At 41.2% G+C, this 144,179-nt stretch overlaps 1 protein-coding gene across 2 annotated transcripts; it reads left to right on the forward strand.

The window, feature by feature from the left end:
• Window positions 1-3,721: 3,721 nt before the first annotated feature.
• Window positions 3,722-60,173, forward strand: LOC108932956 (TOX high mobility group box family member 3-like). Of its 2 annotated transcripts, none has more exons than XM_018749682.2 (7): window positions 3,722-3,964; window positions 38,942-39,007; window positions 46,544-46,798; window positions 55,360-55,620; window positions 56,478-56,705; window positions 57,149-57,229; window positions 59,429-60,173. In XM_018749682.2, exons 1-7 carry the CDS (start codon window positions 3,866-3,868, stop codon window positions 60,107-60,109), a joined length of 1,671 nt encoding a protein of 556 aa, XP_018605198.2. In that variant the 5' UTR covers window positions 3,722-3,865; the 3' UTR covers window positions 60,110-60,173. The 2 variants fall into 2 exon arrangements, with proteins under 2 accessions (XP_018605198.2, XP_029108097.1); XM_029252264.1 differs by having other exon boundaries at window positions 46,547-46,798.
• The last annotated feature ends 84,006 nt before the right edge of the window (window positions 60,174-144,179 follow it).

Consider the following 144,179-nt stretch of genomic DNA (forward strand, 5'->3'; position numbering starts at 1 on the left):
GCCTTGTTTTTCAAAGGATTATCAACATGTCTTTTGCACAGATTTAACATTGTAGTCTTACCTGGAATGTGATTTAAAATTCTTAACGGTTCTTTTGTTTTAAATAAGAAAATAAATAGGTCCCATCTGAAAACTCCGAACCAATTTTCTCAGATTTAAATAAAACCCTGTAAAACACCTATGTAACTATGAAGTCATGATATAAGCATTAAATAAAACATGATTATCAAACACTTAATAAGGTCTTTAAAGAGTATGCTTCTATACAGAATGATTCAGAAACGGGTTGTGTTTTTTTCTTTATATTCAGTAGACAAAGAGAAACACACACACACACACATCTTCAGAACCGCTTGTCCCATACGGGGTCACGGGGAACCGGAGCCTACCCGGCAACACAGGGCGTAAGGCCGGAGGGGGAGGGGACACACCCAGGACAGGACGCCAGTCTGTCGCAAGACACCCCAAGCGGGACTCGAACCCCAGACCCACCGAACAGCAGGACTGTGGTCCAACCCACTGCGCCACCGCACCCCTACCTGACAAAGAGAAACATTCAATGGCAAAATTTATATTAAAAAGTTGAGATAGTCTGAAATAAACAAGCAAGGCAATTTTCTTTAATGAACTGTTACTGTACTCACCAAGTGACGAGACAAACAGATTGTGAGTTGTGGTGGGTGGTAGAGGGAGGGGGCTTGGCAGTCGTTCTAGCACTGAAACTGCACAAAGGCCTGGAAGAAAGCAAACACGAGACAGGAAACCAACAGCAAAAAACCGATGGTGCGCTAGCTCCAACTACAGTACATCACTGCACTTGAACTTCACTCCCTCAACATGTGACTTTCCAATTTTTTGGGCAAATTGGATAAATTTTATTATACTGATTTTATGCTCCAGAAATCAAAAATTGGGTATCAAAAGCTAAGGGCTGCTATATCGAAATTTAACATAGTGTTCGCAAATAGATGGATGGTTTTACAAAGATGCATAGAGTTCTCCAGCAGCGGAAAATAACAGGGAATGCATGTCTGAATAGCAAAAACATAGCTAAACTTACCGGCCATATCATCATAAGCAGCCTAATAAAGAACTGAGCTTGTGCCTAAGAGGCTGAAAGTTTGGTGTCCGAGTATTTAACACTGTATTCACTGAGTAGACTAGTGAAATTGTATTGTTTCAGTTAACTGTTCAGCTATATAATGACCTTTATGAGTAAACTTACAGCTACAATAATAGCCTTTCAAAGAAGCAATGATGAGTCATCTGTTAAATTAGTCAGTATCTGTTATCTGCCCTGTTTGCCAGGAAGTTCAGTTTGAGGAAAATAATAATAAAAAAAAAAAATCTGTTTGCTTTTACTATGGAAATGACAGATTGCATGACGACCATCACATAAGATGTCTGACCAAGGTGTGCAGAGATATATAAATTGGTCTGTATCGGGGTGGGCTATTCAACTATTATGTACCAAAAGATAGTTTATGAATGCAGCTTGCCATCAGCAACCGACAGAATCCATAAATGCACTACATTACAGCGATAAATGCAACTATTAAAACAAATATGATGTGTTTAATGCAACTCAGCAGTGTAGATGATAATGTCTGTGCTCACTGGGATGCTGGAATAAGACTTACCGCATTTTAATGTAATAACATAATGTACCGTTTATGTCCGCACCATGCGCTGCATTCACTTCCGTACTTTACGGCAATGGTGTGGAAGCTTGATGCCTGCCAGTGTACAAATACAATATGTTTTGCCCAGAAAAAAAGGACTGAGTCCAACACTACCCTACTCAAAAAATTCTAATTTATGTAAAACAGCAATCTACATTCCTTAATTAATTCATAGTATTCTGAGTGATTTATCACTGATTGACTTTTGAATTTGGTGTATTGGTAATCAGATGAAAACCAAGACAGAAGCAGAACACTAAAGAAAAAAGATGGCACAAAGCACTGCAAGGCTGTGAGATGTTTTAAATTGACTGTGATGTGCATAACGGGCTTTGGATTTGCCTGGTGCAGACAGAGCCTCTCATCACTGCTTTTTCTCTAACATGACAGCATAATTTCATTTTCTTTTGTGCTTATAAATACAGCACCATAAAAATATACAATAGAACAAATGATAAAATATAACTCCACATGGCCCTACACCTGTTTCCATTACAGTGGTGTAAAATACAGACTGCATAGTGTAATAAAGAAAAGTCGGAGCATAATGTAAAACAGAGGGCAATATTTAGGCATCTACTTTACTCCCTTCTGTTGCTTTTTCCATTTAGCAATTCATCATTAAGGAAAATAAAAATAGAACTTTGGTGTCAAATTTCATGATTTATTCTAAAAAAGAATATGCCATTAAAATCATTATTTTAGCTGTATGTTTATCATCGTTGACATATAACCACTTACTTACCTGTAATACAGTACTTTATTTACCTTCACATCCAATTTGTGAAATACATACTTTTTATTTCTTTAGTAGTATTCTGAAGTATCACCTGGAAGAAGTTGCAATTTTCTAAGATTTGTTTTATCATTCAGGGGATTATGGGATTCATGGGATGGTAATTTGTATACTCCCTAAATGTGGATTCCAAAGAACAGTCCCTGAAATCATGTTCTCTTCAAAACACATTATTGCTTCTAAGGAAACAACAAATCTCACTTACTGCAATGTGATAAATATATACATCATTGTTTGTAATATAATTTTCTGTGCAAAAATGTGCACTTTTAATCACAGCCATTAATATGCCTAATTCTTGAACTTGAATCTAAAAATTTATTCCTTTGAAAGTATTTTCTGTATTAGGCCTACATATCAACCACATTTTGTGTGGCATTTACTTAACGTCTTTCTTACAGAAACTAGACATTTTTTATATTTTTAACTGAACAGTATGAAACAAGATCTGCTTTCTTTTTCACTGTTATACACACATTTCACATAGTTTTCCAGTTGAGGAGCATCTGGCTGAAGTGGGAGTGACGAGAGGCTATGGGGGCGTGGTCAGTGCCTCTACATCCTTTCTCTCAGTTGGTCATTTGTGGAACCAGCGGCTGAAGTGGGAGTGGCGTGTCGTGATGGGGGCGTGGTTACGGCCTTTGGCACTTTTCACTCGGTTTCAGTTGAGGAGCTTCTGCCTAAAGTGGGAGTGGCCAGTGTCAATTGGGGCGTGGCCACAGTTTCTCACACGTTTTACGCTCACTCAGTGTGTGGCGGAGCAGAGCCAGCGGCGGAACGGAGTGCTCCTGCGTTACAGCCAGTGCACGCTTGTTGGAAGAGTACTTCTGAGCTTTCAAAGACAGCAAAGAGTCCCTTCGAGCTTAAGTAAAACATAAGATAAGGATGTGATCGTTCAGTTCAGTTACACGCATGACAACAAACTTTACGGGAAGACGAAACCTCTCGGCTCTCCAGAAATGAACATTTCGGTGCCGCCAGAACATTAATTGTTTTAAATAACTACGTCTTTTTTTTTCGTCGTCCTGCTTTCTTTTGTCGCCGTCGCATCTCTGCACCTTCGGGGCCGTGGGAAGTGTCCCGTTCGCCGGCTCCTTCCCGCAGGGCAGCCGCTGTGCTGGTGGTGCTCCGCGCCTCGGGGCACACATCGGAGCGCACAGCGACCAGCTGTGTTTGGGGTCCGAACCCGCAGGCCAGCTACAGGATTACACCAGAACTGAACCCTTTTCCTCGTGTACCCCCCCCCCCCCCCCCCACACCCCTTCTCCTGTCCGCGCGCTGCGCTTGGATTCTAAACCAGAACAAGGAAGAAGGAGGAGGAACACGCGATCTGATCTGAAAAAAAAAAAAAATAAAAGAAAATAAAAAAAAAAAAAACAAGGACGCGATGGATGTAAGGTTTTACCCGTCTGCCGGGGGGACCCCACTCCCCGGGGACCCGTCGAACCTCAACTTCTCCCACTGCCTGGGTTACTACAACTACAAGGTGAAGTGCTGCTCGCGGCTCCCATTGTTCAGCGCGCGCTGCTACTCGCCCCAAGTTGCAGCGCGAGCGAAATATTGCGATCGAGCGCGATTTGGGACTGCTGATGGGGGGGAAACGGGCACGGCATGTCGCTCCGCTCGCGCATCGCCCTTACTTACGCCCATTATCGGGGCTGTGGCTCGCGATCCACTTTGCTACTTCTTGAGTTGCTACTTAGTAACGCAGGCGCTGACATCGTGTCTATGTCACTTTGTATGGGGCCATATGGACTCCGCGTTCTTTATGAAGTCCTTGTCTTCAGGACCTGGCTTGTTAACTTGTGTAGAGGAATGGTGGATGAGGGCTGCTTTGATTTTGAAGCGATCACCTGTCCTGTGATCAGATGTATTGATCCTTGCAGTCACTTTTCAGCTCTTGAGAACTCCAGCTGTTGGACTGTTGTTACTTAGTTGTCTTCACTTGGTGGGGGGAACCTGGGGCAAAGAAAGTGCCAGTTGCCCCACTTGGATACAAAGGCAGTGAGTGGTGTGTGTTTTTGCCCAGTGTTTTCATTTAAAAAAAAAAAAAAAAAACAAAAAATCATGAGAAGGAATAGAAATATAGCCTGGTTTTGAGGCAGCTGATTCTGTTTTGTTGTCTTTATTCCAAGTTGGTAAGCAAACCACTGCAGGTTTTTCTTTGAGAACTTCCCACTTGACACCTCATTTTTGCCCTTTCTCATTTGTACAGAGTGGCCACAAACAAAGTCCCTCTGTGTGAGTTTGTGTCCTTCTTTGCAATTCAGTACTTTTTATACTTCTGTTTCATTTGTTTCATGGAAGAGGATGTCCATAGGGGAAAAAAAAAAAAATAAAAATTATGCGGAGAATGGAGGAGACCACATGGACAGTTTCTAGTAACTTTAATGAGCATGTAGAGGGACTTTGTGGCCACTCTGTAGGACTCTTTCAGGAGTTGCTGTGACATCAGCTTGTTAGCAGGAATAATTCTTGTCTTTACTTTCTTTGGAAAACATACCATATTCATTTCTCTTCTTGTGAACAGGTTCTAGATGATTAATGCTCAGCAGGTAACACATTTCCAGTTTCTGGTTAAGTAGGCACAGGTGTATTCGGACCAGTCTGTGACATGAACTTGTATGTTGCTATGCATGCAGAACAAGCCTTCATATTTTAAGAGTGTAGGAAAAACACATTCTTTGGTCTAGGGTTTATATCTATAACTATCCCTAGCGGTAACCCTCAAGGAGAGATGTTAACTGTTGATGTTAACATGTTTCCTGCTGGGTCACTCAGCTAAGAGTTTGTAGACTGCAGCATTGGAACATCAGTTGCATCCAGGCCACATACATTTTTGCTTTTTTAGATCGATTCTTCAATGCAGTGCTTTTACCGGTCTTAATCTCACTCTTTCTGTGCATGAGCTGTGTTTTGCGAATTTGACGTGATGCACGTGCTTCTTGTGACTTTATCTTGATGGCCACTGTAGTCTTAGAAAAGAAAGGCTGCAGTAGGAATTGTTAGTTGGGTTTAGATGCCATGTTTTGTGAATGTCATCAAGAGCCTGTAGTAATATTTGGTGTCTTAAATAATAAGCCTTGAAGACAGTAGGGTTCTTGGTGGTCTGAGATTGCTTGTCTGGCTCAGAAGCTCCCACAAGCAGCCTTTTCTAAGCCCATCATCAGCGAACAGGCAGGTGTCTCCCAGTTACACAGCTAAGGTGTACATGTGGACAGCAGGTGGCGTAGCGGCTAGAGCAGCCTCCTCTTGACTTGGATTCCCACCTGCTGTTTTTTATACCCTCGCCCAAGGTACTTGTCTAAACTGGTCCAGTAAAAATTACCCAGCTGTCTAACGGGATGAATCATTGTAAATCACTTTGGAGAGAAGTGTCATGACATCTTCAAACCTGAACAGGTTCCTAGAGTTCTTTCACCCACCCCTTGCTTAGAGTCCAAAATGCCATATAGTAGGTCAGCAATGGAGATGTTGTGAACATGGGCAACCAGTGGTATAGCTGTTGTACTTCGTGGTACCCATCACCTCAAGGCAAACTGCCAGTCTCCTTCCTGACACGTACATAGTGAGAATTTATGAGGAAGATTTATGAAGTTAATGCTTATGCACTAGAGGTGTCAATCAAACTGGGCCTCGGTGGAAAACTGGTGGCACTGCTTGATATAAACCTTATTTTGATGGGACAAACATACACCTGTATCATTCCTACTGCTCGGTACCTGTCAGTATTTGCTGTATTACATGTTAATAATCGTGAAACTGAATTACTACCATGAGTATTATTTTCTAAAGGCAACACTTTAGTTTTGTATCTTTAAGGATAACACATTAAAATAGGGCAGATAAGATACCCTGAATGGAGTAATTCATCCCTATTAAGATACTGATACTCAGCTCAAAGTCTCTACGTATTCATTTGGCTAGAAATAATATCTTTTGTCATGTAGGTTCTGATGTGTACAGGCATGTAGTCATCATTAATTTCTCACTCCGTTGATGAGAAACTCCACATAAGTTTATGGAGGAAATTGATAGATATTTAATGAGGAAGGAGATACAAGAGTTCCTAAACACTTTTAAGCACTTTTCTGGGTTTTATACAACAGAACCAACTAGAAGGATGGCACAAATCTCATTTATTGCTGGGAAAATGAAGCTGTTCCTGTATATTGACTTTAATCGTTAGGATTTCGTCCAAGCGTCACATTTCCTGTCAGCAGGGTGTGATCTTAATAAGGGGATGCGACCACTGTGGTAACAAAGCAGTGATGTTCAGAGATTTTCCAGTATGTCCTAAGTAAGTGATGTATGTTACTAAGATGTGTGAGGTGATACACTGTATTTGTGATGAGTGAGCGATCGTCAACTTGTGCAGCCAGTTCTTTGCTGCGTCCACTTGCGTGAAAAATTTTGATCAGATAGCATTTTATATGTGTGCTTTGAAATGCGGATGTCAACTTTATTTCACCAGCTTCTTCATACCGTGGAAGATGGAAATACTTGATTCTGATTGGTTTGAGGGAGGGAGTTTATGATCTGGCTGAAGCACCACAGCATCCTGCATTGTTTTCCAGCAGCTGTGCAGCCCATCATGGTTCATTCCTTACACAAATTGCGCTGATTCATGTAAAACACTGCGATGCCACAGTCGGTTTTCTGTATTGTGCTATGGAAATGTTGTCTTTCCCCCCCCGTCCCCTTTCTCTATCAGACTCTGTCATGAAACCCGGATTGTGTTCTGGTGTTATGCTAGTCTGTATTTTAATGGTGCCTATCATATAACACAGCTTCATTAGCTGTTAACAGCAGACTGCATTTAATGCAGGGCTTTCACCTAGATCGGCATTTCAGCGAGACAGATGATTTAAGTGTCCAATTAGAGAGATGCCATATTTTATTGAAAAATTTTCAGGCTGCGGTATTTTACTCTTGCTCTTTCTCGCACTGTGGTGTTTGGAAAAAGAGAGAAAGGGCATATTTTTCTTCTATATTTGCATATTTTTTATTCATGATATAAATGTTGCCGCATTTGACGCAATCCCTGCTGCGACCGACGTGGGCCGTGTTGGACCGTTCTTGCGGAGCCCTGTCCGTCTCTATGTGACGGCTCGTGTGTGTGCTCTTCCGTGAAACACAGACAACCCAGACAGGTTTATCTCCTCTCTCTGTGCAAAAAAAAAAAAAAATGTGCCATTTGGTGTTCAAAAAAAAAAAAAAAAAAAACAACTGCAGTGTTTTCCATTATTTGTGCTGGAGTGCGGTACTCTGGAGGGACAGACAGTGTAACCTGCAGCTGAGTTATTCGTCTGGAAGGATGGTGCATTATATAGAAACACTAAGGAGCTCTTCCTGTTACAGCGGAATGTACAGATCATATTACAGAAATGGTCATAGCATTTAGCATAATTATACTATGTAATTTCAGAGAAATTAAAATTAAATGTCATTTCCAGCTATTGTGCTGCAACCCTCTTTGATCTTTCTGTCCAGGGACCTTAGAAAGGATGGACTGTCTTATGTGTCCTCACGTCACGTTTGATGCTTCTGTTATTCATCTGGCAAGATGCTGCAGCGTATTCAAACACTTACAACATCGTCCTTTTACAGTGGACAAAACTGAAAGTAATACAAAAAATAATTAGAGCACTTAACATAATTACGCAGCATAATTCTGGGGTAATTCAAATTACACGCACTTTCTGCCCAGGGACCCCAGAAAGCATGTCCACGTGTCCTCGTGCCACATCTGAAGCAAAGCCTGGTTTTCAGCTGCTCTTCGTGGTTTGAGGTTACAAAGAACATTCTGTCGCGCACGGAAAAAAAAAATTCAAGATGCGGTGTGAGACGAAGCCCCCATGAAGAGTGCGAGCCACAAGTCAGAAACAGAAGTTTATTATAGGGGCCTGGGATCCGTAGTGCCTCTCGGCTATTGTTCGGGACAAAGTGGGAGGGAGACAAAGAGTTCCCAGCGATGCTGAGTGACCCCCACCCTGGTGCGCAGCAGAGGGGAAGTGGTTAAAGCACTCTGCAAACAGTGTGTGGCCTCAAAGTGTGCGCAGCTGGTGACATTTAATGGCAAAGCGCCGCACACATTTTAAACACTCTCGACGTGACTCTAACTCGCTCACCCTGTCATTTCGGCGAAGAGATTTTACGTAACGTGATCCCACCTCGTTTATGTGTTATATACGGCGAAAGTGAGCGGGCTGTTGATTGAGGGGGAGTGCTTTTCACTTGTTCTGATGGTGTTTCACTCAGTTTTTACACCCATCATTACAGCAGGAACAGTGCAGTCAGTGCCGTTTTACTGTTTTTTTTTTTTTTTTTTAATGATTCTTGTTGTGTTCTGGTGAAATGTGACCCCCTGGTAACAGGGAATACCTGGTAGCATAGTGGTTAGTGATACTGCCTTTAGATTTAATGCTCACAGGTTTGATCTCTACCTCCTGCTATAGTACCCTTGAACAAAGTACTTACCCTGAAATTGCTCTAGTAAAATTACCCAGGTGTGCTTGTGCACTTGTAATAATTGTAACCTTCGCATTGTAAGTTGCTTTGGAGAAAAGCATCGGCTAAATATAATGTAGACTTATATCTGTAACAAATATGGTTTATTTCATCTGATCACCATAATTGTTCGTGAGAGCCTCCGCACCAAGCACCCGAACACAAAAAAATTAATAATCACCCATTTCACTGAATTCTGTGTGCTTTTTTCACATTCTGTACATCTGTGGTGTGTATGTCACATCTGGTCACCATAGGAAATGAATGGGTGAGACTATAATAAAGAGCAAAGAGGGTCAAAAGCCAGATTCTAGAGTTCACACACACACACACGGTATCGTTTCAGGTGAATGAGGTCTACAAACCACAAATTCCAAGGAGTTTAGAACTTATGATTATGCCTAGGACCGAAGTTAGTTAAAAGACGTAACGCAACATTAAGTCATCATCTACATTTTATAATTGCTTTATTAAAACTCGTATTGGGCCGCCCATTTTTGGAGAAGAACACAACCCTAGGATTAATGTGCTGAAATGCGTGCGTGTGATGTGCTCCTCTGCCTGCGTCTGATCTGCGGTCGGTGTTCGCGGGAGGGCCCTTCGCCACTCCGCTCCGCTTGCGCTAATAGCGGTTGCTATGGAAGCCGTGATGGAGCTCTTTGCGCCTCTGTAACGGAGCTGAGCAAACGGCGGGGGTGGGGGGAGGGGGTGCAGGGGACGTAACACACTGCAAACAGAGCCCTCTCCAATAGAGCACACTTAGTCTTCGCGAAATACCTTTTTACGTAAAATCAAAATTGATACGGCACTGTGCCTCAAACGCGGGCGTTGAAAGACGGGGTGGAGATTCATGGTGGCAGCTGGGGAGTTTGGCGCGGTGCACGTGCTGCCTGCTCCTGTCGGTGGTGTGTGTGGCGAGCTCACCTTGCGGCGTGTCGTTCTCGGGCACAGCGTCACCATCGTGGGTATGCGGTGCGGGGAAAGGAAGCGTGCGCTCTCAACGCGAGGCATGGGGCGGATGATGTTACGGGTCACCTTCCCGACGAGCTCGACTGTAGGATCGCCCTTCGGGTGTGACCCACGGTGTTTGTATGCGCGTGCAACATGTAAACGGTATAATGGCCCATTCACTATCCACAAGTTTAAGCCATTATATGCTCAGTGTTTAGACACTGGAATCTTTTTCTGACACTGTTAATCTTCTGTGTGTGTGTGTGTGTGTGTGTGTGTGTGTGTGTGAGAGAGCGAGAGAGAGAGAGAGAGAGAGAGAGAGAGAGAGAGAGAGAGAGAGAGAGAGAGAATTCAAGGGCCTTTTCTTTTTGTTGAGCCATACTGGAATGTGAGAACAGATGGACGGTTTCAAACAAACACTGGGAACATGTTGAACGTGCAAACCTTCCGCCGTCCCTCCACTTCTCGCCCCGATCGCGACGCAGAGTCAGCGCATGCGATTCCTTTAACGTGCAGTGAGTTTTTTTTCGGCTCCCGAATCCCTGAAAGAGAAAGCAGCCGGGTTTGAAGGGAGCCGAGCTTCTCAAAGAGGCCGCGCCGCAGAAGCTGTATCATGTTGGTGTTGGATTACGGCCTTTTATCACGGCAAAGAACACTCTTTCGCCGTGTTATTAACCATGATGCTAATCGCATCGCGTCTTCAAAAGAATAAAAGGAGTTCTTTTGCCGAGGAGCTATTGACCCGGTATGGTTGAGCCCATATTGTGTCACCCTGACAGACAGAGAACTCCTTCATGTTGGTGCTTTTCAGTCTCTCAGTGTTTTTTTTTTTTTTCTTCAATCTACCAGGATCACAGGAAATTGCTTTCATTTCGAGGGTAGTTGTTGGGTGTTAAAATCTCTTCATTTACAGATTGGTTGTAGTTTTTTTTTTTATTTTTAGTTATTCATCTCAACTTAAAACTGGGACCAGTTTACATCTGAAACAATAAACAAGCTGTTGAAAGTGAGGGATTTGTTAAATCGTCTTTTAATAAGCTGGTATAGCTGTTAGCGTAGTGGTTAGAGTCACTCTCTTTGAATCTGAGAGTCGCAGGTTTGATCCCCACCTCTAGTTGTAGTAGCCTTGAACAAGATACTTACCCTAAAATTGCTCCAGTAAAAATTACCCAGCTGTATAAATGGGTAAATAATTGTAACCTCAATGCTGTAAGTCTTTTTGAAGGAAAGTGTCAGCTACATGTAACCAATACTTGATTATGTACAGTTCACCCATACTGGTTAAGGAAAAGACAATAATAATTATTGAATTCTCCAAATCACATAATCAAGGAGGCCTTTGCTTATTTTTAGATGCTGTGAACTGAATCAATGGTGCGCATTATTAAACTGATAATCACAGGCCGTTTGGCAATTATGAAAAGTCTCCATTGCTGTAGCCAGTTGGAAATAGCTTCTTAATTACTAATTTCCTGTCTGCAAACCAGAATATGTGAAATTATAATTATTATACTGTAATTATTAGACCTCTTAAACATCATTAATTTTAATGACACTCTCAATTAAAGTGATTACCTATGATTATACAGCCTTTCCAATCTGCTGCAATCCATGCTGCTGCAGAGACAGAGCAACGATGTGTAAATACGAAAACAATCTTATCATCTTTAGTAGTCATGAAATGGCATGCATGTTCGTTTTTACATCGTATGTCCAGTCACAGATGGAAATATATTCATTTAAAAAAAAAAAATTAAAAATTTAAAAAAGTAATCTTTTCACTCACACACACAAACACACTCATGTACAGTATATAATGTGTGTATGTACTATATATATTTACTGTATATATATATATATATATATATATATATATATATATATTCTAAGTAATGGAAATATCCTTCCATTAACTGCTTGTCCTGCCTGAGGTTCTGTTCAAAATAGTTTAAAATAACTGTTTTATTCCTCAGAAAGGATGTTCCTTCACAACGATTTCCCAACAAAGTTCTGAAGTCTTGGAGATCATGAAGGTTTGGGTGTTGAATCAATGATTACTGCAAGATTGCTTTTTACCACGGCGAGCTGTTTTGGTTTGACTGTTTTCCTCTATCTCTGACAGCATGGGCCCTGCTGACACACTACCGAGAGAAATTCCCCTGCCCTAGAAACTGCCTCGGCTTTGAATCGAGTGGTTTTCAAAGGACAAGGCCATCATTTCTGAGGGGAGATTTAATGAGCGCTGTGTCCTACAAAACAGGCGGCCTTTTTGCAAGAACTCATTTTCAGATGTGGTTTCGCGATGTGGAAGGCGCTTGTGTGCGGATGGTGCGAAGCCACCCTTTTCCCCCATTGATAAAAAAAAAAGCTATTTCAGTGCTTTCCAAAGCTTATCTCTTGGGGCTTCCCTTTCTCTAAGTGGGGTACTGACCCACATTCGTATCAAAAGTCCATTTTTACCATGTTTGTTTTTAATTGTGAGAGTCTGAAAACTGTATTATAGCTCCTTTGTATTCCCAGCTGCACTTAGGCTTCTGTGTGTGTGTTTGGGAAGGGGCATTATGAATGCTGAATGGTGCTTGCCCCCCCACTCCTTAAGACACCCAACAAGTCCCTCCTTTGGCTAATATAATTTTCAGTATTTTTTCCCACTATCTGAGGTCTTCTGGGGAGTTTAATTTGAAGTGGGTACTTTCAAGTTATGATGCTCTGTTATGAAAAAATTCCGCTAGATTTTTGCCAAGAACATCAGTTAATAATTGTAATAAAATATTGATTCGGAAAAGAATTCATGTTACTTAATTCACGACGTGGAGGCCCGGGATGATTCGTAAGTCCCGTATATTAACATTTTTAACATTTGTATTATTAACTTTTCATTCATTCATTCATTCATTCATTCATTCATTCATTCAGTACATGATAGTGTTTCTGTTGCCTTGGAACAGCCCTCATCATATTTAATTTTTGTAAAGGCGTCAAGTGGGTGCATACATTTACTGAGGAGAATAAAATGGCAAACTGCCATATTCTAAATGTGCACAGAATATTGTTCTACACTGATTTTATATAACCCTGTGTGTGGGTATAAAAACCAGGCAATCAAGCGTGACCATGAAACACCTGCAGTCATTGTCATTTACCTGAGTGGTAATGCAGATACTTCAGTTTTGCATATAGTTTGTTTTAAATTATGCTCCATGTTTTGTGACCTTATGCACTATTATGCATATGTGAGCTTTTTCAAAGGAGTTGAATAACAAAGTAATTTTGAAAGTGGCAGACAGCAGGGAGTGGTACATTTTCTGTTTTAAAGCACAAAATCAGCTAGTCTAACTTTTTTTTTTTTTGTTTTTTTTTTTCAACAGTTGCGGGGTTGGTCAGTGCACTCGTCCCCATGTGTCTCACAGTGCAGTTCAGGAGATAGACAGCAGGTGTGTAAATATTTACAAAGCTCCTTTGGTGCCCGCAAGACTATAGGAGGAATCACATTGACATACCTAGCTGACACTTTTCTCCAAGGCAACGTACACTACTTACAGCAATTTACCCATTTATAGGGTTGGATATTTTTTACCGCACCGGTTCAGGATAAGTACCTTCCTCAAGGGTGCCACAGTGCGTGGTGGGATTGGAAGGTACTTTCTTCCATTACCCAGCTGTATAACTGGGTAAATAATTAAGTAAGTAGCTTAACACTGTAAGCTACTTTGAAGTTTCAGCCAAATGAAAAATTGTAAATCTAAGTGATTAGAAATAAATTACTTAATTCGCTTTGGTGGCACTGCAATATTTTTCAGTGACAGGTTGCTGCAGGTATAGAGGTAGATACGAATATGATCTAAGTAACATATGAAGTAAATGGACTAGCGTGGCCACTGCGATCTCTAGAAATGACAAACCCGTCATTCAGTATTTCAACACCTTGATCTGGGGTCAGGGGTCAGGGGTCGCACATCCGGCAAACTCCCTGTGACATAGCTTGTGAAGCTCTGTCCTCTGATCCTCCTCAGCAGTGGGTTTCTAGCTGGAGACACAGACACAGTACATCCAGCTGGGCTTCAGTGCAGCAATTATTCTAATGTTAAAGCATGTGATTCATGGAGAAGCTCAAGATAGATACTTCCATAGGAAATCCCTAGAAATCCTGCAATTATGTTTTTACATTTATATTTACATTTATTCATTTAGCAGACGCTTTTGTCCAAAGCGATGTACATCTCAGCAAAAGTACAGGTTTTTGAAATGTGATTTTTAAGTTTTATTGGCCTTAAATTTCCATTTTGCTATCTTTTTTCGTAATTTTTTTCCCCCAATTTTTTATGATGCCTTCTGCTTTTTGAATTTTTTCCTTTTTCATAGACCCAAAAAAATTTTGTAGGCCCCAGGCACTGTGCCTGCAGTGCCTAATGGGACATCCAGCACTGAGTCCATTGCGATTTGCAAAACCAGCTTTAAAGTAGCCTTAAGAGCTCAGAAAATGCGGCAGAAAGGAAAGCTTTGATGAATAGCTAAGGCAACATTTACTGCTTTTGGATATGAATCCCATATTTTTAGCCATTTCCATTTCCCATGTTGGAAATATTTATTTTTTTTCTGCTTACTAATTGAAAATGGCTGTCATTGTGAGTATATTTTTTCCCTCTCTTTTTGGCAAAGGGAAAGTCACAATTGTATGTCACTGCAGATCTAGGGAGAAATTGCTTTAGAACCAGACAACAGGTAGATGCTGTCTTTATTGGGCCTGACTGTGTATCCCGGGCTCATTAATCATTATTCCAGCCTGTGGGATAAGAAGCTCACTAGGTCTTAGTCTTGAGCGAAGTAAGGACTGTAGAATGGAACCCTTTTAAAGAAAGCATTCATTTTGTCAAGAGACAACATCTTCACAATTGTTGAGACAGTATCTGCATGTAGATTTTTCTGTACCATTCTTACACTGTTCCATCCCTGCCCAGCACAATTCCTTAACTGCCCTGTTTTAGACTGAACAAGGAAATATGCCATGTTTCTTGATATGATCTCTCTGTCTTTCTCTTTTGCTCCGTTCTCACTGCAGTACTTACGTAAACTGTCAGTGCGTTCACAAGAGCATGCTGTCTTTTTTCGGTGAGATGCATCAGAAAGTAGGGCTAAGGAATTTCAGTAGATTATAAAAAAAAAAAAAAAAAACGAAAAAATAAACGCCCACATGTGTTGCAGAGGATCTTCAGAAACCCTTGTGTTCTCAGATGAAACTGACGCATTTCGTAGCCGCAAGCTACATTCCCTCTCTCATTGTTGGCTCGTCTCTGCTAGTTATTTTATACACATATTAAAAGCTGGAATGCAGTTTCCTTGCAGATTAGCTCCCAGAACTGTATAGTGACTGCTTTACTGCTGATGTGACTTCTTCTGGCCTCAGCAGTGTCTTTAACCAAAACTAAGTAGATCTGCATACATGGCAGAATTTTGTTCATTTGAAAAGTTAGCTGAAGATCGCAGTTTTCAGTTTTTTTGCTGCTACTTCTTATGTGTGACTACTTAGATTTACAGCTGGAGGGGATTGCTTTATTCTTGTAATGTACAGTGATTTATCACAGCTAGAGGTGAAAGTGCATTGCATTTTCAATTGCACCCCAGAAAGAACCAAGCGATGACACCATTTTTTTTTTTTTTTTCTTTTTGGAGTTTACTAGAACTGTGAATTACAGAAAAGAAGTTGTCCTTTACACACCATCCTTAGTTTCACACCGGCCACCCTCTTGCTATATGGGGAATACTGTGAATGAAAATGGGGTTTCACATATTAAAAGAGAAATTCGAATAACACGTTAAAATTAATCATGAGTTAAAACAAGGAAAACAGTCACTTCTCTTCCACTGTAACATACAGTGATGGCACATGTGTTTATGTTATTGAAAATGTACATTTACTCATTTAGTTAATGCTTTTCTGTCTTAAGTGTTAACCTAAGTACAATTTTTTTATGCATTTATGCCACTGGGTGATTTTATGGTAAGTACTTTGATGAAGGGTATTACAGCAGAAGGTAAAATTCAAACCTGCAACCTGTACATTGAAAGGTAATAGGTCTAACCACTATGCAATAAGTTATCCCAACTGCAGTCTAAACTGATTTTCCCTCATTTCCCCATTCCTTGGTTTGCATACCTAAAACTTTGGCTTCTGGAAAGGTTTACTGAAATTGGAACTAACACACTCTATTGCACAAGCAGGAGTATAGCTATATTCCAGTTTTGCACTGCTCTTCAGGTTTGACCTCAACAATATATTGTGTAAATAAACCAGTGCCATGTAAATGTCTCCAGCTGGTGATTGACAGTTGTTGTTCTTGTGAAGTACCTTTGGGTCCATCCTGACTTTGGGTGATTGCATGTTTTGAGTTCCCCCCAAAATTCTCTCCTCCACTTGTGTCTTTAGTGTTGAAAGAGGGGGTGCCAATTGTTGCCATGGCTATGTCCCTGCACCTGGTTGCTCGATGTCCTCTTCTTTTTCTTTTAACTCAAAGCGTCACTGCCTTCTCCAGAGAATTCAGCTTTCTCATGATGTGCCAAAAGTAAGGCTCAGTCTCATTGCTTCTAGTGAGAGTTCCTGCCTCATTTGATCTTGTATCCATTTTTCGTTTTTCGAACTGTCCATGGTGTCCTTAAAAGTTTCCTCCAGCACCACGTTTTAACTGAGTCAACTGAAAGTATTTGGAGAGAAATATGATGAATAAGTAAAGTACATGAAGCAAATTGTAAATCTGGCTTTCAGTGCAGTAATGCCTTTGATGGCTGTGAGGAAATGTGTATGTGGAGAATTGAAGAAGGAGATTTTCTGGAAGATCAAAGGCCATTCCCCATTTTGGCATTTTTGTGGGCTGTCATTTCGACTCCTATTTGTCTGGCTTTAATCTTTAATGGTCAGCTTATTGACCACTGTTTATCCTTTGTATACAGTAAATGGGCAAATGCTATTCCTGGTTCATCTAAAGGGCAATGGGTCTTTTGGTTTTCATGATCCCTTAACACAGTCTTCATAGCCCTATAAAATGTTTGTCTGCCCAGAAGGCAGTGTTTGAGGTACTGGTATGGGATATCAAGATCCTGGGTAATGTATAGCCTCCATCACTTCAGCAGTACCGAAACATTCTACATGTTCTTTCTGGATTTTTGTAAAGAGCTGGTTCTAACCTTAAACAAACTTACATATAGGAATGGCTGTATTGGAACTCTAAGCTTTATACTTTTGAAGTACACAGGTGATCATAGTGTGTGTGACTTACGGCCACCTGGACTTAAGATGGCCATCTCATTTATTTTGTTATATTATTTTTAAGTCCTGATATTTGGTCTTTATATCTAATGATGCCTGCTCCATCTGTTAACATTGACTGGTTGTGCTGCTGCAAAGAACCCATGTTTGTTATTGTTTGGGTCTCAGTGTTTGTGTGTCTAGCAGCAGCTTTTGTTTGCTAAACTTTTTGTTTATGACTCCCTTCAAGTTAGTTTTTATTTACAATGGCTACCAAGTGAAAAATAATGTTCTGCTGGTGCTGCAAAGTAAAAGCAAAAGACAATAGATTTAGAAATGAAAGTGAAATTAATAGTGGCAGGGAAATATAATACTGCAGTGTATTTATATTGTCATCATCATTATTGTACTGTATATTAGTATTACTTTAGCCTTAATAATAAAGTGTGAAATTAGTGAAAAAAATAACAAAGCCCATTTATAGAACATCACATTCATGCATGTGAATTTTTTACATGACCATATGATTTTATGTGGTACAGTATAAACGAGTTGGCGACTTACGACAAAGTCGACTTATGATGAGGTCGTCAGAATATAACCCCGTTGTAAATCAAGTGCCACCTGTATTGTGTGCCTGATTTGGAGGCAGCTGGGACTACGAAATGGGAGTAATCCCCCATCGGGAGCCCTGCAGCTGCTCCTTCTTCTAGTCTTGGACTAAATCCATTGATTCCATTGCCCATCCTGCCACCTGCGGCACACTGAGAACAACCGTGTTTTAATGAGCTGAAGGGTGTTTCTCCACACACCAGTAAAGAGGTGGAGAAACTGTACGATTTCATTGTGTATGCCAGATTACAGGCAGCTGATTAAAACGTCCATTCTGAGATCTCTGAGGTTAACCTTCCATAATGAAATACTGAAAATAATGACTCGCTGTGTGACTTTGTGAGGGCCTGTGGCTGTCTAATGGGACCACGGTGACCTTCAGCGCTCGCAAAAGCTTATTGTGCTGAGCCTTTAGCACCCGCATGTTTTGAGGAAAGCTCCATTAGCTTTTAACCTTGTTGTGGAGACCTAATATTTTTGGGCTTGCCCTGCTTCCAGCCATATTAAGGGCTTTCACGCTTTTCAAAATAATCAAACCTTTCATGTTGTAATTGGCAGCCTTCGCAGTCTGAAGCGAGGGTCTTGAACTCGGCTCATGGATGACAATGTGTGTGTGGGCTTTGCTTGCAATTACTTGATATTTTAGCTGATAAAGTACATCTGATGATTGTAGCTTTTTGTTGCTCCCATTAATAAATCCTGTATTTTACTTTCCTGTAATTGTGGAGAGAAGAATAGATATGTCTCATACTATTATTAGCTAATAATTAGATTGATTAGGACAGGAGAATGGTTTGGACTGTGCTGAAAGCCTGTATACACATGGCCATGTGTAAAGAATGAAACCTAGAGGGGCTTTGAATCACAGAATTTAATGCCTTACTTCAATCCATAGCCTTACAAAGTTGAATAAACACCAGTTGCCTACTTTGCTTAGTGCCTATAGTTTATTGTAGAACGCCTTGGATCAATGTTCTAATCAACTTAAAATAAATTGATAAGTAATCAATTAAGAATTAGAATAAAGCTGTTAAAAGAGTGATTGAAGACACACACGTTTTCTGAACCGCTTGTCCCATATGGGGTCACGGGGAACCGGAGCCTAACCCGGCAACTCAGGGCGTAACGCCGGAAAGGGAGGGGACACACCCAGGACGGGACGCCAGTCCGTCGCAAGGCACCCCAAGCGAGACTTGAACCCTAGACCCCCTAGAGAGCAGGACCCAGTCCAACCCACTGCACCACCACACCCCATGCAATTGAAGACAGAAAGCAAGAAATAATTAATAGTAATACAACACACATCAATCACCAGTGCAACCTCCTATGTTTAAGCCATTATAAATTGAGTTTATAGAAAGTTCCTTCTACATCAAAACAAAATAAATGTGGAGTCAAAGCCAATACCATTGAATAAATACAGCTTCCTGTCTTCGAGGTGGCTGGTATTTATCGCATTGGTTTGCTACACTGAAGTGTGACTCACTGAGTCATTATTAAAGAGGACAAAGTGCATTTATTTTTATTGACTATTAATACAAAAACAAGAAAGGACTAAAAACTCAATCATAAAGTTAGAAGCTCAGAAGGAGAAACGCAGCCATAATCCTAAACTGAAGAACAAAGCACTTTGGGGCGATCAAAAAGTAGCCCTAATGTTGCAGTGAGAAACAAAGAAGCAGAAGAAACTTCCTACATGTTGATCACTTCAACTTTGCTCAAACAGGAGTCACAATGCTCCATCTTCTGTCCTACCTAGATCTCTTAAAGAGCCAATATTGGCCACACCTGAATTCCATTGACCACTGAGTACATCTCTTCTGGGAATAAATAAATGTAAACATAAGTCCTTTTCTTTTCTGTGTGTGTGAGGTTGGCATGGTGGCACAGTGAGCAGCACTGCTGTCTCACAGCACCTTGGTGGTGTGAGAGGACTTGGGTTCAACTCCTGCTCAGTCTGTGTGGAATTTGCATGTTCTCCCCATGTTGGCATGGGTTTCCTCTGTGTGCTCTGGTTTTTTCCCACAGTCCAAAGACATGCTGTTCAGGTTCACCCATTGTGTGTGTGAGTGATAGAGAGAGTGTGTTCCACTGATGTATGGATGAGTGACCCATTGTAAGTAGTGTATCCAGCAGTGTAAGTCACCACGGTGAATAAGGTGTGTGGGCTGATACCATTACATAGACTTAGAGTTCATTGGAAGTAACTTTGGAGGAAGGTGTCGGCTAAATAAATAAATGTTAATGTGTGCTCAGAAACGCACACATCGTCTGAAACCACTTGTCCCAAGTGGGGTTGTGGTGAGCTGGAACCTAACCCAGCAACACAGGGCATAAGGCTGAAGGGGGAGGGGACACACCCAGGATGGGATGCCAGTCTGTCACAAGGCACCCCAAGGGGGACTCGAACCCCAGACCCACCGGAGAGCAGGCCCTGGCTGAACCTGCCACGCCCCTGTGCCCAGAAACAATAAAAAGCCATTTTTATGCTTTCAATATTAAATCAAAAAATGAATGAAGACATCATAATTTGCATTTTGTTTTTCAGTTTAGAATGAAAAACAAATTAATGCAGCATACACAGACCCATTAAACACACCTTCAGTTGAACATGGTATGAATAATGACATTCAGAGTTGTACTGTGGTATGCTGGGATTTGTGGCCTTCCTTTTAAACAGGTCAGCCACCCCTGACCTACGACCATTAAATGACCAAATATGACAAACTGGCCAGCACTAGTGTATGGGCTCTACATCCAGTGACCATAACAGATCACCCATGGGGTTTACCTTAGAGCTCAATTAAAATCCAGAAGGAGCTCATTTTAGGCGCACGTGAGCAAGACCCGGATAACTGTGAACCCCAGAAAAATGTCTGTATGTTCAGAGATCTCTTTCTTTGGATTTTGTTTTGAATACGATGCCTCATTTTAACAGCATGTGTTCATAGCCATACAAAGTGTCTGTGTGTGTCTGTGAAAGAAAGAATTTGCTTCACTGAACGGCATAAGGTAAATGGTTCTCTGTAGTGGATTATTGCAATAATTTCCAGTGTTAAATATCATTCTGAGAGATATGATATTTTGAGTAATTTATAAGTAGTTGGCTCTATTTGTGTAGCCATAAGGCTTAATGGTAATTAATGTTTTAAAAATAGTTATTTATTATTGCTCCAGTTGTTTAAATGCTATTTCATTTCCTATCAAAGCTTGTGGGTAATCAAGGTTTATAGCAGGCAAATGATTTTCTCTTTAATTGCAAGTAGGTGGAAACTGAAAATAGCAGGACATCTTGTTTGGCCTGCTACTATGTTTTTTTAAATTCCCCCAATTTTCAGCTATACATATTTTAAAACGGGAATTAATTAACAAATGGTGTAATTGCACCATCTACACATTTTCTGGAAGTAAAAGGTGCCATCCAGCTGGCAGACATCAAGTAGGAATAACAAAGAATATATAAATCAAAGAGCTTCTCTGTACAGAAGCAGGACCCATGGGGTTTACCTTAGAGCTCAATTAAAATCCAGAAGGAGCTCATTTTAGGCACACGTGAGCGAGACCCGGATAACTGTGAACCCCAGAAAAATGTCTGTATGATTAGAAATGCAAGTTTTCTCGGGATTTTATTTCACAAATGTAAGCTACAAGACAAAATTTGAAAGTAATAGAAACTGACCATATGTCCAGCAGTACCTCTAACATGACTCTGTCTGCCAAGTTTCCTTCTAAATAAATATGTGAGTTTTCATTTGAAAAATGGAGAATTAGATTGAAGGGGATTGTCTCTGTTAACTGGCATGCGTAAGCAGATGTCAGAGAAACAGCAGCTGTGTGGACGATGGTGTGTTTGAGGGAACCTTTGAATCTGGTTCACTCTGATATGGATGAGCCATGGTCTTATAAACCTATTGTTTCTTTAGTGACTATAGTTATATGCTGATGTCCACCTGATCAGCTTTCTGAGGACTAGGTCATGACCTCTACATCGCCTTTGTGAACTGGTCTTCTTGGTTGCAGACATTCCCTTCCATACCACGATAACAAAGTGTAATGCCCAGAAGAGGTGGACAGCTGCTGGTACTTGGACCGCCAAACTTTTATTTTTCCTCCTCCTTGTTTATGGTTTTTTTTTTTTTTTTTTGTTTCTTTTTTTGTTTTACTTGCCTACAGTTCGTGAAACATTATCGTTGTATGTTGGGTTTTGGTCCTCACTCCCATGTCACAGGAGTTACACTGCCCCGCACTCTAAGCCACTGTTGAGAACTTTGTAAAACTGAAGGGAGTTGAGTGTAGGATGTTTCTTTCCATAACACTTATAAATTTAATTTGGTATTGCACTGCCATTTAGCCTACTTGAAATACTCAATCACCTGCACTTCATATTCAAGACTGAGTGGACCTACTGTGGTACCAAATGGTGTACTTGGGCTGCTTTTGTCAAACGTGTCTGGCAGGATGATTTGGATAAATATAACGGATATATTACTTAGTTGATGAGTTTATGACACTTACTACTTTGTAATTCCTACGGTACTTAAGCATATACTTAGCCACATATGTAAAGACATGGCATTATTATGGACTATTTGATTTCGGTAAATATAATATTAAGAATCACATGTCTGCAGCTATGTCTCTCTTTCTCCTAATATAATGCACAAATTGTATTTTCTTTGAGATGTACGTTGCTTTGGAGAAAAGCATCTGCTAAATGAATAAGTGTAAATGTAAATGCAATATAGTAATTTACTAATTTATGAATTAATGTTGCTTAAATTCCCAGCTATTGTAAATGTCCCTGTTGACATGTGTAAGGACAAGAGTTATAATAGGCAAGACAGGGTAAATAGTCATCAGTACAATTTTTTTGATTTTCTAATCAATATTGATTATATCACTCATTACATGTTGAACAACATACAAGTAATACACTTTCTGGCAATAGGTGTACGGGCACTTTGGGCAAGGGCAGCAGATGATGTAGTGTCTCGAGCTGATATTTTGAAGGATTTAGATTTTAACTCATGACTAATTTAACTTTAACTAATTTAGATTTTAATTCAGCTTATTCTGTGGTACCCCAAAGTATGAATGGCAAAAACACTAAAGTGTTTATCATACAAACCCCGCTTGATAAGTTGCTTTGAAGAAAAGCATCAGCTAAATTAATAATAAATGTAATAATTGCCACTGAAACGGATTCTGGGTGTTTTCAGCACATTTTCAGATTAACTGCATCTTATTCCCACTGAACTGAAGCTGTGATTTAAAGTTTAAATGGAGTGTTGTTTAAAATAAATACTTCATTTTTTTATTTATTACATAGGAAAGGAATATTGTAGACAATGCGGTCTGCTCTCGGACTTAGTTGAGTAAAGGTGTAAAATTGCCACACGCTGCTAATTGAGGAAAAGACATGTCGGTTATCTGAATCAGTGGCCTTAATTTAGTTTCAGTGCCTTGTTCTAAGCACAGTGTGAAACACCAGTTATTCTTCATGGCTGTGTGGGGTGAATACTAATAACTACGAGTTCCCTGCCAATAGCGTGAGCTAATTGGGTCGATATGTTCAGCGGGGATGAACGAGGGTTGAGGGCGAGGCTCCGTGTCCATCTGTGTTAGTTAGTCAATGACAGAGACTGGCTCCACCAGAGGCACTGGTGCTCGACCCTGGCACACAGCTGGGTTTACTGGTCACCCCTGTAAGGTGGGCTGAAGCTGCTCCCCATTACACTGGAAGAGGGGGTGTTATTAGGGTTTTGCTCCAGCTTAAATTTTAAATAGGCAGCAAAGGTAAATCAGAAGGAAAGATATTTATAACTCCTTCCCCTTATAACAGTCAATTTACATTTAATTATAAAGCTGAAAGTTTTCTCCAGAGTGGGGAGTGTGGTGGCGCAGTGGGTTTCACTGGCTTCTTCCCTCTGGTGGGTCTAGGGTTCAAATCCCGTTGGGACTGCCTCGTGACAGACTGGCGTCCTGTCCTGGGTGCATCCCCTCCCTCTCCAGCCTTGTGGCCTGTGCTGCTGGGTTAGGCTCTGGCTCCCCACAACCCTATGTGGGACAAGTGGTTTCAGATGATGTATGTGTTTTCTTCAGAGTGACTTATGGCTATTTACAGAAATTGGGTGTACAGCCAGGTAATTTTTACTGTGTCAGTTCAAAGTAAGTACCTTGATCAAGGGTATTACAGCAGAAGATGGCATTCAAACCTGGGTCCTCTGAGTATAAGATGGTAGCACTAACCACTACACCACTTGTGGCCTCCCACAGAGCTGCAGGCTACTTTGCTCTATACTGTCACGTGTATTAAAAAACTTTTCATAAAGGAGCAGAATCATTTGTTAACATCAAGTGGGTTTTCATGGGAAAAGTTCATCGTTGCATCTAAATCTGCATCTCGAAAAACATTGAATTGTTTGCTGAATTTAGTGTAGGGATAATTAATTGCTAGGTGCAGAAAAATTACACCTGTTATCAGTATAGTAGGATGAGCATGAACCTTGAGGCTCTTATTAACATATCTGTCTAAGCAAAGCCATGCAATTAAATAGATAGAATAACTGAATATAACTGAATAACAGGATACAAATAAATGTTTTTTGTAGCGCACAGTGGCATTGCCAGTTCAGGTAAAATAAAGCATCTATCACATGGCTGAAAGTTGGATTGTTGTACCTTATTTTACCTGACTGCTAGATCCATTGCTGACCGATGACGGTGCTTGACTCAGTGTTTTTTCCCCCATGGGACATCTGTACCTAAAGTAAAAGGATTCCACAGTAATGGTGCACTTTCCATTTGCCGCTCATGCACTCTATATAATGAAAGCGCTGCTATCCTTGGTAATCCTTTTCTCTAAAGATGCCTTAAAACACAGCTGGATCGAGTTGATAACTAAGACTGGTGTTTTGCAGGTGTCTTTGATCTCTTACAGCTTTTTTCCCTTTTCGAATTTGGGATGGAAGTACCTCTACCGTGAGGCACGGCAAATGAATCTGGGACGCATCTTAATTCTCTGAAGTCTCTCGCCACAGTGTTGTGTTTTAAAAGGAACGGCAGTCTGTGGTTGTGTGGAGTGCTGGATAACTCATTTGTCTTTTCACAAAATGTCCAAAAACCTTTGTCGGTAGACTATAAAAATGAAAATGCTGTAGGGTGCAAACACAGCAATTACTTAGCTGGCACTTCTCCCCCACCCCCCAGAAAAATAATTTAACCATTTATATACCAAGACGTTTCAGTTCAATAAATCAGAATACATAGTGTGTCCAAGAGCTCTACAGCATTAGAGGGAGGGTGACTTGAGCCAGCAACTTTCAGGTTATGCTTTCATTAATCCCTATACTTTACCTACTTTAAAAAATTAAATGCAGTTAATGTTTGGGTCGTCATTAGAAGTTTTACTTATTTGCTTTTTGTGGAGTGAAGCATAAAGGTTTTTTTTCAGTGTAAATAAGCAGAATTTTGCCCACAATTGTTACTATGTCTCTGTAAAGTGTTAAAGGATCCACACCCCACTATCTACATTTATCTGGTGCTTTTCTCCTAACTGAATTACTCTTAAGCTGCCTATACTTATTTACCCATTTATACAGCTGTGTGAGGTTTACTGGCACAGTTTTAAGGTAAGTACCTTGCTTAAGGATAGTACAACTGGACATGGGATTTGAAACTGTGTTTCCAAAGGCAGCAGCTCTAACTACTACACTACAAGATATTCCAACTTGAGATGATCACTCCATGTCCTCCAGAAAGATTGCTGTGCTTCTCTACCTCTGGCCCCTGAGTGGGTCCACTTACAGGGAATTCAGAATTTAATATCCGAAGGTTTTCTGTTTGGGTTTATACTTGGTGGAATGAACTCCCTCTGTCCCTCAGAGCTGCTGAATCCAACCCAGCATTCAAGATGCGGCGCCTCAATCTTTTTCAGATCCATTTCTGCCTGAGCTCCTGTGACCTTTAATTATTTGTCACCTGCGACTTTTTATCTACCTCCTTCCTTATTAACGTGTCTCTTCGGTAAGTTGCAAAACTGATGCTCCTCTACTTACAGTGGTTTGACTTACGTTTTTTCAAAGTTACGATGGTACGATAACAATACACATTCGGTAGAATTCAGACTTCGAATTTTGAATTTCGATCTGTTCCTGCGCTTGCGAAACGGGTTAGGGTACTCTCTCCCAATGCTGGGCAATGGCAACAAGCCGCAGCATTCACTCAACCACGTTCGCAGTCTCTGTAGCAATCACACAAATGAGTGTCAACAACCAATACTGTGTCGAAAGCGTTTTTTTTCTTTTGCGTTTCCGCATCCCATCATGTCTACTAAACGCCCATGTGTGTCTCCTGCTTAAATTTTCCTAGCTGTAGGCTATTGTAAGTGTTCTAAGCACGTTTACGGTAGGCTAGGCTATGATGTTCGGTAGGTATGCTGCTGTATTCTTTTTCCGCTTACGATTTTTACACTTACGATGAGTTTATCGGAACTGAACCTCATCGTTAGTCGAGGAGCATCCGTATATACAGCGAGCACGATCAGACAAACGAGCTGCGCTTCAATAATCGTATGCATGTATCTAATTGCGCTGCTTGTTGTGAAATGCACTTCTGTTTACTTTGAATTGTATGTTGCTTTGGAGAAAGGTTTCTGTCAAACGATGTAATCAAAGTAAATGTGGAAATAAGCTTTCTGTAAGCGCTCCTTCTGTTTTTGTTCGTCTTTGCGGACTTGTTGATTGGAGGATTGGACACATATGGAGAAAAGCCCGATTGCCTTCGAAGCGGAAGGCCCGTCGTGAGCAGCTGCCACCACGACCGCAAATTGAGTGTAGTACAGCTCTGGGCAGTGGGCCAAGATTTAAATTAGACAATAACCTCTGCTCTCTGATACTGGTTCCCTTTTGCAGCTGTACGCAGATCCGTCTGTTTAATGCAGTCTGCTCCGGAGTGTGTAATAGACTGGCGTGTGAGTCACTAGCCAGCAGTGCGTTTCTCACAGCTGGAGACACTGAATGTGTGTAAGAAGGGGAAAAAGTGGAAGGCAGCATGTATTTTAACTGAAGTCCAATGAAATTCTATTAGGTTATAAGTGCGTCTTGAAAGAGAGAAGTGTACCAACTGTTTAAACGCTTGTAAGTGGAAAATACACAAGATGAATAAGTAAAAGATAAAAGATACAACCACTTTTAGGTACATAGAAATAAAAGATATTATAATAACAGAGATAGATATAACCACTTTTTGTAATATTTAGCTGATACTTTTCTCCAAAGTGACTTACAATGTTAAGGTTATAATTATTTACCCATTTATACAGCTGGGGAGGTTTACTGGAGCAATTCAGGGTAAGTACCTTGCTCAAGGGTACTACAGCCAAATGTGAGACTTAAACCTGCAACCTTTGGGTCCAAAGGCAGTCACGCCAATCACTATGCTATCAGCTGTCCTCAAACTGATGTGCTTTTTGTATTTATACTACTATTTATACTCTCGTGTTGAAATAAATAACATATTTACCAGGGATACGTTCTGTAATTCTGCGTTAGCTGTTTGTCTGTTCGTTTGTCTGTAAATACTGTTGACATCTAGAACCACAGCAAATTCCTTGCGTGTGTCAGAAAACTGGCCAAGAAATCTGATTCTGATATTCATTTGAGAATAACAACTGCTATGCGTTGGATGGTAATAGTGTAACAAGCGGCTGTTTAGTGCATTATTTAAACTCACTTTAATAACTATAAGGTAATTGAAAAATTGTCTTGTCAAGTATGTTAGTATGAACATTGTAAAAAAAAAAAACACATATATACACACATATATAAATAGTATCACAGCTTAAATAGTTTTTTTTAAGAAAGTACAGTTTTAATCTTTTTAAGTTCCAGTTAAAGTTTTGTATGGTCTACCAACTGGAGGATTCAGTGGCAGCAGCCCAGCTGGAGTCAGTCACTGCGTACAAAGTTTTAGCTGTCAGTTGGGCAGCAAGTGGTGTAGTAGTCAGCCTTCTTCCTTTGGACTTGAAGACCCATGGTTCCAGCCCCACCTTCTACTTAATTCCCTTGATCAAACCACTCAACCTGAGTTGATACTGTGGAAAAAAAAATTGTATGTTTGTATTAATGGGTAAATCAGTATAAGTTACTTTGGAGAAAGTGTCAGCTAAATGAACAAATGTTGGTGTTTCAAGAATAAACACTTGCTAAAAATGTATTACTAACTGAGTATCATATGAACATGTATGCCCAGTATACACAAAACTATAGTGCTCCTTTAGTTTTTCCAGTGCTGTGAGTTCCTTTGCAAATTCCTGTAAATTACATGTTCTTATGGTACTTACAAGTAATGAATTTTTGAGTGTTCAATTCTTTTTGAATCACCCTATATCAACACTAAACACTTAATCACTGTTATATAATATAGGACTCCAAAAAGGAAAGCAAGTCTTTAAAGTTGCATGTTGACACATGCACAGACACACCTTGACTTTTGACTCCTTGGCCTTTTGCACCATGTTAAGGACAGTGATCAAAACAGTGCTGATTCAAGTCAGGATTCTCTAAGCTGTTACTTCTTATAGTAACACTGAACGCTTGCCCTGAATATACAGGTTTGTTTTAGGGACCTTGATTAATTGTGACAAATATCCAAGAAAATTATGCCCAGGAGGTATAGGCAGCCTCTGGCACTCAGACCCGCAGATGCTTGTTTTTCTTCTTTCAGTTTGGAGTTTTTTTGTTTTCATCTCCTCATCTGCCTGATGTCTTATCCCAATAGTGTTAAATGATCCAATATTAGAGTTATTACAGTTATAAGCAACTTTGTAGTAACTTTGTTCTGTGCTCTGTGCCACTCTGCTGAGAAGAGTGCCCTGTAAAAAATGAATTGTATATCTTTGGGGCATGAAGAACTAGAAGGGTTGAGCCCCACAGAGCTGTCACTCATGGAACCTGATGCTCTCTTGGTATGTGTCATGTACTGCCTGGAGCCCAGACACTCAATGGACTGCTGATGTCACAGCATCTTTTTAAGGCTGTGTGAATTGAAGATCCCTTCTCTTACTTTGAAAACGGTGCTGCAGCCCTGAAAAGTGTGACACGCTTGTTTCCCCTTTGAATCCATCCTTTTCTTCCAATCAAAGTGCTAATCAGAGGTTATGCTCTGGTTTATAACCCGGCGCTATTCATTTCCCTGTTCGCACCGTTTCAGGATATTCACTTCAATTGACAGCACAAAGCAATCAGGCCCAGTTATGTGGCATGGCGGACCTTGAATTTGCTTTAAAAGAATCATACGTGGCACTTTGTCATGGAATAGGGTTTTTACTCTTTTAACTGAAATGAAAAGCTATAGTAATGCAGTAATGGTATGGTACCAGCCTGGTTTGCAGCTTTTCCATGCCAATACAGGTTTAGAAAGAGCTGAGATGAATTTATAGTATTTTTTGGTAGAATAGTCTTCAGTGAAGTACAGTTGACCCTTGAACAACGCGAGGGTTAGGGGCGCCTAGCCCCCACGCAGTTTAAAATCTACGTAGAAGTTTTGACTCCCCAAAGACTGAACTACTAATAGCCTACTGTTGAATGGAAACCTTACTGATAACATAAACAGTCGATTAAGACACATTTTCTATGTTCATATGTATTATATACTGTATTCTTGCAATAAAGTAAGTTGGAGAAAAGAAAATGTTAAGAAAATCATAAGGAAGAGAAAATACATTTACAGTACTAGGTAAGTTTATGTCATCTGTTTACAAGATGAATTGTCTGTCTGTCTGTCTGTCAGTACCTACATCAATATTGTCTTATATGATACAAAACATTGTGGATATTATATGTATCATGTGTATATTTTATGGTAGTAAATAATAAAATAGACTAGTATCTAGATATATTTCATACATTCATGACAGACCCATGCTGACTAAAAATAATTAATTCTGAGAAGTATTTTGAATTAAAATGCCCATGGAAAATATTATACGTTTTGTTATCTGGTAAAATGTGATTTTGTCAAGGATCTGAATACTTTTACAAGCTACTGCATTAACATTTTATTCAGTAACCCCCCCCATTAAACCCTATGGGAGACACACTACAAACTACATTACCATTACATCACATAGAATTTCCTTATCAAACACTGTAATAAAAACTTGCAGATAATTATGAAATTACAGCTTATTAACTAAACTACCATAAATAATTGAAGTCCCACATGACTGAGTTCCACGGGGAGAAAAATATTCTGGAAAATAGAATGTGGTTTGAGACGAAATTAATAGCAGCACTGGAGCTCTGATGTAGGATTGTAAATGCAGACCTCCAGTCCTCATCCTGCATCCCACAACTTGAGTGAACCTTGATTTCTTCTGGTATCAAACAGAGCAGTGTGAGAACACAGCACTAAAATGTCAGGCTGTTTGCAAATTTATCTGTGATTAGGTCATATAAAAAAGGAGAATGAAGTCTAAACCAAGTTGCTCTAGAGCACTTTATCGGAGGTGAGAAAATTCAGATGAAATTGGCCTATCCTAAACTCATCTAAAAAGTTAGAAGACAATAAGAGGATGGTGTGAAAGTTTTCTTCTAAGGGCTTGAACACTAATAAGAACCGTAGAGTACTGTGTCTCAGCAACTGCAGTAAGGACAGCTCATGCGCTTCCCTTCAGGTCCTTTTTGGGATGCAAATTTAAGAGAAGACCTTGGATGCTCCAGCACTTCATCTTGTCTGTTGGGAAAACTGCCTGCTTTTGTACAAAAAAAGCATTTAAAGCATGATTTTTGCAAAGCATAACAAGTAGTCTTCTGGAAATTTACTCAAAGTTCAGTACATACTGTAGCTAGGGGCACTTTTATAGTCGATGTCATTATTTCCCCTACAACGGTGCCAGCATTCAGCAAACCTGCTAAGCAATAAGGATGTCTTGATAATTATGGTAGAGCGGTAGGCAGTCTGAACTCGGTGACATTAACGTTTTAGAATTTGCAGCTGCCGCTTCTGTGCTTACCGTCTTTAAGAGCTGATTTCAGCAACTCCATCTGAAGTCTCATCTTTCTTGTCATGACAGTTGCCTGGCAAGCATGGAAATGCTGCCATGTTCGAACAATGGCGCGGGCCAATGCTGAATGTGGTTTAATGTCCATCTAGGGGGATGGGGGATTTTCTGTAAGAAGCTACTATTTCAGTGTTGTGAGCTTTTAAGTTAAGCAGCAGTGTGTTCAAACCAGGGTCCTTTGAGTGTAAGGTGGCAGCTCAGAACACTACACCACCTAGTGCCCCATTATATATTATTATGTCTTATGCTCCCCATGATAATTGTTAGGCTCCATAAAGTGCAGTTATGTGGCCCAATTTCTAGATAAGATGGTACAGTATCGCCCTTGTTCATATTTCACTGAGCCCCAGCAGTGTACCGAGGACCAAGTGACAAACAGGTGCTCCCCGATTTACGATGGGGTTACGTTCCGCGAAACCCATCATAAGTCGAAAAAATTGTAAGTCGAAAATACTTTTAATACACCTACTACACAGCTCTGCGAGATGCGGATCGCTGCTGCTGCCCACCCTATCCCTATCTCTAACCCTAACCACCTATCACTTGCCTGGGAAAAAATCTCAACTCAAAATTCAAAGTACGGTTTCTACTCAATGTGTATTGCCAGCGCACCATCGTAAAGTCAAAAATATCGTAAGTCAAACCATCGTACATCGGGGACCACTTGTATTCGTTGGAGGAGTTCAAGCTCAATGAAAGCTGTGGTGCTCTTAGGAATGGCTACAATGTTCTGGCGTTCGACTGACTGTCCTGCACACACACTGAATTTCTTCCATGTCTTCACCTTTGCTCTTCTTCCCTTGTTTAAGGCGTTCAAGGCTGTCACAACATTGAATGTGTTCGAAGTCTAAGGGGAATTTTTAGCAGTTAATTCTACATGCAGATGGGAAAGCCGCTTGTGGACAGACCATGTGGACCTGCTGTGTGGGGAGTTTACTTTACAAATTGACACCCACACGAAAATGTGACCGGCGTGATGCGTCTCAGCGCTAGCTGGGCTTCAATGATCCCAGTGATCGTGTTAGGGCAGCTGCAAACGCTTTCTTTTTCTGATGTAAATTGGGTTGTAAATGAGTTTCTGCATGGCCGGGAGGACTTAGGAAATGGAGAACAGCCTTCAGAGAGTTTGTATTTACCCAGCAGCAGCTGTTTGAGTTGAGGAAGGGGTGCAACACTTGTTATGCCTCGTTCCTCCTAGCCAATGAAGAGATCAGAGTTGTCACAGTGCCAAGCCTGAGAGGAAACAAATAGGAAGGAAAAAAAAAAAAACACAATTATTTGAATTCTTTGTGGAAGATGACCAAGTACACCCATGCCTTTATGAACCTAATTTGTTCTTGGAAATCTGTTGCAAAACCAAAAAAATGCAAAACCTCAATAACTGTTTTGAAACAATTACATATAATAAAATACACTACATCCATATATATTGATTTTTGCATTTGCTTTGTATTTATTATATGTAGTGTGTGCACGGTGAAGGACCATTAGACAAAAATATGTAGAATATAAAAGATTATTTCTATTTTATAATAAATTATCAAAAAACAATAAAGAATCACAATAACTGGTTAACTAATTAAGGGAGACTGAGAAGCAAAAAGGCGATTAGTCTAGCAACAGTTAATCTCAGCATACAGCACTGACAGTCGACTCAATGGAGTGTGCAAACTGATATTCCATTCCTTCCCGCAATGCTCAGCAGCAAAGAGATTTAAGCATTGGGCTGCTAGGTGCTAGTTCAAAAAGGTGCACTGACCAAAAAAGAAAAAAAAAAAAAGCTGAAATTTGTTCCGGTGAATGTTTTTATCTGCATTAAATGCATTGGTCATAAATCAGATTTAAGGGTATGAATTCTGTTAAGTTTTCAGGAGTGAAGGCCTGTAAAGTGAGTGCTCGCATGACGTCACCTGCGATAACATCAGTACAGGAGTTGTGTTACAGAAAACAATGGCTACATGATTTCAGAATGTGAGCTACTCTATAAAATGACGTGTGCTCACATTTATCACGTGTTGTCGCTGACCTGAGCTTGTGCAGAAGGAGAAGTACCAAGCAGTTGCTCTCTTCTGAGGAGTCTGTAGGCTCTACATTTACTAAACTGAGAAGTATATCATCTTACATGACAGTATATTTTTATGGCTGTTTGTTTAATCTCAAAAATGGGCCATTATTTATTAATCAGCAGAAAGGTGGCAGGTAGCACAGTGTTTGGAACTGCTGCCTTTGGATCTGTAAGTCGCAGGTCGTAATCCCAAATCATTATTGCATCAGCAGCATGGCGGGGGGGGTCATATTTTCAGAACATGTCGGAGCTTTTTTGTTTTCCTCTCCTCAACTGTCAGGTAGCTGTTACTGCTACAATTCTGTATTATATCTTTGTATCCTGATCTGGGTTGAGTGCTCTGTCACCTTGGTGAGAAGAGCAGTCTATGAAAATAAATTGATCTGAATTTGATTGAGCACATAGCTAAGAGACACCTGAAGCAGCGGGTAAATTTACTTAAATATCCTGTAATTCCTGTCCTGAAGAAACAGAGACCAACGGCTGGGTGGATACCAGCCATTTTATTCTAAAGCATTAAAGTATATTTTGCCTGGGTTCTGTAATTGTTCGAACTTACACCATGTACTTGAAGGGCCTAGGTTCAAATCCAGCCTCCTGCTTTAGTACCCCTTGGTTAAGGTGCTAACCCTGAGCGGATACAGTAAAATTTAACCAGCTGTGTAAATGGCTGGGTAATTGTATGTTCCTTTGAACAGGAGTGAGTAAATGTGAACATTTTGACTGTTTTTTTTTTTTCTTTTTTTTTTACACTACCTTTGAATGAAAGCGCAGCCTTTCATATGTGACTATATGCCCGTGGTGTATTATACTGATCTATGAATTGATATTCAGTATAGGCATTTATGACTTATTTAAACACACAAGAAGGATAAATGGTCAGCTGGATAGGTTTTGCTTGTTATGTGATGTCATAATGGACTGGGGAGAAATAATATTGACAATTATTTGTCATTAGGGCACCGTTTCTTGCTGAGTTTATGCGTATGTCAGTTAAGGTCCAGTTACAGTGCCCAGAGCTCCAAGGCAATGCTTTGTGGTTTTGGTCCTGCGCACAATAAGTATGTTGGCTGTGGGGCATCTAGCCAGTGGCTGTATTTCCTGTATTTCTCCAGGAATACCCCAGTTCACAAGATGCCCAGCCTCCCATGGCTCTGCAGTTCCAGTATCAGGCTCTGTCTGATGTGCCCACAATGCACTGTGCGGGGGCTAAACCGCAATGCATCAATTGATTACGTTGTGAGGGAGAGATCCCCAGTGATTCTGCAGTGCATGGAAATACACTGTTACCGCAAAGGCAAGTGCCTGTGGTGGCAAGTTAATTATGCTTGACCCGTTTTCTTGGCAAGAAAAGAAAGATGAAGGAATTTCATTCATTTCAGATGAAACTGCTCCAGTCGTACTGCCTGCAGAGTCATTTGAACAGTAGTATTGTCATTGCAGATGAGCAGTTGTCAATGATTACATCTCCCCCATGGAAATATTTTCTCTCGAGTGGCGTAACGGCAGGGAAAATGGCCCGAGCGCCGTGACTCAACTTGGAAAGTGAACAAGACCACTTTAAGCACTCACTGATTCTTGCTGAGATCTCACGTACATGAGCTGCTGTGGAAGATGCTGGTCCCAGATGACCAGAGGCCTCCAGTCCTCCAGTACCTCCAGTGCTGCCAAAAAGCACTTTCCTGTTTACGCTAATAAGACGGCGCTCATCCAGCTTCCCATCTTTTAATTATAGAAGGCTATTGTCCGCACTGACCTATTTCTGCAGCTCAAACTTCGCAGTAACACATAATTTCATCTGTCACTTGGCATCCACTCAGACAGATGCTGGACATGAACACAAATTGCATTCTCAGATGGGGGGGAGGATAGCTTGTTGCTCTTTGTTTTTGGCTCTAATGAAAGTCCCACTCAGGTGCTTTATGTGTGTTCAGAGCTACCAGAGATCTTCCCTTTAGGTCCCACATTTACCCTGCCCTAGCCTGTTTTACTGTACGGTGTTTTTGGGAGGACTGCACCAGTGCACAGTGTTGCAGAAGCAGCATATAAAAAAATTATGCAACGGGGTAAATGAAAACACTTGGAATAAACATTGGATGAATAACAAATGGGGGTGTGTGGGTACGGTGGTGCCGTGGTGCAGTGGATTTGCCTGGGTCCTGCCCTTTGGCGGGTCTAAGGTTCGAGCCCTGCTTGGGTCGCCTTGTGGTGGACTGGCGTCCCGTCCTGGGTGTGTCCCCTCCCCCACTAGCCTTATGCCCTGTGTTACCGGATTTGGCTCCGGTTCGCCGCAACCCCGCTCAAGCAAGTGGTTTCAGACTGTGTGTGTGAATAACCATTAAAATGTGTAATAAAATACAGTTTAAGCCAGCTGTTGCAACACAGTTGATTTCCAGGTCAGCAACTAATTTACAGGTATAATGTCCTATGTCATGGGACTTAGCCTGAATTGATAACAGTAACATAAATTGCTTGCTGTGTAAATAAGTCCAAAGTCACTTTGGTCTTTTTCTTCATTTTATATTGGGTTTTTTTAAGCATATGTGTGACTCATGACTTCATGACACTATGGTATGTTTTTATTTCTTTGTCACAGACACCTGAAACACCATGCTAAGCAGTGCAGAGCTGATGGTTCACAGATTAGCACACACACAGTGACTCGCAAGGTCCATATTAGACATGGTGCAGCATGTGTGGTCCCTCTACCCATGGGGACATCTTCTGTAAGGCAGTGGATGGTATCTGTATCAAAGAGTAGTGATCAGTCAGCATACAGACCTCTGCTGCCATCCTGCACCGTTTGCCATATTCAGCCCAGTGGAGACAATGTGGGCGGCTTCTGCTCTTTGGATGGTCCTTTAACTGTCGTATAAAATATGAAAACAGCACCTCAGACATCAGGAGCTCTTTCCCTGTTGCTGAGTGAGTATAATTAGTGTTTATTTCTTTTTTCTTCCCTGGTACACCTGATGCAGTGGAAATGAAATATGAGGGACACTTCAGATATGTCCCCTTAAGGTTAATTATTGTCAGTGCAGGTCACAGGGTGATGATGTCCTGTGGAAGTTCACTGCAGCAAAGGTGTTGGGAATGCGTTCATACACACACTACTCATCTTCAATGTCCAGACTTGTGGGCAGGAGGGGGGCCTGATCAGGTGATTGACTGGTCATTCTAATATGTCATTTATTGTTTTGCTTTTTTTGATAGGGGGGCGTGGTGGCGCAGTGGCGCAGTGGGTTGGACTGGGTCCTGCTCTCCAGGGGGTCTGGGGTTCAAGTCCCCCTTGGGGTGCCTTGCGATGGACTGGCGTCCTGTCCTGGGTGTGTCCCCTCCAGCCTTATGCCCTGTGTTGCTGGGTTAGGCTCCGGTTCCCTGTGACCCCATATGGGACAAGCGGTTCAGAAAGTGTGTGTGTGTGTTTTGCTTTTTGATTTTTTTTTTATAAATTCATTTTTTAAAAAATCATTTTGACATGGTGGTAGTCTTGTTACAACTAAAGAAAAATGTTTTGACAAAAGCAGCATGAAACGAAATAGACATGTCATGTTGAGTTATGGCGCAGTGTTTGAGATGCTTGCTTTCCAAATATGTTGTACTTACATTTACATTTATTCATTTAGCAGATGCTTTTCTCCAAAGCGACGTACATCTCATAGAAAATACAATGTGTACAATACATTAGCAGAAAGAGACACTTAGATGCAGACATGTCTAAGTCTCTCTTTGTGCCAATGTAACGTGATGTATTTCACACGTCAAATATATCTACCAAATTTATTACGAAGTATTGTGTTTTTATAAAAAGTTTAAATCACGGGCATCAAATTTTTTTAACAACTCGATACATTTTAATTTTTAAAACAATTTTAAGTATATTGGGAAAAAAATTGTAATGCATTGAAATGTTGGGTGAGTATGTGAGTATGAACTGTAGTTTGCTGTTGACAGCATTGTGTAATGCAGGTGGTGTGTGACGGAGGTATACACACACATACACAAATATAGACTATAACTTTGACAAGATCTACCAGAGGCTGCTGGGAACCTTGGACACACAACGCCACCTGCTTTACCAAACGCCTGTGTGCCCATGAACAGTTAGTTAGGCACCGGTGCGTTACGCTGTTAACACATCTCACTGTATCCCTTCCTTCGGGGAGCTGCTCAATAACGGACACCATTTACTCTCAATGAGCCGCAGCTCCATCTTTAATTGCGCTCATACACCGATGGCACAGAGGTGCAGGGGGCTGGGATGAATAAACAGAAAAAAATAAAACTGTATGTTTTATTCAAATCGCATTGTTCCTGGTTTTATTTGTCCCCCCCTGGGGATGAAGTAATCTTTTTTCTCTGAGTCGCCAGGAATTTATTCCATTTCGGAGAAGATCTTTGTAAGGAGTAAACAAAGAGAAGAACTCAGTTTGGCTTATATGACAGAACATCTCTCTCTAGGCCACAGAATTACATGGCATGTCACTGCTCCTCTATAGTACAGCCTGTGGGGTTGATTCATTTTGTAGGTTCTCAGTTTTGGCTCCCATGTTGAGGAAAAAGCTCCCTCTGTCACTCTGAACTGCTGAATCCTTTTCAACATTCATCACACACACACACACACTTTCAGAATCGCTTGTCCCATACGAGGTCGCGGGGAACCAGAGCCTACCCGGCAACACAGGGCGCAAGGCCAGAGGGGGAGGGGACATACCCAGGACGGGACGCCAGTCCGTCGCAAGGCACCCCAAGCGGGACTCGAACCCCAGACCCACCGGAGAGCAGGACTGCGGTCCAACCCACTGCGCCACCGCACCCCCTCAACATTCATCAAGGGTCTTAAAATACATATTTCAGATCCACTTCCATCCTGGTCTCCTAGCAGCTCCACAAACTTTTGTCACACAATCTGTCTCCATCACCTCTGTTTCCTGTCAATTCTATATGCATCTACTTACTTAATGTGTGCTGGAAACAAATAGTTGCATTTGACAAACTGAGGTTGCCATAAGAACAGTGTCCGCAGCTATAACTCTGGTGAAGTGCACGTTTGTTTACTCAGTTTCTGAGTCTATTTGTGGAAATTTGTCTGCGAAATGAATAATTGTAAACGTAAGGTACTTTGAGCTGCAGGCTCTCAGGACACTGGCCCATAACTCTTCATCCTGTGCTCTGTTGTTCATGTACTCTTCTGCCAGTAGTCTTTGTGTGTGTGTGTGTGTGTGAGGAAGGTCATTGTCTGAAAGTGCTTTGCCTTTTTTTAATTTTTTTAAATCACTAACTTACCATACGCCCCACCTGTGTACATCAGGTGCTCAGCTAAACTCAACGGTGCCATTGTTTTTACCATGATATGATCACACTGCTCAGTGTTGTGCAAACATCACTATAAGCCGTGCCACAATCCTGAGTGGTCCCTTACTAGTGTGTGCTGATTTGGTATCACACCTCAGGCGATTGTGAAGGGTCTTGTAAGATAGCCATCATGTTCAGTCATATTACAGTTCATTCATGTGGGACCAGACCTAGGGTGACCAGATTTTGGAAATACTGTACACTTCAGTGAATCACAATTTTATTTTTAATTATAGTTAGTAGAGTTTCAAAAAAAAAAATGTGGAAATTGCCAAAGTGGGGCATAAATTTTCTAGTACAGTATTTTTTGAAATCCTATTAAATTACAATATAAATATCAGTTTTATTGGTTTATTTTGTTCTCATGCTATGTTTTCTTAAAAGAATTCATTCATGTATAACAAGATTACTTTCCCTTAAAAAAAAAAAAAAAATCATGTATGTTGGAATGACCAGTCACTCACATGACAGGAACCCCTCTCTCCCATTAGTCCAGTCATGCGAGGATGAACTGTAATTTAACAAGGGGAATGGACTGATCACACTGAACAGGGCAATATGCCTTATCTCCAAATGATTTATGTATGCACGGCGTTTGACCATATTGCAATATCAGTTCTGCTTTTGTATTCAGTCTAATGATATTTTTGTTTTTCTTCCCCTACAGTTTGGGAGCCATAATAACTATATGAATATGGCGGAAGCGAACGGTGGCCTCGTTACAACCAGTGATGTAAGTACCCTCTCCCCAGTCACATCCTTTTTTTGTGCGATGCTGTTTGTGGTGATGAATGAAAGCGCTTTCAGCTGGTGTTGGGTATGACCTGGCAGAGCGATGGTGTCGGGGCTCACGGCGAGTGACTAAGGGGGCGTGAGAAGGTCAACAGAGGGCGTAGCACTTAAAGAAACACGAATGAGCAGGCTTTCTGTTCAGCCAGCGAGTGCGACTTGGATGTGTCTCTTTGTCCAAGTGTTTTCCACCATTTGGCTCCAGCTGTGTCACTTAAGTGCAGGGAAAAGGAAGTGCTATATTTGCAGCGGGTCTCGCCCTGAAATGTGGACCACTTTTCACTATGAAATGCAGCAGAGATCAGCATGTGGCGATATTGCTTTACATTATGCTCTCGGTTACTAAATAGGACCGCAGCCGAAGGAATGGAGTCGTACAGGTTTTTGCGGAAAGCCGCAAAATAAGAACCTGAGCGTGGCGAGTTCTTATTATTTCTTCATTTAGCTGCTGCTTTTCTGCAAGATGACTGACGGCGTAACTCTACTTAGCGCTTTACCCCTTCATACAGCCGGAGAATTGAGTTGAATGTTGAAGTGCTGCTGGATGGGTGTGACCACGGATGGCAGGCCTTCCGTTCTTGCATCTGCATTCGTGGAATTGCTTAATCTCGTGCAGATCTGCGGTCGCGGGGGTGTTCACCTCTCCCTCAAACAGTAATTCTCTAACACAGCACGACAAGTCATTTTTCACCGCCTAACAGCAATGTCTGCTGTCTTTCGCCTTTGGAGACGTTTAAAAAGTCTTGGGTGTTTGACGGTGGCCGAGATTTCATAAAGCCTGGTTAAGGAGAGCCACTTAGAGTAGGTAATGGACCTATCAGTTGGATGGTAGGGAGTCAGGGGACCTGCTGCTTTGGGGTGGGCATCGTGGTGGAGATGATTCAGGTGGTCAAGCAGATGTCTTACCAGGGGGAAGTATGCCGAAGCCTCCCTTCAAATCCACCTCTTGCAGCCTTTGGTTCAAATGTGCTGAGCTGCTGCTTTGAGTCGGGGGGTGGTCCAATGACGAAGGCACAGAATCCCAGCTGTTAGAGTATTTCGTGCACCGGCGGGCCGCGCTGAGTTACCACAACAGCCTGGTCCATTTGCATTTTATCAAAAGGAACAAATGTTTCCAGTGTCACCGTGCAGATGGCATCGTACCGGGGCGCTCATTTTAAAAATTAACAGCGAAACCGTAAAGTGCCAATTTCCATTTCCCTCCGAAAGCATGGGGGCCGAATCGTTCCTGGTAACGCAAGCCAAGGAGGAATTAAAGCGGCATTCCTGCTCGACTCCTGTCATTTCACACCAAAATGAGTTTTCTTCTCCAGCGAAACGCTACATTAATCTGCCGAACACGTGGGGCTCCCTGTACGGGATGCTCGCTCAGGCCTGGGCGTCACGCACCGCTCACTAAAGCCTCGTCTCCTCCGTAACAAGGGAGTCATTTCAATAGCAAACCAATTTACATGTCACAAAGACATTCTGTTCTTTAAATCGGTGTATTATAATTAAATCTTTTCCTTCTCAATTATTTTTTTTTGTGTTCAAATTAAAATTGAGTTCTGAGCGGAATTGAATGCCTTCATCTTGAATAAAGGCCAAGGATGGCCAGTTAGGATGTGGATGCATTATGGGTTTTATTTTTAGCCAAGAGCCATTACACAGAAAATAACCCTGCGGCCATTTTGTCGGCTCACAGTCAGGATGCATTAGCATGTAAAACAAGGTGAATGAAACGGGCCTCGATTTGTAAAGGTCTGCGTGCTGCTTCCCGATAGCTTTGTAATTTTAAGCAGCTGCTCAACAGCCAGCTCACAAAGCCTTGCCTTTTTAACCAGTCTTTTGGAGACAAAATCACACATTACCGAGGCTGTTTTCAGTGGTGGTGTTGGATATGATACATAAGCGCATAGAAACTGAATTGTTTTTCTTTGTGTAAAGCGATTCTGGGAACGATGCGCTATAGACTTTCATACGCACCTCTTTTCTACAATACCTTTTATCCGATACTTTTTTACAAAGTTCACATTTATTTATTTAGCAGACGCTTTTCTCCAAAGCGACTTCCAACGAACTCTATGTAGCGTCATCAGCCCACACACCTTATTCACCGCGGTGACTTACACTGCTAGATAGACTACTTACAATGGCTCACTCATCCATACATCAGTGGAACACATTCTCTCCATCACTCACACACTATGGGTAAAGCTGAACAGCATGTCTTTGGGGTGTGGGAGGACACCAGAGCACCCAGAGGACACCCATGCAGACACGGGGAGAACGTGCAAGCTCCACACAGACTGATTAGTCTATCACAAGTCCTCTCGCACCACCCAGACGCTGTGAGACGGCAGTGCTGCTTGCTGTGCCAGCATGCTGCCGTGCCGCCCCAAGTGACTTGCATTGTTGAGCTACGAACATAGAGCAGGGTCTTCTTTTAATTCATCAATTCAGGATGAGCACCTATACTATAAGAGTAGATGGGATTCAAACCTGCAGATCAAAAGGTGACAGCACTAACTGGTATACTACCTACCGCACCTTAGTAAAACTACCCAAATTTCATAATGGCATTTTTTTACTTTTTTTGGTTTTTATGCTTGTATTAACTTTATGGTGCCTCTTTTCTGATTCGTCATTGATCGTTTCTGTCATGATTCGTTCCGGAAGGAAAGGGCAGACTCAGTTGCGGAGCGCGCGAGTGTTTATTTGGGAGTAAGCCGGGAACCGTGGTCAGGGACAGGTGAGGATCTTCAAACAGTGAACGTGGTACGCAAATATCCGGAATCGCGGTCGGAAAACAGGCAGACGGTCAAAACGCTAGAAGGCAGGTCAGAGTACAGGAAGGGGCGTCACATGGAAAGGTGCGAAGGGCAAGGAGCAAGGAGCAAAGTCACGAGAGAATGCTGACTTGGAGCGAGGAAGGAATTCGGCAAACAAGGTTCCGCAACACTCTTCGTCCGCTTCTGCCTTTTATGTTGTCATCCTTGTTGAGCCCCAGGTGTAACCGGTTACGCCGGTGGCGTGGGCTTGACAATTTCCAAGTCTGGTGTCATTACACAGTTTAGTGAAGGATTTAAAGATATTACTGTCACAACATTTTTCATGCCATATTCTGTTGGACACTGCTGTACAAGTTCTGGAAATGGGACAAACTGCAATTGGAGAGAGACTATCCATCCATCCATCCATCCATCCATTGTCAACAACCGCTTGTCCGAAGCAGGGTCGCGGTGAGCCGGGTTACTCGGCAACACAGGGCAAAAGGCCGAAGGGGGGAGGGGACACACCCGGGACGGGAGGCCAGTCCATCGCGAGGCATCCCAAGCAGGGCTTGAACCCCAGACCTGCCACACAGCGGGAACCGGCTGAACCAGCTGTGACCCTGCTTGGGTCAAGCAGCTGTTTATAGTGGACAATGGACATTTTCACTTCCTTCAAGATTGTTCATCAAGTGCAGCTGTCCAATAGGTGACGACCAGTATAGGTGGTCCCCGACTTACGATGGTTTGACTTGTGATTTTTTTTCAACTTAACGATGGTGAGCTGGTGATAGACATTCAGTAGAAACTGTACTTCAGGTTTTGAATTTTTGATTTTTTTCCGGGGCAAGTGACATGCGGAGCGATACTCTCTCACAATGCTGGGCAGAAGCAGCGAGCAGCATCTCCCAGTCTGTCACGCAGAGGTGTGTATTAGGTGTATTAAATGCATTTTCGACTTACAATATTTTCGACTTATGATGGGTTTCGGGGAACGTAACCCCATCGTAAATCGGCGACCACCTGTGCTTCGGCCTGCCGTGAACTTTACAACAATTTTTCTACACTAGAATGCCCACAAGGGGTGAGCAGCTGCTGGTTGGACCCTCAGAGGTTTATTTTTCTCCCATCTATTTTGGTTAAGAGTCTTTCTGTTCTCCTCAGTTGCTATTTCAACTACTTACATTATACTTACATCTTGGTTCTTTCATTATTTTTTTTGATGAAAGAGACAGCCGTAGAAATACTTACTCTATGCCCATTATGTGGGAGATCTCCATGATTCTGCTTAGGAAGACAGTGTAGCTTAAGGTGGTAACAGCTTTTTTACCCTCGGTGATAGTGCGGGAGTGCTTCCTGAATGCTGAATTGTAGAAATGGATTTTTATCTGTTTGATCTGCAGAGCCTGTTCTTGGGGATTGTGTTTCCAGGGCTTAATTTCACATACCTCATATGTCAGTGGTCAATATTTGTCTTGTTGACACAGTATTATTAGAGTATTTTGTGAAATGGAGACCACTATGACGTTTTCACCCATTGCCCTTGGCTCATAGTTTTACTAAGAGAACGCTCACTCATCTCACCATAATTAGCAGGTAGTGAATAGACATATTTTTTCAAGATGAAGTATGAAAGTCCGCATGGCCCACAATGCAACACTTTCCTGTTTTCGTGCTATCTAAGCCACTTTCTGCAACACCAGGGTCACGACCACAAACATTTCGGTCATGTCCTCACCGCTTTGCTGTAATTTTAAAATTTAGCTACAGCAAAAATTGTTTATGTTATTATTTCTAAGTTGTATTTCTAAGCATTTTCCCTGTGTTGTGGACAAGAGAAGGCTGAAACTATTAATTCCATTTTAAATGCACGCAGCAATGTGCACACGAGTAATTAATTTCGAATACGACAGACTATGGATTAAACAAAGTATAAGCTGTTACAGTTTGACCTTCAGTCACAAAGAGCTAAATAATGAGGAAAAAAAGTGATCTAATTTCAGTAATTAATGTTACCTCTAAAGGGAAAGAGCTGTCCAGTCAAATTTCACTCACAGTAACCATTCATGGTAGGGATAATATGTAGATGGTTCACCATTGCCCCATTCCACACATGCCTCTTACTTCTGTAGAACAGTTACTTCTTTAGAACAGTTACCCCTGTAAAATGGTTTCATGAATTGTGTAATAAACAATGAAAAGTGTGGAGCTTGCATGTTCTCCCCTTGTCCCTGTCTGTTTCCTCTGGGTGCTCTGGTTTCTTCCCACACTCCCAAGACATGCTGTGAGTGACAGAGAGTGTGTGTGTTCCACTGATGTTTGGATGAGTGACCCATTGTAAGTAGTGTATCTAACAGTGTAAGTAACCTTGGTGAATAAGGTGTGTGGGCTGATAATACTACATAGAGTTTATTGGAAGTTGCTTTGGAGAAAAGTGTCTGCTAAATAAATAAATGTAAATTAAACAACAAGTTTATGCATTGATCGGCATGTTAGGTATGAATATATTGTTCTAAGGTGTAGAATCTGAGAGACATAAAGCTATGACCTATTGTCTTTCCACCCTACTGCTGCCTAGAAGCTGAATTTTCCTCGAAATGCAACAGAAGGGAAACAGTGACAGAGACATTACATGAATGTCAGAGCTGTGGATCAGAGACAGGCATTTGGCATTTGATGACCTGCTGTGTGTTAAAGCACAGTGTGTCTGAAATGCTTGAGCAGCAGTTTAAGCAGCGTGCCTAATGATGCGTAGCTTGCTTGCTTGTTTTTCACCTAACTTAATTAGCTTACCCTGTTTTCTATGCCATAAATTGGTACCATTGAGATAAATATGTACAGCAAATTAAAGTTCATGAGTTTAGTAACATTTTTTACATAAGCTATCTCCTTGTACCTGCAGTTAAGTTAATAGAAATTCATCTGGTTAAGCCTGTATAGCCTCTATACATTAGCTTGCATTGATCTGAAAACGCTTGTACTTCACCTGTATTCAGTATACAGGGTTGTTCTACAATGTATTGTCAGGGTGAGCATTTTAAAACATTAGCTTTAGTTAAGCATCCATGTCTGTTGGTCACTTTTGTATCGTTTTCTGAGATGTACATGTCAGAAGATGAGATGTGCATGACAGATGTACAATTTAGAGAAAAAGTGTCTGCAAAATGAATAAATGATTTGTAGATATTTGCGATGGTAAGGTGGTGAATGACATTCAGTAGAAACCGTACTTCGGATTTTGATTTTTTTTCCTGGGCAAGCGATATGCGGAGCGATACTCTCTTGCGATGCTGGGCAACGATCCGCATCTCCCAGTCTGTCATGCAGAAGAGCGTATTAGGTGTATTAAATCCATTTTCGACTTACAATATTTTTGACTTACGATGGGTTTCGTGAAACGTCACGCAATTGTAAATTAGGGACCACCTGTATTAAAAATCAATGCATATCCCATGGTAGATTTGGATTAAAGGATCAGACAAGAATGGAAAAATGATTTTATTTAGAGGCAAGCATCTTTGTTGAGATACGAGAGATAGCTGGTGATCAAAGTCTGAAAGTGGCTTTAACTAGAGTGAGTGGTCCAGGATGAGGTCCCTCATCCCCGTGGTTATGATTGACTTCACACAGTGCTCCACAGTGGAGCCACATTGAAACTGCACACTGCTGAATGCAAAAAAGTTTGAATGGCCCTAAAGAAAATATCAAAAACGGGAAGAAAGCTGCTAAAATAAAAGCCCGGAAAATGCTATTAGCTTTCCGTGCAGGCTCTTTTAATTTAACACCTGTCAACAAAGTAGCTTTGCAAAACAGCAATGAATTAAGTATTGTGGGATCTTGCAACGCAAATAATGTTGCACTTTGTCAGATTAAGTGTTAACATATTTCCACTGCTGCCTGCCCTCTGTTCTTCTTTCACTGGCTCTGGAGAGACACTCCCAGTGGTAGTTCAGTACTCACTACCACTGATATTTTTTAGTTCAATGAGCAGTACCAAAATACCAAAATAGTGGTAAGATTTGGACTTGAGTCTTGACAGCACCATCGTGGCTTTGAGATGTTCTTTCTAGCATAAAGTACTCTTCGTATAAACAGCTCACGATGTTTGTTTAGTCTTAATGCTTGAATGTTGTAGGAAGGGCTTCTTTCTGGAGAGAGGCTCTTGGAGGTTGCCATAATTCTGCTGCAGGAGGACATGATCAGAGCAGGTTAGGAGTTCCATCATGAAGAAGCCAAATAAGCAAATTATCTGTGACCGAAGGCTTCAGTTCAGAGGCAGAGGGATTATACTCTCTGATGGCAGATTTAAGGGTAGAAGTTAGTAGAACAAAGGCTACGTTTGATAATCTGTGGGGGGAAAAAAGTTGTTAACACATGTCTCAGAGAGCTTTATTCTCCGCACTTCACCCAAACATCTTTTAGCCTTGAGATTAGAAGGTTTTATTGTGGATTTTCTCAGCAGTGGTTGGTAGTTAATTTTATAGCTGCTTGTCATTTTCCCCCGTCCATATACTATGTGAAATTTGGAAGGCCTGCGCAAATTTAAATTTTATTTTTACCCTTGATGACAAATCATTGATAACCGTAACTTTGTAAGGGTACCTGATTTTATGTTAAGGAATCAGTAGTAAAATTATTGTTGTATGCATATCTCATTGCTGATTGGATTGGATGTTATTATGCAAACAGATGAAGCAAAAATGTGATGCAGTGTGTTCTTCTTGCTCCAGCAGACGTTCCACACCCCAAGTTTGGGAGATGAGGAGTTTGAGATCCCACCCATCACACCACCTCCAGAAACAGAGCTGGGACTAGGGCTTCCCGAGGCGGAATCGGCCTTCCCTGGGCTCCAGGAGGCTCCATCAACACAGAGAGGCCACCTCACTCCCCAGTTTCCACCACAGAGCTTGGAGCTGCCATCCATCACCATTTCGCGGAACCTGCTAGAACAGGAAGGCACAGGCCTCAATGCCAGTCTCCCAGCTGTGAGTCCTGCATTGCATTACATTACATTATCTTACATTACACTACATTACACTACACCAGTCAGCAGCAAAGAAACTTGTACAAGTAATTTTTATTTAAAAGAAAAAAAGATAATATCATGTGATGGAGTACCCCCCTGTCCACGGTATACAGACTTCTGCCCAATTCTTCTGGGCTCCAGTTCACCACAACCCTGCTTAGGACAAGTGGTTATTGAAATTATAGAGATGAATTACTTAAAAAAAAAAAAAAAAACCCAAATATATAACTCAATTAATGCTCAATGGTAAAAACGGTATGAATCCTTCTGAGAGCTGGACTGGTAGCCCCTTGTTGAGAAGTCCATCCTATTTATTGCTAAGGTCCAATGGCATTGCCTCATGGTATTCAGTCCTTAACTGGGTAAAAACTACAGACCTACAGCTCTGTCAATAACTGAAAATCATCTCATTAAAATTCTGGATATTTTAAACCAGCAGTTAAAGATAAAGCAACTCCATAAAAGGTACAACAACGAGGCCCTTCTTAAAACTTGAGCTGGTACCCTTCAGGTTTCAAGTCCTTGATCAGCATGTAACGTGCTATGGCATACAGTGCTCTAAGACCTTTCAGCTGAACATTTTATGCGACGCTCAAAAGGTTGTAGATATCATCCAGTGGGTACAAGTTTGACCAGTTAAAATTGCAATTTTTTTAATGGTACAATTATGAGTAGTAATGTTACAAGTTGTAGCTCCACTGCTTTACTCATTCAACTTACCTGCAATTAGTTCAAGTTGCTGAAAGCAATTGGGAAAAGGAATAGATTTTAAAAAAAAAAGTAAACCTAGAATTGGATGATTGCAACAAAGTGTGTAAAAAAATTTTGAAAAAATTTAATTTCTTCCATAAAAATACCCACTTTTCACAATTGCTTAAATGAATAAAATTGTGCTGCTGTGGATAATGCAGAATGTTTTTCCCCTGGAGAAAAATAGCTGTATGCTGTTGAATCAAAACCACAGCTTCTTTATCGGTGGAATGAAACCACAGGACGTTTGAAGAATATAAATACTTAATCTTTCTGTCACTTCTGCATCTTTCTGTAATGACTATGGCTTGAGATTCCCAGTATTAACCGGAGCAGAGTGTACTGGATGTGTAACTCAGCGATGGGGAGTTCATGTGCAATGGCTCCTCGCTTTCCGAACATAGTTATGACCCAAAGTCTGTTCATCAACTCGATTTGTTGCTAAATCCAAAGTCACTTTTACCACTATGTGATAAATAAGTTCTTTATAATAGACATACCTCAATTCATATACTAGTTAGGTTGTTTAAAAAAAAGTAGTACACATTTTTATTTAATTGTTTTTCGTTTATTTCGTCTATCCATTGTTTAAAAACTGCTTGTCTTCTGCATGGTTCACAGCGGTCTAGATGCTGTCCTGGAAGCACAGTGCAAGATGCAGGGTAGAGTCTTGTCTACAGTTTAGAAATGGCTGAAAATCAAAGATATGTCATCTCTGCAACCCCCTATTCAATCCCATAAGCATATCCTGTATTTGTCAGCTTCTGGCCACTTTCAGCTGTTTATCTACACAGTCAATAAAAGATTAATAATACAGATGTCACACATTTTTTTATGGCTAAGGTTCTGTTGAAAACTTTGCTACCGTTATAATACTTAGGCTCAAGTATTATTATGTATTAAGTTTGAACTCCTCTAAAACTAAATTAAAATGACTCAGATTTCTTTTTTCCACAAACTCAGTGCCGGTTAATGACTAATTCATCCCAATAAACATTTTCCGTGGAGCTAGAAGACAGCCGACTTAATGCAGCCCCACAGTTACTCTGTCTGAGTCCTTCTTACTGCCCTTTACCGGTTGGATGTGGAAATGCAGGTAGTTTTCTAATAAAAACAAATTTTAGAAAGTTGAATGGTAAATGATCCAGAAAATTTTTGTATTTTAATGAATGCATAATACAAGGAGACAATGTATTTCATTTTTGTAATATGACTAAAGGCACATCAGAATAAGTACAACCTGAATTTATGAAAGTGTACATTTTAGAGGCTAGTTCCCCCCCCCCCACCAAACCTCTGCATGGCCAGATGTGAAGTGATGTGAGCACATTTCTCAGTACATCTGTTTGGTGAGCCTGTAAGTTACTGAGGTTGCCTTTGGAGCCCCTCTGACATCCTGACACAAGGCTGAACACCAATTTCATGTGAAGAGTAACTTGGCCCATGCGTGAGAGCTGTCAACTGGTCCCGGGGGTGCGTTTTTTCCCCTCCTCTTCCTTTTGCTCTCTCTTTTTGGAAAAGAAGAGCCATTGTATACTGAAATTTATGTAAGGTATAAATGCAAATAACTAGGAGATGTGTCCTGCCAAGGGCTATACAGATCTATGTCTACATACTAGGTGATCCGTTCCTTTTAGCCTTAGTAATTCCGCTAATACTGTGTGTTAACACTGCTTCAGCTTTTTGTCAGTGTGCCTTTCCCTTCCCACCCACTGGAATGTTTGCAAAGGTACCCAGTGCCACACAGAAGCTGGGAATCAAAGGGAAGGAGGAGATCTTGAATGATGTTTCTGGCCTTGGGGAGCCTTTTCTCACTGTGGGACGACTTAGATCTTCTTTCCGTTTCACCCTCCACACCTCTGCCTGCCGTGAGCACCATACCAATGATATCCCCAAGAACCGCATACTCAGAGCAGGGCTACGGGATGCCTTGTGTGGTTGTACCAGTGTAAGGCTGTGGTCTTTACACAAACTTGGAGCTGCCAGTCAGCTGAGTACACCTCTTTAAATATTTACCACTGGGACATTACTCTTTCTGCCATTTTTCATTGTAGCAAATACAGTATGTTCATGCTTTATGGTGCATGAAGTGGAAAATACCATATATTTAAAAACCAGTTCCCTTCCACTTTTAGCCTTTGCATTAAATTTTATACGGTTCATGTTTTGCTCCATATTTGGGACAATCCTACATAAGTAGTTGCTCAGTAAATATGGTGAATATTTTTGCAGTTGAGGGGAACAGGATTTGTTTTTTTTTTTTTTTTTTTTTTCTGTTCAGACAGGCTCTGTACTAGAAATACAGATGACTGTGACACCATCCTATTTGAACATAATATAAGTTGCAAGCAGTTTGATGTGGATAGCTATTTCCACTTTAACACAGATTTCCCTAATGTCAGGGATATACTGTAGATTTGCTCTCCAATTTGTACATGCACAGTAAATTTTATAGCTTTTTCCCTCCCCAGTGTTGGCATGTAAAATAATTGCAGCTTTTAAAATATCTTCACAGCATAATTGAGTCTCTGAAGGGTTTTGTCTAAAGAATTTTCATTTCATGGTCAGTTAAGCGTTCTACATCTGGAAGAAATGTTACCTTAAAACAATTACAGTCCTGGCTCCTCTTATGACTTTGTAGAGAATTAAAGATTTGATCTGGGAACATTATTACTCCTTTGATTCTTTAAAGCTGTGTTTAAACGAACAGGAGAATGCGGTTTGAATGCACTGAATACAGTGCTGCCGTTGGCATGCTTGTACTCTCCCTCACTCCATCCTGTGCCAGAAAAGAGAATTTCAGGGCCATTATTCATTGTAAAAAAAATAAATGCGTCTGGAAAAAGTCTGTCAAACTGGATGTCACTCTGGCCATTAACTGGATGCTTTTTTGAGGGGGAAACTGGAGAATGGGAATGAATATAACACAGGCTTTGAAACTATGTATTTCAGCAGATAACATGTTGCTTTCTCAGTTAAAACTGCAGATAGAAACATCACAGCAATAGATATATTTACAGAAATCAAAATGTACTTAGGGAATCTTTGTTTTTTAAATGTGTTTTTTTTCTGAAGATGGAATTTGATTTGCATATTATTGCACGCTGATAATCTAGGCATTTATATTTAAATCATGTTTTAATCTGAGATGAACACAATGTTGAGAAAGACAGAAGATTCCTGTAGGATTACAACCTGCACATGCATACTGTTTCCAAATGACCTCTTTGTAGATGAACTGCCAAGTGTTGTGCTAATTCCTCTTCCCTAATGTACTGTGTGTTTGTTCTGCGTATGTCTTGCAAATTGGCTACAGATGCTTAGTTCCTACAAAGCAAAACATTTCTCCGCGGCAGAAATCTCTTGCAAGAATGAAGGTCTGAAGTCATTATTTATTTAATCTGCTGTCCTAACAAGCTCCTGACTCTCGTTCTGGCCTCCCAGTGTGCTGCTCTCAGTCTACTGGCCCAGCTGCTCTTAAGTTCAGCCCCCACGGTGCCAAGTGCCGTCGTGGATGAAGCTGAACCTGTGAGTGTTAGTGCTGTGTTTTTTTTAGGGCCCTCAGCCTCTCATTGTTACAGAACACACACCTGCAGATGCTGTTTTAAAATCCACCCCACTTCCACCACCATTTACAAATTGTACCTTGGTTACTTGGCACAGGAGTATGATGGAAGATTAATAAAAACAGATGCTAATCTCATAATGTTTATTAATTTCCTTGGAATTAGTTTTAAATCAGTTTTTCTTCCGTAAAAATCAGTTAAAAAAATATTATATATATATATATATATATATATATATATATATATAATATACATTTTTAACATACTGCTGAGTAACTGAATTAATACAAAAGTTTAATATGAAATTACCTTTTGAATAAAAATCGCCCTATGTGGTCTTTGTAAAATAGCATGTTTTCCATTTTTAGGGGGTGTAACTCACCTGCACACAGAGAGTCGGCTAGGGTCATAACCAGCGACTGGTGCATGCTTAGTCCTGTTAGATTCACTCATGGCACTTAAATGAAAATGAAGTCTCAGCTGTGATGGTTCATGAATCATGTCAAAGGTTTGATGGGATTTTTCATTTAGCTTATTTTTCATATGGCAAAAAAGCTCTTTTGGTGAAAAGAGAAAGTACGAACACTACAGCAACACTTTTTTTCCTCCTTTGTCCACACCATTTTGTTATCTCCATTCCAAGCTGTGGAGCACTGACATGAGTTCTTCATCAGTTTCAAGTGTTTTTTTTTTTTTTTTTTTTCCTTTCTTCCGACAGCTATTATGACATATTGGGTCAGTCAGAAATGAAAGATATTCATGCAAGCATGCCATGCTTGTAATGAAGTCTCAGCCTGACCTTCTCTCTGATTGATTCTGTAATTTAGTTTTCCCAGGCAGTGCTCGAAATGAAATGAAATCATGTTGAACAAGTTTTAAATACCCACAGTGCACTGGGAGAGATGAACAAGGGAGGGGGGAGAGTGGGTGATGAAAGAAGGGGGTTGGGGAAAAACGATGAAACAAATATGGAACTATAGAAATTGTGGGATTGAGGGGATGGGGGATTGTGGAGGAGGTGAAAGGCTCAGCAAAAAATAGTGGCATGTATTCCGGAGAGAGACATGGCAGAGAAAAACAATTTATTTCTTCTGCTATTATAGCCTTTGCCCTGCATTCAAAATATAATTTTTGGCTTAAGTACGGAATTCTGCAGGTAGCCATAAATGGGGAAAGTAAAATCGTTCCCATTTAAGAGCACAGTGCTGGAATATGTGCTGGGGACTGATAAACTATCTTTAATAGGACTGACCTTTCATGCTGGTTAAAGTTACTGGGGGATTCATCCTCATAATTACCATATAGATGATTTTATTCCTTTCCTGCAATGAGACTTTTCCAAGTGCACTGTTGCTGATTGAATGGAAATTGAACTTGTTAACATTCTTTTCAGCCCGTTATGGCACACACAGTGCTGCTGTTAATAAATTCCCCACCTCCCCAAATTCTAGTTCTGCAATCCATAGTTCCAGACCTCTGACTCTGCTCATAGAGATCAGTCCTTAGATATTATCCGTGGTACATTGGCAGGACTATTACCGCTCTTTTCACCGCGGCCGTTCCCTTTATTAGCCTGTGAGTCGCAGCTCAGTCTGAGCCATGGACACATCCTTATTGCATCTCACAGATGAGGAGCGTCTTTGACTCGATTTACAGCAGCAAGGCCCCTCCCAAGAGCATCTGGAATTTAAGCGAAGTATTGTTTGCCCAACAAACCAGGCCGAATGTGATGCTTTTTATTGGATAGTTTGTTTTCTCGAGTTCGCTGGTGTTTGAGGAACACTTTGGTGCACCGGAGACACTAGCTCTACTGTTTCGGGTGAAGAGGGGAGGTAATTTTGACAGGCACCTTTCATTCTGATGTATGATATTGTGTTGTTTGCTGAAATCTTGGACAGAGCTACCCTCACGCACCATTCACCACCATCCTCTAGCTGCTCTTTCATTTGTTTCTTAATTGAACAAATGGAACAGGATGGCTCTTAAGCGCTCCATTACAGGACATCTGTTTTCGTTTTTAATTATCTATCCCATTGTATTAAAGAGAACGCTCAGTAATTGTGTGGTTTTGAACTTGTGGGTATAGACTTTTTTAAATCTCTATTACATTTTCACAGAATAATGAGAAATAATGAATTCTAGATCCTGCAGAGGGCTGAAGAGAGATGTTCCTTATTCTTAATAAGGAACCTGGTTTTATGTATTACTTTTAAATTGTTTGTGGGAGGATGAAGCTATTGCAGGTAATTTTATCTAGCTGTTGTGTGCACATTGCATTTTGTTTATATTAGTCAAAATTAGCAGCAGCTCTCTTACTACCTCTCTTATGTTAACACATCTTCTGCTACCTTCTTCTCCTTATGTTGCCTATAACATGGTTGCCAGTCTGAAATCTTTTGCTGTGGCCAGGCACACCTTTCTGCCGTGTTCCTGTTGGATTTTGTCTGGTTTTCTCCCGCAGTCTTACAGACGTGTGTTTCAGGTAAACTGCTGACCGTCAATTGTCCGCAGTCTGTATGAGTGTATGGATATGTGTGTGACTTCCCTGTGGTGCACTCGTGCCCTGTCTTGGATGTACCCTGCCTCATGGCCTATACTCCCAGGATGGGCTCTGGAACATCACAACCCTGCAGTGGACAAACTTCGTTAGTTAGTTAGTTCCTCCCACATCGGTTGATGTATTGGGCAACGAGTGTTCTCCGATGGGCTCTGTTGGCAGCAATGGTTTCTGCATCTTTCCATTCAGTGTTCATGGTCTTGAGGTCTTCTTGAAAGATGGAACACCACATTTTCGGTGGTTGACCTTCTTTGCGTTTTCCCCTTGGCAGGACCCATCGCATCACCACCTTTGGAAGTCTCCGATCAGGAAGTCACAAAATGTGACCTGCTAGTTGCATTCGTCATTCAGCAACAGTGTCTTCCAGCCGCAGCAGACCACTACGTTGTAACACCTCTTTGTTTGTGATCCGATCGCAGTAGGAAATACCCAGAATTTGACGTAGTCGATACATCTATCTACTGCATAGATATTAAATTTATTTATTTATATGAAGTGTATTTTGACTGTTTTTGGCTGAGTTTATTACAGTTGTACTCGATTTTGGATTTTAACCATTGACTTTTTGATAGGTGTAGGGTGTAAGCAGCTGATACTTGTGACAAAGTGAGTAGGAAACTATATATCTTCCGGTAAGAGGCTGTAAAAGTGTGCGAAATAAAGTGTTTATGAATTACCTTTACATTGACGCTGTTCATTGGGCTCTGTGTATTGTCTATCACTGAAAGAGATCAATTCAGTACATCTGAATACCAGATGGTCTTTTTCTGGGTTGTGGGCCACATCACCTTTTTGTTGTGTTTACTTACTTCCCAGCACTCGCTGTTAACATCTGTGCTCTCCAATCCGTCTACCCTCTGCAAAAGTGGCAGTGCCAGTAATTCCACATTCAGCACAATCACTGCAAATACCCCCAGTTCAGGCCTCAAAAAACATTTGAGATTTTAAATCTGAACATTTTAAATTATTATTAGGGGTCTTTATGATGAGCTTGACAGCAGTGGAATGATCACAATACACAGAATGGGAGGCAAATAAGCCTGTTTCAATTTCTCGATCTCCCCCTGGCACACTGATTTATAGAATTGATTACATGAAAATATTTCTCTTATGCTGCTGAAGTATATATATATAAAATCTGTCAGCAGATGAGGCTTCATCCCTAAATATGCTGGCAGTATCGTTTTGTGCTTCCATCATTGTAGGCTGCAGAAGATATAACCTTCAAAATGTCAGACTTCACAGAACGAATATCATTTTTATTTGGTGGACACTTTTGGTGCTTATTGTGCATACAGATTCTGCCAGGTGCAATATTTCTGTGCTTCCACAGCACTTCTGCTTCAGGGAATGCAGACTTTTTTCTGTTCCGCAGATGTTTGTATAACCATTTACACTGTTTATTTCATACAGCACTGATCTTTTGTGCTGGTGATAGGACTGACAATTGAGAGATTCAGCAGATGTCAAAGAATGCAGGACCCAAATTCAACCCAGACCGTACCCTCTGGAGCTCTGAATTTGCAGTTGAACCTGTACTGTTTACATGATGCAGGTTCTGTTTATTCTGCTCTGTTTGCCTTTGGTTTAGTAGCTGTCATAATAGATTTATGTTTTAATTACTGTGCCTCCCTTCCTTTCGTTTAGAACCTCGGTCAAACCCAGCTTCGCCAGTACCCCAACCCTTCTATGGTCATGAGGTCAATCATGACCATGAACAACCCGTCTGCTGTGATGTCACGAAACCAGCTGACAACTATCAACCAGTCCCAGCTAAGCACACAACTGGGTCTAAACCTGAGTGGACCAAATATCCCTCACACATCTCCGTCCCCCCCTGCCAGTAAATCTGCCACCCCATCACCCTCCAGCTCCATCAACGAGGAGGACCCAGATGAAAGTAACAGGGTAAGTATATATCTCATAAACCAAATAAATTCATTGCCTTCAAAGTTATCGATTATTCCTTTCTGGCTCAAGGATATTTAAAAAATTAGTTCCTTTTCATGCTATGTGTTGTCGCTTTATTACTGTACTTACTAAATTGTATTGGTTACCTATATGCTTTGAAATTGGTTTTAGGAATCTTTTGGTAGTCGACAAAGCCTTAAATAGATCTTAAAAACAACTTTTTTTTTAATTAACTTTATTTTTATTTGTCTCAATGTTGGTTCCTTCGACTGCTTAGAGTTACTTATACAGGTGGTCCCACGGTCTACGATTGAGTTACGCTCCATTAAACCCATCATAAGTCGAAAATATTCTAAGTCGAAAATGCATTTAATACACCTAATACACACCTCTGCGTGACAGACTGGGAGATGCTGCTCGCTGCTTCTGCCCAGCATCGTGAGAGAGTATCACACCGCATATCACTTGCCCGGGAAAAAATTTAAATTCAAAATTTGAAGTACAGTTTCTACTGAATGTCTATCGCCACCTCACTGTGGAAAAGTCGAAAAGATTGTAAGTCGAACCATTGTAAGTCACGGACCACCTGTATTTTTAATTTTTATTACGATTAATTTACTATTTTTGTACAGCACCTTTAACTGCTAAATTTGTATGAAGCTGCAATATTAAGTTTCTTTTCTTTAATTTTTTTTGTTATTAGCTGATACTTGTCATCCGTGGTTTATACGTTCATGTGGTTTTTAGTACGAGAACAATGCAAAATCTGCCAAATGGTAGAATACCATGCCATTCCTTAACTGCTAGTCCGCAAAATGCTGGGGTGGCTAACAGGATCAGTCATTCTTTGGCAGGCAATCGGTGAAAAGCGTCCTGCTCCTGATGCGAGCAAGAAGCCCAAGACACCCAAGAAGAAGAAGAAGAAGGACCCAAATGAGCCCCAGAAGCCTGTGTCTGCCTATGCACTCTTCTTCCGTGACACACAGGCTGCCATTAAGGGCCAGAACCCCAACGCCACCTTTGGGGAAGTGTCTAAGATCGTGGCATCCATGTGGGATGGCCTGGGGGAAGAGCAGAAGCAGGTGGGACCATGGCAGAAATGTCATTCATTGCCACAGTGAATGAATGTGTAGTGTCCAGAGACAGATGTTTTGCAAAATTAATACTCTGTATTTGCTGTACACGGTGAAAACTGAACCTACCTGTAGCTTTTAATGATGCAGCTGAGAAGGCAGTCTTCTCTTCAGCCGCAGATTTTTATTGCTAATAATCTATACATAACGCATTGCTCTCTGTAAAATGTGAAGCATTCACCGGTGTATCTTTTTTCGGCATTTACATTCCAACTGGAGGATGTGTGTCCAACTTTAACAACCTTTAAAACCTGATAAAAGTACATGAATATAGTTGTAAAAAATAAAATGCTGTGAATCATTTGGAAAATTTAGAATGGAATGAACCTTTTTGTTGAATAACAGCGATGAGCCATTGTGAGTAACGCTAGGGTGTCCCTTTTTTGTTGCAGATCTATAAAAGCAAAACAGAAGCAGCTAAGAAAGAATACCTGAAGGCCCTTGCTGCATACCGTGCTAGTCTGGTGTCAAAGGTGGAATGTCATTTGCTATATTTTTTTCTTTACAGTATGAAATATCTTGTCAATTCTGAAATAGTGTATCTTTTAACTGATTATATTTAGCTTCTTGGTTTGGAAATACTCGTTTTAAGTACATCTTTAGTTATTTGCTGAGCTATTAACAAGTATTTCCCCTTTCTAATTTTCAGTTTTTTCTGCTTAATGATATTGAATTTGATCCTGTCTTTTTGTCAGTTCTAGTAATGCATGAATGGAACCAGATAGATAAAGAGATAAATGAAACCAGTATTGTTTTTATGTACACGTGGTCCCTGATTTACGATGGTTCAATTTAGGTTTTTTTGACTTTGCGATGATGAGCTGGCGATAGACATTCAGTAGAAACCGTACTTTGAATTTTGAATTTAGATTTTTTCCCGGGCAAACAATATGCGGTGTGATGCTGTCTTGCGATGCTGGGCAGTGGCAGCAATCCGCATCTCCCAGTCTGTCACATGGTCACTATACAGATTCCGCCCCTGTATCTATACGTTGTGTTTTATGCATCCATAATTTTGAGAAACGCCCATCTGTGTCTTCTGCTACTGATGGGAAAAAGAAGAGGAGGGCAATTACTCTTGCGAGAGACTCAAGATAATTGCCCTGCATGAAGGCGGCAAGCCCGTAATGGCCATCGCACATATGCTAGGCTATGATGTTTGGCAGATTAGTTGTATGAAATGCATTTTTGACTTATAGTATTTTCTACTTATGATGGGTTTTGTGGAACGTAACCCCATCATAAATCGGGGACCACTTATATGTTTGGTGTGAGAGATAATCAATGTGCAATCAAATGTGTGGGAAAAAAATGGCCGCATCCCAGTCTATAACTGGTTGTGACACCTTTAGCTGCAAAAACTGCAACTAAATGTAGCTGTTAGTCAGATTCTCAAATCACTGTTGAGGAATCTTGCCCCATTACTCAGTGTTGAACCCAGCAACTTTTCTAGTTTTTCAAGAACGAATAGATCTTTTCATGTCTTACTTTTACATCTGAGCTGGATTCAGTTTAGGACTTTAACTAGACCATTCCATACATTAATTTTTGTTTCTTTACAGTTAGTTCTCTTTCCATTTAATTTGCATAGCTGTGACTATGGTTCAGCTGAAGTTCAGAGCCTTAAAAATGCATGCGAATGGAGGTTTTTCAATGGAGGTTTTAGCAACCTTTCTTTGAAAGTCTTCAGAAATGTTATTTGGAAATGACATGCTGTCTTTTTTGCCAGCTTATGCTGGTAAGGTTTAAACACTAGAGAATTTTATTGGACAAGTCAGGACTGAAACAGCTGGCTCTATCTCCTCAACTTGGTTGATTAAAGATGTGGAACAGTTACTTTTTCACACTTATCATGAACAGCCGTTTCAGTCAGTGGCTGCTTCTTGTTGATCATGGTCCTGATACCCAGTTTTGACTAGATCATCAGTAAAGGCATTAGTCTTCAGTGAAAACAAAAGCTGCTTAAAAAGCCTTTGGCCTGGATGAACATCTTTAGCCCTCTTACTGAATTTATCATTTTCATTCATTTGCTTAGCACAGACTTATCCAAAACAACTTACAATAATTATTAGTTAGCATTTAGCTGAAACCTTTGTGCGAGGTTTGCAGTTGTCTTGCAATGCCAGATACATTGCATGCATGGCAATCATTCCCTTCTTTCCAGGCGAACACCCGATATACACTATGAGCAATTTAGAGCTGCCAACTCACTTGAAACATAACTTTGTACTGTAGGAGGAAACCAGAGCATCTGAAGGAAACCTACGCAAACATAAGAACAGACAAACTCCACACTGACTGAACTAAATTCAAACATCTGAACCCATGCTCCAGGTGCTCTGAGGCACTAGTACTATCTGCTGTCCCACTGTGCCACCCAATTCAGTGGTGCTCATTTTAGAAAACCCCTCTGCTTTTGGACAAAACTTATCATCTAAGATCAAAAAGCTACAGAAGAACATTGGTGTGCCTAAAATCAAAAAGAGTTTCTTTATTTCATTGGATTTAACACCCATTGGCTTTTATCCTTATTAGCTTCAGTGTCCTTCTGCTGTCATTTAGGACTTCAGTGACAGTGTGTATGTGTTTCAATGGCTTACAAAGCGTAACAGCGGTAGATAGTGGACTGGGTGTGGACACAGTCGACTGAGATTTTGTATTTCCCCTTCCAGGCAGCAGCTGAGTCGGCAGAGGCACAGACCATACGCTCAGTCCAGCAGACACTGGCCTCCTCCAACCTGTCCCCCTCGCTCCTTCTTCCGGCACCCATGACCCAGCACCCATCTGTGGCGGCTGCCGCACAAGCCCTACAGCAGGCGCTCCCACGTGCCATCGCCCCCAAGCCTCTGCCTGTGCGGTTGCCAGGCGGCCAGGTCGTAGCCTCAGTGGCCCCGGGAGTGCCCTCGCAGCTGATGGGGCCCATGAGCCCTCCCATGCAGCCTCCGCAGCCTCACCACCAGATGCAGCAGCATCTGCAACAGCACCTGCACCAGCAGCAACTGCATCACCAGCAAATTCAGCAGCAGATGCAGCAGCAACACTTCCAGCAGCACCTGCAGCAGCAGCTCCAGCAGCACCATGTCCAGCAGCAGCAACAGCAGATGCAGCTCCAGCGTATGCAGATGCAGCAGATGCACCAGCAGCAGCTCCAGCATCTCCAGCAGCAACAGGCCTCCCAGTGTTCTCCTCCGCAGCGGTCCCCAGGAACGCCACAGTCTGTGGGAGCGCCTGCCCCTATGGGCAGCCCCCACCCCCAACCCCAGCAGCAGCAGCAGCAGCAGCAGCATCCATCCCAAACACAGGCCCATGCACATGCCCATGCCCAGGTCTTGTCCCAAGTCAGCATCTACTGAGCCAGAACATGTCTCGAAAAGAGGAATATAACAATAAAAGTGCCAATCCTGGTTGCTTTTCTAAGTTACACTTAAGAAGTGTGTAAGAATTAGTATGTATTACGCAGAGCTGTCCACAGTTGTAGATGGATATGCAGACTCGTGCATAAAGGGATGAATATAAGATGGATTTTGTCTATAAAATAGGCTGTATCATGAAAAAGGTGTCAATGGGCAAGTGCCTGTTGCTGTTTTTTTCCCCTCTCAGTTTCTGGCACATTAGGTTAAAAATGGACTCGGGGCACACCTGTGAAACAACATGCTGTAATATTAAGGAACAATGCCGAGTTCTTATTTAATGGCAAAGCTTTATTTATGAGGTTCACATTGTGGCTGCAGCACAGTCTATGGGCAAACATAACTTTTAAATGGCATCTGTGGGACTGTGGGGGAAGCTTGCTTTATAATTACCATGAAAAGGATGTTTTTAACAAAAGGTGGGGGGGGGGGGGGGGGCGCTTGGACTCTGATGACACGCAATACTGGTAACCAGTAATGGGTCCATGTTCCTTAAGAGGCCAGTATATTGGGGGCACCTACTTTTTAAGACTTAAAAAAAAAAAAAAAAATCCTTACCCTTTTCATTTCCTGTGCGGAGTCCCGGATCATTACACGATGCATTTCCAGCCAGACTCTATCAGAGTGTGTTTATCTGACAAGCGTGCTAGCCGTGCCTCGAGGAGCACAGGAACGGAAATGTCTGCGGCGTTCGCCGGACGCAGAATGGACGGACAGCGAGTGGACGGAGAACAACACTGCCGCAGGCCATTTGTGTCACTGTGTCTGTAAAGTGCAACAGAATCTGCTGTAAGTGTGTGGGACGGAGGCAGCACCAAACGAGTGTGCTCGGTGGAAAATCCCCAAAGTCATTTGCTTGAAAAAATCCACTAAGTACAAATGGCACTCGGACAGAGAAAAAATATAGAGGGGGGGAGGGGGGGCACCCATTGAAGTATGTCTTTACCTCAGACTTTTAACAGGCTCATAAATTATATGTTTCTATTTTTTCCATGTTGTCTAATAAAGTGAATATTTTATGGTTAGTGTAAATGGAAGGATCTAGTTTGAAGCTGCCATGATTTTTCACCATCCTCTTGATATCACAAATCTATTAACAGGAGAAGATGACATGATTCGGATAGGGTCGGAGCCCACGGGAATGTGCTGATAGGGAACCTGTAAGACTAGAAAGGATGTACATTTTTCATATCACATGTTCTAAAGTTTTAATATGTGAGGCTTTAATTAAAACATTGGTATAATGACCTGTGGATTGCTACATCACATAGTGCATTTCTGCTGTTTTATACTTTTTTTATGAGTTACAATAGCAGCAATTAAGTTGTTTGTATTTTGCTGACGGAAGACAAAATCAGCTGCTTTTGAAATCTGTCTAGAGAATAAATGCATTTCAGTATAAAACAATCTGTTTTTGAGCTCTTAATAGGCTAATTTAATTTTTGCTTGGTCAGTGAAGTTTAAAAAAAAAAAATCCATCAGTAAAATACTAGCCATAATTTTGTATGAAGCATATATTTCTCAATGTCTCTTTGTTTGCAATTAAAGACAACGATCACAAATGTATATTTCAACGAATCCGTTCATTTCAAGCTTCGGCTGGAAAAGAGGTTTACGTGCAACTTGACAACGGCTTCAACGAAACGCTGCGGGGGAATCGGTTGGAAACGTGTCGCGTTGCTGTTATTTACCGTTTTGCTTTTGCGGATGCGTTATGAGCGTACTTGAGCGTGTAAAAACAGTGTCAAGCCTGGCTGCTGGTACTTATCTCAGCAACTTTTCCGGTCGCGCTCATCAGCAGTTCCAGTTGCGCGGCCTTTTACGGAGTGCCGTGTCTGAATCGATACACGTTCAAGATGTCCTCCGGGCACGTTCATTCCCTCTCAAAGCATGTGGGGGAGGGGAGCATAGGGCCCACAAACACTCATTATCATAAATCCACAATAAGAATGTGAGACGACTGGACTGGCTTTTCTATGTGTGAAATGTGAACCTCAAACCATTTGTCTGGAACATAATGAAAATGACATGTTGATAAAAATCTGAGCACAGGCATATTTTTAAACAGCATTTCAGGGTGTAAGGAATTGATTTATTTTTTTTTTTTTTTCCGTATTAGCCGTAGCAGAAATGATTCTCTCCTATTTCAGTGCGACTCAATTCCCTTCTCTCGTACATGATTAATTACAGCATCTGTCCTGACAGAAGCAGTGCTGGTGAAGCCTGTAGGAAAACGGCAAATAAGCCCTGGCAACAATCTTGAAGCGCTTACGATAAAATGAAAATTAAAAACAGCAAGTGTTGCACATGACCTGAATCTCAATTGCGGCAGCCGGAGAATGCTGAAGGAGGTGTGTCCATGGCTACCGAAAACAAGCCTTTAAAACACACGGTAATGAGACTGGAAATGGCATTTATTATTCTGGAAAAAAAAAAAAAAAAAAAAAAAATGTTTTCAGGGAAGGATATTAATAATGCATGCCTCACTTGTTATTCCACAGACCTTTAACGTTTGTGTTTAGTGTGTACAAATATTTCGCCGTTTGGTCTGCTCAGTGGAAGGTTACACATATTGTTCACACTGTTTAAAACATTGGAACTGCAACAGAATTAATTACAAAATGTTTTCCTGTTCGTATTTACAGGAAAAACGAGGAAACGCAAGTACGCCCGAATGGCTTGAGCAGCTCCAAGAAAAAAATCTAAGCAAACCTTAGCATCACTTGGTGTGAATAAAAAGACTTACAAATTAAACTGACTAGTATTCATTTATCAGACACATATATTAAAAGGGATTATTCGCTAGTATTTCGCTAACACCTTCATCCAAGGTGGCTTACAGTGTTAGACACACTAAAGAGTAAACTCCCTATGGTCAATTACACATCTATACAGCAGAGCAAAATAACACACACATTCATACTATAGGCAATCCACCTGAATTTGCACAATCATGACCTAGATTGTCTATTGTCCAAATGTCCATCTGTGTATTGGGTAGACCGTGACGCCAGTTGTCGGGGTTCGTTTGCGTGCGTTTCCTGATCACTGCACACAAACAATGCAGGTGAAACAAAAGGCCCTGCTGCCGCTGGCCTGACCTTCCCAGCCAAGCCAAATGGTCACGATGTGGACGCAGGGGAGAGCCAATCATATAGTTCTGACCAATGTGTGTCATGTCCTGAGATGTGGATTGGTGTGCGGCCTCCAGCACCTACCCACTTTCCCTCCCAGTCATCTATTCCTGTATTCACAGTCCAGGTCACACCCTGAAAAGACAGGCTCTCCCGCATGTCTCTCATCATAAAGGCCCGTTGTATGCAGATGGTCTTTATGTTACGGCGAGGTTCTGTTTCCATGACCACGTTATTAGTCGATCTTGTCGTGAGTCAAAAATCCCCTTATGTTATATGAACCGATATACACAAGTCAACATGCATAAATATGACATTGCACAGTAGGCCTTTACCGTATTGTCAATGATTTAGCACAGCTTTCATTTAAAACAATAGTACAATGTATGCTCATGCCACACAATTTCACATTCATTTCTAAATCTATTGTCTTCTGCCTTTTTTCAGAATTACTAGAACACAAAAAATTTTTGCTTGCCAGCCTCTGTAAATAAAAAACTAACTTGAAGGAAATCACAAACCAAAAAATCTGTAAATAAAACGCAGTCGTATATAGACACCCATACTCTGAGTAAGACACAAACAATAAAAAATATGGTGCGGCAGCATGATCGCGCAATGTTATCATAGAACATATGGAACAGTCAGCTTAACACACTATGACAAAATGACGGGACTCAAAAATAATATAATAAGGTTAATGGGACGGCTGTCATTAGTCGCATGTGTCATATCTCAAGGACTACCTATATTACAAGTACATATTAATGCTCATAAATATACATTTCTATACGTATCATTTTAAATACTATACTGTTTAATTATAACACAACTTAGGAAATTTCATTTAACTTTGTTATATTGTTTATCCTGATGTTTAGTGTGTAATATATTGGGCACTATTTTTTGTGTTCCCCAAGATGAAGAATTAGACTAATGTGTCTGTTGTGTTTCTCCAAGTGTGAAGTGGAGCACAGAAACGAAAAAGATATGCTGCGGTTCATATTTATTGAATGAATTCCAGCACCTAGACTATCGCTATCGGTTGATGAATAAAAGCATCGGCACTAATTTGACATGCAACGTGGCTGCCAAATTAACCACCCGTCCATCTGGGTGACCGATGATGTCAAAACAATGCAATGAGTGATGCAGCACTCTGACAGTGTTTGTTTTTTCTGTTTACATGAGCAGACTGCACTGGTACGATAGATGTTTGTGTGAAATCTTGAGTTCTTTCTTTATCTTATGGTTCCACATGCCTTAACTAACTCAGACTAACCATTTGCATATAAAGCTCTTGAGGTATTTACACACACACACACATTTTCTGAACCGCTTGTCCCATACGGGGTCACGGGGAACCGGAGCCTACCCGGCAACACAGAGCGTAAGGCCGGAGGGGGAGGAGACACACCCAGGACGGGATGCCAGTCCATCGCAAGGCACCCCCAGCGGGACTCGAACCCCAGACCCACCGGAGAGCAGGACCCGGTCCAACCCACTGCACCACCGTACCCCCCGGTATTTACATTTAACATAATTTTAATCATATTGTACCATGTTACTGCAAAGTTCACCTTGATAGACAAGAGGGCTATGGCTGCATTCGCACAAACAGCATATTAATGTTGCAGAACTGATATTTTAAGACTTACTTTTGTTTGAGATTTTTTTAAAATTTTGGACATGCTTCTTATCCACAGGCAAAATATTCCATTCTAGTATATATGGGTAGCCAGTTTGTAATCTTTAGAATCTAGGACATGCACATGCAGTGAAAATCATAATTCCTGACAACGATATTGCCTTTGTTTCTCAATGAAACGCTGGTTTGATCCCCATCTGCAGTCTGATCCCTGCAGCATTCTGCTGCTTCTCTCCTCCTCTGACCTCTGCTTTAAGAAAAGAGAGAAAATAATATGAACACTTACTTTCTTACCTCTTTTAGTTTCTCCTTTAATGAAGCGGATTAAAAAAGGAGATCAGAAAACATCCACTTCCTAGTATATTGCTCTGATTTAAATCTATGATGTTTATCAAATAAATAATTTACTTATGGGTTATAATTTAGTTTTGTTTTTACTATACTTTAAAGTAATCATTTCCTGATTATGGCTGATTATGACTCTGGTACTTGTGGAAAGAACAGGATATACAGTACGGTCTTATATAAATGGCCCTATATAAAGGGTTCTTTTCATACAGCAAACATCTTGCTTTTGTGTGCAGTACATAGATGTGCATCAGCAATGCCTAATCTCAGGAAAGTCTCACATTTGATTCGAAACATCCAATTTTTTGGCAAAACAGCCAATGATATATTATTTTTGAGTACCTAAATTTTTTCTCATAATGTGTTAAGATGAACGGGGGTGCAGTGGTGCAGTGGGTTGGACCGGGTCCTGCTCTCCGGTGGGTCTGGGGTTCGAGTTCCGCTTGGGGTGCCTTGCGATAGACTGGCATCCTGTCCTGGGTGTGTCCCCTCTGGCCTTACGCCCTGTGTTGCCGGGTAGGCTCCGGTTCCCCGTGACCCCGTATGGGACAAGCGGTTCAGAAAATGTGTGTGTGTTAAGCTGACAATTAATTGTCATTGACAACTTGTCCAGTTTTGGGTCACGGTGGTCCAGAGCCTATGCCAGAAGAACATGAAAGTTGACCCCGGATGGAATGTTAACTCACTGCAGGGCATTCACTCTCTCTCTCTAACACACACACACACACACACTATGAGTCATTTAGAATCTCCAATTCACCCAAAACAAGTCCTTAGACTTTCGGAGGAAACCAGGGCACCGGGAGGAAGCCCACATGAAAAAACACAGACTGAACCAGATTCTAAATCAGGTCCAAACCCAAAACCCAGGCACTGTGAGGCACCAGCATTAACCTGATACACCATCAAGCTGCACAATAAAAATTACAATAAAATATTTTATTTTGTGTAAGAAGTAGCTCAGTAAAAAATGCTGCTGATGTCTCCATTAGGTAGAATGCCATTGTGTGAATTTTAGGAATCTAGGTTGCTAAAAAAGCTAAACAGGCAGACTGGAAGGCCCTGGGAAAGGTCAAAGGGGCTCTAGTGGAGGCCATCCAGTTGGGAGAGTGAATGTTCAAGGGGAACGGCACAAATAGGCCAAAGAGGATAAAACACACTCACGCTTGAGACTTGCAGTTAACAGGAAGGATTTACAACAATGCTCATTTACTTCCCCCGAAAACCCCAACATAAATACGGAAAATCACTGCTCTGTATGACTCAGGCTTTCCCAAATGTACCTTTCAAATGCATATAATTTCAGACTGTTTTCAACAATGTAGGCCACGCTGGTACACCTTCAGTTTCACTGCTCATATAATTATTGGTGCAGTTTCTCTCTCCAGTCACACCACTGGTTTAGAAATATGCCACAGAACAGCAAATAGAACTTGGCTTGGAATTTCAGTATATATGGCCACTTTCCGCTTACGAAACTTGTTTCTGACCTTTTGTCTACCTTTTCTACTCCGTAAAATAAAAAATATGAGGGTGCACCTTTAAGCAAAAGATCATATAACTTTCCATTTCTATCTGTCTCTCTCTCTTTTTCTCTCCCGCACAGCATTCTCACTGAACACTTCTGCACTTTCCTTAATGTCAAGGAAGATTATCGTAAGAACCACATTTCATGCTGCCGCTGCAAGATTATACAGTACATTTTGCAAATTCTGATATACACTATCAACCCTTATTCGTTTTTAATCTCTACCTACAGTTTTTTAAGGTAAAAGTTCTTCTGATGTTGTTTTTAATCATTGAATATTTGACATCCCATTACTGTGCATTCTTTTTCTTCGTTTGTGCAGTGAGTGGTATTTTATTTCAATGAATAGATGGAATTATTGGAAATCAAAAAGCACATGCAAGGGTTATTTTTTTCAGTGACAGTCAGTAAGGTTCTACTTTGGCACCCTGAATATAATTACAGAAGTCCGATTCTGTTGCATTTTTCCTGTGCTTGAAAACATGAGGGGATCATGAGTTACCCAGCAGCCACTGAGTTAGACTGAAACTGGTCCGAAGGAATGTAAGTGCTGGGCCGTCAAATGGTAATCCGGGCTTTCAGATAAAGCTACTGATCAGGGCTTTGAAGAAGCTCTACCTTCTCTGATAGGGCACCACACAGTTTCATCCACACTATTCATGAAGACCATTATCCAACATAACCATTTAACCAGCACCAGTGGTGTAAACACCCAATGTACATGTAAATCACAGCATGCATGCAGTGTGAAAATCTGCAGGAGAAGCTTTACCTATTTTTTTCACACATTCTCCTAAATCCCCCCAGCAAGGCCAGTTCCTTAAGTATACTCAGTGTTGACCTTTAAAAGGTCATTAAACACACGTTTAAGCTCCAGCCGACACAGCAAATAGAGAAATCCTGAGCACCTACAATGAAACCCAACCCTGCCGCAGCCAGACAAGGCTCACCGTTGTATGCCGATGCCTCCAAGCACATGCAACTTCAGTGAAATCTTTTGGACCTCTTAGTCCAAATACCCGAAGCCGAGCCAACTCGGTTACACTTTCTTTGGGCTCTCAGCTGAAAAAAATCCATATTTGCTGATGTACCTGCAGGGAGCGAGCGACTCACTCCTGGCATTTTTCCTACTGATTCCGTTTAGATATTTGCTTCTCCACATCGATCTGTTTGCGTGGAAACGTTTTGAAAATCACACTGCCTCCCTGTCAGGGAATGCCGACCAACCCATTTTTTTCTGACAGGAAATTAAACTGCACAAGGTAGAAACATTCCCTTGTGTTGGAAAGCGACTTGATAGATGTCAGAATTTGAAACGGTGCTTATTTTGCCCTGTTTGTGACTATCTGGTCTCGTTTGTCAGAGCTTTTCCCCGGAATGGTGCTCTGGAACAGCTTCCTATTGCAACTTACTTAGGTTATTAAAGCTACCTATTCCTGAGCTCTCATGTTTCTATGGCAACAGAACTGATAAAGTGCTCGAATGGAGCGAAATGATAGATTACATATCCGGCTGTGTCATATACAATTAGCTCAAATTGACAGTACGCCACGTTATACCAGTGCCCAGATGAGGATCGATAAATATGGAGAACATCCAAGAAAGGTCCTCCTCTGGTTCCTCAGTTCGCCTTCCTGCCCTTTCCCCGTCCGCCGGCCGAGACAGATCATGCTCCGATGACGCGTCCGTGCCGCTGAAGGGGGCAGGTGCTGCATAGACACCATTCAGAGCCGACCTATTCAGCCCGAGCTCCTCTAACACTCCATTCATGCATAGCAAAATACCATCTGCTCCTGTTTTGCCTCGAGCAATCACAGCTGACCAAAAAAAAAAAAAAAAACGTCCATAACAGCTGTTGTGAAACAAAGGCCAAACAAAGGGGGCAGGGAGAGGTTGGACACAAGTTCAGCGCTGAGAAGCATTCCAGCTGGGTGAAGGAAACAGTAGGCTTTTCAGAAAGACATTCAGTCCTTCTGTCTGGAGGAGCCCTCAAGCCCTCAATGGCTCAGGTGATGAAAGATGGCTGAAAATCAGGCTGCCATACAGTCATTTGAACTCTTTGTACTTGGAAGATGAAAATTAATGAACTCCGTCCCCATGTTCCCACTGCAGTAGTGGCCTGGTCACCAATATAGCGCTCCCTGGAGGGAGAATACATGTTTATTCTGGAGATTTTTGTATGGAGAACTGGGCCAGCAGACAAAATTCAGATCATTTACTGCTCAGATTTTTTGATTGTGTACTCCTTTACTCATTAAAGATTTCTGCAAGTAATGCCAGTGTTACTGTATTTGTCACATCATGTTTTACTATGTTTTTCTGATGTCACTCTGAAGAAGAGACATCTTGCTACTGGAAATATGCAAATATTTATCAGAAACCAGCACAATATTGGTACATGTGGTATAAATAAATCCATTAAGCAATGATAGAATACATTAAAGTACAATGGAATGTTTACACTGAGTAGATTGTTCTTTTTTAGTTCAGAAGGGTTGCTAGATGGTGTTAGTGGAGGACCCCCTACAGGTTGCATGCCTTTGAACCTCAGCTAAAGGTTGGTAGACTCTATGGATTTTTAGGATTACACTATGGATTTTTAGCCCCCCCCATCGAAACAATATAATAAATTCACCAAAATAATCATAGTAGCCACAGAGCCACCAGGATATGGGAAGGAAGAACCAGTAGGAGGTACTCAGGTAGCATCACTTGAGGAAACAAGTTTTGGATGTTGCTTCACGTAGTCTTGTTTTCATTATTTCTGTTTATGTTGGTTTTCTTTTTCTTCAGCAGGTAGTGAGCCAGAGGCGAGCTGGAGGGAAAAGCAGAATATGCCTTCATCTGTCATTATCACCAGTAATTTGCCTGCAAAAAAAACGAGTCACCAGAGCCCACCCAGCCCCCCGGTTTCTTGTGTTGAACGCCAAGGCTGCATTCACTGTTGCTCCACTGAGAGGGCTGGCCTCTCTCGAGGAGAACAAGAGTGGGCTGTGTTTCTGTCAGAAGGGCTTTAGTGCTTGACCCGTGGATTCATTCACTGCTCAGAGCGATCCATTGTTGGTGCGCCCTCATTGTGTGTGCATTTTCCACACCCCAGAAGCACAAGCCGTACACCCCGGACTGTGCCTTGTGCCTCCTTCTCTCCTCTACGGCTGGGAAATGTTCTCCTAAGTTCATCCCTAACAGTGCTGTCCTGTCCTGAAATGGCACTTAAAAAATAAAATAAACACAAAACAATACCCACACAGCTACTGAAAAGTGGTAAAGTGTTGTTAGAACTGATTTTTTTCCACACAATTTGAGGTTCTTTGGCGTCTCAGTGGCAAGGCTCAGTAAAGCTCGAAAATAAGGTCATTACAGTTACAATATATTATTACAGTCACAGTTCTGCAGAATCTCACCAGGTATTAATACACCACAGACATCTGCCCCTACATGTTATCCAAGTACTGTAGCATTTAATGGAGAAAACAACAACAGACATAAAATGGAATCCATGTGGTGAATAATAGTTAAATCTGAGCAACAACAACAGAACAACAACAGAACAACAACAATAATATTAATATATTAATATTAATAATAATAATAATAATAATAATAATAAGAAGAAGAAGAAGAAGAAGAAGAAGCAGAAGAAGAATAAATACACTACAGCAGCTGTCACAAACCTGAACAATTGCCTTTCAAAGGCTTATACATGTTAATGAGTTCACAGCTATGGAGTGTTGGAGCACTAGAATGAGCTGTGCAGGTCAGACCTGAAGAGCATTTTGCAATGCTATGATTCTCTCGCTATGCTCTTGCCGAAATCACTAGAGGAGGTATAAGGTGGAGACACAGCTGTGGGAATATATATTTGTACAGGCACATTTATAAACGGAGCTGGTATATCAGAGTTTGGAGCTTGTTCTTAATTCACACTCTATTAGTAGCGTTATCTTTGCAAAGTGAGCTGGACGTTGCAGCAGGCCGGGCCTCCTCCCGTTGTGGGGCCCTCGGCTTTCTCGACGATCAATAGCATCTGTACCGTGTTTAATTACAGCCGCACACTGGAGTCACTTTTAATCCTCATCCTGCTCTTCCCCCATTGCTGCTGTTCCTCCCCCCTTGCTCATGTATGAACTGTAATGACTAATGCACATGAGATTACTGGTGCCCATTAATGAATTAACCAGCACTGGGATGGGGGTCTAGCTGTGGAGGATGCAGCAGGAGGAGGGATGAATACAAAAAAAATTTCAGTATCCAACTTGAAGCACTTTAATCAGATGATGCTGGTTATCTGTCTTCTGTTTTCATTGTCATCTGGTATGAGGGGGGTGGGGCATCAGTCTATTCATCATATGGACCCTAATGTGCTAATTCTGGGTCCATAATCTGAGCGAGCACTATCAGTCAACGGGACATTGACAGGCGCCGCCAACCCCCTGCACATCTGCGCCTTGCCCCCAGCCGCCCCCCTCAACCTTCCTGTTTTCCCAGAGCCCACCACACACTAACGGGGTCACACGTCTTCAAAACCAGGGCGCTGCCCTGCTCGGTGTACAAAAGAGCCTATGTTGTTATTGCTCATTAATGGGATCCTTAAAGCCACGGCCCATTCATTTAATTTTCAAACACATGTCCTCATTTCGTGGGATCAAAAGAGCGGGTTCTCCCAGTACCCAAGTCTTCCTTTCAACAAATCATTTACTGATTTCTGTGCATTTTTTCTTTTTTTTTGCCGCCACCAAACACAAAAGATAATTCTCTCAGCCTTGCCTATGTATGTGCAAAGTCTAAGTCTAAGCTGGTATTGACTTTTTCCAATTAACACACAATCTGATCCTTAAAAGACCTGTCCACTAAGGATCAGCACTGGCCTCTGTGGATTTGCATATCCATATGAATTTTTGTACTCTAAACTGCCAGCCGCGTGTCGACAGCTGAAGCGATTTACAATTCTCACCTTATGGGAAGAAACACTCGAAGACTTTCCAGTGATTTTTTATTATATGAAATGCATGTTTTCTGAAGGCTAGCTTTAATAATGCATTGCCACGCCATGAATTATTTAACGCGAAAGACCCCCCTCCTCCATTTTTTTTAAGGAAATGCATCGAGCCACCAAAATCGGACTTGAGCAAGGCCCCGTGGGCACTGGCAGTGTGTTGTTTTAGCACAAGACTCTTGGTGGCGCGAACCTTTAAAAGCATGTTATGCGACTTTCAAAGATTGAAGGTGACAAAGCTAATTCAGCTGCTGTAAGTCGAGCGTGAGCATCGGTTCTGACCTTTACTCAAGGTATGAGATGAGGGTGCTGCACAAGAAGAAGCATATTAAAAAGTAAATAGAGGTGTTTTAGGCAAAGGTCGGGACATGTGTTTTGACAAAATGTAGGATTAGGCTTCCGGCAAAAAGCGACAGACTTCATTTTAATTTCACAAAGGGAGCCACAGCCAAGCAATATAAACATATTGGTTTCCGTCCAGGCACATTTTCACTCTCTGATAAGGTAGATGAAATCCGGCATTTTTTTTTTATACCATCCTATTGAAATTCATGATTCAGGACTGTATTCAATATGCCGGGCTCTGTTGGTGTTCGACAAACGTGCGAGCACCAGAGAAGATCAGCCCGCTTGTTATTTTCCACACAGACTTTTTGTGCATTCTTTTTTGTGTCATTGCAAGGAAATTTCTGTCACCATAAAGCAAAACAATTTTGGGCACCTCTGAGATGAATGACAAGTAAAATTACACCATGGGCAGTCCTAAGGTGCTGAAATTATTATTATTATTCTTACTTTTTTGGCTCAAGCTCCTGATCAACAGGTCGCTGCTTGTCATGACTGGGAGACGTGGGCCGGCTGAGTGAGCACTCCCAGACAAACACTAATAGCCAGGTGTCGCACCTTTGGCACCCTGAGCTTCACCTGGGTGCATTAGAATTGCCACATTTGGTGGTTGTTGAGTGGGCTGTGGGAGGATGAGGGGAAGGAAGCTAGGTGCACACATGGAGTTCCTTCTTCCAGCTCACAGTAGCTTCAGTAAAAATGTTGTTGGGTGACAGTAACAAAAAAATATCCATGAATTTTTGGGTAGGTACAGTACCATGGTACCAAAACAAGGCTTACTTTCATCATTAAAGGCCATATGCCTCTCAGCACTAATGTGGTGAGCCGGTAGTATAGCGATCAGAGCTGCTCCCTTTGGACCCAAAGGTCACTGGGTTAAGCCTAATTGCCGACTGTATTACTCTTAAGCAAGGTACTCACCCTAAACTTGCTCTAGCAAAGAAATACTGAGTTGTATAAACAGCTAGATAATTGTCAGTTGCTTTGGAGAAAAGTGTCCAATAAGTGTAAGGGTAGCATAACTAAATGTGTCCAAACACAGCTAGTGACAATTTTATTGGGTGGTCCTGCTTTTTTCTCTCTTCCAGTTGCTTAACTGGATAATTCTGATTAAATATAAGCTAAAATTACCAGTATTAAAGTATAAGACAGCTAATATTAAATATATGTTTCCATGTCACTGATGCTTTTCTTCAAAGTGACTTGCAAGGACGGTTAAGGTACTTACAATGATTTGTCCATTTATACAGCAGGGTAAGTTTTACTGGATCAGTTAAGGGTTAGTACCTTGATCAAGGGCACAACAGCAGGAAGTGGGATTCAAACCTGGATCCTTCAAGCAGAATGTGGTACCACACTTTCTACTTCTGCTATAGTTCTTGTAGTTCTATGAAACTAAAAACAAAGTAAATGCAAAGTGCAAATAAACCATAGAGACCATCATGTACCATGCTTTTATGAGAGGTTTTTTTTCTGTGGGATGACAACCTTCCTCAAGCACCCTTCCTCATCCCTCTCTACTGACCAGACTATGGTAATGAGGCCATAATGAGTAAAGGATCCCACTACTAACCACTTTGTCTTTTCCCATAATTCAATTTCAGTGCAAGTCCTGTGTACGAATGCCAGCAATGTGTCCTTCCTGAGCCAACAGCAGATTTTTTTGCTCCTCTATTGAACAGATTTTAAAAAGCAGCTGCTGTCACCGCTGCTAAATTGGACAGCTGGTCAAATAAGCTGTGGAATCTTCTAATGAGGTGTCATTTCTTCATTCCAGTTGCTAGCATAGTATTTTCCAAATATTTCATTCACAGGAACTTCTAAAATTTTTGTTGAAATACAGCACTTTAAAAACAAGTTTTTCATTAAAAATCTGTGGCACTTTTGAATGAATATGTACCACACATACATTAATGGTCTTCATGTTCGATGGGTTTGCCTTCCTGTGAGCACGGATGTTTTTCGCCTCTTGCCTTCATCAGCGTCAGTTGGAGACCCATAAAACGGAGGGAAGCAACATCATGTCCCGTTGTATTACAATATATCGCAATGTCTGGCCACAGGATTTCCTGTCTTTATACCAAATGTAACATTTATGCTCAGTTATTCTCAATATTTGAACTCTTTCAGTTTTGCCTACACAGCACCAGTTACATAGGCATCGCCAAAGATGAAGTATATATTTTGATTAAGAAGCATTTCTGCTCTTGTTTTTCATTATTTTGTCCAAATGTGGATGCTTATTGAAAGTATTGTGTTGCAAAAATACAACTATAGCACTTAGAGTTGCCATCCAAAACAAGGAGTGTGTACTTAGTGAGTTGATTATAAATATAATATGGGGGTAAATATGGGGTAGCTGATGGCTTTGCGGTGGGTACGGTGGCACAGCGGGTTTGACTGGGTCCCACCCTCTGGCGGGTCTGGGGTTTGAGTCCCACTTGAGGTGCCTATTGACGGACTGGTGTCCCATCCGGGCTGTGTCCCCTCCCCTTCCAGCCTTGCGCCCTGTGTTGCTGGGTCAGGCTTCAGTTCCCTGCAACCCCATTTGGGTCAAGCGGTTTCAGCCAGTGTGATAGGTTTGAACCTAAAGGTTAGAAGTTTGAATCCCCCTTCTGGCTTTATTGGCTGTAAATTCCCCTTGTAACATTATCCAGCTGTATAAATGACACAGAGAGAGTGTGTTTCACTGATGTATGGATGAGTGACCCATTGTAAGTAGTGTATCTAGCAGTGTAAGTCACCTTGGTGAATCAGGTGTGCGGGCTAGTAACACTATATAGTATCAATGGTAAGTTGCTTTGGAGAAAAGCGTCTTGCTAAGTGAATAAATGTAAATTAATGTAAATTTAAATGGGTAAATAATTGTAAAAAGCTTAAAATTTGAAGCTGTTTTTTGGCACAGCTGGTAATGTAGTGCTTAGAGATGTGGGCTTTGGACCCAAAGGTTGTTGGTTCAGTCTCCACTGCTGACTGTAGTACCCCTGAGCAAAGTACTTACCATAAAAATTACTCTATTATCTGGCTGTATAAATGGGTAAATAATTGTAGGTAGGCTAACGCTGTGAGTTGCTTGGGAGAAAAGCATCAGCTAAATTAATAAATCTTATTAACAAGAAGGATAAAAGAACCCAGAACTTTATATGTGTTTTGTCTCTATGTTCTGTGTCTATCCATGCTCTTTTTGTGAAATGCTCTTCATTGGAATTGAAAAATCTAAATAGTTAAATCTGTGAACACGTCTAGCAGGAACAGAAGACCAGCCTTTAGAAAGCTTTGCCAACTAATGTTTTCTTGTCTGTTTATGAGAGGTGCCATTGTTTATTCCACGCATGTGTTGCGCAACATATTTCCACCCATTTTTGTGCATTTTGATTTCTTGCTGATGAGTTGTGTGGAATGGATGTGGTGCTCTTGGTCTCACTGGGTTGATATGTGAGCCACCTGTGTTGCCTAGCAGCGCACAGAATTTGATGTTCCATTCATTTATTGGTGACTACATGGTTCACACACCCCATCAGTGTAATGCCTGCGCGCATCAGCCACGCCATGGTCCGGCTTATTCCTGGGCCACGTCTGAGGCCTGCAGCCTTGACACGCAGAAAGAGGGGAGGGGAGTTGTCTGTTTAGATTGTCCACCGGCCTGCTGGACAGGTGCTTGCAGCCGACAGGACCATCACGATAAAGTGATTGGATTCGAGGCGAATTGCCTGTACTTTGGTAATGATTTAGAACGCCATCCGTCATGTTTACGCCCCGACGGGAGGTAATAAAGCTGTGTTATATTGCTGCTTGTCAGAGTGGATGTTCTGCATCGGTACTGAGGAGCGAGAAAAACTGTCACTGCACCAGTTGTGTGGCAGTGATTATATTTTACTCCTTATCACAGTGAGCTTTGCAGAAAAAGCTTTTCGGTGATTGCTGGGGTATCTGAAAAACAAATTTGCAGGTGTGATATACCACGGTGCAATACAGCATGAATCTTTATGCTTTGCTCGACTCTTGCAGCACAGCAGTGTAATGTCCATGACGCATATTTTAATCTGTATATAAGGTATAAAATTCAAAAACACAACAAATGCTGGAGTGTGAGAAATGCTCTGGGGCAACGGGGTACTTGCTGAAATAATGCTGCCGGGCTGCAGTAAATCTGGAACACTACAAGAGCAACGTTTGTGCTTCTGTCATACATAATAAGGTAGTTTAGCATTTCAGAAACCTTTGCAAAGTCATCCCGGGTAATAAATAATATATCTGGCCTTGGACTTCAAAACCCCTTGTAGCAGCAAACAGTAAATATCAGGTTAATGAATCTTTGGAGGAATTCCAGTGCAGGGAGCTTTGCTACTTCTGAGATTTAAAGCGTAGAGCAGGAGGATAGATTGTGTTGCCAGCTCCATACCACTTCAGTGTACTAGAGCAGCGTTCAGACAAATAACATATAGAAAACACCGCTGTTCCAAAAATATACTTCCGATACATCACTCTGCATTTCGGATGGCACCTAATGCTGCTTGGCAACATACTCTTATAACAAAAAAGGTCACAGATGCCATAAATTTGCGCCAGTATAGTCGAGATGCTTTTCTCTGTTATTTTTCTCATTCTTGTTTTTTTCAATTTCGTTTTTTAGATGAGACGATTCACTGCAGTGACTCTAAACAGGCTGATTTTAATTCGGATTTTCTGTTTTCAGTGTAATAAAAACTGACATGACAGCGTGCCCGAAGCAGAAACATCTAATGAGAAAATGAAATTAGTTTTTCAGCTGGTTGATCAGAAACATTGTATACATAATAATTGAGCATTTATGAGAGGTTTGTGTGTGTGTGTGTGTGTGAGTGTGTGTATGTGTGTCTATGTTTGGCAGAACTTTAAAATGAGACCTGAATTCACTTTGCCTATATTTGAATCAGCTCTGTAACAGTGTTATAAGGGTGCTAAACAAGTCCCATAGAGAATAATATGGAATCTCTGCTTAAGACACTTCTTAATTACCCAGCACATTAAATATTATACACCAGATTTTGTGTTTTCTAATGATGAATCTGATTATTGCACCTCCTACTGTATTTGACTTTAATGATTTTGAAAAAAGGAAAAAGTATTGCAGATACAGTATGATTAACAACTAACTGGACCAGTCAGAGTAGGAGAATTTATTAGAAATAAATCTGCATGCATGCAATTTTCTGTGAGTTTAAGTCCCCTGGTGTAAAGCTTCTGGAAGTTTTCCAGTTTTCAGTAATTTACATAATAAGCCTGAGGTTCAGAGATTCAAAATTAAGAAGCAGTACATTTCATATATGGTTTGCTGGACCTTCTACTTGGAAACTGAAATTGAGTCAATATACATGGTTAGTTTAACAGGCAATTATTGGGAGCTGAAAAGAATCATATTTATTAGCCCTGTGATTAAAAGATTTTTATGATACCTTCTTCCAAACAAGCCAGTTAAATAGTGTACTAGGCTCATTCTTTGGTCCCGTTATGTTCTGGATATAATCATTTTTAAGCATTAAATCAGTTAATTGATTAATTTGTTGATGCTTCTTCTTGGTTGTAGCAATAATTCATAGTGAGCAGAATTCAAAGAGTGCACTGAATAAACCAGCATTTTTTTAACCAGAAATAGAAAATAGTCTCTTTTCTTAGATTGCTTTCAGCTGCTTTATTCATTGTGTCTCAGATCATTTGTAAAACCTGCCAGAATTACACATTACTTTATGTATGCAGTCATAACATTACTCATCTAATCAATTAATATTTGGGGAAATGTTCATCATTGTTGCAAAGCAAATATTACGCTCTCCTTTCTTTCTCTCCCTACTGTTCTTACCAAGTTCATGGGCAGTGATTCAGAGCTGGAGTTGGAATCAAAGGGAGATTCATCTCTGGACCGGTGAAAAGACAAGAATATCAAACTCATTGTTTGTCAAACCATGTCTTACCTCTTGCTTCCGTTCCCTGATTTTCCTTCAGACAAGGAATCCAGAATCCTCTTGCACTAACTAATGTTATTTATGATGCCTTCTTCTAAGAAGAAGCTGCAATGGATGTCGTCAGCTGATCCCCAAGCAATGAGTGAGGCCGTAGGTAGCGTCTGGGGAGGATGAGTAAGGACAAAGGAACCACATTAATCCCATGAGAACTAGGAAGCATGGTGCACCATCGGTACGAGGGTAGCGAATTTATGCACAGTGGGGACATGGGCGTCAATCTGTTAATGGACTGATGGATCAGTCTATGAGGTACCTTAGTCTGGGATGAGCTTTTATGGTACCTGTGCTGTGCTTCTGTATTCCAGGTCACATAGATACTGTGCTTTGGTCAGTGGAAATAGGTAGCAGAGCACTTGCGCCGGTCAATCCCCAGTTGTAAGGCCCCTGGTTAAAATTTATACCCTTCCTACAGTATCCTCAGTCAAGGTACTTAAAGTGCTCCAGTAAGAAGCTGTATAAATATAAATAGCTAAGTCATTATAAGTTCCTTAGATAAAGATTTAGGTCAGATGAACTATCCATCGTCAACAATCACGTGTTCTGAACAGGGTCACGGCAAGCTAGAGCCTTACCCAGCAACACAGGGCACAAGACCGAAAACAGAGACGACACACCTAGGACAGGACGCCAGTCCATCACAAGGTACCCCAAGCAGAGCTCAAACCCCAGAACCACCACACAGCAGGCATCGGGCAAACCTGACATGGTACCATACCCTAACGTGAACTATTGTCAACTAATGGAGAATAACAATAAAGTGCTCAAGTGCCTGTTTCTGACAAGCTATTGATCTTACCATATTAATAATTTTCTTTTGTTAAACAATTGTGCCTGTGCCCTGTGCTGTTTTGGTGTTTGCAGCAATATTATATTTCATCCTGGATTGTCATCATTTATCATTAATCACAGTAAATTAATGCAATGTTTCTCTGTTACGTACAAGTGCATAAATACATAAATACATAAAACTGCAGGGGAACATCATTACTTTACTGTCATACCATAAATGAAACAGACCGTATATATCAAACCACTTGACAAAACAATGAAATGGAACTGTTAACACATCCCAAATTGGCCATCCATCCGTTGCAAATAAATTTCCATTTTGTTTATTAAGATCGATCTGTTAATGCATGAAGTATGAGTGTCCGAAATATGTTTAATAATTTAAAATACAATTTAAGCAGATTACACAGATTTCAGTGACTGCACTGGATACAGTAAGAGTGCTTAAGCAACTAAATGAAGGAAAACAGAAGCAATACATTTACAGTCTTTTCAAATAATTTCACAGTGACAAGTACAGCATTGCTAACCACACGCTATTACATTACAAATGTATAGAAAAAATTATAACATGCAGCTGATTCATTGGATTTTAAATGTTTTGATAAAGTTATTTATTATATGGTATTTATTTTCTGTAATGCATTTAATCTATATCATTATAGTGACAAGTCAATAATATTGAACTATAGTGACCATGTAACAGTAATCAATCCTTAGATTAAGCATTATTTGCAAACTCAGTTTAAATGGCCTAATTAGGCATTCAATGGCAAATGACTGAGAATAGCATTACCAGGTAAGGTGAGGTAAGGGTTAGGTATAAAGATGTTATTACCACAGCAAAATACAATTACTGGTACTCTGGTAAGCAATACTGAGATATGGTAGATGGTAAAAAAATGTTGAGGGTGTGGGTTTCTATCTGGTACCTGATACCTTCTTCTCTTGGAATGCTGGAATGGAATTGCATGTAATTTTCTAATTTTGTTTTGGAAAAAAATGCTATCAAGCCTTGTGATGAAACAAGAATGCTGTCTACTCCTCTTCATGAGAACAATATGGTGACATGTTTGTATAGTAGCTCTGAATTCCATAGCTCCTACATTATGAAACAGGAACAGAACTTAAATTAACATTCACATTGTAGGTTCATCATTCATCTATGTATCCTTGACAGCTCCACTCCGATGAGCTATTGCACATATAGGCACACAAAGAAAGTCTCCGGTGTTCATAATCGTTTTAAATCAGACCATCTCAAACCTCGAAATTCTAGAGTCTAATTTTCAGCGTTCTTAGCAAGTATGCCAGTGTTGAAATCCTTGTTACAAGCAGCCTATTATGCGAAACATCGCTCTCCTTACTGGAACAACCTGGTTGACATATAGAATCTGTCATTTGAATTGCTGTTTCCTGTGTTGCATTTCATATTGATATTAAGTATACAGTTCAGTTTTCACAGATACACATTTACATTACCCCTCCGTGAACCGCCACCTTACGGTGGTGGAGGGGTTTGAGTGCCTGAATGAGTCCAGCAGCTATGTTGTCTGGGGCTATATGCCCCTGGTAGGGTCTCCCATGGCAAACAGGTCCTGGATGACAGACGAGACAAAGTGCGGTTCAAAAACCCCTTATGAAGAAAAAATCAAGGCTTTCGTTTACCCCGCCCGGTATGGGGTCACCGGGGCCCCACCCTGGAGCCAGGCCTGGGGGGGGGGCTCGCATGTGAGCGCCTGGTGGCCAGGTCTATGCCCATGGGGCCTGGCCGGGCTTAGCCCGAAGCCAAGACGTGGAGCCACTCTTTGGTGGGCTCACCACCTGCAGGATAGACCGTAAGGGGCCGGTGCATTGTGATTTGGGCGGTGGTCGGGGCCGAGTGCCCAGCCGACCCAAACCTCGGGCGCCAACTCTGGTTTTTGGGACTTGAAATGTCACCTCACTGGCGGGGAAGGAGCCTGAGCTGGTGCGGGAAGTTGAGAGATACCGTCTAGATATAGTCGGGCTCACTTCCACTCACAGCTTGGGTTCTGGAACCACTCTCCTCGATCGAGGGTGGACTCTCCACTATTCTGGCGTTGCCCAGGGTGAGAGGCGGCGGGCGGGTGTGGGCTTATTAATAGCCCTCCAGTTTAGCCGCCATGTGTTGGAGTCTACCCCGGTGAATGAGAGGGTCATCTCCCTGCGCCTTCGGGTCAGGGAACGGTCTCTCACTGTCGTTTGTGCTTATGCGCCTAGTGGCAGTGTAGAGTACCCGGCCTTCTTGGAGTCCCTGGAGGGCGTGCTGGAAAGCGCTCCCACTGGGGACTCTGTCGCTCTACTGGGGGACTTTAACGCCCACGTGGGCAGCGACAGTGACATCTGGAGGGGCGTGATTGGGAGGAACGGCCTCCCTGATCTGAACCCGAGCGGTGAGTTGTTATTGGATTTCTGTGCTAGTCGCGGTTTATCCATAACGAACACCATGTTCATGCATAAGGGTGTCCATCAGTGCACTTGGCACCAGGACACCCTAGGTTGGAGGTCGATGATCGACTTCGTAGTCGTTTCTTCTGACCTTCAGCCATATCTCTTGGACACTCGGGTGAAGAGAGGGGCTGAGCTGTCAACTGATCACCACCTGGTGGTGAGTTGGATTTGATGGCGGGGGAAAAAGCTGGACAGACCTGGCAGGCCCAAACGCATAGTGAGGGTCTGTTGGGAGCGTTTGGCGGAGGCCCCTGTCAGAGAGGTCTTCAACTCCCACCTCTGACAGAACTTCAACCAGGTCCTGAGGGAGGTGGGGGACATTGAGTCTGAATGGACTATGTTCCACGCCTCCATTGTCGGGGCGGCGGTTCGGAGCTGCGGCCATAAGGTCTCCGGCGCCTGTCGCGGCGGCAATCCCCGAACACGGTGGTGGACACCGGAAGTAAGGGATGCCGTCAAGCTGAAGAAGGAGTTCTATCGGGCCTGGCTGGCTCATGGGACTCCTGAAGCAGCTGACATGTACCTACGGGCCAAACGGAGCGCGGCTCTGGCAGTCGCCGCGGCAAAAACTCGGGCTTGGGAGGAGTTCGGTGAGGCCATGGAGGAAGACTTTCGCTCGGCCTCAAAGAGATTCTGGCAAACTGTCCGGCGACTCAGAGGGGGGAGCGGTGTTCCACAAACACTGTTTACAGTGGAAGTGGTGCGCTGCTGACCTTAGCTGAGGATGTCCTCGGGCGGTGGAAGGAGTACTTTGAGGATCTCCTCAATCCCTCCGACACGCCTTCCGTAGAGGAAGATGAGGCTGGGGACTTGGAGGGTGACTCGTCCATTACCCTGGCTGAAGTTGCTGAGGTGGTCAAAAAACTCCTCGGTGGCAAGGCTCCGGGGGTGGATGAGATTCGCCCCGAATTTCTCAAGTCTCTGGATGTTGTGGGGCTGTCTTGGCTGACACGCCTCTGCAGCATCGCGTGGAGTTCAGGAACGGTGCCTCTGGACTGGCAGGAGGGTGGTGGTCCCTCTTTTTAAGAAGGGGGACCGGAGATTGTGTTCCAACTACAGGGGGATCACACTCCTTAGCCTCCCTGGGAAAGTCTATGCCAGGGTACTGGAAAGGAGAATCCGACCGATAGTCGAACCTCGGATTCAGGAGGAGCAATGCGGTTTTCGCCCTGGCCGTGGAACACTGGACCAGCTCTATACCCTCACTAGGGTGCTGGAAGGTTTGTGGGAGTTTGCCCAACCAGTCCATATGTGTTTTGTGGACCTGGAGAAGGCATTCGACCGTGTCCCTCGTGGCATCCTATGGGAGGTACTTCAGGATTATGGGGTTCGGGGCTCGCTGCTACGGGCTGTTCGTTCCCTGTATGACCAGAGCAGGAGCTTGGTTCGCATTGCCGGCAGTAAGTCAGACCTGTTCCCGGTGCATGTTGGACTCCGCCAGGGCTGCCCTTTGTCACCGATTCTGTTCATTATCTTCATGGACAGAATTTCTAGGCGCAGCCAGGGAACGGAGGGTGTCTGTTTTGGTGGCCGCGAGATCTCGTCTCTGCTTTTTGCGGACGATGTGGTCCTGTTGGCTTCATCAAGTCAAGACTTGCAGCGTGCACTGGGGAGGTTTGCAGCCAAGTGCGAAGCGGCGGGGATGAGAATCAGCACCTCCAAATCCGAGGCCATGGTTCTCAGTTGGAAAAAGGTGGATTGCCCCCTCCGGGTTAGGGGGGAGTTGCTCCCTCAAGTGGAGGAATTTAAGTATCTCGGGGTCTTGTTCACGAGTGAGGGAAAAATGGAGCGGCAGGTTGACAGACGGATCGGTGCGGCGTCCGCAGTAATGCGGTCATTGTACCGGTCTGTTGTGGTGAAGAGGGAGCTGAGTCGTAAGGCGAAGCTTTCAATTTACCGGTCAATCTACGTTCCTACCCTCACCTATGGTCATGAACTCTGGATCATGACCGAAAGAATGAGATTGCGGATACAAGCGGCAGAAATGAGTTTCCTCCGCAGAGTGGCTGGGCGCACCCTTAGGGATAGGGTGAGGAGCTCAGTCACCCGGGAGGAGCTCGGAGTAGAGCCGCTGCTCCTCCGCATCGAGAGGAGCCAATTGAGGTGGCTCGGGCATCTGTTCCGGATGCCTCCTGGACGCCTCCCTGGGGAGGTGTTCCGGGCTTGTCCCACTGGGAGGAGGCCTCGGGGCAGACCCAGGACACGTTGGAGAGACTATGTCTCCCGGCTGGCCTGGGAACGCCTTGGGGTTTCCCCAGAGGAACTGGAGGAGGTGTGCGGGGAGAGGGAAGTCTGGAGGACTCTGCTCGGACTGCTGCCCCCGCGACCCGGCCCCGGATAGCAGAGGAAGATGGATGGATGGATGGATGGATGGACATTTACATTACATTTATTTAGCAGACACTTTTCTCCAAAGCAACTTCCAATGAACTCTAGTGTTATCAACCCACACACCTTATTCACCAAGGTGACTTACACTTCTAGATGTACTCCTTATAATGGGTCACTCATCAATACATTAGTGGAACACACTCTCTCTGGCACTCACGCACTATGGGTGAATCTGAACAGCATGTCTTTGGACTGTGGGAGGAAACCAGAGCATCCAGCGAAAACCCACACAGACACAGGGAGAACATACAAACTTCACACAGACTGAGCGGGGATCAAATCCACATCCTCTTGCACCACCCAGGCACTGTGAGACAGCAGTGCTACTTGCTGTGTCACCTTGTCTCCCCCAAGCCATGTACACTACATCTACCATATCTACCATTAACCAGGTTTGTGTTTAACAAATATTTAGTGCAGCTATCTTTTTATTGAACTGTCCACACCATCCTGATGGCAAGCTGATGACTAACTGTTGCGCTACCGATCTTGTATAGCTTGTGTCAATATTATGCCTCGCAGCTGATGCCTCCCAACAGTTTACAGCTTTACTGCTCTGTGTCACAGCTTTCTTCTCGCTACCAGAATTTCTCTACATATGGGGTGTAATGGTCACTTTGGTGCTGGGGGATATTTTCCCACAGTTTTTATGACTTGTCTTACACTAATGAGCATTTGAAAAAGAATACATTTACATTTATTAATTTAGCAGACGCTTCTCTCCAAAGCGATGCACATCTCACAGAAAATACAATTTATGCATTACAAATAATTAATTAATTAATTAATAAAAGTAAATAAATAAAACTAATTTAGTCAAGCCAGGAAAGAGAATGAAATGGTTCACTACCCATTCATTCACTGATTCATTGATTGTCAGTAACTGTTTGTGCAGTGCTGGATAGGGGTGGCCCAGTTCATGTCCTGGAGGAAGAGGGCAGGGTATCCCCTGGGTGGAGCACCAGTCCATTTCAAGGCAATAAAACACACACTAATACATGCACTTTCTTACACAGTAAGGGCAACTTAGAGTCACCAATCTACCTGAAACACACATCTTCGGATTGTGGAAGGAAACCCATGGAGACAATATGGAAACTCTGAGCCTGGAACAAACCCATGTCTGAACCCACAACTCCTGTTTCTTTTTCCTTTTTTTTTTTCATCTGATGGGGGGACAGACTGCAGGAATACATATTTATATAGATCTGATTTACACAACTCTTACTGCCACAACCTTTTATTTTATAGCCCCAGGACTTAAACAATAAATCAGATTGATGGAGTAATCATTTCCATGATTCAACCTGCACTTGAAGGCACAACAACCTCAGCACAGATAAATATATATAACATGATAAATTGTTATATATTAATAATAATAATAACAGCATTATCATATATTAATAAAATTTATATATGTATATTTATAAACGATCTATTTATATATACTTCTTATATAAATTTATATACTGTAACTCTGTTGACTACTCTTAACAAACCCATTTACAGCCAGTTTAATCTCCAGTTATTTAACTTAATCACCAGTTTAAGAACTCCACTCCAGCAGTGATTTTTTTTGTGCCAGGCAAGCTGTGTGATTGTTCAATAAAATCCTAGATACTCATGTTGCTTAACAGCAGCCTCCCTGAGCTGTTTATGTCCTATAGTCATATCTGATACTTTTTATTCCACATGCCCATGTTACTAACCACAGCAAGACTTTGAAAAACATCCCCAGTTGCTTTCAGAAATCCTTGGCCTCCTACTGCCAGACTGTTATTTTAACAACCGCAACTGTTTTAATCTGTAGTACTGCAGAAGAAATGAGTCACTCTCGACAGAGCAGGTTTGTTAAAATCGCCCTCAGGATGTATGTAGAAGTGTTTGCTCTGCGAAAAAGGCCTGTTTCAGCAAGAGTCTTACTTTACATGGCAGCGGCCGCAAGTCTCTTGAATAAATAATCAACGAGCCCATCTTCGGCTAGAGTGCTCGGCGCTGAGTGACTATGTTCATCCAGTGGCTCTTTTATTACACTTGCATCTGTCATTGTGTCACCTCTTTTGTGCGCCTTGTTTTTGTTTGAGCGGTGTAAGGGATCTTTTGCCGAGCGCACCGCTTTAATCCGTTCAAGCCCAAACACGTTGCTGTAGGCTTTTCAAATGACTCCAAATTGGTGTGAAGCTGAGAAGATCCTTTGTACTTTGTTACTGTCCCGACTTTGTAAGCTGTGCATTCATTCGTGTGAAATGGCTGTTGTACGTGATCGATCGCATCTCATCATTCTGCCGCCTTGGTCCGAGTTCATGATGCTTCCATAGCTCTGAGCATTGACCTAATTTGGTTAAAAAAAGACTTATTTATGGTCAAAGGTTTGGCTGTTGCTATATTTTCAAGGCCGGCTAAATGCAATATGAAATAAAGCATCTTTAATGCCTCAGTGTCAAATTAAAGCAAATACCTATTTAGCATATTCCCCCAAAAAACAATTAAAATAGATGATTCAAAAAGTAATTTTTATAATAATTTATTTATTAAATTATTAATTAATTTACTCATGAAACACTTGCTAGTTCATTGCATGTTAACATGCAGTGAAAACACTCACACACTTGTCAAAATGCAGGTAGAGAAGGAGTTAAAGCCTCTCCCTTATACTCAGCTGAGTCAGGTTCCAATCCCACCTCCTGCTGTAGTACTCTTGGTTAAGGTATGTACCCTGAAATTGTCCAGCTGTTTAAGTGAGTAAAACATTGTAAGTTACACCTGAGAAGAGTGTTAATTAAGAAAAGCCTGGAATTTTCAGTGTTTGATTTGGAAGTGTTATAAAGAAAATGTAAATCTTGTGATTTGTTAAACCGAGGCTTTATTACTAGTCCAGGTATGCTGCGTAACATTTCTGGTAAATTTGTTTCAAAGAAATAAAGAAAAATATGAAAGACTGAATAACATGGAGCATGGAGAGCATGGCATGCTTTAAAGAAAGATATTAGGAAATTTGTCAGATACAAGAAAGGCCTAGACTACAAAAATACTCTGAATGACAGACTGCTTGCATTCAGAGAATGTGGGTGTAAGATGAGTCTAAAATGACATTTTCTACACTCACATCTGGACTACTGAAGGAAGACAGAACATGAATTTGCTTGTTGACTCCTGCTGGATGTTGAAAAAAGGGGTGCCAGGATCTGGAGAAGATGCACTGCAGTGATCAAATGTGTCGATTCCACTGAATGGAACTCAATCTACAAATGTTAGAAAAAGTAATTTTCTACTGATACGTTACTTTTATACATTTTTTTTAAACATATGAAACCTAAGAAAAATTCACATATACAGTTGTGAGAAAAAGTTTGTGAAACTTTTGTCTCCTGAAATGCGCTTTGATTTTCATCTTAATCATAATAATAAAGACAGCCTTATTTGAGAAACAACATTTTACGTTTCCATATACTGTATTTTAGAACAAATTATTTAAACAATCAAGGTTGCTTATGGAAAAACTAGACATGTTGAAGAGAGGGTAATTGGTGTCAGGTATTCTAATCAATCAGTCTGGTGTTCAAATCAGTTCAGATGTGGGTTTGACCTGTCCCACCATATTTAAAATAAATAAATAAATAAATATGGGGGAAAAAATATCTTGGTTGCTTGCTCTTCACAACAGTACGAATATAAAATAGTATGGAGAAGGACTATTTTTTCTTTGGAAAAAATTCTGTGCTTCTTGATGTGTATTGGATTATAAAACCAATGTCTATAAAGTTACTATCTCTATTCATTGAGGTTTGGAATATTTGGGAATGTTTTTAAAAACATACATGTACAATGATGTATAGATCTGCTGATTGATGAGGCTATGAAAGGCAACTGACTTCATCCTTGAGTTCATGAGGCCACTCTTGAACTCATTTCTTGTAATGTGTGTGAACACTATTGCATTTGAGCATAAGAATGTCATGAGTAAACACAGATGGTCCCCGACTTACAATAGGGTTACGCTCAGATAAACCCATCGTAAGTTGAAAATATCGAAAACAGTCGAAAAAGAATTTAATACACCTAACCTACCAAACATCATCACTTCTTATCTTTTAAGATGATAGAGATCGTCGCTTGCGAAAGTCCAAGTTCATGTGCGATGGCCATTATGGGCTTGCTGCCTTCATGCTGGGTAATTATCTTGAGCTTCTCCTCAAGAGTAATTGTCTTCCTCTTCCTCTTCTCACCAGTAGCAGGAGACACAGATGGGAATTTCATAGACATGATGGATGCACAAAACACAACGTAGATACGGGGGGATATTCACAAAAACGCTGGAAACACAGAACACTGTAATGGTTCCACTATATGATGAACCTGATCACGTAAAACAGTTTATTGCTCCTTGGCAGATATACAGCTACACTGAAAATTCGGCAGTACATATTCACCTATAGGTGTCACTGATGACAGACAATCTTTCAGCTCTCTTCAAACACAAACCAAATCCAAAAGCTAAAAAAAGAGACCATTTTACATTTTTTCCACAGGAGTGCTAGCTTTGTGCTTGTTGCTCCAGGTTTTATTTCTATGACCTTGGACACAAGCAGCTTTTGAGCCCTGTCATAAATATTGACTTTGTGACGCTCATACCGTACATTTTTATAGAGACTGGGTTACAGAGGTGTTGATTCAGCTATGAAGAAATAAATGTTCAAAGCCATTGATCCCTGTGTGTATGGTGTGTTTTTATGTGTTTTAGCCATCTCGTTGGTAGAGTTCTACTTTGTTCTTTGAGTCTTTCGTCTCCTATTATTTATTTATTTGTTTGTTTTCGTGAACTGCACGGGTAGAGACAGTACACTGAGATATCACAAATGTGTTTAGATATACAGAGCTCAATATAGGGCTGGAGTTCAAAATGTTACAATAGATCACAGGTATGACCACTCATTCTAATAACCCTCAGAAGGCTGTCCACACATTCTAGAATCCTTTAGAATTATCTTATAAATCAGTTTCACTTTTTCAAGTGGGGGAAATTTAAGCTCTTCAGTGATCCACATACTGTTTGTAATTATTAGTAAATCTCATGTTAAAGGGGTGGGTGGCATGGTGGCACAGTGAGTAGCATTGCTGTCTCATAAGGCCTGGTTGGTGTGAGAGGGCAGGGATTTGATCCCTGTTCAGTCTATGCGGAGTTTGCATGTTCTTCCTATGTCTGTGTGGGTTTTCTCCAGCTGCTCTGGTTACCTCCCACAGTCCAAAGACATGCTGTTCAGGTTCACCCATAGTGTGTGAGTGACAGAGGGAGTGTGTTCCACTGATGTATGGATGAGTGACCCATTGTAAGTAGTGTATCTAGCAGTGTAAGTCACCTTGGTGAATGAGGTGTGTGGGCTGATAACACTACATAGAGTTCATTGGAAGTCACTTTGGAGAAAAGTATCTGCTAAATAAGTGTAAAGTATAGTGCAGGATTCAGCTTAGCAGACAAAAGGTTTTGACTCAGTAACTCTGATCTTCCTTGTACTGACTATATGTATGGGAGGATGCTGTAGTAGGAACAGCAGTTTTGGCCCTGCTAGTGATTTAACAGAGCAGCAGAGCTGCTTGCAAAGCCTTTCAGAAATCAGTGAACAGCAAAGAGTTTGTCTGACCTTTGCAAGCGATACAATCTCACAGCCCAGAGATGTAAATTTACTGAAATGAAAAAAAAGGCGATTAAATGTGTGCATAAAGTGCACTCTCCCTGGATGGGCTATTTTCTTATCAGACTGGATGGTCACTTTACTTTATTTCAGGGCTTATTTTTTTCCTGACAAGCAGGACTGGTGTCTCCAGAGGTTTGGCCTGTGAAATTGCTCAGCTCTGGTTGGGCGTGTTTAACAAACCCACTGACGCCATTTCTCTTCGCCTTTTCACAAGACAAGCCCTTTTCAGCACAAATTAGGCCTGGCTTGTTTGTATGTCCTCCTGGTGTACAGGAGAACCGCTCGGGGGGAGCTGCTTCAGAATGCATATTCTAGGTGCTTTGGACCATTTGAATGCTGTATCTGAATTTAAATGTGCCAGGTTGAATGTGCAGTACAAAAGAATATATATAAAATCTGATTAAAGTTTAATGTATCTACTTGTGTGATGAACATTGGTACATATGGTGGAATTAAACAAACTAACTGTACTTAAGAATCACAAGTCTGCAACTATACTGTATATCTCTACCTGCTAATGGAATGAACACATTGTGTTTTCTATGAGATGTATGCTGCTTTGGAGAAAAGCATCTGCTAAATGAATAAATGTAAATAAATAAATGTAAATGTAAATTATCATTGATGTTTATGTCAATTCTGGACTGTATTTTTATATTAATTTTATATTTATGTTTTTTATTTTAATTAAATAAATCAGTTAATTAATTTATTATATTAAATTAAAGAAGATTAATTTATTATTAATCGCTCTCATTAAATTGCATCAGCAACCCAGGTGACACTCACAGAAATAAATGCCACGTTAAAGCAATAGCTTTGACACTGAGCATCTAATTAATCTAATATTCTATTGAAAAATTATAATTTTATCAAGAACAAGACAAACAGAAAGTGGAGCTATAATTATTGACTTTTAGTCAGCCTTATGAAGGAAAGTCCATAAGAACAAAGATGTACGATGGCACTGCTGAAAGGAAACAGAGACTTCATCAATCATTCTTTTCTTCGCCAGCCTTGACGCAGAGGGCAGGCTAATCTTGGTGCTGTCTGTCCCCTCAAAATAAACAGAGGCATTTGAAAATCATTCCCCAAAGGGCATCTTGCGTTGCAGGGTGCACTTTCCAACCATTGCTCCGGAGACCAAATCAACGGTAGGTTTGGAGTAAAGCAGCAGGCCAATTAGCCAGAGAAAACCACGCAGTATCACTGGGTGCTGCCAGGCTTCTTAGGCTAGATCTTGTCAGGGAAGGTTTTCCACCGGGAGCAATTTATTTGTAACAGTTTACCCAACCATGTGGAGTGCAGGACAGTAAAGACTATATCCAGAGTCGATCACGATTTTGAAATGAAGCCTACTTTGATAATGGTGTTGTTTTATTGCCCATACACATCATTATATGGGGATACTCTCTTTTAAGAATATACTGTATATCCCAGTAATTTTTCTGAAGAGAGTGCAACGCTTCTCTGTCCTTCAGGGAAAACATTTTTAAAAGTCAGGACTTTTGTGTACTCTAAATAAACAGCCAAATACCAGAAAAAAGGAGAAAATGTTTAGAATTATACTTTTCAGTTGACGCAAATATTTTCTTCAGAAGAAGCTGTTTAGATAGAGACAAGACTTTTACACTGAAAAATTATTCAATAAGTAGCGCTCTTATATCATTTTATGGTCATTGTAAAAGTCTGACTGCAAATATCATGTTCATATGAAAATTGCCAGGCTCTTTACTGTTGAAATGTTCCATTTCAAGAACAAATAAACAAGCAAAGAAACGAAGTAATGTACAGTAAAAATCAATGACTGCCAGCTTAAGTTTTCTTATACGTGTCTCTAAATGGTTTACATTTTACAAAGAGGTAATTATAGTACAGTCAGGCACTCATTGTAATTCTTAAACAACAAAGAGTGAAACTTAAGCTGGGTTTCAGTTCTTGTTAGTGGTCCATAGATAGAAAATTACTGTCCAAGAAGGTCAAAACCCAATCAGATCTGAATGACTGTAAACATTAAAATACTCATTCATTTTTCCTGCAAATCTTCCAACATCATTTCTATGTTGTCTGGCAAACAAGTTAGAAGGGTAATTAGGGACAACAAACCAGGAGTAGAAAGTACATCATAGTCAAAATTAAAAAAGTAATAAAAAAAAAAAAGGGAAATTTTGCAGATAATTTTAAAGGACCAATTAATATGTGAAATTAATGTCCTCCATTATGGTCATTTACACTTGATGGACTAAGTAGAAGAATGGTAATTATATATATTTTTTTCTTTCCGCTGAGCTTGAAACCTGTTTGAAATATTAGATACACACACTCTAACATTAGAGTTTGATCATGGGGATAAAACTTCACAGTTCATTAAGAAGATATTTATTGATAGGTCTGCTTTATAATGGTTCCTCAGCCAGTCCAATACATATGGAACTATAGACCAAACTGAGATGTAACCTTCTATGCTTTATAGCTCTCTGTCTTTTGAGAAAATGGCAGCATTACAATCATGTAGTTTCATGAATTTGATAGGAACTAATAGGATACACACACACACACACACACACACACACACAGACACACACATTTTCAGAACCACTTGTCCCATACGGGGTCACAGGGAACCAGAGCCTACCCAGTAACACAGGGCATAAGGTCAGAGGGGGAGGGGACACACCCAGGACGGGACACCAGTCCATCACAAGGCACCCCAAGCAGGACTCAAACCCCAGACCCGCTGGAGAGCAGGACCCGGTCCAACCCACTACGCCACCACATACCCCCTAATAGGATCTATTTATTATTTATTTTAAACCCTTGGCAAATTATAGGTTAAATAGTTCAATTTTCCAGTTAATTGATTAGGGCGTGTGGTGGTGTGGTGGCGCGGTGGCGCAGTGGGCTTGGCTGGGTCCTGCTCTCCGGCAGGTCTGGAGTTCCAGTCCCCAGTCTTGTGCCCTGTGTTGCTGGGTTAGGCTCGGGCCAAGCTGCTTCAGCCAATGTGTGTGTGAGTTGATTGACCGGTCTGTTAAAATATTCTGTTGTTTTGCACCAGTGTCTTGCAACTTGACAAACAATGGAAATATGTACCTAACTTACAAAGTCTTCTTTAAGTTTATTAGATTTCTTTGGGTCTCACACATTACTAACGATAACTGAACAGAGCCAAGGTATTGATACAGTACACTTTGAATAAGTGCATGCAGAGGTGGAGAGGAATGTTCCACATTTATTACTGTAAGTAAATTTCTGGAGAAGCTATAGTTTCGTAAAGAAAGAGACACTTTTACCTCATTGCATTTCTCTCACCCTGTTCTAACTTCATTTGTTTTTTTTTTTCGCTTTAATACTTTAATTTATTGACTAAATTCTTCACTCTTAGCTCACTTGCAGTGGAACTCATTGGCCCCTGTGAACTATCAGTCACAGTTTTCCCCTAAGCCAGTCATGTCACTTTTGCTGCGAACAATAGCAAAACCTCCTCACTGCCAGTTGACCTCTTCTGTGGATTTTATCGTGCTCTGTGAAGCTTCAGGACCTCCAATTCAGTCTATATTTTTGTCTTTTAGCTGAGGCCTTTATCCAAAGTGAGTTACAGTTGTTCAGCCATTTACATAGCAAGGTATTTATAGAAGAGAAGTACAGAGTAGGTGCATTGCTCCAAAGAAATACATTACATGCAGTAATAGGATGCAGACAGACTACTTTCGGATATGAGCCATCATTCCTGACTGCTCAAGGTTTTGTGTCACAGTTTAGTATTGACCAATCAGAGGTTAGTGCTGGGTTTTGTTATAGCTTGGGTGACAAGTCAGTTTATACATGAGTTGGGACAGTGATAGTAAGACTTAGGAAAAAATGTGACTTTAAATATGCGTAAGTTTATACATTTTGTTAAATAATGATAATTATTATGTTTACTGAAACACTAGGGGTGTGGTGGCACAGTAGGTTTGGTTGATGCACTCTAATGGGGGGGGGGTCTGTGGTTTGAACCCTGCTTGGGGTTCCATCCTGGGTGTGTTCCCCCCTCTTCAGCCTTGTGCTCTGTATTGCTGGGTAAGGCTCTGGCTTGGGACAAGTGGTTGTTGGCAATGGATTTCCTCATAAATGGGGAAAGTATGACAATCAGAAAGACACAGACAAGCATTTTCATCAAATTCATTTTGGTGAAATTTCACCATGTTGGTAGATAACTAGCAGTGCGTGTTTCTAACCAGACCTTCAGTGTCAACATTTGTAATTAGATTGCTCTGTTACATAGCAATTACTTAGGTAATTGGGCAGCATGGTGGCACAGTAAGTAGCACTGCTATCTCAGAGTATCTGAGAGGATGTGGTTTGACCCCTGCTCAGTCTGCATGGAGTTTGCATGTTCTCCCTGTGTGTGCATAGGTTTCCCCCACACTCCAAAGACATGTTATTCAGGTTCCCCCCATAGTGTGTGAGTGACAGAGAGAGTGTGTTTCACTGATGTATGGATGAGTGACCCATTGTAAGTAATGTGTCTAGCAGTGTATGTCTTTGGGTACTCTGGTTTCCTCCCACAGTCCAAGGACATGCTGTTCAGGTTCACTGAGAGTATGAGTGACTGAGAAAGTGTGTTCCACTGATGTATGGATGGGTGACCCATTGTAAGTAATGTGTCTAGCTGTGTAAGTCACCTTGGTGAATAAGGTGTGTGGGCTGATAGCACTACATAGAGTTCATTGGAAGTTGCTTTGGAGAAAAGCATCTGCTAAATCAATGAATGTAGGTATGAAACATTAGCTATAGAACTTGTTTTCTAGCAAATGTTTACTACTATATCATTTTATGTCCTGAACGAACTATTGCCAAGCAAAATAACTAGTACAGTCACATTTACTGAGCAACTCAAGTTTATCGAATGTAACTAACTAGCTAGTGGATTCTGAGCTACAAATGCTTATGTATTTGGTTAGTCTAACTGACAAAATCTTATTTTAGTGGAACAGTCCATTTAATTTATGGAACAACACATGCAGAGATTTATTTCAACTGAATATCTAAACTCTTAATATTGCTAGTGGTTCAGAACATCAAAATATGAAATATAATCAAGTAACTTCAGTAAAACTTCAGGAGTTTTAGAAGATACTCTTTTACTTTTTCTTACGTACATTTTTGTAAGAGTGCTTTTACTTTGCTAATTGTTTTGTGAAAGTAACAGTACTTTTACTTTTTTGTTATTATTCTGTTGTGATTCTCAAATCACATTTTGTTTTGTTAAAAGCCTCGACGTTTAAGGTTCAAACACTAATGCAAAAGGCATTTAAATCAGCATGACAGAATCTTGTAAAAGTGAGACTGGAAACAGGCCTGAATGATTTTTATTGGAACTGAACATGTAAAGCAAACACTGTGGCAGTTTCATGAAGTGATTCATTCTGTTTAATAAGGAAAAACATGCTGGCAGACTTTTTTCCCTCCAAAATGTTCTCTTGTTCATGTTTATGTGACAAACTGCAGGTCTTCGAATGCTTGCACCAGTGTAGTTGTAAAGTTTAGATGTTGGAGACTCCTTAAAAATGTTGAGCAATATGCCCAGGGAAGGCCTGTGATGTTTTTTTTCCCTCCTCAACTACAACAACATTTCTGTGGATGTCAGCTAAGGGTAAAGTGATACAGCTGTAAGAAAGACCTGCTTACGCCCTGCTGGCTGTTCTTGGCTCCAGCTACAACCCCAGGTTATTCATGTAACAGCTGCTGTGTGCTCCCTTTTCATACTGACTCAGCACGGGACAATTATCGGGCCCCTTCTCTTATCTGATCCACACATGAAACCCAGACGCCATTTTCCACCTTCAAGAATGGCACTCGTTGCCATTTTCTGACGCAGAAATGTGAAAGGAGAGAAAAGGGTATTTCTTTTACAACAAAGGATGGATTGTTTTTTCATCCAGTATTGAAGCAAATTGTTTTCTCCCTTGTGGTTTAACAGTACGTTTTTTTGTTTTTTGCCAATTATCCACCCCAGGAAGATCTTGCATTAATGATGGTGATAGTTTAAGAGCTCAAGGCTGAAGAACACTGAATATCTTACTTAAATCATAAGAAATAATCCTAAAATCATATTTGTATTCTGTTGCCAATCCTTTAAAGCTTTTTTGGAGAAGAACGAAAGCATGTTTATCAGCGTGGGTAGACATGCTCCCTGGTCAATAGTCTAGCTAGCAATAGCATCATTAGTAGAATGGATAACAATAAATAGTTTATTTTGTTAGCTGAGTAACAAAATTATTGAAATGCAGGTTATACACATTCATGGAAGATACCATATGTGTGTTTTTCACTGTGGTACTCAACTGTAGGCATCATTGCCTGCTTAAATGTGTACATTCAGTTATATCCAGTGAAAGTGGGTCCAGGTTCATTTGTCAGGTTCAGGTTAACAGTGAGCTGGTGAAGTTACTCTGGGTCAGTGGTGAACAAAACTGTGTTCTGTTCACCTTTCACACTTGTCGTGTATTTAGGCCAGTTAACATTGAATTGTTAAACCAAGAGTCATTTGTGAAATGGGAGATGTGTTATCAGTTTGCTCTATTAAGGGCTAAGTGGAAAAATCACTCTGTTCTACTCTGAATATCTAGAACAAAGCAAAGAATACATCTCTCTCTGTCTGTCTGTTTCTCTCTCTCTCTCTCACACACATACACACACTCACTCACTCATTCTCTCTGTGGCTTTCTATGTGTCCTCAAAGGCAAACACAAGTCAATCAATAAGTTCTTAGGTCACCACTAGGTTAATAACAACCTCTGCTTGTTTGAGGGAGATAAAGACACAAGCACATTGTTAAAAATGTGATTGGCAGACAAACATATTTATAAGGGAACAGTTGTGATACTACACAACCTTCAGTATCTACAAAGCGCTAAAGAAATCCTTATGGCTGTTAATTACTTTTTTTTCTGTGTGCTAAATAAATTTAAAAATCTGAATGAGCAGCTTTCATTACTGGGTGTGATCTTGAAATAAGCTCTCAAACCTGTGGGTTGCAAAATCTCTGTGGAAATAGGAAAATTTTTTTTCTTTGCTATCTTGGTCCCATTGTTAGCATGGACTGTGTGTGTTGTGGAATAGAGTGAGAACAATCAAGTCACTGGTGTGGGGGATAATACCATCAATGACCTCCTGGAAGTATGTTTAAATTGTACAGTTGGCCAGAGGACTGTTGGACTATCTGCATGGCTGCTTGTTGTACTTCCCTTCTTAAGAGCATCCCTTTCAACACACCATCTATGGTAGATGATCAGACAGGACTAGGGTTAGAGAAGACTGACCCTGCTAAAAGTCTCCCATATCTTACCGCAACAATCAACAATAGACAACTAAATTAGAAGAACTAAGTGTATCCTTGAGATGTTGCCATGGGGCATAGGTATGGTGGCAGATCATTATTGTGCTATTCTTGACCTTGGACCATGTGCTTGTAAGTGAGAAAGAGCTCTGTTCACCCAAAGACAAAACCAACTGGTTTAAACACATCAAAACCGGGTGCATGCCCAACATCTGCCTTGCAGCACGTCGTAATCGAGATGGAGAAAAATGGGCTTTTAATGATCCTCTGTCTCTTGGCTGTGAGTGAGGTGTAAACAAAGGATGAAAGCGTTTCCTTGTAGGATCTGTAACCGATGCCTTTGAAGGAAGTGAAAGAAAGAAAGAAATGTTAAGAGCCATCTGCCTCAAACTTGTCCAGCTGTTGTCAGTTATTGTAGTCTTCTGGAGTGAGTGAATGGAACATGACCGATTGATAAATAGCAGGAAGAGGAGTAATGGACAAAAAAAAACCCCAACCATATAATACTGGCTTCTTGATACAAAGTCCACCATTACCGTAAAATTTAAGTGGTTAAAGCGACATCCTGACTAGTTCTAATTCCAAATTGGTAATCAAGGGAGGTTCCAAAGCAAAACATAAAATTTGCTTGCTCTCAAATATATAAACATTGCTGTTATTTTGTACAGAGATACTGGGAGTGGAATATTCAAAAAAATAATTTTCCTAATGAGGGGTTTCTAGCGGGCCATTGTTCTACCCTTGCAATGATTATTTTCTAAATTTAACATTGGCCCCTTTTTCCTCATAATCAACATTTGCTGAAACCAGGACCCAGCCAGCCGTGAGCTACTCACCCATGATAAACCCACTGTGTCCCAGTGACAACAAGGTAAGCTGGGCTCTGTAATTAGGTTCTAATTAACTTGCTTACCATCCAATTAGTGTATTCACTGTGTAATTGCATTCCTTATAACTTCTGTCCCAATTTTGCTTTGTTCCCAGAAATCCCATGCCTAAAACAATGCATTAAAACAAAGGAAGAGCCTCTAGAGTTGGGGTTTATTGGGAAAACCTTTAATCACTGGGATAAATTGTGTCTGGGTAAATCGTCAATATGGGGAAGGGTGGTGACCGTGGTGCAACTGCAAATATTAATTTTAACACAATTAAACTAAGGCTCTGTGAAATAAATAGTTTCTTTATACCTGTGGTTTAAGAGCTACTTGTGACATGAAAAGTTTTAGTGTCTGTGGTGGCATTATGATTACTTGTGCCACATTGTGGTAACAAAGTCAATGGATCTGCTCACCTCTGCTTGCCTGGTGCCCCACTTGATACCTACAGGTTGAACGAAACATTGAGAAGCCTCAATATTTCATTCCACCGTCTAGGTATCAAGGTTTTTCTTGTAATATTGCCAAGTGAATAGAAGACACTGTCTGGATTGTATCAACACTTGTAAACAGCTGCTTATTATTATCTTCTGGCCTAATCCTGTAAGCACTGCTTTGAATAGAGTCTAGTGACCTTGACAAGTTAACACACCACTTCATGAGTCTAGGTATATTTTGTAATTGGTATATGCATTTATTTATCTATTAATTAATTTAAATATCACGTTTAGGTTATTCTTCATATACTTCTGTATTTAGAGTTTTTGTGCAGCATGATGCAGGATACTAAAGCTAGAGTTCAACTGAATGTAATGTATTTTTATTTAATTTTGTTTAGTTCAGTTTTATATTTCTTTTATTTTTCTCTAAAATACACATTATTACATTTTCTAACCTTTTTGATGATTTTGCTACTGTATTTGTATTTCTATCTATTTTGTTCAGTAGGTTTTTTTCATAATTTTGCTGTGTGCATCTATATTTGCCCAGTTTGCTCTTGCAGAGTTCATTCAAACCAGTTCTTCATTAAAATGCCCCGGCCTGAGGTTACCATCTAATCCTTCTGCCTTCTGTTCACAGTTGCTTCCCCCCATTGTCTGTAGCAGCCCGAGGGGTTCAGAGAACAGTTTAGCATTGTGCTCCTGCCAAATTATTTATTAGCTGTAAAATAAACAAGCCCATGCTCTATAAACAAAGACCTCTTGTAGAAATTTGGTCAAGACCCTCCAGGTTTCTATTTCTTCATGACATCTAGCAGGTGGCAAAATGTACACAGAAATGCAAAATTCCAAGCAAAATGAATGTAACAAAAATGAGCATGCTACTGCAGCTCCAAAAATATTTGACTCTTATCATCCCAAACCAGCCAAGGTCTCCAGCAGATAACTTAGTGTTTGCATTGTGGCTCAAGTCCCTGTGAAATGACTTGGAAATTGACATGAATTTAGTCCTAGGTGTTCATATTTGTTTGTGTACATATCAGATCTCCCCCTGATTGAAACAATTCTTTTTGTTATACACATTCCATGTGTTTATTTATATTTTTAGATATGCGTTACAATATTGCGATTTACTTAAGTACAATGTTTAGGCTTATACTCATATTATTCTCAACCCGTGAGCATGTGCTGTAAATGCTTTGTAGTGTGTTGGATGGCATGTGGAAGTGCTGATGTGAATGTAATGCTGACTGTGAAAACGAAGGAATTCTGCTTCCCAGAACTCTCTGTTATCTGATTCTCAGTTTTATGACCCTGGAAAACAACATATCCTGCATTTTGGAATGACTCACTGCGTGTTTTAGATTAAGTCAGTCTCATTTCCGTAATTACAGGTTTCCTTAATACATTTCTGTAAAAATGTCTCACAGAAAAGTGGTCTGTTTGTGTTTTATTCTTGCTTGTGTGTGGTGTGTTTAAGCTGATCCCTCCTGAATATGACACATAATCTTATTCAATGACCCAGTGCATATGTTTTTTTTTTTTAAATTATTTATTTTTTTATTTATTTATTTGGGAAAGCCACTGCAGACCTGAAAAAACAAAACAAATTCTGATCCCAGTTACGGTTTAGAAGTGGCTGGGGGAGATGTTGTAGCTGGCGGATATACAGTATTAGAGTAAACACTATTTCCATCTTCCAAGTTTTGCTCTCATTATCATTACTTTAAAAGCAGCAGTGTATGTGTTTTTTGCTTTCTAAGCATTTAGAGTAGCACATTTCAAGGAAACTTAACCAAATTAATCTACATACTACACATGGTGGTGATTAATATGTGCTTCCAAAAGCTAGAGTAAACATTTAATTGTAGTTCATGACAACCACCCACTTTGTTATGGATAACCTGGAGCAACTGTAAATAGAATAATAAAAATACTGAAATAATTGAAAAGGATTATATTAACACCATGTGAACCCACAAGAAGAAGAAAAAAAAATTGTGTCATTAATATACATTTTTAAGTAAAGACGTTCTTTAGAATATGCAAATTCCATTTATTAAAGATACATTATTTTCTTGTTTACATTTAAATATAGTATATATGTATATTATGTATTAGGGGGTGCGGTGGCGCAGTGGGTTGGACCACAGTCCTGCTTTCCAGTGGGTCTGGGGTTTGAATCCCGCTTGGGGTGCCTTGCGGCGGACTGGCGTCCCGTCCTGGGTGTGTCCCCTTTTCCCTCTGGCCTTACGCCCTGTGTTACCAGGTTGGCTCCGGTTCCCCGTGACCCCGTATGGGACAAGCGGTTCTGAAAATGTGTGTGTGTGTGTATATTATGTATGAATGTATGTGTATGTGTGTGTATTAATATATATATATTTATATATTTTATATATATATATTTACATATAGGGGGTGCGGTGGCACAGTGGGTTGGACCTCAGTCCTGCTCTTCGGTGGGTCTGGGGTTTAAGTCCCGCTTGGGGTGCCTTGTGACGGACTGGCGTCCCGTCTTGGGTGTGTCCCCTCCCCCTTCCGGCCTTACGCCCTGTGTTACCGGGTAGGCTACGGTTCCCTGCAACCCCGTCTGGGACAAGCAGTTCTGAAATGTATTTATATATATTTAGTATTATATACACACACACACACACGTTACACAGGTGTAACAAGATAATGAATGTTATTCGCTTCACCTGTCAGTGATGTAGATATATGTATATATGTGTGTGTGTGTGTATGTATGTATGTATATGTATATATATATATATACACACATGCACGCGCGCACGCACGCACACATACACACATCTTTTTTTTAAACATTTAACAACAGCAAAGTGCTTTTCATTTTAGAGGATATCAACTGCCGCCACAGTACAATAACTTTCTGCTGGGTATTGACTTTATTGTTGAATTAACACTGCAACAATGTTTATTTTGTACACACTGGATTATGCTGAAGGAACTTAATTGACAGATGCATCAAGTGCTTTATTCACATTGTCGCACGCATTCAAATCTTGTGAAATTACATGTTTATCCCTTGACGATTGTTGATGTCTTCTGTTCCAATTATAAATGCATCACTAAATCTAAATGGCAAACAGATTAAATGTACAAAAGGGACTAAGAAAATAGAACACTACAAAGCTCTGGGTCCAAATTGCTGATTACAAAGAAGAGAAAAATATTCCTTCTTAAACATTTTTTTTTTTTACACGTTTGAAATTTTCTGTTTCCTTTACAAGACTTGTTACTATGGTTAAGTATTTATATTTATTTATTTATTTACCTGTCACTTTCCTGTAAGGCAATTTATAATATTGAACTACCTACAGTAATTTACCTGTTTTTACAGCTGTGTAATTTTTATTTGAGTGATTTAGGGTAAGGGTGCTACAGCAGGAGGTGGGATTTTAACCTACACCTTTTTAAACCTGTAGTGGTTATAACCAGGCTATTACTCATGGAAGGAGGCAAAGAAATTAATTTTGCACACATACACACACACACACACACACACACACACACACACAAACACTGCAATACCTGCCAACTCAATGTTTCAAGTCATTTTTTAATTTGATAAGGGCATTGTAAGCTGTATTGATTTGTTTTTTTCTCATGGTTTGTAGCAATTAATCCTCAACACTTAGATATTAAACTTCTCTAAGTATATTCTCTGAATATATCGGCTATGCAGTGAATGTGACAGATATTCTAATTATCTTTCACAGCTCCAAATGACAGTTTTGCAGAAATGTTGTATTCTGTCCATCTGGCTTGACCCTATTATCACTGTGTATTGTCAGTGAAAACAAACCCAGAGAAAAGGCCAGGTGTGTTACTAAGAGACGATTGCCTACAGAAGTTAATTAGTCACCACGTTATTTTATGAGCAAGCATGGTGTATGCTGCTTTGTGGATGCTATCTTGTATTCCAGATTGCCTTTAAGGTAAGATATTGTGTTCTCTTTAGAGCCATACTGACTGACTGATCTTTTTAATATTAGCAAAATGATACAGCAAAACTAATAATTAGTATGAAAGCTAAAAAAGAAAGTAATCTGAAGGTAATCTGATATGTAAAGTCACACCAGTTCAAAAAAGAAAAAAAAAGTGCAATATTTTGCATTTTTATTTTCCTTTAAAGGTCTGTAACCACAGATGAACAAAACAGATACTGTATATGTGCAAGTAGACAGAAATACAAGCACTAAAATCAGGAAAGATATACAGCCAAATACCAGTTTGATCTTACATTTCAGCGCTAGTTGGGTATATGGCTGCATGTATATGACTGAGGTATAAAACAGATAAGTTAACATGTTTTCTCATCTATTAATGCATCCTGTAGACACAAGCACCAGATGGACATCCATGGCCGTTAACTGTGTGGAGGTAGCAGGTGTTGTAGAGGTTACAGCCACAGCCTTGCTCCAGTAGGACACAGGTTCAGCTCCCACCTCTTGCTGTAGCTCCCTTCATTAAGATACTTACCTTGAACTGATGAAGTGAAAACTACACAGCTGCAGAAATGTGTAAATCAGTTTATGTAGTTATCTGGAAATAAGCAAAGAGAGTTCGGCATGGGTGGGGGACTCTCAAAGTGTGTTACCTGAGCTTTGTGGGGTTAATTCTTAGCATTTCGTGAATAATTATAATATATAAGGGGCCCCAAATGACAAGCCCAAGCCATTTTCTGGATAGAAGTTGTTATTGATATCGCTGCAGAAGCTTGGCAGAAACTTGCCTGTGCATCAAATGCTCACTGTGAAATGCAATAAAATTTGGTTAAATATAGCTGACTCCAACAACTTAAATTTTATAGTGTGCTCAAAGAAATTATGTATATCTGCTCTCTTCCTGAGGGGGCATGGTGTCGGAGTGGGTTTGGTCGAGTCCTGCTCTCCGGCAGGTCTGGGGTTCGAGTCCTGCTTGTAGTGCCTTGCAATGGACTGGCATCCTGTCCTGGGTGTGTCCCCTCCTCCTCCAGCCCTGCACCCTGCATTGCTGGGTTAGGCTCTGGTTCACCCCAACCCCGCTTGGAAGAAGCAGTTTCAGGTGGTGTGTGCGTTCTCTTCCTTCTCACTTCAAGTTTCAGTTTAGAGTGCTTTATTGGCTTTATACATGTGTATTGCCAAAGTATTTCACTCTTCCGTCTTTATGTTATGCAATAACAGCAAAGACAATGGAGCAGGAATGACAATGGCGGAAAAGTACAACAACCCGTCTTGAGAGAACCAATCTTATCCGACGATCAGAATCACAGAAATACACACAATCGCCAAAAATGTCTCCTGTGGATTTTTTGCCTCAGTTAATTAACAGTTTTATTTGCAGGAACAAGTAAACTGGGTAAGTTGCTATATTGTAATTAATTCTTACAGAGGCATATTACAAAGTCAATTTTACCAATTGCTAGTGCTTTGGTTCTTTAAACCCAAAAAGAAAAGGTTTGTTTCTCACCTTAACCTTAAGCCTAACCCTTTGGATGTTCTCCCCGTGTCTGCGTGCTCTGGTTTCCTCCCACAGTCCAAAGACATGGTGTTCAGGTTCACCCATAGTGTGAGAATGTGAGTGACAGAGAGAGTGTGTTCCACTGATGTATGGATGAGTGACCCATTGTAAGTAGTGTGTCTAGCAGTGTAAGTCACCTTGGTGAATAAGGTGTGTGGGCTGATAACACTACATAGAGTTCATTGGAAGTCGCTTTAGAAAAAACCGTATGCTAAATGAATACACTGTAAATGTAAATGTAAACCTTAACCCTAACTGTAACCCTTCTGAAGATCAGTTATTAGAGAGACTGGATGTTGCCTGAGAGTGTGAAGGAGACCATTATAAGCTACATGTGTGTTGTATGTGTTTGAATTGGTTTGAGTATGTGGCTGTGTGTCTCATCGCTTTTTTGTATGAAGGACTGATACACACCTACACAAAGTTATGAAGCAGAATGTATGAATGTGTACATGAGTGTGTTAATACAGCAGGTCACATATGTGTGCTTTTTGTTATTCAGTGTCAATGAGAAAGCAGCGCCCACCCATGTCAGAGCGGTACACGCAGATCCAAGTCTCTGACTGTCTGACAGCTGTAGCAGATGCTCCCAGGTACAACAGCGAGGTTTCTCCTGCTCCATCTCTTCCTGTCACAGTAATTCAGATCGAACAGCGTGCTACGGCACATGCCTCTTAACCGCCTTTAGCTCTAAAGAAACAGCTCCTGTCGTTTGTTACAAATTAACAAGACAAATTTCGTCAGGTGAAGATGCATTATTAGGTGAGCTTATGAAATGTTTACAGCCTTTCTGTAATTGTATTGGAGCAGTTGTCACACCCATCTCAAAGCATGACTCGTTTTTCATTGATTGTCCACTTGAGCATCTTTGACGTAATGTCGTGCGGACGGCCTGAAATCCATTTAAAGTACATACAGGGATCCACACAGAACTCATTCACCATTGATGACACGGGGGATTAAATATACTCATCATCAACCTGTTACATATTGTAATTCAAGGCATATAGAAGCAGTAGTGGGCCTGTGATGGATTGGCATCCCATCTAGGGTAGACCCCCCAGTCCTAGGTGGAGTGGTTCCAAGCGGACCACCAGTACCCTGATCCAAACAAGTGGTTAACAAAAAGAGTGAGTGAGTGAGTGAGTGAGTGGGTGAATGAGTGAGTGAATTTCCTTTCATAACTAGCTTTCATTTTCCACAAGGGAATATATACACACACCAGTGATGAATCTAATGTAAACAAGCCACATTTTCAGTATTTAAGAAAGAATAACAACATGGAAGTAGAATGTGTTTATACAGAATCCCCGGTTAAATTCTGTATGCTCCTGGATGTCAGACACAAGCTACGTTGAAAATCTGGTGTTGGTACGTGGCACAGAGTGGCAAATTATATTCCTTTGTGACATTTAACTCATGCCGAGGGCTCCTTGAAAATGGTACAGTGAGATCCAGAGACCAGTTCCTGTGGGCTTGAGAGCGCCTACAGTGTTGAGAGGGAAGTGTTTCCCACCAAGAGTCATCCTGATCCATGGAGCTACTGGAGGTCATTTGTACCAGCATCTATCAGGCTGTATAATGAGTCCTCACACTGCCAGGAGGGTGAATGACCTCTCACTGACTAAGTGACACTGATCTGCTCTGTGTCCCATCACACCCTGCACCACCTCACCTTCACTCATCCTCTCACTTCAATCCACTCCTGTCTCTCTGACATTTAAATATATTTCCCTCTCAATTCCTTAACATTTACTTATATTTACATGTTCGGTTATGCTTTGATGTATGTGTTCATACGTCATATGAGCATCTGTATGTATGTACTGTATGAACATCGGTTGCTGTTGCAGCCAAAGTTAATTTCTCCCTGGGAATAATAATTATAATTATTAATTAGTCATTTTAATTAATAATTAGTCTCATTTCATTCATTCATTCATTCATTCATTCATCCATCCATCCATCTGGTGTCCCTTAAGACTTTCAGGATCATCATCATCATCACCACCATCATTATTACTTATTTATTTATTTATTTATTTATTTATTTTATTGTGGGGGCGGAGTGGCGCAGCAGGTTTGGCTGGGTCCTGTTCTCTGGCAGGTCTGGGGTTTGAGTCCTACTTGGAGTGCCTTGCAATGGACCGGCGTCCCGTCCTGGGTGTGTCCCCGCCCCCTCCAGCCTTGTGCCCTGTGTTGCCGGGTTAGGCTCCAGCTTGCCGGGACACCGCTAGGGACAAGCAGTTTCAGACTGTGTGTGAGTGTGTGTATTATTTCTGTGGTGTGGTTTTTGCTTTGTTATAGTCAACATGCATGCAGGCAGCACTGATCTTGTTTTAAACTAATTTTTTCACTCATTGTGATGCCAGTTTGTTGTTTCAGTTTTTTTACACGTAATGAATAATGTCTGTGAATTCTTCATTCTCATATTGAAAGTTATGTACAAGTTGCAGCTTGTTGAGCCCTGCCTCCCCGTCGTTTTCTCGGCAGCAGTTGCACGGTGGCCTTTGCTCCCAAACCCAGCCAGCCTAGCACGCTATTTTCAGAGCTTTCTGGATATCTTGGCTCCCAGAAACACATTTTAGTTTATTAACTCGTCTCACTTCCCCCGTATCTGCCTATCAAGTATCACTGTGAGTAGAAAAAAAATCCTAAAATTACAGATGATAGAGGCATGATCTGGAGAGTTTCCAGTCTCAAACATTACAGTGGGGAATTCTTTGAGAAAAAGCCCTAGCTATCACAAAACCACATTTTTTATATATGTTGCCAGCATATTGGAGTCTCTGCAATATTTTTACTGCCGGAACATGAAACGCTGTCGAGACAGATTTATTTGTTTATTTATTTGTTTATTGATTTTTTTTGATTAGTAAAAAAAACAAATTAATCTAAATTGCTTTTTTTCCCCTGGGCAAAGGACAAGTTGTGGGTGTCGTGGCTGCAGTTGCACTTACCAGTTACCAGCTCATGTTGAAAGGTGATTTACTTCTTCCCGGGGCAGAAGAAACAGTTAAACTCTCTGTCCTTTATCAGCGGGCCCTGCCAGCAAGCGCGGCAGTTTGTTATGACAGACATTATTATTCTCTTTGTGGTCGACAAGCTGAGCTGCTTCTCGGTTACAGAGAGCCTTGTTCCTACAAGCCACAAGTGTCCCGTCCTTGGCAGCTGCTATTTAAATGCAAACATCTGTTCGTTCAAAAGAGTTATTTTTGAACCTCCAGATCTAGGGCAGGTACTATATATCTGGGCATTTGAATGGGGATTTAACCTTTACATAAGCACTGGGTTAGGAACAAAGTGCTCCTTGTGTCTTTTTTCATCCGGCCTAACAAATGGCCCCTGTGCTGCAGGAAACTCTCGGACTCCTTTAGATAACACGGTAACACTACACACGTTCACTGTTCTCATATTTGCAGCCTTCGCTTTTTCGTGACAAAGCAAAACTTGGCAATATTCCTGCTGAGCATGCGATATATGGCTTTATTCTTTATTCCATATGTGCCATAAACACACCGAGTTATGGGTTGCTACATTATTGGCCATGTTGCGTTGTCAAGTGTTCTGTTGCAATAACTTCTCATCAAAGTGTGACGCTACGTGTGTGTGTGTGTGTGTGTGTGTGTGTGTGTGTGTGTGTGTGTGTTCCTGCAGAAGAGGGAAAAGCAATTATTAGTGAGCATCTGGGTTTTCGATGGTCTCTCTGTGCCAGATCACGTCTACTGTACTTCGCCTTCTCACTGTTTTCCTCTTCAGCATCAGACTGAAAGAAGTGTTTGATGAGCAGACTTTGGTGAGCAGATGGAAGATTCACACCACTTCTCTCAGATGGGATAGAGGGCACGTTCTGCTCCGCTCTGCTTTTTCACCACGTCTCTATTAGAACACAGACCAGCTGTAAAAAGTAAGCACCTTTTTCATTTCTCTCACACCAGGTGTGTGATTTAGTGTAAAGGTGGTCTGTTTGCACGCATTGTGCTTCTTTAACATAGCCCGCATAGCCAACATAGAAACCATGTTCCTTTTTCATCTATCCAAATGGGAAAATTCCCACATTTACATTCACTAGCAACTGTATTTAACTGGAGATTACCAATAAATTCTCAGCACTTGAAAAGTCCCTTCGCCACTTAAAGAAAAAAAAAAAAAACTATTCTCAACAAGCAATACAATTTTTCAGTATCCCCACCCATATTTCATTAATTATGAGGAGCACATTCATTTATATTAACAAACCATCCATAAAGCTGTGTCTGATGTTCTAGGTCTTGTCAGTGAACAATACTTTAAATTTATTTTTTGCTCTGCAGTCAAACCCTGAGACAATTGTAAATGGATAAATATTTATATTTTCTTGTTTCCTGTTATACTTTCTATTATTATTATTATTATTAGTAGTAGTAGTAGTAGTAGTAGTAGTAGTAGTATTTGTTATTGTTCTTGCTGTTGTGTTTTTTTCATGCTTTTTTTTAAGAATTCCATTGTTACTTTTATTCTGAAATTGTTGAACAGACTTTTTTTTTTGTCAAAATACATTTCTAATTCACTTTAGGTATTATATAAATAATAAAGCTGGCTCAGATCGCATGAAGTATTTTGCACAAGGATGCTATAGCAGATGTCTCCTGGGCTGGGACTTAAACTAGGAACCATTTAGTGACAAGGTCAGGTCTTTGACTGTTATGGTACTTGCTTCACTTGATCCATCACATGCATTAAAAGGACTGCAAATTATGCCAAGAATCTGAAACAGTTTTCATACTGAGTGTACTTGTGCCAAGCAGACTTGGATCAGAGATGATAACAGAAGCTGACAGAATGAGCCAGAAAGAGATTACTTTAATAGAAATTCAAATTGAAGTTCTGGATTTTACAGATGCTGTTGTATTTCTTTTTTACTGATCTTGAATTTCAAAGTGCAGTTACTTGCCAACATTGTTCATTTCGACTCATTGTTCGGCACAGACTTTGCTGGTCTTCCTGCTGGCTACATTGTCTAAGAATATATTATACAGCCTATTAATATAATATATTACTGAAGTAAAGAATGTATTTCTTTTTAGCACCATAGTTTTCAAATGCACTCCTTACCATGGTGCATGCAGTCTGATGACTCACGATTATTGTTTGTCTGCCTTTTTGGAGATGTGTAAATTGTGTGTTAGTATGCAAGGCTGAAATGTTTCAGCCTCCTTCAGTAAATGTGAGCCCTCACAAAATATAATAAAATTAGCAGTTTTGAAATCTTCTTGGTTGTAGGTCAGTTGCACAGGCGAGCTGGTCTTAGAGAATCACTTAAATTTCGCCCCTTTACTACATAGAACAGATAAGGAAACCTAACAGTATAAACAACACCTTTAATTTGTTGCATGATTCACACTGAATCAATCACTTTGTAAACACGTAGAAAAACCACACCTTGCTAGAAATCTCTGAGTGATATACCTTTCAAATTTATGTAGGTGTCAGGAAAAAAAAAAAAAAAAACACGATCAGAGGTGTGTTTGCATGAACAAATTGTGTTGATTTGATCAATCACAAGGTAAAACTGAATAAATGAATATTGAATCTCATTTTGGTAAATTCCCTTATAAAATGTTCTTACCTGTATAACAATTAAGTACATAATTACTCTAATAACTCTGACATTGAATCAATGAGTACTGGATTGTTCATTATAGGATAAGAAACAATGTATTTGCTGAGCTTTTCTCAGTTGCAGGGTTTTTTTTGTGTAGCTATAGACAGAGCCCTCAACTATAATGTTGAACATTTTTTAAATTAAATATACAAATGAATAATTCATTCATCGATGTTGATCAACTGTGCCATCAAGCATTTATATTTACGTTAACATTTCTTCATTTAGATGATGCCTGTCTCTAAAGCTACCCACAGCTCAGAGTTAATAAAAATGCATTTCACATACATACACACAGAGCTTTCAGATACAGACATAATTATAAAACTACGGTGAGCTTGTCTAATGCAGCCATTTTTGGAGGTACGCATCACACGAGCAGCTGCATATAGAATTAATAGGAAATACAAAGGTGATGGTGACGGATGATGCGATGAAAGTTTATGGAGCTGTTAGGAAATGAAAAAAGATGGGTTTTGAGACCATTCTTGAATATTGAAAGGGATTCAGCAGCTCTGAGTGACACAGGGAGAAGCATAACTGATTCTTAGCTCATCTGGATCAAAATTAGCTCACAGCAGACTTCACTGTAACCAGGGTCACAGCTTTGGAGACGACCACCGTTAGGTCCTCAGTGTTATTAGTCCCAATAGGAGACAGCTGATACCATAGAGGATCTTGCACTGAATAGCTCCAGTAAAATTACCCAGCTGTATAAATGGGTAAATTATTGTAAGCATGTGACAATTGTAACCTTAATATTGTAAGTTGCTTTGGAGAAAAGCACCAGCTAAATGAACATATGTAAATTGTTCTGCCAGGGGTTAGTCCACCTTCTCAATGAAAGGTACCATGCTCAAGCGGCACTGCTCTGCAATCATGATGAGTGCAGGAGAGGCTAAGCGTACATGTAGGGGTTGCACTGTAATGCATATGAGATGGATAGCTGTCAGCAGAAGCAAAGTGATAGCAGGTGTTGACTATTTGTTGACTAGTTGCTCCGTACTGAATACTGTCAGGGAGCGGGTTGGTGCAGCAGGTTTGGCCTGTGCCTCCTCTCGGGTGGGTCTGAGGTTTGAGTCCCGCATGGGGTGCCTTGCAATGGACTGGTGTCCTGTCCTGGGTGTGTCTCCTCCCCCTCCAGCCTTGTGGCCTGTGTTGCCAGGTTAGGCTCTGCTTGCTGTGACCCTGCTCAGGGCAAATGGTTTCAGTCTGTGTGTGTGTGTGAATACTGTCAGAGCAGCATAAAATCTGAATCAAGCAGTTAATGTTCTTCCAGGTTCCCAACAGATTGTGGTTGTTTCTATGTACAGTAACTGATTCCTGGGCAGCTACAGGGTATTAGGAGTGTGAAACATACTTAAGTGAAAAATATTAATGGATAAAGCCTGAGCTTTAATAAGTGAATGAAAATTAATTGCCACTCCATTGGCATTCAGCACATCGCAGTCAATGGAATCCAAATGTATAAAGTAGGACACTCTTTAATTAACCTATGCTAATTGGTGTATGCATGCACTTTGTATTAATTTGAGCAGAATAGCATGTTCCTCTTCATTAGGATTATGTTTTAATGCTGATCTCATTTTTGGCAGCCAATCTTACAGTGCGTGTGGACACTGCTGCTGGAAGATGGTCCTGCTTTTTAATTGTGCGTTTGAAAAAACAGACAAGCTCAGATTCAACTAAAACTCGTTTTCATTGGCATTTCCTTGGCACAGGTCCATGGAGAACAAGGACAATAATGACGAAGCAGCGCTTTAGTTGGTTTTTTAGAGCAGTTACATTTGTTGACACCAACAAACGACTCCAGCAATGCACTTGGAGAGATGCAACAGGGATGATTTGGATTTTCATCACAAAATGTTCTTATTTCTATACTGCAGAAATAGGCATAGGCACGAAAAGAACTAATGTTCTAAGAAATTCAAAAAAAAAGAAAATTGCTTGGTGATGGGGCACTGACAAAGTTGTATTCTCCTCTGGTTTTGGATTTTGGTATCTCTATCTTTCTATCTCTGTTTGCTACTACACTGGGGCTTGTATTCAAGTTCTAGGTCTTTTGGCTAATATGACAGTTTAATATTGGGTTATATTATCATTGAATAGTTTTATTATTTTATGATAAAACTGGGTTTCCATTTTAAATTTCTATGAAGGATGTCAATGTTGTTAAATGTTGGAGGATTTAGATTTTCTTAAGCTAAATCGAAAATCAGTAGTAAAATTTGGCTGTTTTGGTTTATGCCTGGTTTATGCCTCTGTAAAAAACAATATATGGATGACCCAAGCACTGAATTTTCTTTTGGTGGAAAAAGTTAATATTTCATGTGCATGACAATTTGTATGAACTCTGGGCACCTCTTTTGGACAGTGGATGTCTTGACCACATTTTTGAAATATTGCAGTTTTTCTGTCCTTGCTTTATACATGTGGATGTACTCATAATTTCCTTGTGTTGCTGTGACCCAGTGCTGCTGCTGTGGCCAGTCAATGTAAAAAAATACATGGCAACAGCAGTGAAAAGCAATCATTGTGAAGCTCTTTGAAATGGTTATAGGAGTCTCTCTGCACCAATCCCACAGAATCTATAGCCCAAGAACACTCAGGAGTGTCTTCAAAGATTCAGGTGACTTTGGGGTTTCAGAGCACTCATGTCAGTAAGCTTCTACATGTCCATCTATAGGTGAACTCCTTGGCTAATGGGTACTGGAGAGGTTAAAAGCATCCACAGGTATCCTGATGACTATTTATTTGTATGTGCCTCCCAACATTTGTGATAATAACAATTACAATATTTAATAAGCTAACGACTTAGTCATTTATTTCAAAGATCTTAGGTTCTGACTCAGAAAAATTAAATATGCAATGCAACGAATTTAATAGCAACAGTTTTCCTTTATCGCCCATTACAAAAACTAAATGCTGTTTATGTTTAAATGTTTTTCTATATATATAATTATATTCAGAAAATTAACAAAATTTAGGGCATCACAGAAAGTATAAGTACTTTCTGTAATATGTATATACATATAGGTTTCTATTATTTGTAAATGTCAAAATATGTTTTCTTCAGTGCCACAAAATTATATAATATTGATATAAAATGACAAATTATTGAGTTGAGGGAATTAAAGAAGGCATACATATACATATGCATATGCATATACATATACATACACATACACATATACATATACATATACATATACATATACTGTATATGTACATACACATATATGGAAATGTATATGTATGTACCTTACATTTTGTTCATTTGGTCAAAGCTGCATATCAGATATCTTGTAGGAAATGACAGAATTGCACAAACTTTTGGATCTTTGCATCATTTCCAGTGCATAATACTCTGAGCTTAATAGCGATATGAATACAGATATAAATAATATGATGACAGGCACAGATAAGGCCCCGCTCCCCCCTCCCCTAACCAGCAGCTGTAAACACATATTTTTTAAAAGCCACAGTGAAAAGAAATATGGTGATATGCAAGCCAAATATTCCATTTGACAAAGCTTTATCTACACAGCTTGGAGGCATGCCTTTTTATAGATAAACAAAAACCTTGCATGATAGTGGATTGGGACTCAGCTAAGAAAAGAACAGATGGATGCTGCATGTAGTGGAAAATTCTGTCCCTGGGCTCTCATGCATAGATTTCAATAGCACATTGCTGTAAGGACTCGTTTTATTCCCCTTCAGTCATTTCAGCAGTGAAAAAAATACAATTTTTTTTTGGCATTTGTCTGAAAAATCCATTTCTGTGTTTCTTGGTAGAAAGCAAAAACTGCTTAGAGGGCTCTGTGTGTGTGCGTGTGTGTGCATGCGTGTGTGTGTGTTTGTGTTCAGACTTTAAGGTTGCTGCAGAATAACATCCTTCTCTCGGGAGCTGGTTCCATTGCATGAATAAGATTGTTACTGTAGAAACACTGTAATAATTATTGAGTCTTTTTAGATCTACAACCTGACAAGCAGGCACGGTCTGGTCCTGGGAAGGGAGCCGTGTGTGTTATTGCTTTTCCTTGAAAGTAATCATGGCGACAATCTGATCATTTCAGGGAAAAACAAATACATTTTAGACCACATCTCTATGCTGTGTATTAAGATGAGGACAATCATTTTCCTGTAAAGCGGGAGTCAAGTGGAAGATTATATCTGTGCAGCAGTTCTGTTCCCAGGCAGCAGAAATAAAAGTAAAAGCTGTTTTTGTGGCCGCTCCCCTTGCTTCCTCCAGGCAACTCTTTCTCTTCTTCCATTTCCCTTAATTCTGCCCTGCTTTCTATTAAAAAAGGCCGTCATCTCGGCGAGGAAAATTGCATCAAAAGACCTTCGAGCAGACAGAAGATCAAGGAACTTGAAGCCATTCAAATCAGCCTGTTTTATGCGTGTCCTGATTTTTTGTTTCATTTTTAAATCCTTATCCCCATGTCACTGAGAAGGAACGCTTAATATGTATGTAATCAAACATAAGCAAAGACACAGAGCTGTACTAATCTAATGAATAATGCTTAAAGAATATTAATACTTCTGAACTCTGAGATTGGATTTGCTATGCCATCTTTCTGTCACTCCACACGGAAGCTGTTTCAACTGGAGTTTTGCATCTCAATGAGTGTTTTTCTTCGTTAAGACTGTATGCATGTGCATGCTGTAATTCTAATGTATGTATTTCCAAAAACATGACGGAACAAGAATGGTAGAGTACATCCTTGTGCTTAACACAGGGCTGAGGTGCAACTCCGCTCTATTTATCGCGCTAGAGGGACATATTGATTTCATCTTACTGGAATCCTTGATTGCAGCCTTTAAGCTTGAAATACCTGCTTTCGCTATACATTAAGTCCAAAATGAAAATATGTTGTAAAATCAGAAGCAACGGACAACTCAAGGATTTTCTCTTGTGTTGCTCTCTTGCCAGCTCTATTAATGTTCATAGCAACCTTTTCCACTCATTGACTTTGACAACACCAGCATGCTGAGGTACATTATAGGCACATGACTCAAGGTGGCTGTAGGTATCAATATGTACAGGTATTCCAGCATTTAGGACTAGACATTATCAGTATGCAACAGTGGACTGAGGGAAGATCATGTCATGTCATTGTCAACAACTGCTTGTCCTGAGCAGAGTCGAGGCAAACCGGAGCCTACCTGGAAACACAGGGTGCAAAGCCGAAGGGGAAGGGACACACCTAGAATTGGACGCCAGTCTGCCGCAAGGCACCCCAAGCAGGACTCGAACCCCAGACTCACCGCACAGTGGGCATTGCCCAAACCTGCCACTGAGGGAAGGTGGTCCTCCTTAATCTAACTGTTGTTACATCTCTAGGCGTCTAGGGGTAGCTAGTGTGTAACATCAAGTGAATGGTGCCCAATGATAGCAAGGGTCCAATAAAATGTCAGATACAGGAATGAAGTGCTAGGCACAGGTTCCTTTACTGTGCTAACTGGGCCAGATGTTCAGGTAACTATTCACAATTTTCACGGTATTCACAAAAACACAAAGACAATTTCCAGAGGAAAAAGGAACTAAAATGGTGTCAGTCCAAAGAACTCAAGAAAACCAACGCATACTATCTGAAGTTAGTAGACAAGCCTATAGAAAACAAAGCAAAACAAAAGGGTCTTCAGCATCTGTGATGCCCTAATTAACCTACTCTATCTGACAATACCCGATCAATAGCTGTCACCTTCTCGTGGTGGTGGGGCTTGTGCACTGTCGTGACACAAAGGGCTACACTGACTGGAGTAACACCCCTTCGGGTTCAACCTTGTCAGGAAGACCAATGGTTAGCTTCAGACAAAGAGCAGTAAAGCTCATACTGGGCAGCAGCAGTATGGATCGGTGTTGACGGTGGAGGATCACATTTCAGTGACAACAGCAACAGCACCAACAGTGCCTGCGCGGAAGAAAGGCCTGGCGATCTACTTCCGTACCCTACCACGAAAACTCTAAGGATAGTAACAATTAGGATTTATCATGGACGGCCTGGAAAACAAATGCATGGGTATTGCAGCAGATCAAACCAAAGACAGCACTGGAAGCTCAGATGATACGGCTTTGACTCTCGTACTTCAGACACATCATGCGGCGAGAACCGTCAATGGAAAAGGACATCATTCTGGGCAAAGTGGAAGGCCAATGTAGAGAGGAAGGCCTGCAACAAGGTGGATCGACACAGTCACCACAGCCATGGATGCACCACTTTCAGGTCTTAGCTGGTTGTCAGAAAACTGGATGCTTTTCATGACAATTATCCATACAGTCGCCATGAGCTGACATCGACTCGATGGCACTTAACAACAACAACATCTGACAATGACCAATATGTACCAGGGGTTGCACCCGCCTCATCCCTAGTGTGTCTCAGCTGCTGAAACCTGTGTGTTGAATATGTAGGTCATGCTTACCTGTCCTCTTTTTCCCCAATACGATGCTGCAAAGTCAATAAACCATCACAATAAATCATCGCAATAAACCAAAGAATGAAAGACTAACAAAGAAATAAGGAACAGAATCAACAGCCAAACGCAAGCCAAACACAAATCAAACGCAAACACCATGAGGCAAAAGTCTGGGGTTCACTAGGCATATGGTGGGGCTTTTAAGGTGGTAGAGCCTGGAGGTGAATGGTCCATATGGAGGATGTGACAATAGGTGTAATAAGCATCTGTGAAAAGTACCAGCATATATGGAGTATGCATAGTAATTATTATTTACTTTTGATCAGACAATTGTGAGGAGAAGACCCACCAGCGAACTGCTCAGAGTATCCAGCCTTTGCACAGTGGTAACATTAAGACGGCTGAGCGATTGGGGCAGTGTGTGGTCTGTGGTTAAAGAACTGAACTCGTGGGCAGCCGCATGACCAGAAGGCCGAAGATGCACAAACAGATTTGGCAAAGAAGTTTGTGAGTCATCTGGCCTTGAGCGAATGTAACTTCTAGGATTTCCGATAAAAGTGACCAAGCACCATTTACCGTTGTTGTATGAGAATAGGTAATATTTTTACCTTTCCCTATATTTCCAAAATGCATATTTTTCCTATGTTCTGTGCTATATGTATATGTGTATGTATATATATATATGTATATGTTGGGTGGCACAATGGTTCAGAGAATAGCACTGCTGTCTCACAGAACCCAAGCTGTATGGGTCTTGGGTCTGTTTTGCTCTGTGTGGAGTTTGTATGTTCTCCAAAAGCATGCAGCTTAGGTTGATCTGTGATGCTAAATTGCCCAAGATGTGTGAATGGCTGCGTGTGTGCATGTGTGGCTATCCTGTGATGGATCAATGTTCCTTCCAGGGTGTAACCCCAACTCATTGTGTGTGGCGTAGCCTCCGGATCACTGTTAACCTGCCCAGGACAAAGTGATTACTGAAATTGGAGAGATGGATATTTACACACAGACATCTCTGAAAATATTGGTAACCTTCCACTGTTTTCAAAGGGTAGGATGCTCTATGTGTGTGTGTATCTGTATTTATATTGCTATTAAAATTCAAAGTATTACCTACTGGAGCTGTTGCAAAGATTCAAAAGTCTGTGCAATTCTGTTATTTTCAGCAAAGTATCTGAAGTGCAGCATTGACTACACACACACACACACACACACACACACACACAAAGTTTGGCAATGGCAAAAAATGCTTTATGCAATGACATACAGGATCCTACTTTGGAAAAAATAACTCAGCCACTAACACATAAGGAATACACACCTGGCATTAAAATTTAGAGGTGTTTTACGTCGCTCATACTAAAAATGTTAAAACCAATATGCTATTTACGAAGAGAGTGAGGAATGTTTATTTTTTTCTATCTCATTTATGTATGTTTGCTATGTAAGCTTTGAACGAAAGCATGTGCTAAATAAACACATAAATCTAAAATCTCAGCGCGGTGTCACTGAATGCAATACCCACACTGACCTTCAGCATGCAGAATTAAGGTAAAAAAGAAAACCAACAAGCTCAGCTGTCTTTAACATTGACCTCGTTTTTGGTTCTTTCTCTTTTCTCGGCCTGAAAAAGTGGGGAGTTACGATGAACTTTGAGTACGATTAATTAAAAAGAAGGCAACGCATTAATTAGAACAAAAGAAGCCAAGGAAGTCATTAGTATGATATGGATAACATTTCCATGGAGGAGCAACCAATTGAACTTCCAGTGATAAACAATGTTTTCGTAGGAGGTTGGGGGTGGAGGGACAACGTTCTCATTTGGATTTAATTGAGTGAACCAAACAGCCATTTTACTCACTACAGCAATCTGTAATTACTTGATGCATTTTTCACACTTAAATCGGCGTGCGGTGCTGTTCTGCCACATTTCTCGTTGCTGTTTGTTTAATTTAGCAAATGAATACAAATACAGACGTAACGACGATAACTGCACGCTTTAACCGTCTTTTCTCCAAACATAACTACAGTCCTCCTTCACCCTACAAAGGTGATGTCTGCTTGAAGATTTCTTCAGGGACGAATTCTCATAAATGGAACATGTATGTAATTACTGGTCGTATCGTTGGCAAAAATTTGTACTCATTCCTGAGACTCGTCTATGCTGGACTACCATCATATCCCAATAAAATTGTCACAGCTACTTTAACATTTGTTATCATTACACAAAATAGCAAGACAGCTTCCCTTTTAATAACTGTCTAATACAGTAGCTGGTGGCATCGTGGTTGAAGCAGCTGATTTTGGCTCCGAAGGTTACTGGTTTGATCCCCACCTTTGGCTGTAGCGCCCTTGAGTGAGGTGCCTGTCTCGCAATTCCTCCAGTACCTCCCTCCAACTGTGTGCCTGGGTATATAGTTGTGGCCCTATGACGGACTGGTGTCCTGTCTAGGGTCTACTCTACCACCCCTTCAGCCTTGCACCCAATGTCTCTGGGATAGGCTCTGGCTTGCTGCGACCCTGCTCTGCCCAACAGTTATTGATTGGTTGTGGGGGGCGGTGGCGCAGTGGGTTGGACCGGGTCCTGCTCTCCAGTGGGTCTGGGGTTCGAGTCCAACTTGGGGTGCCTTGCAACAGACTGGCGTCCTGTCTTGGGTGTGTCCCCTCTCCCTCTGGCCTTACGCCCTGTGTTGCCGGGTAGGCTCCGGTTCCCCGTGACCCCGTATGGGACAAGTGGTTCAGAAGGTGTGTGTGTGTGTGTGTGTGTGTGGTTGTAATACAGTAGGTTTTTCTATCTACCATATTTGCTATTCAGTTTTTACTGTTTATTGTACTTGTATCTGTTGTTCTATTTGCTCATCACTGTTTTCATTTTCATTTATCTGTAACATGCAGCATTATCTCAGCTGTTCTTGTCTAAATATATGTTTGTTCATGTTGGTAGGTGTTCATAGGTGCTTGTACTGTCAATGTCTGAATTTGAGTCTTGTCATAGGCAATTCAGTGCCCAGTGGAACTGTGCAAATGACAGATAAACAACTCTGACCTGTACTTTTTCAGTTCTTTTGTAGCTATTACATACTGTACACACACACGCATTGTCAGAAACTGGTCATCCCGAGCAGGGTCATGGTGAGCCGGAGCCTAACCCGGCAACACAGGGTGCAAGGCTGGAGTGGGAGGTAACACACCCAGGATGGGATGCCAGTTCACTGCAAGGCACCCCAAACAGGACTCAAACCCCAGACCCACCAGAGAGCAGGCACAAGCCAAACCTGCAGCACCGCAGCACCACCACACCACCACATGCTGTACACTTAACAAAAAAAAAACACATAGAATACGCGTTTATGTGTTAATTCAAGCTTTAAAGCAAAAAACAGAAAAGTGAGGAGAATAAAAATCAAGGAAAACACGCATGTTGACTGAAGCCGCTTGTCCCAAAGAGGGTCGTGGTGATCCAGAGCCTAATTCAGCAACACAGGGTGCAAGGCTGGAGGGGGAAGGGACACACCCAAGACAGGATGCCACTCCACCACAAGGCACCCTAAGCAGGACTCAAACCCCAGATGCACTAGAGAGCAGGCACAGGCCAAAGCCACTGCACCACTGTCCTAACTGCAAGGAAGACAATGTAAATTAATTTATGTTCACTTAGCAAGCTGACATGGTGTCTCACAGCACCTGGGCTCTGTGTGTGTGAGATTTATTATAGGGAGATTACTGCAGTGTATCTAACACTGTGTCACTAAATACTACCTAAAGATCATTAAAATCTTCTGTTAAATCAATAAATGTAAATGTTTTGCACTGCTCAGTCGTGGGAAGGCACACAAAATCCAAATTCTGTCATCGCAAAGGCAAAATAAATGCCCTGTAATCCGAAGTAGGGGGTATTAGATGGAACTCCTTGTGAAGTCAAATTCGACTGGAAATGCGGTAATTTTAGGGTATGACTGTGTGTTTTTGCACAGCATCGCATTCAGATTTGCACGAACGTGCAGCACACGCGTCATGTATCACGGGTGTGTTTTTCCATTTATTGGTTTCCGCTTTGTGTGAGCTCCCAGCCGCAGCTTGTATGAAAGAAATGCCATTTGCCCCGAGCACAGCCAGCCATCAGGTTCTCTTTGCCCCACTCTTTTCATGTGCGAGCGTTTGACAGGCCCTGTCGTGTCGCATCATTATCCCAAGATACACAGATGAGATGCGGGGCGTGCAGCCGCGCGGAGAGCCCGAGATTCGATTTACCAATTGCGGTTTCATATGAAATTCCACGTGTTTACTCCTCTGCTTGATGGACAGAGTTTTGCTGTCAGATGCATCTGATGCTGCTCCTTGTTTGCCTAGCGTGCCTTCCACCAGACAGGAGATATCCATCACAATTTTAGCTCTCGTCACAGTGCTACAAGGTGCAGAGAGAGTGGAGTTCATCACTTGGGTGAACTGTAGGTCAGTAACACTCCAAATGTTCCTTTACTAAAACGCACTGCCAGTGGACATGGGATTTGCACATAATATATATTAAATAGATTTTTAAAAACACAGTTCACTGGTATAAATAATTGGAGCCGCTACGGATAAAGGTCAATCATTTTGATGACATTCTAGTTATTCATCAGAGGTAGATTCATGTTTAGTTCTGCACAGAAAGTTCTATGCTGATGAATATACATATCCTTAGAAATACATTCATTTAGCTGATGCTTTTCTCCAAAGAACCTTACACTGCTAGTCTAACAACCATTGTTTACCCCTTTATATAGCTGGGTAACGTTACTGGAGCAGTTTCAGGGTAAACATCTTGATCAGGAGCACAACAGCTAGAGGTGGGGATCAAACCTGCAACTTTGGGGTCTAAAGGCAACAGCCTTAACCACTTTGCCACCAGTTGTCCAGCATATAAACTCTTACCAGGTAGACCATTATTTCTTAAAATATTCGATAGACCATTAAATCTTAAAATCTTACATCTACCAGATACAATATTTCAACTATTTTGTGCCATAATGTCTGATGATACGTGCACAGCATCTGAAACAGCAGGTGGCGTAGCAGTTAGAGTTGCTGGCTTCCACTGGAAGGATCCAGGTTCTCCGACCACCTGCTGTAGTATCCTCGAGAAAGTATTTACCCTAAATCGATACAGTAATATTTACCCAGTTAAAATCAATCCAGGCTGCTTTTGAGAATACGTAATATGTAAGAATTTTTGAAAGAGTAATAGCACTATGCCCACTAAAAACCGGAGAAATATTCCTGTTCTCCCTTCAGCAGCATGATGTGGGCAAAGTCAGGGTCCACCTGGAGAGAGATGCTGCTTTTCCTCATCAGTTACAGCAGTGCGGTATAAGAAGCGTGGGGGAGGAGGGAAGGGGGTCGGCAGGGGCGGGTCCCTTTGTGCAGCTGGTGCTGAGGGATGGTTTTATTCAATGGCACAATGTCCCTTTTCCCCGCTGTTTAACATCGCCCATCAATATCCGTGATCCTCGCTCTGAAAACCTATTAGATAACCGAGTTCATTATGGATCAAGAATAATCATAAAAGCGCTTGAAATGAAATATGAAAAGGAATTTTTCAGTACACAGTCTGTACATTTATGGTTTAAGAGAGAAAAATGAGAACATGCTGTTCTAAAACTAAATAAAACTGATTGTTTCTGAATGAGAAGTGGAAAAAGGTAAAAGGAATGAGATGATCTTATGATTATATGAGCACTAGAATCAGTACCTTTGTCAATTACTGCGTTTTACTGCTAGTTAGGGTAGTGTGTGCTTATGCGAATGGGTATCAGTTAAAGGATGTAGAAGTGGAAAGGGAGAATGTTAACAATTAACTGAAAATGTACAAATTTTGTGACAGTCTATTGAATTCCATTAAAATGTATAGTGACAAAAACCCAGGAGACAATTTTCTTCAGAAGAAATAGGTCACAGATTCAATTACAGTCACTGAAGCATGGACTCAATCTATCATGCCAAATTAAGTACAATTTTAGCAACCTACTTTTCTTTCACAATTTTATAGACACATTCAGTAGAGTGGAGAGATTCTGCAGAAAATTGATTGCAGGCACCCCCCCCCCCTCCCCAACCCCCCTTTCGAAAAGTATGGTCGTTTTAAATGTTATGCACATTTGAAAATAATTTTCTCTTCAGAAAAGCTGTTAACTCAAGCTCAAGAGTTTATCTGCCTTGAAAGCCAAACACTTCACCTTCCTTCCCTTTTCATTATAAGTTTTAGAATTTGCTCAGACATTTCAGAAATTTTTCTTACTTCATCAAGCGACACAGTGAAATAAGCTGGTGTAAAACGGGACAAAACTGAGCTGTAAAGGGAAAGGAATATATTCATCATATACAATTATTAAAAACACACACTGACAATATTGTAATTTAGGGATTAATGCTAATTCAGGGTGTAATTCATTCCTCTTAGCATCACACACAGACTGTATCTCAGACGCCGGTTTACCACAGTTTCCTCTGTCCTTTGGGTAAGGACCAGTTATATCCAAAATATATATATAAATCTAGTATATATCCAAATGATTATCTTGCTGACATCAGTAATCTACAAGAATCAAAAAATAAACATAATTGATACGAAACATAACTGTTGTAATTGCTATTATTCTACAAAATACAACTGTTTATACTGGTAAAGGACTCTTGCAGAAAAATGTGCTTATAAACAAAATCCTTATTTATATATATAGACATTTGATTATCTCTGTACACACACACACACACACACACACACACACACACACACACACACATCTTCTCATTCAATCCCATATCTGATATATATACACACACACACACAAATATATATATATATATATATATATATATATATATATATATAGCAGCAATAACAATTTTGCCATTCAATGAACAAGTTTTTACACATTTTCGGAGCTTCTGTCTCCAGCTACATTTCTAGACCCACAGCTTGTTCAGGGTATTAACTAGAGGCTTCCACCCTCACCGCTTCTCCCATAGCATGTCTCCAGGGCAGGGCCTAGAGGTCAAAATCATCTGCCAGAGGCCTCCCATCTTCTTTGCTGCAGGAAAAGTTGCCAATTCAATCTTAAATGTCTGTTTAAATGAAAAAGTTAGGAAGCTGCATCAGTGTGTACTTTCTGCAGAGGGCATAAACTGGTGTGTTTCGGCTCAGATGCTTTGAAAGGTGCATAATATTGAATTCATATCTGCATGCTCTTCAGTGCTGCTTTCATCTACTGGATCATTCTCATTCTTCACTCTTTCTCAAAGTTGAACCTTAGATGGATCTGGGCTGAGCAAGTTGTCCAGACTTCTCCAAACGAATGATCAATATCATAATACTAGGCACATATCTAGTTCGACATGCGATTGGCATTCTCAGTTCGTGAAACTGTAAAATGCTATACTTGGCTGCAATTCCTTTTGGAAGTAATTCGATGCTTTATTGTTCCACATCCTTACATGTGTATAGCACTTATGTAGATATTCTCAGCTCAAGAAAGTGCAATAAAGCTGTTTTTAATAATTCATGAGCTTGACTTCTGCAGCAGTGGTTGGAAACAAAAAAAATTCTGCACCACGTTTCCTAGTGGAATAAGCGTGAGTGTACTATTTAGACCTGAAGTGCAGTTCAGTAGCCAGAGACTTTAGCGGGCGTTGGTGGTGTGTGGGTAATTTAGAGTGAAAAATAATGTAATATCAATTGTCTTCCCTTCCTATCATAATAAAAGTATCAAGTGACAGCAATTTCAAAAACTATTCTAAGATAAAAATGTACTTCTGAAAATACTGCTTTCGGAGAAAAAGCTAATCTTTCTTAGATAAGTATGAATGCTGCATTTTGGGCAACTTTAAGTTCGGTATTTCACTTGCATTGTCCTTTACTCTATTTGGACTTAAAATATTGGCAATATTTTAAAATCTTTTTAAATGCCATATGTCTCGAGTCACCAAACTGAAAAATGCAGTGGGACTGAAATGAAAGGGGTCACAAACAGCAATTATGAGCGCTGCACTTTTCATAAATATTGCTTTAGGGATGGAGTAGATGGATGGACATGATTTCCCATGGGATTCAAACCTTTGGGTTTTAAACCAAATTACCCCGAAGGCCTCATATCTTTGGGTCATGATACTTCTTGGATGCCATTTATATTTTTCTCTGGATGTTCTGCTATTGGTGCTGCTTTTCCATTGTGTGTGTAATGCATTTTTTTTTTCAGGGGAAAAAAATGGACATGCAGTGCAGCTGAATCGTGACTAGAAATTCTTTTCATTTTGGGAACAAAGCTGAAATTAAAGCTAAAAAAATCAGTCTAAGAATTCACAGGTCTGATCAGCTGTAAGTCTCTTATGCAAATATTATTTGTTGCTTAGTCAGCAATTAAAGTTGTGTATAACATACGTCAAGTTTAGTACTTTTCTCATGGGTACAATAAGAGGCACCGCCTGGGACTGGAATTGAAAACCTTTGGGTTACAAGTTTACGGTATCTCATTAAATACTATAGTTCCTGCTGTCATCATGAAACATTTAAAAAGGCCTTTATCACAGTTTTTTTTTTTTTGTTTTACAGATGGTGTAGGTCCTAGGTATATAGAATGGGATCTCAGGCCCTTTGTCTCCATTGTCTTCAACTTATCATTAATTATTTTCACGGAGCAAAACAATGGTATTGCAGTTTAAGAATTCAGCCAATGGACTAAGGTGACGGACCGCCCCTCAATGCCCACCCCGATCCCAGGAGTTGAGACAGATGTGCTCTTTGTTGGCTGATTCCAATGCAAACCAAGCAAAGTTTTTGTGCTTGTTCAGTGCGACTGGAAACTGGTTAATTATGGATAAACCAACTTCTAAATCTTTATTTTTTCAGAATTTTGTTTTTAGAAATTGTTTATCCAGTAACGGATAAACCTTTATGTAGCTTCTCGTCTGATGTACACTGCTTCATATGGTAGAATGTAATAAATGAATATCACAATAAATAAATGAATAAATGTAATGTAAATGTATCCAAAGCATAACCTAACTAATTTTTTCTTTTTTTTTTTTTTTTTTTTCTTTCTGGATATGACAGTAAAAGTTTCAAGATGTATTTATTTCCAAAACAACCACAGTTTCCAAGCAATGCAACAGTTTAGACATGGAACAGGTCTAAATGGAGCTTACCAGTGTATGAGTGTATTTTATTTTATACTGCATCATGTCTCTTAAGTTAACAGTAATTCTCACATACTAGTGAGGCAATGACCGTCACAGAATCTTTTGATAGTTCAGGGGTGGAAACATAATATGAAAAACATTCAAACATGAATACACAAATAGAGCACACCCTGTAAGTCACAAGATGTTGTCCAGAAACTGAAATAGAAACACATCACAGCTCTTATTCAAGTTCTCAACCAATAACTGAAAACATGTTATACAAACAAACATGCTGCTGATAAGATTCACAACACTTAAATTTGCATTTATTCCTCCGGAAGATGTTTTTTCCAAAGCAGCATAGAGCTCAGAGGAAAAAAGATAGATTTCACAGACCGTTCCTTAGATACATAAACAAAATTATAGAACACAACTTATTTATTTAATAGTGCTGTTGTCATAGTGCTCATATTCCAGAAACTTCCTGAGTTATATTTGAATAGGGAAATGTATAAAAAGTAGCTGATGGCAAGGACGTATGAAGGGATGCTTGAAGGGACGTTTGCTGTGAAATTGATACGAAAGACATGGTTTTAAGACTCTTCCTGAATGGTGAAAGGGATTCAGTAGCTCTGAGGGCCAGCGGGAGTTCATTCTGCCACATCGGGGGCAAGACAGTTTTTTTGTCTGCCGGTGTTTCTGCATCACCTATTCAATGCAACAGCATGTTTTGACTGAAATCAATCAGATGACCCCAGATGCCCCCAAGTGTTTCTTAAGGTTACAATCACAGGATTTCCCAGCACCCATCCTGTACCCATACTCTTTTTGGTGTAGGCTCAGCTGTACGACATTCTGTATCTAGCAGGTATTTCCATGGTTGCATAGGAAACATTTGGAAAAGCATAGGGTGAAAATCATTGTGGGTTTATGAAACTGTTATAGTGTAAAATTTGTCGCTTCCATTTTATTTATTTACATTTGCATTTACATTAATTTATTTAGCAGACAGAAACTCGTGTTCTACTACCTTACCGTTCAGAGAGCTCCAGGAAGACTGGCAACGAAGGAAGGGTGCTTGTCATTTTCTCTGTTCAGTCTGATATCTAGATGTTAAATTTTCTGAAACATAGCTCAACCAAATTCCTGAGTAATCCTTACATTTGATTATTTAGCAGATTCTTTTCTCCAAAGCAGCTTCCAATGAACTCTATGTAGTGTTATCAGCTCACACACCTTATTCACCAATGTAACTTACACTGCTAGATAGAGTACTCACAATGGGTCACTCATCCATTCATCAGCGGAACACACTCTCTCTGGCACTCACACGCTATATGCATATTTAGTATGCATACTGCAACATATTTGCAAAGTAAAACATTTATGTTTCAATAAAAAAACAATAAAATTACAAAACATATTTGTGAATGGGTTAGTGCTGTACACAGTGCTGCCATCTCACATTGACTGGGTTGTTTGGGTATAGGTTCAAATCCAACTCACTCTGTGTTGACTTTACATGTTCCATACTGTCCATGTGTTTCCTCTGGGTGCTCTGGTTTCCTGTCACAGTCCATATGCACAGGTAAACACTCCCTGTGGTGAAGGTGTGCATGTTTGAAGCTACCCTGAGATGGGCTGGTGTCCCATCCAGAGCGTACCCCACTTGGCCTTGTGTCCAGTGATTCTAGGATGTGCTCCAGACTGCTGCTATCCTGCATAGAACAAGTGGTTAATGAAAGTGAGCAAGTTTCTACATGTTTCTAGGAGATTTTACTATTATTTTACCAATGCACATGTTAACCCCATTCTGACTAATGTTAGCTGAATGAGTTGTTCCTGAGTCAATCGTATTCCTCAAGAACATCGCAACCGCTGAAACACAGTGAAAGTACACTCATTCTCCTTTATTCACTCTTACCATGTTTCATTTCTCACTTATCCAGTCTGAGTTTATTGATACTGTTATTGTTAATTGGTCGCAATGTTTATTTGTCAAATCTGAGAGATTACTCAAGGCCCAGGACATTTTAAAATTGCAGCAAACAGTTGAATGGGAAAAAGTGAGACACACTGCATTGTGGGAAATGTGTACCCATGCTCTCATTGCAGTCTGGCTCTCTTGGGTCTTGCTTGCATATTCCTCTATTTTGCACTGTTGTGCTTAAATATCCTACTTCTTTATTTAAATGCATTTTTTCTTTGTTTTACATACACAAGACCCTTCATGTTCACCTTCACGAAAATGCCAAAAGTATCTGCCACCTTACAGACCCAGAAAAGCTTAAAAACCTAAATGAACAAATATAATGGGAGTTGTTTCACTTTCTGTTTTTTTTTTTTCATATTTGGTTGTTTTTCAGAAATGAATTAGGACCAGTTTAAAGGAAATAAGCGTACTGGCCCACATGCTCTGGCTCACAGCTGGCAAAGGTACAATTTGGAGAGCATTCAAAACAAGTCATAATAATAAAGAGTAAATGTAGCTATGTTTCTCTTTGCGTATGATGCCATCCTTGCATTCACTGGATAAATATCGCGCAATCAGTGAACATTCAATTCGTCGCCGGGCAGATGAGTCGAGAGACCAAATCGTGGCAGAAATATAGAAAAGAGAACAAAGCTTCGGCTTCAGCGCGGTACAGAGTTGAATGGGAGCCGACGTTGCCATGTTTGGCTTGTGTAATAGAATCGAGTTCGCTGTGCAATAGCACATGCTGATGCCAGGACTGCTTTTGGATCATTTAGCCCCTAATCACGGCGGCGCAGGGATAGCGGGTCGGCCTCGTCCTCTGGGGAGCAAGGAAGGGCTCTGCATGTTTGTAATTTAGTTTCATATCTGCTATCCTAATGGTCTCTCACTGCTCTGTCTGTGTGGGCTCCATTTGTTAGCTCATGAACCGGGTTTTTTTACACAGTTTTATGTTTCCCTCTCACCCATAACCTTTGGCTTTAATGCTTTATTTAATAAAGGATATGCAGTACTTAAATCTGGCCTGGGTATTATTGAATATGAATTATGAATGTTGACTGTGTTTTTTTTTTTCGGTGGTTCGGTTAATGCCGCGGTCAACTTGGCAGTGCAGGTTAATTGTGCTGCTTTCAAGTGCCTGCAAGTGATGAAACTTAAAAAGGAAAATGATTAAGGGCTGAATGCTAATTTCTAGTGGTGAGCAGAGAGGCTGCAGAAACTGTTTGTACGCAAGACTCCCATCGCCATGGGAACAAACGATGCATCGTGCTGAATCATGGCCTAACCGCTTGAAGCTGTGTACATGGAGTGCTGTGGTCAACAAGGTAAGCACACAGGTTGAGCCCATGCCATGTACAAGGCACTAATGGACCATGCGACATGGTGCTGTGACGGTGACTCTTTTAAAGATCTCAAGGGTGGGGCATACATTTATTTATTTTTGCAGACGCTTTTCTCCAACGCAACTTCCAACAAACTCTATGTAGTGTTATCAGCCCACATCTTATTCACCAAGGTGACTTACACTGCTAGATAAACTGCTTACAATGGATCACTCATCCATACATCAGTGGAACACACACACTCCCTATGTCACTCACACACTATGGGAGAACCTGAACAGCATGTCTTCGGACTGAGGGAGGAAACCAGAGCATCCGGAAGAAACCCACACAAGCACGGGGAGATCATGTGGACTCCACAGAGACCGAGTAGGGATCGAACCCATGTCCTCTCGTACCACCCAGGTGCTGTGAGACCATGGCACCCAACTTAGAGTAAACACAAGTGCATGTCACCACAGATGAAGAGATGTATGTAGATTCAGACACGTGATTGTTGATGCACAGTTTGTCTGATACCACACTGGAAGCTGCTTGTAGAAACAATGGGAAGCACAAAGGTGATCGTGACTCATGGCTGATGGAGGTTTATTGAGCTGTTTTCACTGAAAAATGAGTGAAAGAAATGCATTTTGAGACTCTTATTGAATAGTTAATTGGATTCAGCAGCTCTGAGGGATAGGGGGAGCTTAGTTTTGTACCTCTTGTGAGTGGAACCACCAGGCAGCCAGAGGTGGAGGAGCAACAGCACTCTCTCTGGAGTGTAAGGAGTGATCAGGAATAAAATCCTTTGACTCTTTCGAAGGCGGTAACCAGGGTCTGCCGTCTCAGATACATTTCACCAAACAACAATTCTAATTATGCTGCTGGGTGGCAGCCATTTGTTTTTCCTTCAGTGCAGCTGGTGTCAGACTTTGTGTCCCTCTTCTCCCCGGGATCACAGCTGGACCTGGATGAGCTGCCAGTGTGCTAAACAAAGCTTTTTAACAGCCTTTGCTAGGCGTGAACAAATGCTGGGGACAGTGGAGCCCGCACACACGCAAACACACAGAGATCCAAGGGTGTATCAATATATGCAGTTGGGTAATTTTTACTGTATCATTTCAGAATAAGTTCGTTGTCCAAGGCTACTACAACAGGAGATGGGATTTGAACCCGGGTCCTTCAAGCGCAAGGCGTCAGCCCTACTTGAGCGCTCCAGTTTAAACATAAATAAATCTTTCACTTTATAAGTACTCCTACATGTGAGGTTGTGGCTTATGTTTGCTGGTTTTTTTTTTTTTTGCGTGTTTGACTAATTGTCCCTCTGTTTATGGATGTGTTATCATTTCATTTTGGTGTCCTCTGGAGCTACAGGGAAACCCACAGCCCTCCGGTTTGGAAGCAGCCGTGTCCAGATTCTGGGTCTGAAAGCATGTTAAGTCAGGGATCACAATGCAGCAAAATAAAGCAGAGGTATTTCCAAGCATGTGAATGAAGTGCTCAGAATCCCAGAACAGAATTTTAAATACGCTGTTAAAGGCATTGTGGGAACAGTCCCGTCTCGCGAGTCCAAAACCAAAGTCACTTTGTGGTAACGGGGAATGCGGTATAATGAGGCGCTCTCCTGCGGCCCGGTGCAGTGATTGCCGTTGTGGCCTCTACTCTGTTATGAATACATTCCTGTCTGGGAAATGCCAAGCAAATTAAGTGTAATGCTGGACGACTGGACTCTGCAACGCTGCTTGTTAAAGACATCAAGACCCGGTGAGCTATGGCAGACATCTCAGTGCCAGGTTTAATGAAGCCGTTGAGTTCCCTTCTCCAGCGCACATATTTATACTGACTCGGGGAAGGTTTATTCATAACTGTGATGTAATGATTACTAAATGCCTTGAGGTTTGGGAATACGGTAATCAGAATGCTGAAGTACAGCGGTTATACCTGCGGAGAGCAGTTTCACCAGCACAATGGTTTTCAACGATGCTCTCTGGCTTCTACATACTATATATAGACTGTGTATGGATCGACATGTAGATCACATGACTAGGGCCATACATGCCTCTTCACTAAGAGCACAGCTGAAGGACTGAAGGTGAAGACAGTGGGAGGGGGGGGGTGATATCATAGGGAATTAATGTTTTCCTAATTTTTGAAGAAGGAAGCAGATTGTGATGGGTCTGTGTTTGTTGTACAGGTTATTGAGATGTGGATCATAGAAGAGAGTGGGGATGGGTGGGATTTCTCGCACTCCTCACTCCCGACTCAACAAACACGTGTAACGCAAATCCGTCGGACGGATCAGCGTTCGGTTCGAGGTCGGTCTCTGCGAGCGAAGAGCCGGCGTGTTCTGCGCAGACGTGTTTTGTGGGGAAAGCATGTGTAAATTACCGCGACCGCGGTGTCCATACTGGCAGCGGTGATCGTGCGGCGCAGCTCAAAATGTCACTGCCCTTCTGCCCCAAGTTTCTGTCGCAGTGTGCTAGTGCCACACAGTGTCGGCTCGACAAACGTGGGGAAGCGCGCTACCTCACCGTTCGAATCGAATTCAGCCTCCAAGACAGCTGGAACCGGGCCACAAAGCCAAACAAGATGGGTTCTTCAACTGTGTGTGTATGTATGTATGTGTATATATACATGTATAAGCAGTTGGATGGATATATGTGTGTATGTGTCTCTATATACAATATGTAAGTATATATATATATATATATGTATATATATATTAAAAATTCCCCACTCGCCCCCTTTTGCGGGCGGTCTTACTCCTTCAAGCTCGGGTCCTCTACCAGAGGCCTGGGAGCTTGAGGGTTCTGCGCAGTGTCTTAGCTGTTCCTAGGACCACGCTCTTCTGGACTGAGATGTTGTTCCCGGGATCTGCTGGAGCCACTCTCCCAGCTTAGGGGTCACAGCCCCGAGTGTTCCGATTACCACGGGGACCACTGTTGCCTTCACCTTCCACATCTTTTCTAGCTCCTCTCTCAGTCCTTGGTATTTCTCAAGCTTCTCATGTTCTTTCTTTCTGATGTTGCCATCGCTTGGGATGGCGACATCTATCACTACGGCTTTCTTCCTCCGTTTGTCCACCACTACTATGACCGGTTGGTTAGCCATTACCAGTTTGTCAGTCTGGATCTGGAAGTCTGGAAGTCCAGTGTATATATACATATATACACACACACACACACACATATATATATATATATATATATATATACATATGCATACATATACACACTGTATGTATATATTATCAGTATAGTATTATATATAGATATGGGTAATAATATATATGGACTCTTGGGGAAGGTTTATTCATAGCTGTGATGAAATGATCACTAGATGTATATATAAATATACATATATATGGTCACACCTTGAGATGTACCCATTCAGTTAATAGGAGGATATTTATTTAACATTCCTACTTCAGCTTATGAAGCAATTCTTTGCATTTGAGGACCAAAATTGTATTTCATGTCTCCAGGCAGCTGAGCAGCATGAGACATTTAGGCTTATTCATTTAGCAAACTTTTTTTTTTTTCTTTTCTAAAGGAAGTATATATAGCCAAGGGGAAAAAAAGCGTTATACCTAAATTTTGGTGTCGAGTTTGTGGTTTTGGGAAAATGAGTCTTGATCCTGCGCTGCCAGAGCCCACAGCAGCACTCTGGTAACATGGCCAACACTGCCCACATGTCTGCAGCACAAGCACCTTTACTGTGCCTCTTTTCGAATGGCAAAGAAATAAAGCTGTGATGTTCTCAAGCTCAAACACACATGGGCCAGTGTGCAGATGTGCAGCACAGCGGGTAGAGCTTCCAGTGTGCAGCATGTGAGGTGATGTGAAAAAGTAACACCTCAATTTCATTCCTAGTCACAAGTTCAACACATGAAATGATACCATTCTGTGTGTGTGAATGGGAACTTTGATTCTGCATCTGATCCTTATTGCTCTGTATTATAGTCTCACCCATTCATTTGCTATGGGGACCAGATATGACCACACGCACCACAGATGTACAGAATGTGAATAAAACACGTAAAATTCAGAGAAAACTGGTGATCATTAATTTTACGTGTTCAAATGCCTGGTGTGGAGGATCTCATGAAAAACAATGGTGATCGGATGAAACAAACACAAAAAAATTTTTATGACAGAGAAAAGTTGCAAATGGGTCAAATTTGAAGGTTAAAGAAGGAAAACACACTGTCTTATATAAGCAATATGTGGACGACACAGGTGATGCCACATTGATCACATGATCAGTCATCCCTCAGTAAAAACAGCAGAAAACTGGGTAAAAACTGGTGGTCTGTGTTTATGTGAACACACAGCTTGCAGGAAACACACCCAGGAACATGTTTGTCTAATGTGATTTAAACTTGATGCATCACAAAACGCGTAAATGGGGGGGGGGGGGTTTGGTCCATTATGGAGACAGCAGCTGGCGTGTATCTCTTTCACCTGCACTGCTCCCATTTCAGCATAAGTCCTTTGTCAACAGGCTGCCATGACAAAAGAATGACAGATACAGTTATTACTCAGGTATTACTGCGGTACAGAGTATTACTTGTGCTTGCCTCCATTGTCCTCCTAATTGCAGTAAGTGTCCCAGTAAGGCCCCCCTACTGACCAGAGTCCAGGGGATTGGTTCACCACAGTGTGACAGATACACACACACACACACACACACACACACACACACACACACACACACACACACGCACAGTGACAGATAAGAGTTTTAATTTGTATTAAGACACAATACACAGGGGTTGCATTAACACACAGCGCCACCCAGTGGTCTGTTTATGTATTGCAGTGACAAAAGAGTCCAGACACTGCAGGCCATGCCCCATGAAGTAAGATGAGATGATGTCAACATTTTTTCTTTCATTTAGAATCTCTGGGGTTTGGTTCTCATCATTCTTATGCTGTATAATCCAGCAAATCACTTGGATTATTATAATAAACCAGTAACTTGGCTTATTATACTATTTTTTCCCTAATATTCAAAGCATTAATCTTCCCTGCCTGTACCTCCCTCAGCATCCAGGAACAAAACTTCAAGTTCATTCACAGAATCTATCTCACTCCAGTGTTCCTTCACAGGATAATCATCTCAGCTGTGTTTTAAATGCAAAGCCTCTCCAGGAACTTCGACGCATTTTGTCTGGGGATTCAATAAGATACAGGCTCACTGGAGTGGGGTACTCACATCCCCCTGAGAACCTTTAACAAAAAATCTGATTTCTCCTCAGTTATTTTCTTGTTAAATCCCAGCCCAAACTCCTTTCTTGATGTTATGGTAGATGGACTAAACACTTTTTGCCAAAGAAATGTGTTTCAGTGTTCTGGTCAAAGGGGTGCGGTGGTGCAGTGGGTAGGACTGCAGTCCTGCTCTCCGGTGGGTCTGGGGTTCAAGTCCCGCTTGGGGTGCCTTGTGACGGACTGGCGTCCCATCCTGGGTGTGTCCCCTCCCCCTCCGGCCTTACGCCCTGCGTTGCCGGGTAGGCTCCGGTTCCCCGCGACCCCGTATGGGACAAGCGGTTCAGAAGGGGGTGCGGTGGCGTAATGGGTTGGACCACAGTCCTGCTCTCCAGTGGGTGTGGGGTTTGAATCCCGCTTGGGGTGCCTTGCGGCAGACTGGCGTCCTGTCCTGGGCGTGTCCCCTTACGCCCTGTGTTACCGGGTAGGCTCCGGTTCCCTGTGACCCTGTCTGGGACAAGCGGTTCTGAAAATGTGTGTGTGTGTGTGTGTTCTGGTCAACACCTTAAGTTCCTTCTGTAGACATTTGGAAGACAGAAGCATTTATGTCAATTTCTCCCACTTGAAAAATTGACATTTAATTTCCAGCTCCAAAGATAGAATATCTGGATGCCTTTCTGCAAATTATTAGAAAGTGCTACATGATCATATCAGTGAAAGATCAGCTTTTGACCCTGAGCCCTTGCACTATAAATGTGGGCATGTTTACATTACATTTATTCATACTTTTCTCCAAATATTACTAGTACTTCCACTTCATTCATACAGCAAGGTAATTTTAGAGTACACCCTTTGCTCACACGCATCACAGCCAGAGGTGGAGATCAAACCCACACCCTTGGGGTCCAGGGACAATAGCTCTAATCATTACACTACCGCCTGCTTGACCCAACCTTTACCACCAAGGAAGCACCAGGCAGGGAGTGATGTTTGGTGAATTTATGCCAAGTTTTACTCGTCCTTCCCGTATTTCTGAAAAGCACACAGACAAAATTGAAATGGTGTTTTGTTTTTTTGGCTGAAATGTTTCTCCAAATCAACTCACAGTGTTTTGATACCTACAGCTGAATTATTTGCCCATTTATGCAGCTGGGTAACTTTCACCGGAGCAGTTTACAATAAGTGCCGCCGATCAATGGCAAGACAGCAGGTGGGGGTATTAAAACCTGCAGCTTTAAGCGCTGTACGATCAGCTGTCCCTATGACATACCTCATAATGACCAAGAGCTTAACTCCACAAATCAAAAAGTGATGAAAAAAACACAACCTAAGGTAAAGTTTTAACACATTACTTCCTGCAATTATACATACAGACAGAGCGGCCAAAACCATTTGCCCTGAGCAGGGTCACGCCAAGCCAGAGCCTAACCCGGCAACACAGGGGGCAAAGCTGGAAGAGGAGGGGACACACCCAGGACAGGACGCCAGTTTGTCACAAGGGACCGCAAGCAGGACTCAAGCCCCAGACCCACCAGAGAAAGTAAGACCCAGCTAAACCCGCTGCGCCACCACACCTCCCATTCCAGCAATTATAGAAATAATTATATAAAGGACAAACAGTTCAGAGAACCTCAAAGGTAAAGCTTCTGCAGCACTGGCCAGGGTGAAACACCATTGCCATAACCTTCCTAATTCCTAATTTTTACAAGAATCTCCAATCTATAACTATAAGACAGCAGACAGGGTTATGTTTTGAGCTCTTCCCTTTGGACCCAGGGGTTGCAAGTTCAATCCCCACCTCCAGCTGTAGGACTCTTGAGCAAGGTGCTTACCCTAAATTGCTCCAGTGAAATTACCCAGCTGTACAAATGGGTAAATAATTGCAAGTTGCTCTGGAGAAAAGTGTGGGATGTATGTAAGTGTGGGAGCCTTGGGGAGATGATGTTCACTCTCGCACATAACATTGTGTTTCAACAAAAATTGCCATGCTAATGATTTCCATATGCACATGATACATCTTAAGAATTTTCATGACATCATAAATAATGCTTCCCCTAATGGAGAGAATATGAACTGGATTTATTCCACTCAGAGCTGGACCAAGTATAAAAAAATAAATAAATAAAAAAAAGCTTTGCCGATTTGCAAGAGGCTGCTGTTTCTTTTTATTGGCTCATGAAATTCCTGAACTCTGAAATTGGCAATATCTCTGAAGGCTTTTCCATCAAGTGGTGATACGAAAGCAGTCATCTTGTTAAATACTTCTTTTTTTTTTTTTTTGGAGTTCCAAGAACTTAATGCAAAAGTCTTTACTGCCCTCTACGGTTTGAATGATGGAACTCATGTTCAGATTTCAAATGAAATCTTCCTTCAGCAGCCCTTTCTCCAAAGATTGTAGAGCCTTGGGCACTCATAACACACCATGGCAATCAGTGGTGTAAATTTACATTTTACATTCAGCAGACGCTTTTCTCCAAAGCAACTTCCAATGAACCCTATGTACTGTTACCAGCCCACATACCTTATTCACCAAGTAGAGACACTACTTACAATGGGTCACTCATTCATACATCAGTGGAACACACTCTCTCTGTCACTCACTCACACACTACGAGTGAACCTGAACAACATGTCTTTGGACTGTGGGAGGAAACCCACACAGAGACAGGGGGAAGCACTCAAACTCCACACAGACGGAGCAGGGATTGAATCCATGATCTCCCATGGCCTCTCACACCACCCAGGTGCTGTGAGACAGCAGTGCCCCTTACTGTGTCACCTAAATGAAGATGAACCCCTTTGACATCCATTGTCAAAGTCCAGATTTTTGCAGCCCAGTCCAGATGAGGGACAATAGGAGACATTATGCCCATAAAGTCCACTTGAGCTTCACAGGCATCACCCAACCTTTCTCCTGGCTGGATTACTGTTGAAAATGCCAAAATGTTCAGGTACAGATAGAATCTAATGGAATTTATTAATAAAATATTCAAGTCACAACTGCTGTTTAAATGTAGCTTTAACTGCAGATGTCAAAAAAGGTCCAGTTGGTTTTAAGTCTAATCATACTTTTACAATTTCCTGATTTTAAAGAAAAGGTCTGTTTCCATGTGGTAATGTCTACCATAAAACCTGTGCTCATAAAACCTACATTCTAATTCCAGTATAAATTTTCTTATGTAAATACATGAAACAGGAAGCTGTCATAAAGTATTTTTGATTAACATCACATTTATTTGTCAAGTTGATGCTTTCCTCCAACCCAACTTACAATGCTAACCTATTGACAATTATTTATCCAGTTATATAGCTGGATAATTCCATAGTAGGCACCTTGCTCAAGGGTACTACAGCCAAAGGGAAGATTCAAACCTACAACCTTTAAGGCCAAGCGCAGCAGTTCTAACCACTATGGTGCTACGTGCCCCTGTTGGGCTAAGGTTAGGATCAGGGTCAGGGTTGGGGTTAGGAATAGTGTCAGGGTTAGGGTTAGGGTAAAGGTGAGGTTTGTTTAATCTACCCTCATAGCTATATCATTATTATGGCAAGACTTCTTCCTTTTTGAGCAGCAAAGAACAAAGTCTGTTCAGTTTCTGGGTGTTAATACAGTTATGACAATGACAAGGAAGGATTCTGCACAGCCAACCACTAGATGGGCCTGGACGATTATGGACCACTGCAACGGGGGACTCAGGAATGGTGCATAATATAAGACCCTCAGTGGAGACTTCGCTGGGGACCCCAAAATCTCTCTGATGTGTGTAATCAAAAGTAGCAGGCAGATCCGTTAATCTCCCGCCTCGTTCCATCAAAGCACTGCCCCCCGAGAGGAGACCATGGCCGTCTGCGTTTCGACTTCCCATGTTCATCTGCCACATCAATTTCCCCATCAGTTAAAAAATTCCCACCGACAGAACAGTGCACACTGTCAGACCACGTGAGGCACAACGTGCGCTTGTACTTTTGATTTTTTGTTTAATCGTAGCTGTCAAGAAAAGAAAAATGTTTATAATAATATGCTAGGGTGTGCCAGTCACGGAGAGTTTAAAGTAATTCATTACTTTAACTGTATTTCTGTCAACTTCTCTAGCCAAGAGAAAAAATAAATATTGATGTCATTTCTGGTCATTCACTTTGCAGAGCATATTTGTGTTTGCTCACATTTACATGGTTTGGAAAATTTAACACACGCATTACAAACCAGTTCAGTTGAAGTTATTCGTATTTATGGCTCCAGTTTGGTTTAAAAGAAGATCCTATGGCTCCTTCATTTATAAATGTTTTTTCTTAATAAAAAGTGAGGATATAGACATTTCCCAGTCTATTTATTTAATTTTATTCACCATTCTACTACAAAAAAAAAATAAAAAATCTGCCCTATGCAATGAAAGCAACCTGCATTTCTTTCTCCAGCCAATAGGTGGCAGTAAGACACACTTAATCAGGGTGGTAGTTCAGGAAAGCCTCAGTTCCACAGTTTTAATTTTAATGTAGGCTTAAGTTCATAATAATATTAAAATTAAAAATCTCACAGAGGAAGTTTAGTTATTATGTCAAATCTGTGGTACAGTTAAAAAGTTTTTGGGGCAGCTGGTAGTGTCATGGTTAGTGCTGGTGTCTTTGGACCTAAAGGTTGCAGGTTTGGCTCTCACCTCTGGCTGTAGCCTTAAGCAATGTACTTACCCTAAATTGCCCCAGTAGAATTACCTAGCTGTATGAATGGGTAAATAATTGTAAATAGATTAACATTAGAAGTGGCTTTGAAGAAAAACATCAGCTGGATGAATAAATAATGTAAATATGTATCAAAACACCTGAAAACCACAGCAGTTCCCCATGGTGGCTAGTCTTAGAAATTATTGTCTGTACCTCTTGTATCGGAGATTTTCAAATACAAAATATTTTAGGGATACATGGCATCTATTATTCAGCCTCTGTTTAAAGTGTAGATAACTATTAAAAGAAAAAACTATCCAGTTTTATTTCTAGTTAATTGTTAAAGTGATAAGTCCACCCCAGGTTAACCCTACCTTATGCTCGGTACTTCTGAAACCAGTGCTGGACCACTTTGATCCAGCACTGGACAAATGGGTATTAACAGTGGACATATGGAAGTGTTACTGGGCATTTTTTTTACAATGTATATCTTTATCTGAGGTTTTATACATCATAGCACATAAACAGAAGGAGAGATCTATTTACATTTATTCACTTAGCAGACACTTTTCTCCAAAGCAACTTACAATGGATAGTGTATGGATAGCCCTCACACCTTATTCAGTAAGGTGACTTACACTGGGTCACTCATCCATACATCAGTGGAACACACACTATGGGTGAACCTGAACAGCATGTCTTTGGACTGTGGGAGGAAACTAGAGCACCCAGAGAAAACCCACACAGCCACAGGGAGAAGATGCAAACTCCACACAGACTGAACCCACATTCCCTGACACCACCTAGGGGCTGTACTACTCACTGTGCCACCATGTCTCTCTGAACTCTGGGTTCAAGCAATAGACAGAAATCAAAAAGTTTCTGAGCTGCATAATGAGAGGAAGAAACAGGAAATTGTAAAGCAGATTGGTTTGGTGCTGTATTTTACACCACTTTTTATTTTGTTTTGTTTGATTTTTTCTCACACTTTTCAGGTAGTTGACAACAGCACTATTTTTGTAATAATTTATTGCCGTCTGAAACGTGAGAATTTCTGCATGTAGAATTTTGTGAAGGTATCAGTAAAACTAATATATAGATGTTATGTTGCTTTTGCTTCATCAGGATATAAAAGTCAGCGTAGCTACAATTATATTCCCTCAGACGGACTACAAAGTATTAAATCCCTCTGTATGCTGTATTTAGTGGTAAATAGGGCCAGCTCCTGGGTTGGAATCTGGCTAAGTCTGTGTGGAGTTTGCATGTTCTCCCAGAGTTCATGTGGGTTTCTTTCAGATGCTCTGGTTTCTTCCCACAGTGCAAGCATGTATTTCAAATGAACTGGTGACTCTAAATTAACCCTTGTGTGAGTGTGTGTGTGTCTGTGTATGAGTAAATGAGTGTGTGAGACTGCCCTGTGATGGACTGGTGACCGTGATTCATTTTTGCCTCCCGGTACCTCCAGGATAGGCTCCAGTCCACTGGGATCCTGATTGGATGGATGGATGGATGGATGGATGGATGGATATAGTGGACAGTAGACAGTAGAGAGAAAATTAGTCAGTTCCCTGAGAAAAGCTTTAAGGTGATAAATAAATAACTGGTTAAAAAGACAGAGGCTCCTTTGTTTGATCTGTAAAAAAACATCAGCACCAATATACCTGACAGTCATATATTTTCCCAAATGAAACATTAATGCTCCTGTTAAAACCTGTGTCCTTCGTACTACAGTCTCGCAGACAATAAGCGCTTCGGCAGCAATTCCCCTTGCACAAGATGAATGGCTCTGTAAATAATTAAAATCAAATTTGGCAAAAAGACAGAGATGAATGTGGGACCACAGGCTGCTGATGAGTCCACCAACTTAGCTTTTCAGAATTTGGACCCAAACCCCCCCCCCCCAAACACACAAAGACGCCCTTTTGGTCCCGTGACACCTCCTCACCGTGTTATAACATTCCCTTTTACACTCTGTAGACGGTTAGTGCAGCAGCTGTGTTCACACTCCTCTCTTTATGTGTATAAATGAGTTATGACTGTGTGTGAGTGTGTATGTGTGTGTGTGTGTAAGATCCTGGACACGGCCTCTCCCTCCTCAGCCTGCTGAGCCATAACAAACCCAAGTCCAGCAGGAAACAACTTAAATTATTTTGCCAAAGTGGAGGCCATTAGTACAGCCTCGCTCGACAAGCACATGCTGTTTAAAGGCCATTTTCCATATCATATTTTAGCAGAGCCAACTTTGTGGCCCGACGTAGAATAATTCTAGGCAGCGCACCTCCCTAACACTGTAAACCCACAGCACCAGCACCTGGGATTCTACGCGCAATATTTCAAAATTACATTTACTGCACATTTAACAATTGTTCTCCAAAAAACGACGTATCGCTTAATGACTGACCGCATATACGACGTAGGTCCCATGAGATCATAATGGAGTTGAAAAACTGTTATCAACTAGCGACGTCGTAGCGCAACGTGTTCCTCATGTGTTCGTGGTGGTGGTGCTGTAAACAAACCTACTGCGCTGCCCGTCGTATAAAAGTACAGCACATACAAATATGTACAGTACATGATAATCATAAGAAACGCTGGTTTATGTTGTGTTTTTAATATACTGTACTTTTTATCATTATTTTAGAGCGTCCTCTTTCAACTTGTAAAAAAAGTTTGCAGTATAACAGTATGCTGTGTTTCAGACATTTCCGGACGCATCGCTGCCTATCTGTCGAACATTTCTGCATGGATGTCTGATCACCACCTACAACTCAACCTCTCCAAAACAGGGATCCTAGACCTCCCAGCTGGCCTGTCTTCCTATCATGATCTCTCGATCAAACTTAACAACTCACTCACTTTGCCTACCTCCTTAGCTAAGAGTCTGGGAGTGATGATTGACTCAAGTCTATCTTTCTCTCAGCACCTTGAAGCCACAACTCGGACCTGCAGATACATCCTGCATAACAATTGCCGGATCTGTCCTTACCTCACAACTGACTCTGTCCAGCTACTTGTCCAGGCCATGGTGACATCTTGTCTAGACTACTGCAATTCTCTCTTGTCTGGTCTTCCTGCTACTGCCACCAAACCTCTACAGCTGATACAGAACGCTGCTGCCCGAGTTGTGCTTGACTTGCCAAAGCATTCCCATGTATCTCCTCTACTTGTTTCACCGCACTGGCTTCCTATAGCTGCCCAGATCAAACTTACAAATGCATCCATAGAACTGCTCCCAGCTATCTACAAGACTTGATCACTCGCTACACACCAACCAGACTGCTACGCTCTTCAACATCTGCCCACTTGGTGGTCGCACGCACGAACGGTAAAGCAGTGAAGCACAGAGGTTCTTGGTTCTGGCTCGGATGTGGTGGAACGACCTCACCCTCTTGCTCAGAACTGCTGAATCTTTGTCTCCATTTAAAAAGGGTCTTAAAACTCACCACTTCCAGACTCAATTTGCCTATGATCTCTTAAGCTCATGAAAAGTATAAATATTCACGATCATGCTCGGATCAATCCTTTACAGAGCCACTCCTGGAATGTAACGTAAATGTTTATATGTATCTCAAAAAAAAAAAAAAAAAATCCTCTTGGAAGGTGATTAGGAATCAGCAATATTCTGGAAAAGTCTTACGTAGCTACTTGTGTGATGAACATCGGTGCATATGGTCCCTGCTTGTTCCAAGCAGGGTCATGGCAAACTGGAGCCTAACCCGGCCACCAAGGGCACAAGGCTGGAGGGGGGAGGGGACACACCTCAGACAAAATGCCAGTCCACCACAAGGCACCCAAAGCAGGACTTGAACCCTACATCTACCACACAGCAAGCCCCAGCCAAACATGCAGCACCACCACACCAACCGTTTTTCTCCTAATACAATGCACAAATTGAATTTTCTATGAGATGCGTGTCGCTTTGCAGAAAAGTGTCAGGTAAATGAATAAATGTAAATGTAAAATGTGTTATGCCGGCAGCGACGTCATAAATCTCGTGTTTACCTTGTCTCTTTACTGCATCAAGGCTATCCCATCTAGGTTTAAGTACACTAAGATGTTCGTACAACGATGAAATTGCACAACGACAGATTTCTCAGAATGTACCCCCATCGTTAAGCAACGCATGTCTGTAATATTTTTGGACTGTGGCACGAAACCAGAGCGCCTGAGGGAAACCCACAGAAACATGGGGAGAACAGGCTAACTGTACTGATGTGATTTGTAGTGAATTTACCATGTAGAGCAAATCAGACTTTCCTCTAATTTTTTATAAATCGCCCAAAAACCAACCAGACCTCAGAAAGGAATTCCTGCGCTACTTTCAGCGATTTATCGATCATTTATTCAGCAGGGTAAATTTTACTGTATCTCTTCAGAGTAAGAATCTTGATCAAGGGGACTACAGCAGCAGGTGGGGTTTGAGCCTGGAGCCGTCGAGTCCTTCTAGAAATAGACGATAACCATGTGACTTTATATCAGACACATAAATCATGACACCCGGGGTCCTTCGGAGAAGAGGACAGAAGACACACTCAAGGCATGTGTAAGAACTGGGCTCTTCTTTGAGCTCTCTGCAGAAGACTGGACAGCAATAACAGTGAGGGACTTGAGACAGGTTTTGAGCACTTTGATCAAGTGTACCGTAGCAGTGGGCGAGATCTGAACCTGCGACCCTGTGGTTGGCTGCCACCTTCACCTTTCAGGTGCAGTCGGTGTGTTACCTGTTAGCCCCTTAGGTAACCTTTCCTACACCGACAGGGGGTCACTCATTTTGGAGATGAAGTGAATAAAGATGCTCCAAACTGATGCTCCATGTCCAAAGGGAAGTGAGAGGAAAACAAACAATGAAAGGACTCTAGGAGAATGCAGGGCAGTGATGAGAATGGAGGACAGTGAATGATCTGAGGAACAATGAAGAGACTAGAAGACAAGTATGGGGATAAAGGAGAATGAAAGGACCAGAGGACAGTGAAGGGTGTGAAGAACAATCAAAGGACTAAAGGGCAATGATGGAAAAGGAGGGCAGTAAAGGGACCAGAGCACAGTGATAGGAACAGAGGACAGTGAATAGACTGGAGGATGATGAAGGAAAAGAGAGTGAGAGAAAGGAGAGTAGGACAATAAACTGAATGGAGGACAGTGAAGGGTTTGTAAGAGAATTAAGGAACTGGGAACCAATGAAAGGACAAAAAGACAGGAGTGTAGGACAGTGGTGAGAAAGGCAGTCAGAGAAGGGATGGGACAGGGAAGGGACCAAAGACCACACACCTCGATGTATGGTCATTAACACAGCTCTGTGTCCATCACGTGGGATTGACAAACACGGATTGCTCATCCTCTGCTCCACGGCTAAGATTGGACAGAAATATCATGATAATAGAAGCATGGACACGCGTAAAGGACATGTTGGATGGGAGAGAACAAGTGCTGTAGGACAGGATCCTGGGCTGTCAGAGACCTCAGACGGTCGAGCCCCGAAGAGCTGCTCATGCCCGTCTCCACACGGACATATCCTGCTTCCACTCATAAATCAATTTGTCTCAGTGTCTCCGTGTTTGGACCACGTCCTTGCTCTAATTACAGATGACTGCATTTCCTCCAGCACACAATGTACTCTCTTGTTTCAGTGTCCTTAATTTATGGTTTTCAGAGAGTCGCCATAACAGCACTGAGACATTCCTACTCATCATTTATTACAGTGGACAACACGTCCTATTTATTAAAACACACACGATGGGCGTTCACATTCAAATGAGTGTGTTTCTAGCCACAATTACAAAGTAGAATGACTTGGGGAACAAAATAAATCGTGTTGCTCTGGCATCTAATTAGATGGGAAAGAACAAGCCCTGGTTTCTGATGAAAGGCTGGGACAGGCGTGGTGCTGAGGGTACGGTTACTGTGGGGATGCTCAATGATGAGCGCTGACACTATAGGAATAAAGTCACAGAGATTATAGATGCGATGCGATGATCTAGTGAGTATGCATGTTTCACGACTCCTACACTCCGCAAGTCCCATAGCCAACTGCTAGTGACGTGGACGAGTGTCTGCTGGGGTTACCGTTGGGGTGACCGTTGGGGTGACCGTTGGGGTGACTGCTATGGCACACAGCAGCCTGC

Source organism: Scleropages formosus, chromosome 5 (genome assembly GCF_900964775.1).
Source record: "Scleropages formosus chromosome 5, fSclFor1.1, whole genome shotgun sequence".
Lineage (NCBI taxonomy): Eukaryota > Metazoa > Chordata > Actinopteri > Osteoglossiformes > Osteoglossidae > Scleropages > Scleropages formosus.

Coding starts and splice junctions, on each gene's coding strand:
- LOC108932956 (XM_018749682.2), top strand. CDS start 3,866: ATGGATGTAAGGTTTTACCCGTCTGCCGGGGGGACCCCACTCCCCGGG. Junction 3,965..38,941: donor TGGGTTACTACAACTACAAG/GTGAAGTGCTGC, acceptor CTTCCCCTACAG/TTTGGGAGCCATAATAACTA. Junction 46,799..55,359: donor TCAATGCCAGTCTCCCAGCT/GTGAGTCCTGCA, acceptor CCTTTCGTTTAG/AACCTCGGTCAAACCCAGCT.